At 58.3% G+C, this 138,632-nt stretch overlaps 1 protein-coding gene and 2 long non-coding RNA genes across 13 annotated transcripts; 1 reads left to right on the top strand and 2 right to left on the bottom strand.

Moving 5' to 3' along the window:
• Positions 1 to 30,848: 30,848 nt before the first annotated feature.
• LOC138424316 (uncharacterized) lies at positions 30,849 to 34,288 on the bottom strand. The gene is made up of 2 exons (XR_011250748.1): positions 31,938 to 34,288; positions 30,849 to 31,825 (listed from the first exon to the last, which is right to left on the bottom strand). It is a non-coding gene; the product is annotated as an uncharacterized lncRNA (long non-coding RNA).
• A 2,854-nt stretch (positions 34,289 to 37,142) lies between these two features.
• Positions 37,143 to 41,524, bottom strand: LOC138424315 (uncharacterized). The gene is made up of 3 exons (XR_011250747.1): positions 39,755 to 41,524; positions 38,404 to 39,143; positions 37,143 to 37,281 (listed from the first exon to the last, which is right to left on the bottom strand). It is a non-coding gene; the product is annotated as an uncharacterized lncRNA (long non-coding RNA).
• On the top strand, positions 39,189 to 136,987 carry SLC6A6 (solute carrier family 6 member 6). 11 transcript variants are annotated; one of them, XR_011250746.1, is made up of 17 exons: positions 55,017 to 55,306; positions 67,048 to 67,085; positions 87,237 to 87,352; positions 98,861 to 99,106; positions 101,003 to 101,137; positions 102,425 to 102,659; positions 111,800 to 111,932; positions 118,407 to 118,541; positions 119,709 to 119,812; positions 119,949 to 120,073; positions 123,722 to 123,834; positions 127,659 to 127,796; positions 128,829 to 128,931; positions 129,503 to 129,603; positions 130,692 to 130,862; positions 133,127 to 135,845; positions 136,283 to 136,987. XR_011250746.1 is itself a non-coding variant. In XM_069561038.1 (16 exons), exons 4-16 carry the CDS (start codon positions 98,878 to 98,880, stop codon positions 133,265 to 133,267), a joined length of 1,863 nt encoding a protein of 620 aa, XP_069417139.1. In that variant the 5' UTR covers positions 39,649 to 39,874; positions 55,017 to 55,306; positions 67,048 to 67,085; positions 98,865 to 98,877; the 3' UTR covers positions 133,268 to 136,987. The 11 variants fall into 11 exon arrangements, 9 of the variants coding, with proteins under 9 accessions (XP_069417135.1, XP_069417139.1, XP_069417141.1 ...); XM_069561038.1 differs by lacking the exon at positions 87,237 to 87,352 and adding an exon at positions 39,649 to 39,874 and having other exon boundaries at positions 98,865 to 99,106; positions 133,127 to 136,987; XR_011250745.1 differs by lacking the exon at positions 87,237 to 87,352.
• Positions 136,988 to 138,632: the final 1,645 nt, after the last annotated feature.

Below are 138,632 nucleotides of genomic sequence, written 5' to 3'. Positions count from 1 at the left end.
TCTCTTTGGACTGAGCCTAGAGATCTGAAGACTCCACAGGGCCTGGTCCCTCCCTGCCCTTGCCCTCAGAGGGCACTGATCTCTCCTGAGTGCAGGGGGGCACACTGAGGAGCTGCCTGGCAGCTGGTGGGGCAGCAGACGCTGCCCTTGTTAGCCTGATAGCTGCGCTCTGCATGCCCTGCAGATGGCCCCCCAACACTGCAGGCCCCCCGGGGCCCAGCAGGGCCGGCTGCTTGGTGGGACGACCGGTGCCTGCCTGGCTGGAGCCCGCCGCAGGCCTCTTCTGTCCTCTCCTCCCTTAGACCTCTCCTGAGCACCGACTATTCACCAGGCACACTCTGCCTTGGGTCCTCACTGTGGCTCTGCATATCTTGGCTCCATCTCTTCAAGTGTCTGCTTCCTCTCCCCCGCTGCTGTGCTGGGGAGGAGGGTTCTGATGGCCCGGGTTCGAGCCCAGGGACCGCCCCTTGGACACTGTGTATCCTCAGGCAAGTTTCTCCCACTCTGTGAAATGGGTTGACAGCTCGGCCTGTGCAGGGCATAGCTGTGAAGGTGCCAGGGGCTGAGACCCTCTGCGGGGACTTGCCCGAGATCGCCCGAGTGAGCCAACGGCAGAGTCGGTGCTCAGAGAAGCCTTCTGGACTCTGTCTCCAGTGCTCTTCTCAAAACAGGGTCTCCAGGGGCAGCTTGGAGACGGCTGGTGAAGATCTCCACTTGGAAGTTTGAGGGGCTTGAGACTGAATCCCAGCAGCCTCCCAGCTGGGCTGGGGGCAGCTCATTCCACACTTGCGAAGCTCAGCCTCTGCATCTGTACGTGGGGGTGGCAATCATGTTATCGTTAGGGGGTCCGAGGCCCCAGGCCCTCGGGGCGGGAGCCAGAGAGGGGGCCGGCCGCGGTGAGCATAGACAGGAGCCCAGGCTCCGGAGCCCGACTGCCTTGGTTCAGAGCCGCGCTTGTGCCTTGCCAGCTGTGTGACTGTGGACAGGTTACTTAACCCCTCTGTGCCTCAGCTCCCCATCTGCTAAAACAAAGCACAGACCCTCTCCTTGTCAAGGAGTTAATAATCAAGAAGTGCTTGGAATGGGGCCTGGTACAAGGCTTACCAGCAAAAAGAAAGTGAAAGTGAGGTCACTCAGTCACATTCCAACTCTTTGCAGCCCCATGGACTGTAGCCCACCAGGTTCCTCCGTCCATAGGATTCTCCTGGCAAGGATACTGGAATGGTTGCTTTTTCCTTTTCCAGGAGATCTTCCCAACCCAGTTATTGAACCCGGGTTGTACGGTAGGCAGACATTTTACCGTCCGAGCCACCAGAAAATGCAAACATCTGCCCAGGCTCCGCCTGCAGGAGGTTGGAGGTTGGATGCCTTCCTGCCTCCAGGATTCACGGCCTGGTCCCAGAGCCCAAGGGAGGGGTCTGGGCCACCCGCCCCTGGCCCAGCCCCTTCAGCCATCTCCCTGGATGGAGGCCGAGCTCTGGACGGGGCAGGGTTAGCAAAGAAAAGATGGGAATGTTTGCATCCACTCATGATCCTTCGAAAACTTCCATTCTGAGGATGTGTTTTATGACGGATGGAATGTGCTAGTTCAGTAACATGTGTCTGTACTTTATAAATACACACACATCAACGGGGGCCGTGCGCTCATTCAAGGCCGGAGACCGTCTGACCTAAAATAATCACCGTCGAGACATCACGCCCTCAGGCTCCTTGCCCGAGCACCTTACGTGCACCTCCACCCATCGGATCCCCCTGGGAGGTAACGCTCTTGTGATCCCCACCTTCCAGATGAGGCGACAGAGGAAAGCGAGGTGGCTCCCAGGTTCCCATAGCTGGGAGGCCCGGGGTTCACGCCCCACAGGCCCACACCCTGCGGGGGACCACTGGGCTGAGCTAGCTGTGGGCTCCGACCTGGGAGTGGAAAGCAAAGGACAGGAGCGCCGCCCGCCACGTGGACTGATTTTGTCTGCGTCCCTGGCACTCACGCACACCAGCTGCCTGCACCCGTCAGGCTTGTCTTGGGGAAAATGGATCCTCGTGCTAGCTGCCTTTGACCCTGTTTCCTGGAAACCCGGACTGGCTCCGTGAGCTGGGGGCGCCTCCTCCCCTGCGATGTCTGGGTCTGCCCTTACAGGGTTCTCCCGAGACCACCCTGCGGGAAGAGACTTTAGTTCACTGCACCAGGACAGGCAAAGAGGGTGTGGGTGACAAGCTGGGGACAGTCGGTCTGGCTGTTTGTCTGTCTGTGAGAGTGGTCTTACTCACCTCCCCAGCTCCCCCAAGTCAGAAGCAGGGCCCACTTGACTCAGCTTTGAGGCCCCGATCAAGGTACCAGCAGCTCCTCCGAGGATCCTCCTCTCTGAAAATAAAAACTCCTGTCTAGTCTCCAGGAAGCTGGTCAGGAGGCGGTTTGAGATCCTGCTGCTGGCTGAATTCCAAATGAAGCTCTGGAGGAGATTCTTAGCATGTAAGAGGAAGCCAAAGGGACTTTGAGAGGCCAGCGCCACAACCTCAATCGATGAAGGAGAAACTGAGGCTCCAAGAGGCACCGGGAGGTGCCTGGAGTCTTCAAGCTCCGTATGATATTCTTCTTGATAGCCAAGGATGCTGAGGTCCAGAGAGGCGGACCACACTTGCACAAAGTCACGCAGTGACTGCCAAAGCCAGGGTCTGGACTGACATGACTCACTGAGGGGCCTGGTCCCCTCAAGGACCCTCTTTTTGGGTTCTTGGCTCAACTTGGCAGAAGCTTTAGTACTACTTAGGCATTGGAATGCATTTTTAAATTGTTCAAGAAAGATTATTGTTCTTTCCCCCCCAGATTGAGAGGAAGCAAAACGTTAACCATAGAGTTACCATATGACCCAGCAATTCTACTCCTACGCGGATACTCAAGAGACACGAGAACACGTGTCCACACAGATTTGTACATGAGCGTTCATAGCAGCATTACTCATAGTAGTAAAAAGTGGTTAAAAAGCCACATGTCTGTCAGCTGATGCCTGGATAGACAGAATGCAGTCTGCCCACGCCATGGAATACTCTTCAGCCATGAAATGTGCGTGTCCTGCACAGGTCACAGCGTGGATGCACCGTGACATCATGCTCAGGGAAAGAAGCCAGTCATGGACACCTTGACTCTGTACGAAATGCACAGAACGGGTGAATCTGTAGAGACGGAAGTAGATGAGGGAGTGCCCTGTGCTGGGGGAGGGCGGGAGAGATGGGCAACGACCACTGGAGCTGGCAAGGCTTCTGCTGGGTGATGAAATGTTCTACAGTTAGGTCGAATGGTGACTGCGCGGCTCTAATCATGATGGAAAATGCTGAACTGTGCATTTTAAATGGACGGATTTTATGGCGTATGATTATATCTCAGTAAAGCTGTTTTTTAAAAAACTAAAAGCAAGCAACTAAATGTGGAGTGTGCTGGACAGGACACCCTCTCTGTGAGTCAGCACGGCCCCTTCAGCTGGGCCCAGGCCCCTTCCTGCCTTGGCTCCTAGCTGTTTGGAGGCATAAGGAAGGTCATGGAAATGAACCTGGGGCCCAGGCTTCACTGATCGTGGCCTCATCAGGAGAGAGCTTTCTCGGCCACCTTCCTCCTTGTCCGTCCCTGTAGGCTGCACAGTCTCTCCTGCTTATTCATCCTTTCATTTATCCGTCAAGCATTTGTTGTTGTTGTTCACTCGTTAAGTCATGTCTGACTGTCTGCAACCGCACGGACTGTCGCGCGCCAGGCTCCTCTGTCCTTCACCGTGTCCCAGAATTTGCTCAGATTCATGGCCATCGAACTGATGATGCTATCTAAGCGTTTCATCCTCCGCCACCCCTTTCTGCTTTCACCTACAATCTTACCCAACATCAGGGTCTTTTGCAGTGAGTCAGCCCTTCACATCAGGTGGTCAAAGTACTGGAGCTTCAGCTTCAGCATCAGTCCTTCCAATGAATATTCAGAGTTGATTTCCTTTAGGATGGACTGGTTGGATCTCCTTGCAGTTCAAGGGTCTCTCAAAACTCTTCTCCAACACCACAGTGCAAAAGCATCAGTTCTTCCGTGCTCAGCTTTCTTTATGGTCCAATTCTCCATACATGACTACTGGAAAAACCATAGCTTGACTAGACGGACCTTGGTTGGCAAAGTAATGTTTCTGCTTTGGAATACCCTGTCTAGGTTTATCATAGCTCTTCCTCCAAGGAGCAAGTGTCCTTTAATTTCATGGCTGCACCTACCGTGTACCAGGTTCTGAGCTGGTCACCACACAAACCTGCCCGAGTCCCTGACCTCAAGAGATGAACACCTTGTCAGGGAAGGAGACCAGGAGAAGTAAAGCACCATCTGATAGGACAATCCGCTCATGCACGTGATGAGTGTTTCTTGGGCTCTGACTGCGTTCGGGCCTTTGTTGGGGGCGGGGCCGTGACCGTGCTGCCCAGGTTAGGCCCCTGCTCAGCCGCCGACCAGCTGTGTGATCCGCTCTGTAACGTGGGGATGGACGCAGAATCTCTGCTCTGGGGCTTCTGCTCAGAGCGGGAGCCGCCCGGTCTGTGCAGGGCAGCGATCATCATTACTGGTGTAGTTTCACTGGTGTAGATGCGGACGGTCTGAGGGAAGCAGTGAGGCTGTGCGTTCCAGCCTGAAGGAGCAGCTCAGCTGGGCAACGGGCGTAACAAGGAGAGGGGGCAGCTTCGCAGAGCACCGGGGAGGCGGGCCGAGGAGAAGAGGTGAGGTGGTCCTGGGTCTCCTGTTCTCCCTGCGCTGGCCCTGTGTCTGCCTCTCCCTGCAGGTCCCCAGGCAACCTCACAGTCCAGGGAGGCCTCCGGAGCTGCCTCTCAGGGCCCAGGTTTCCCTCGCTCCATCATCACTGCCTCCAGGAGGTGGGAGTGTCATTATCCCCATCATGCAGATGAGAAAACTGAGGCTCAGGGGCAGGGAGCGCCTGGCCAGGGCCACTCAGCCAGTGAGCAGAGGCGCCGAGGTTCACCCCCACGTCAGTTTTGCTGAACCCCACATCGTTAGCCACCAAAGTGGAGGCTGGAGCCTTGGGGGAGGGTCAGGGTTAATGAATCAGGCCTTGCATTAGATGCGCGTTAGACTTCTGGTGAGGGCCTCCCATGGGCCTCAGTTTCCTCCTTTGCAGATGGAAGCAGCAACTTCGGCCCAAGGCACATAGGAAGTGCCAAGCACCCCCAAGTGACCAGGATGGACACCTTCTGCTTGCATGACCTCGGGCAAAGCTCCTACTGTCTCAGGCTCAGATCGCTGATGGGGAAAAGTGATCTCTAAAGTCACTCTCATCTGGAAATTTTCCTGACAGTTGCCTGCCTGAGCTTGTACTGTGGGAGCTGATAAGAATGATTTCAGGGTTACTGACAGCAGGCAAGCATGCAGGCTGAGTGGGCAAACGGTTTCCAGATTTAGGAAATAGCAGTAAAAGATACTTACCCAAGCGAGAATTTCAGATAAACAAACAAATACTTTCTTACTCTAAGTATGTCCCATGATATATTTGGGACACACTAATACTAAAAACTTCTGCTTGTTTATCCGAAATTCCTCTGTAAGTGGGCATCCCATGTTTGACCTGCAGCCTTAGCAGAAGTAAGGTTGGCCGTCGGCTGGTGAGACGATCTTGACCTCTCCCGCCAGAGAGGCATGGCCCCAGGACGACAGAGCGGTAGGAAGGGCAGAGGGCAGACAGGCCCCCCGCCACCCCTCCCAGAGTCCTGCCCGCTCTGTTCTTGATAGAAACTCACCCCTGCCGTTGGCTGAGCCCTGGCTCAGCACGTTACCTAGAGAGATGGACGCGCTCTAAGACAAGCCTTTATCTGATGGGCAGGCTCACAATGGCTGTTCAGGGCTCAGGACGGGCTCCTGACCCCAAAATACCTGTGTCACCCCCCCGACCCCACTTGCTACCCCTCCACTATGCCAGGCACCCAAAGAGCACTGGGTTTGAGGCCAGCCTGCCTCCTCCCAGGAAGCGCTGCTTGTGCCCCGAGGTCCGGTCCACAGCTCAGCGGGGCTCCCAGACTTCTTCATGGGGAAGAAGCCCTTCTCTCCCCCGGCCCCGCTCTCCCCACCCCTGTGACATAGGATTGACTCCCTCTGACCGCTCCTGCCTGGGGAGAGAATGTCTAAGCCCAGCGGCCCGGGCCTGGCGCGCGGCGGCCTGCCCTCAGCCATCTCCTGTCCAGCCACGGCACCTGCCCCGAGCTCCTCCACGTTCTCCTGACCCAGGGCCGGCTGCTTGATCTGGGTGGGTCCCATTCAAAGGCAGGAATAAGGCCTAAAGGGACTGGGATATAAACTTTTCCATTCTTTCGCAGTCTCTGTCTCTCTATTTTCTTCACCCATCTCCCTCTCAACCCGACATGGTATTTTTTATTTGCTACTCAATGGTGCTCTCTTGGGCACAGGGAAACTGGGGGGGAGCCACGCCCTCCCCTGGGGCCTCGCCCACAACCCAGCCCCCACGTGCCCACCAAGTCCCAGGTTCCCCCACCTGCAAGCTGCCTGCCCGGCACACCAATCCCCGGACGAGGACGGCTGACCTGGGATCTCGCCTTCCCAGGCTCCCCCACCGTCCGCTGGGTCCTGAACGCTCCCTGCTGGGCGGTGTCCTCCCGCGGGGTACCTGGCCCCCTGTGGAGTAGCCCCAGGTGCCTTCTGGGGCTGCCAGCTTGGGGCAAGAACACCGCTGCTCTGCCCTTCTCCCAGACACGTGCAGGCTGGTGACCCTGAGCCTCTCTGCCTGGGCCTGGCCCTAGGAAAAAGGCAGCCACGGTCACCACACAGGGCCCGGGACGCAGGGGGCAGGTCATGGGCGGGAGCTTGGATGTCCCGGGAGGCGGCAGGAGGCTGCAAGTCTCCGCGCAAGCTCCGCATCGGACTCCAGCAGCACAAGTGCAGATACAGCCACTGGGAATTTCAAGTCGGCACCGGGGAGCTTTCAACCCCAGGCACGGAGCTCTGCTGAGCAACTGCCCCGGTCACAGCCATCAGAGCAGCCTGGATCTGCTCCCTCCTGCTCCACAGCCTTTGCAAAGGGTGCTCCCTCAGCCTGCAGTGCTGTGCCCGCCCCTCCTTCCCCAGTGAGACTCACCCACACCTCACTTCCCAGGAGGCCAGTGTCAGCACCCCCCCGGGGCTGGAGGCTCCTGAGAGCAGGAACCAGGGGTCCGCTCTTCAGCCCCAGGGCCCTGGGGCCTGTCCACAGAAAGCGCTGGCTCGGTCTGGGGGGCTGAGCCACTGGCCCAGCGAGGGGCCCAGGGGCGTGGGAGGAGGGTGTGGCGAAGGCAGTGGAGACAGCCAGGCAGGTGGAAGGCGGTGACCCTGTGTGTCTGAAGAGACAATGCCCCCAGGCCACTGGGCACGTGGAGGTGGGCGAAGAGCTGCCCGCGATGTCCAGCTGAGCATGAATGCCCGGCTGTGTCCTGGAGAGAGCTGCTCCCCAGGGGGCCCCTAGCCGTACCGTGTTGTGGTGGAGCTGTGCAGAGGGCAGACTGGAGGCGGGGGGCCCTGCGGGGCCGGAACAGTCGTTTAGACCGGGGCAGTGATGGGGGGTGGGATGGGCGCGGGGGCAGAGGCGGTGAGCGGCCGCCCTGGTGCTGGGCCCGCGCGGCCTAATCCCTCCCCCTGGCATGGGGTTAGGTGAGGTTCTTAAGAGTCACGTGGCAGCCCAGCCTATGCTCCAGGATTACCGTGGCTCGGGTGCTTCCCGGGGCCCTGGGATGGACGGGCACGCACACGCAGGACCACAGCCACGTCTGAATCCCTCACTGAACCAGGGCCCGGGGTCAGCTCTGAGTTTGAAAGAGCCCCCGTCCATGAGGTGGGGGACATAGGAGACCTCGAGGCCCTGGGCCAGGGAGCCTGGGCAGAGGAGAGCCGATGTCCACCCTGGAGAGAAGGTGTTGGTTTCCGGGGTTTCGAGGTTCAGGAGTCCTGTCGCGGGTGGAGGGCCACCCTCGGAACCTAGGGACGTCCTCAGCAGGCAGATGTGCTGGGTGAGGAGGGGCCGCAGAAGCGAAGGGGTCAGAACGGCAAATGAGGAGAAGAACTCATTCAGCAAGAGTTAGGTTAGTAAGCACATGCCTGAGATGGGAGAGAGACCCCCAGGTATGGCTTCTGCCCTTGAGGAGCTTCTGCTCTTAAAGTCACTGGGTTCCTTTCCAGGCCGAAGAGCTCACTGTCTTGAGACAGAAGTGCAGCCGTGGAGAGTCAGAGGAGGGAGGGCTGGAGCTGGGCACTCCTGCGGCCCACCGTGGGCTCTGCGTGAGCCGGGGGAGGTTCCGGGCGTGCGTGTCCCCTGTGTCTCTGGAGCAGCAGGTGGGCCCGGAGGGAGCATGGAGGCTCTGGGGGCTTGTTCACACCCCGGCTGCGACCCCACCCCTGGAGCACCAACCACGAGGGGCAGGTGGACCCAGGAAGGAGGGTTTCCAACAAGGTATGGATGGTGTAGGGGGTGGCCCAGGAAATGCCCCTTGAGAGCGATGGACCGGCGTGTCTTCAAGCCTTGCTTCAGCCCCATAACCTGTCTTCCTGCACCAAGAGCAGCACCCCTTCGCTGCCGTACTAACTGCCCGTCTGTCCCTCCTCCTCCGTCGCACAGACGCGGGCTGAAGCAGCCCCTGTTCAGGCACCACATGGGGCGCAGAGGTGCGGACCCACCCACTTCCCTGGGAACCGGGCTGTTCCCAGGAGTGAGCGAGAAGGAAGCCGCTGCCATGGGGGCGCAGGCAGCACGGGGGTCATCAGGACTACTCCCTCCGTCTTTGGGCACCCAGCTTCTGGTGCTCAGAGCCAGGGATCCAGCCGGACCTGGCCCTCAACACCCCAAGCCACAGGTGTCTGCTGCCCCCAGTGAGGAGGAGCAGGCCAGGGTTAATGTGGCCCCGGGCATCCCAGGCCTCTGGCTCTGGGACAGGCCAGCCCCAGGTCCTCCCAGAGCTGCAGCTGCCTGGGCTCCGCCTCTCTGCCCACCACTTACAAAGCCCTGTGCACCGGGGCTACATGGAGTGGTGATGGGTGTTTTGTTACCTGAATTCTTCCCGAATAAAGAGCCCAGTGAGTTGGCCACGCCTGGAGGCTGCCAGGGCAGGAGGCTCAGCGCCTGCCTCCCTCCTGCCACCCAATTCCTGAGAGGAGAGAGCTCTGGGGGCTTGGGTTTCTTCTCCGAGGTCACCTTCCTCCAGGAGCAGCTACCAAGAAGTTGCAGTCATTCCCGTGGCCACGTCCTGTGCTTGGCATTTGAGGCCCCGGGCAGCCCGTTCCTCTTCCCTCTCTCTCCTCCCCACTCCCCCAGCTTGGCAGGGCATCCACCACTGAGGACCTCATTCCCCCCTCTTGCCTTTGCAGGGGCTGTTAGCGCCCGGGCTGGGGCAAACAGGGCAAGTGGGTCCTCCGGCTGCCCCACCTCTGTCCACACCCTATCCAGGCCCCGCACCCCCAGATGGAGGGGTACACACACATGGGATGGAATAGGAATTCACAGTCCAGCCAGGCTAAGGGGACCTTAGATTCCGGCCCTTGATTCACGGCCAGATGACCTCCTCTGGGCACAGGCTCGGCCCTCTGCTGCCGTTGCCTCGCCTCGTGGGGCCCATTTTATGGCGAAAAGTGCAAGTCTTTGGGAAGCTAGAGGGATAGAGACTTGGTGAGGAGCGGTGGCAGGGGTGCAGAATGAGCGTGGGTGTGCCTTCCTCCACCCCCGCCGTGGGTGGCCTCGGACAAGCCACGCCCCTCCCTGAGTCCAGTGACACCAGGCTTATGATACTGTTCTTTTAGGGGCATCAGTGAACAGCAGATCGTTTTATTATGACGTTCAGCCGGCAGCCCACGGCAGACGGAGGGGCCAGAGTTCTGCAGCCAAGTGCCCTGTGCTCCCCAGGACGTGAGACACGGGCCCACCACCCAGGAGAGGTCCCCTCCCAGGGCCTGAGACCACCCAGGCGGCGGGGCGGGAGGAGCAGCAGGGCTGGGCTGACCCCTCACCTTCTGGAGCAGAAGGGGACGCTGAGGAGGCGACCTTTGGACTGAGACACAAAGATGCGGAGGGACCAAGATCTGGAGAAACATTCCAGGCTGAGGGAACAGCAGAGTGAAGGCCCCGAAGTGGGAACCAGCAGGATGCGTCCCAGGCCAGTGGGGCGGCGGTAGGAATTGTGGTCAGGGAGCCCCGTGCTGATGTGTGAGTGCCGCAGATGTGGGTCCCGCGAGGTCGGGTGAGCCACCCAGGGCCACACAGCAAACTCGGGAATGCAAGGCTGCAGCGGGAGCCACACAAGTCTGTGCCGGGCCCTCGAAGCTGCCCGTGGGGCCCTGCAGCCTGGGCCCAGTGGAGGAGGCTGGTGCCCATGGCCAGGGGATGTCAGGGCCCAAGGCCTGACCGCTTGGTGCCCTGCTCAGCTGGGGCAGGGGTGCCTGGATCTGACCCAGGAAGGTGCAGCCTGGGGACGGGGGCCGAGCAAGGAGAAGCAGAGCCCGGACCCCAGGATGGGCAGGGCAGACGCCTCAGAAGGGCTGGCTGCACCGTAGGGCCTGGGCACCGGGTTCCAGATGCTTCTGAGTAACATGTGGCTTGTCAGCAAGGCGTGCCTCTGGGACTGAGGTCTGCTGCGCCTGGGAGAAGTCGGGGGCCGGTACCCACCACCCACCCACCCACTCACTCCATCATTCACTTGTTCACGGGCCCACTCATTCATTCATTCCCTTCTTGATTCATTCACTCATTCACACTCACTCATTCACTCACTCACTCATTCATTCATTTTAAAGTTTCACAGAGAGCCAGGTCCCGAGTCAGGAACCAGATCCTATTTACAGCCACAGAGCCTCAGATCCCATCAAGGTCCTTCAAAAAATTCCCCAAGAGAGACTTGGCCCCAGGAAGGGGTCCCCTGAGGTGCTGATGCTGTTTGAACTGAGTCTGCGGAAGGTCTCTTGGATAAAAGGAAAAGGCATTCCGGGTAGCGGATGCAGACTCCAAAGGCACAGAGCTGTGCGCTAGAGTGCTTTCAGGGTGGGAGTCAGGGCATGACAGCGTTACAGGGGGCAGGGGTGCGGAGGGGAGGGAGGGGCAGGCAGGGGCGTGGCAGGGCAGCTCCGTCTCCTGTTATGGCTCCCTGACTGGTGTCCGAGCTGGCCAGAGCCCCTGGGGTCTCCCCCTCTTCTGCAGCTCTGCCACTTCCGTCTTTCCCTCCCACCCTCCCATGAGCTCCAAGGCTGGGCGCACAGCGTCCCCACAACACCCCAACACCCGCACTCACCCTGAGTTAGGGTTTTTCCAGGCCTGAGCCCACCCATTTGCTGGAAGGAGACATCGAGGCCCAAAGCTCAGAGCCCTCCTATCAGACCTGCCCCAGCAGAGCTGTGGATGGCCCTACAGTTTGGTCATTAAGTGCCAAATAGGGGCCGGGCCCCTTGTGGGGTTCAGCGCCCGCGGACAGCATCTAGAGGAAGAGATAGGGCTCATCCTATCTCCGGTTTATAGTTCACATGAGCAAAGAACGCGCTGAGGACCTCCTTCATCCATTCAGGGGGTTTGCCTTCAACATCCTCACGCTTCCTTATGACCCCCTCGGGCTCCCCTCCCATTTCGGTTGGGTCTCAGCCTCGTGTGAGCCTACCTGTAAGATCTTGGCTGAAAGTTAGGATTGGCTAATAACCAGATATTAGCTGATCACTAAGGTGTTGGCTGAAACACTACTCAGTTAATAGATAACTAAGGTGATAGCTGATAACAAGTTACTTGTCTCTCAACTGTGCGTGCCCGCTTAGTCGTGTCTGACTCTTTGTGACCCCGTGGGCTGTAGCCTGCCAGGCTCCTCCATCCATCGGATTTCCCAGGCAGGAATACTGGAGTGGGTTACCATTTCCTTTTCCAAGGGATCTTTCCGACCCAGCGATTGAACCCGAGTCTCTTGAGCCTCCTGCTTTAGCAGGTGGATCCTTCACCACTAGCCTGGGAAGCCTGTCTCTCAACTACAGTTGGTAATTAGCTGTTAATTCAAAAGTAAGATTTCTATAACTCAGTAATGAAATGGCTAACCAGATAGCATAAACTCAGAGATATTTATATATTCATGTATTGACAGCATTATTATTATAGGTGAACATGTCCATTGACAGATGGCTGGATAAACAAAGTGTGGTCATGCGCCCAGTGGAATATTACATAGTCTTTAAAAGGAAGCAAGTTCTGACACCGTGTTAGACTGACATGGAGGATATCGTGCTGAATGAAATAAGTCAGTTATAAAAAGATATACTGTAGGAATCCACTTAGTTGAGGTCCTTAGAGGAGTCAAATTCACAGAGACAGAAAGCAGAATGAGAAAAATTGTAAGCTTTATGTTATATATCTCTTACCACAATTTTAAAAAGTCAACACAGTTTAAAAATGGGCAAAACAAAAGCTATATGATGGCCAATAAACATGTGTATGCTTTTGAACTGAGGTGTTGGAGAAGACTCATGAGAGTCCCTTGAACAGCAAGGAAATCCAACCAGTCCATCCTAAAGGAAATCAGTCCTGAATATTCATTGGAAGGACTGATGCTGAAGCTGTGGCTCCAATCCTTTGGCCATTTGATGTGAAGAACTGATTCATTTGAAAAGACCCTGATGCTGGGAAAGATTGAAGGCAGGAGGAGAAGAGGACGACAGAGGATGAGATGGTTGGATGGCATCACTGACTGGATGGACGTGAGTTTGAACAAACTCTGGGAGGTAGTGATGGACAGGGAGACCTGGCTTGCTGCAGTCCATGGGGTCGCAGAGTCAGACACAACGGAGCGACTGAACTGAACTGAAACACACGGAGAGATGTTTAACATCGCCTGTCACCCAGGAAATGCAAACGAAGCCCCAAGGAGGTACCGGCACTTTTGGAACCGAAGTGAGAAGACTAACCATGCCAAGCGCTGGCAAGGAGGCAAGCGACTGCAATTCCCAAACAAGCTTGTGGGAGCGTGACCCGGCCCAGTCACCCTGAGACCAGGGCTCCGTTCATGACTGAGTCGAGGGGTAGGTCTATGAGCCAAACTAGGGCTTCATCTGGGAACAGGTTTAGCCTTAGACTGTGACGAGGCTCAGGGCTCCATCTGGAACCAGAACCAGAGCTCCGTCTGTGAATGGCATCAAGGCCCAGGTCAGGAGCAGCATCACAGCTCGGCTTCTGTCTGAGGCAGTGCTGTGACCAGGCTGTGTCTGGGACCAGGAATCCTGCGAGAGCTGGAGCAGGACTCAGCCTGTGTCTATGCTCAGAAGCTCCCCCATGGGTGCCTGGCGAGGCGGAAGCCCGAACGCGGCTTCCAGAACCGTTTAGCTCCCTCCCTTCCTGCAGCCAAATGAAGCTGCCTCTATGCCTTCCAAACCTAGCTTCTGTCTCCAGGCACTGTCCTGAAAACTGCCCGCGTGGCCAGAGGAGCTATCTCTGTGTTTGCTCCCAGACCCCAGCCTCCCACCTCCCTGCCAGGGAGACTCCCGGCTCCAGGGCTATTAAGGGAGGGATCTGTGGGAAGCCCCAGGTAAACAAAGTCCAAGCTAGAGGGCTGGGGCCGGCGCCTGTCCCTCCCCCAGCTCAGTGGGCTGGCTCTGAGAGAAGCCCAGAGTGCGGAGCGGGGGATGTTGACAAGAGGCTTAATGAAATCCAGAGGGAGGCGCCCTGGCAGGGCCCACCTGGACGGAAGCCCGGGACGGTAATTAAATTAATTCTGGGGTTTGTCCCAACAAGTGCAGAAGCGAGAACTGAGGCCAGGGCCCACTCGCTCGAGGCTCCAGGAGTTTGTCATAATTGCAGGGAAAAATAAGTTTTGGAACTTACGTAACCGCACCGTTTCAGGCCCTGAAGGTTGGGCCCAAATTGCTTTCTTTTTCCAGGAAATGCACAATTGCACGGCTGCACCTGCACCCCAGGGTCACCTCTGCAGCTCCCAGGACGTGCCAGAGCACAGGGCAAGAGCTTGGTTCTTGTCCCCATTTCTCAGAAGAGGCCACATGAGGCTCGGGGGCAGAAGGGTCTCGCGCAGGGTCATATGATCTGAACAGAGGACAGTCTTCCGGCCCCAGATCCCAGTCATCCTGCCCCCAACCTCTGGCGGGGAGACTGTGGGCGAGCGGGACATGGGGAGAGAGGGAAGGAAGGCCCCGGAAGCGGCGCCTCCTTGAAGGATGAATGGGGTGGGCAACCAAGAAGGTGGAGGAGTGGATGTACCGGACGGAGGAAACAGCTTGGGGCTGGAAAGAGCAGAGTGCAAAGAGAGGAAGGGATGGACCCTTTGGGCTGGGGAGGAGGTTGAGGCAGGCTGAGCCCCAGAGCGGAGTGGGGGGGAGACGCAGGAAGGTCCCCCCAGCTTGTCTTATTCAGCCCTGTGAGGGAGGCACCTCATTGTTCCCATTTGACATATGAGTAAGTGGAGGCTCAGGGAATTTAGGACACACAGCCCAGAAGTGGTCTTGCAGGGTTTAGACCCCATGGCTGTAGGGCTTAAAACTGCCCCCTTAACCATGCTTCAGCACCACTAACTCTCCTGGCTTCCTGATTCAGCTCAGCCCGGGTGTCGAGGCATGATGGTGCTCCAGGCTGGGGTGGGAGAGGGGAAAGAGAAGAAACTGTTTGCCAGGGGCAGGGCAGTGGCGGGGAGCTGACTGCTGACCCCAAGCCTCTGCAGGGCCCTCCCCAGGGCAAGGAAGCCAAGACCTTTCACAGCAAGTGGGGGTGAAGCCGGTTCCAGCTGAACTGTGTGTGGGCTTTCTGGCCAGGAAGTGAGCCTCCCATCCTGGGAGGTATGTACGCAGAGGATGGACAAGGAGGCACCAGGAGGCGGTCTTGGATCAGGTCGCTCCTAGATCTGCCCGTTGGAGCTCTCTGGAGGCCCCACTGTTCTGGAAAAAGCCCTTCCCGGCCACTGGCTGTTGATGGATGCATCAGGGGAAGCTCTAGAAAGAGGCAAGGCCCCTGCCCCTCTGCGCCCCCCACCTGAGGGATCTGTCTGCTTCTAGAGCTTTCCCGTCTTCTCAGATGCCTCCAGCACCTCGAAACACAGTCCCTGAACAGAATCTGGAGGAAAACGGCCGTCTAGTGTGCGGAGACCTCTCTGTGGGGGCCTGTCTCCCTCGACCAGCCCAGGTGGGCCTCCAGGACAAGGGATGTGGCCAGGCTCAGCCCTCTGGGCAAGGCCTCTCTTGGTTAGAGGGCTAGAGGGTCCTCGCCATCGCCCTTAATCAGGGATGAGAGTGTTTTCGGGTGAATATTTCCTGACCGCGGACAAGACCAGACAGAACTGTATGCCCCAGATTTCTGGCAGCCTGGGACCCTGCACTGCGGGCCCTGCCCGCTCACCTCGCCTCTTCCCGGTGGCCTAGTACTCACCCCTGAAGCCCGAGGTCTGGCCGCCAGCTTCTTTGAGAACACTGCTTGTGGCATAAAGTGTTGGCAAAACTCCCTGCCTCTCCTTTTCCCGTCCTTCCAGTCTCCCTGGTCCCTCCCCTCAGACCTCATCTCCATAGCCCTTAACCTGGGTGGTTGGCATCTCGTTATATACAGCAAGGACAAGCATCTCGGGCAGGGGAACCACATGTGCGGTAGCCCAGAGGCATGACCACAATGAGGGCTCTGCAGAGCAGAACACGTGTGCTGGGACTTCATGCCTCCTGACTCCTGAATACTCGATCATGCAGCCCCTAAGAGCAAGGACCTTGCTCCACATAAGTACGTCACCATTATTACGAGAGAAAATTACAATGATCCACCAATTCTCCATCCAGACTCAAGTTGCCCCGGGTATTCCACGTGGCTGCGTCTTCCCTCCTTCTTCTTTTCTTTCCCAGAACCAGGATCCTTTTATTTATTTTATTGTATTTGGGCTGCACTGTGCAGCATGTGGGATCTGTTTCCTGACAAGGGACTGAACCCGCGCCCCCTGCATTGGAAGCACAGAGTCTCAATCACTGGGCCGCCGGGGAAGTTCCTGGAACCCAGGTCTAGAGAAGGCGTATGCGTCGCACTTGACGACCAGGTCAATCTCTTTAAGCTGGAACAGTCTCCCAACTGTTTTCCCCAACACATGACTTTGTGAAAAATTTATTCATCAGATTCCCTTTGAGATTGGGGTCTGTTGCACATCACTGTTGCTGTTCAAGTCAAGTGGCCCTTAGGAAGCATCATTGCAAACAAAGCTAGTGGAGGTGATGGAATTCCAGTTGAGCTATTTCAAATCCTAAAGGATGATGCTGTTAAAGTGCTGCACTCAATATGCCTGCAAATATGGAAAACTCAGCAGTGGCCACAGGACTGGAAAAGGTCAGCTTTCATTCCAATCCCAAAGAAAGGCAATGCTAGAGAATGTTCAAACTACCTCACAATTGCACTTATCTCACACGCTAGCAAAGTAACACTCAAAATTCTCCACGCAAGGCTTCAACAGTATGTGAACTGTCAAATTCCAGAGGTTCGAGCTGGATTTAGAAAAGGCAGAGGAACCAGAGATCAAATTGCCAACATCCACTGGTGGTGAGGAGACAGAAGGGCAGGGGTAACCAGCTCCCTAAGGCCCAGAGCATAAGGACCTGGGTTTCATCCTGGAGCAATGGGGAGCCCCAGAAGTTGAGCAGGGGACGTGCCATCTCAGAAATGTGTCCCAGAAAGCTCCCGACGGATTGGACAGGTGGAACCATGGAAGCTGGGAGACTGGGGGGTGGGGGGGACTGGACTGAGAGCCCAGCGCAAGCAGGGTCCAGAGAAAGGGGCCAGACAAGCACTCCCAAACAGGGAAGGGAGGGCCGGGTGATGAACTGGTGGTGAGCCTGACACCTGGACACCAGGAAGGGAAACTGAGGCTTAGAAGGAAGTGACTCGGCCACGATCGCTTGTCTGGGGGAGCGGTGGAGCCAGCACCATGGACCCAGGTTCAGCAGCGTCTCCCTCCCCTGCATCCCCCTTCGCCAAGGTCACCAGCTTGGCCCTGTGACTTGTGAGGTGATTCGCTCGCCCTAGCCAGGCCCCGGTGACCTCAGTGGCCTGGGCCCGCAGTGGCCTGAAGCAGGGTTTCGGTTCCCTGACTGAGGCTGGGCAGTGGCAGGGAGCGTGTCGAGTCCTGGCCACCAGACCCCCAGGGACCAGTGGCCAGTGATGAGGCCCTCGCTTGCCGCCTGTGCAGAAGTGAGTTTCCACACACAGATGGAAAGTAGCGAGGCAAGTCCAGTGTTCATTAGGAGGAAAAAGGGTTCGTGTGGATGGTCGCGTGGGCAGGCACAGAGAGAGAGTCACGCCCCCGTGGTGGCCTGGATCACTCCTCTGGGGCATTTCTTCTGGGTCTCCTCTGGGCAGCCCCTTACTGCATCTGGTTCTGCGTCCGCATTTGGTCCGTCTCAGCGTCCTCCCGTGTGCGTGTGCCTCTCTCTGAGCCAAGATGGATTCTAGCGAGAAGGCCGGTGGGTACGTTGACATCACTTACTGTGAGGCGATACCCCCGCTCTTTTGACCTCCAAGGAGCCTTTCTGTGCGTGCGTAGTTAGGAAGCTCTCCTTGACCTTGGGAATGAGCAATATGTGGTATTTTCTCTCTCATCTGGGCAGGGCTCAGCTCCTTTCTCGCTCCTGCTAATTTTGCTGCCCAGCCTGGGACCCATCTACCTTCTGCTGCACGAGTGAACTCCTGTTCATCCCTTGATGCCCAGCTGAAAGCTGGGTGATGCCACTCAGTCTCCGCCTCCTCCTCCTCGGGGAGGCCCTCTGTCTCCGTTTCTCCAAATTCCAGGGACATTGCTTGTCAGTCTGCCCCACTGCCTGGGACGGCCTTGGGGGCAGAGGGCCTGTCTCATCTCTGTCTCCCCGGCACCCAGACCAAGGCCAGGTATACAGTAGGTGCTCTATAACTGTTGATGAGAGAGAGAGTGAATGAATAAACGGTAAGTGAATGGAAGGATGAAGGAAGCTATTTTGTTAAACTTTATTGCAGTATAGTCGCTTCACAGGGTTGTGTTAGTCTCCGCTGTACGGCAGAGAGAATATGCACAGATTCTTTCTTTAAATTTTTTCCCATGTAGGTCATTACAGAATAATGAAAAGAGATCCTTATGCTGTTTGGTAGATCTTTATGTCGAATCTACAAATATGGTAAATAACGAACTTATTTACAAATAGAAATGGGGTTACAAGTATCGAAAGCAAACTTAACGACGACTGGGGGGAAAAGCGAGGGGCAGGGGGGCAAGGGATGAATGGGAGACTGGGATGGATATAAATACACTGCTGCTGCTGCTGCTGCTGCTAAGTCGCTTCAGTCATGTCCGACACACTGCTGTGTGTGAAATAGATAGCTAATCAAAGTCAGGCTTTGACGTTAGACAGGCCCAGTTCAGGGTCTGGGTGGCCCGTGGCCCTGGGGCTGCAAAGCCCCAGACCTCAGCCTCCTCCTCTGTGGAGCTGCCTCTGCGTGCAGCCACCCTGATGGTGGACGGCTCAGGGAGCTCTCCGTGCTTCACGGAGCTGGCTGGCCTGGGGCTCAGCCCTTGCCTCTGCCATTTACCATGCGGGGGTTTGGACAAGGTGCTTGCTTGACTGCTCCGTGCCTCAGTTTCCCCATCTGCAAAATGGAGCCTAAGGACGCTCACCTCATAAGGCTGTTTGGAGGAACAAATGAGGCAAGGCATATAAGGTGCTCACAATAGAATGTGGCAAGCGGACAGCGCCAAACACAGCTTGCTTCGTCAAGCCACTGGTGACGCACCAAGGCACGTGGTGTGTGCATCGCCCTGGCCAGGGCATGGGGCTGCGCTCCCAGCCCCTTCCTCCATCCTGTGGCCCAGGAGGGGTGCTGCAGGGACGCAGCAGGGCAGAGGGGGCTCTAACTAGCTGCCAAAGCCGCAGCCCTGCTCTGAGGAAACATCCCTGGGTCCAACACTGCAGGACTGATTCCAGACAGAAAGCCCACGTAGCCCTCGAATTCACTGCCCTCGTCAGCAACACTGGCCTTCGCTTCAGAATCCTTGAGGAGGAAGACATCAAGCTTGTCTGGCTGTGATGGGACTTCAGCATAACAGTTTCAGCCTCCAAGCTCGGTTCCAGAAGTCCCTTTTTGACATGCTCCTTTGAAATCCCAAATCAGGGTGTCCCCTTCCACTTGGCAAGGTTGATGTTGCTGTGAGAAGGATGAATTTAGGTGCCATTTTTTTTTTTCTTTTGAGCTCTAAGTTCCAAGCAATGGACCCAAATCATATGCTTTAATCCCTTCAGGCCCATGACAAGAGTGTCCCTCCCGATAGAAGGAGGAGACTGAGGCTCAGAGAGGTTGCCAAATGTGCCCAGGGTCACCCAGCACACAAGCAGAGTCCGGAGTTGAGCCCGCACATGTGTGATCCCAAAGGCAGTGCTCCTCACGGCTGTTCTCAGCGCTGGCCACGTGTCGGGATCAAATGAGGAACGTGACGATGCTGGTTCTGGCCTGTGGCCTGGGTGTCAGTGGTTGCTGTTGGGTTTTCTGGTAAAACACCATGCAGGGTCTTGGTGGTAACATGCGGGATGTTCAGTCTTAATTGCTGCATGTGGGGTCTAGTTCTCTGAAAAGGTGTGGAACCCGGGTACCCCTGCCTTGGGAACATGGAGTCTTAGCCACCGGGCTGACAGGGATGTCCCCGGGCATTAGTTTTTATAAGGCTCCCCGGTAGATCAGCCAGGCAGCCAGGCTGGCAGGACAGATCCAGAGGATGGACCCACGTGCCCAGGGAGAGACGGAGCCTATGAGATGGTAACCCGGAGCCCCTGAAGCCCCAGAGACAAGGTCATCATTCAAGCCCAGACCCCAGGCTGAGGACTTCGGGACAGCTGCACCGCCATCCGGAGTCAGATGGAGGCGGCAGGGGCAGAGCCTCTTCCAGGAGCCGCTCCTGGGCCGGAGGCCTGGCCGCGACCCCCAGACCCGGCTTGGGCCCCTCGCCCCATCACAGCTCAGCACAGGCCTGACTCTCCGACCTTTTATTCCTGTGCGAGCAGTGGGAGGATTTCTTCAGACAAAATTTGGGGAATTTGGCTTGAGCGGACTTTGACTCAGGCCCATTCCTTCCGACATTCCAATGAGATGTCTCTGACCCCACAGCCTCCTGCCCAAAGCTCCTCCGAAATCCGCAAATGCTGAACCTGGTGGCTCATCCCCAAGGAGGGCAGATTCCACAGCCTCCAGGAAGGCGCCGACGTCCAGTCCTGTTTCTGTGGGTTCCCAACTGAGAGGCCTTGGGATGGTGGTTTACCTTACCTGGGAGTCTCAGTTTCCTCATCTGTAAAATGGGCACCTACTTCACATTCATAGAAGATTACAAGAGAGGGTGCCATACTCTTCGCCAGTGTCTGGCGTGCAGGATTCACACCCCACGTGGCCTGCAGCTCTGACCCTGTCATGGCCCTGCTGTCAGAGACTGACCCCAGGCGGCCGTCCTATAGGTCAGAGGCTGGTTACCCCAGTACACTGCCGTCCCCTTCCCCCTAGCCGTCACACCAGCTCCAGTAATACAGTGAGCCTGGCCGAGAGACCCACTGGGTACCACCCCCCACAAAGCTCTCCCTCCATCCCGACTGCCACCCTCATCCAGGCCCCCAGCAGGCCTCATTCCTCCAACCCGCCTGCAGGCTCAGCCCCTTGAGTGCACTGCCCACCCAGCTGAAGTTGCAAAGCACTGCCATCATCTGTCACACTCCTCCCTGGCTGCCCAGGCCCTCCTGCTCAGCCAGCCTCCAGCGTCCTCTTGGGCCCTGGCCACAGGCTCTCCATCCCCTCCGGCCTCTGCGGCGTGCCCCGCCCCCCGCCCTGCACCTCTTGGCACTGCCCAGGTGCGTCAAGCTCTCTCCTGCCTCTGAGCCTCGGCACACGCTGCTCCCCCTGTCTGCTGGATACCCTTTCCCCATCCTGCCTGCTGGTCAACTCCAGGTCATGCTTCGGCTCAACTGGCAGGAGCCTTTGAGTTTCTCCAGATTACCTGGGCTTCCTGACAGCTCAGCGGCTGGGTTCCAAGAGCGAGTGTCCCAGAAGAACCAGGGGGGTGGTGCCTTGCCGCTATGACCTGCCCTGGAAGCCGCCCAGCATTGTTCTGTCTTTGCCACAGACTCAAGGGAAGAGAACGCAGGGACTTTACCCCTCAAAGAGAGGAGTGTCATGTCATAAGACGAGCTCGTGCAAGGGAAGGCGTAGCTATTCTTGCAAAACCAAGGGCAAAAAGAGGGCAAAGGAAAATGACAGAGGTCAGCGCCCAACTGGGGCCACCTGTGTGGGGTCAGGTGTCCACGACCTCACTGGCTTACAGCTGGTGCTCAGTAGGCACTGCGGCTCTGACTCGGTCAGGAAAGCTTAGCGGTGTGAGTCTGGTCAGCAAAGCACCTAAGGAGCCAGGGGAAGCTTTCTGTCCGTACTGGAGATAGCCCCAGTTCAAAGCTCTGGGTGTTAGTGGCCTCGAAAATCTCCCTTCAGGGCTGGAACAGGAGGAGGGGCCACAAGTGATTTCAAGAGGCTTGGGCAGGGACGAGGGGGTAATGGTCTCAGTACACCTGGCCCACTGGGGATCATGTCCTCTGAGGGTCGTCAGGGGAAAAGGCTCCGCCTGGTGCCCAAGGCCTGGAGTGTTCTGGGGGGGACGTCCCATGGGTCCTGCCACGCATACCCTCCTTGCGGAGGCGACAGAAGGGAATTGCGGGGCAGGGCAGAGGGTGCTGGCATGAGCAGAGCTAGCATCAGGGTTCCTCTTTTCTTCACCCTGGGATCTCGTTCCTCTTTCCTTTTGCCAGCTGGGCCCAGATAAATCAGATGTCCAGAACGTGAGGACTCGCAGGCCCCACGGAGGGGGGGCCATCACTTGCGGCCGCTCCTCCCGTTCCAGCCGCTGACGCGCTGTTCTGGCGGTCACAGCCGTTGCTCCATCACCCTTGGGCCGCATCACGTGGGTCTCCGGGCCTCCAGCGCTGACACCTGCCGCGTCTTGTTGGCCATCGTAGGTGAAGACCTGTGACCCAGAGCCCACACAAACGTGGTTCGTGAAGACAGTCTGACGGGCTGGATGGTTAGCCCTGGTGCTTGATAGTATAGAACTCCAATCCAAGAGGAGAGCGAGTGTGCGCGAACCTTTTGCTGAGCATTTACTGAGCGCCTCCTGGGTACCAGGGCCCAGGAAGCACCGTGGACACGCTGATGCCGGGACATATGTGGGCCCTACCCTTGAGGGCTCACTAACTGGACTGTTCCAGAAACAGCAGGTGAGGCCTAAGCAGAGGAAAATGAAGGAGAACTGGCCAGGTGGGAGGGGGGAAGGGTGCTTTCCTGACAGAAGGAACAGGGGCCAGAGGGCCCAGGGGCCAGAGAGGGGAGGGACTTCAGGAATATAGAGTCTGAGCACAGACGGGAAGCTGGAGGGGGTGGACAGTGAGCTGTCCTTGTTCAGTCACTCAGTCATGTCCGACTCTCTGCAACCCCACGGACTGCAGCACGCCAGCCCTCCCTTGTCCATCACCAACTCCCGGAGCTTGCTCAGACTCATGTCCATTGAGCTGCTGATGCCCTCCAACCATCTCATCTTCTGTCATCCCCTTCTCCTGCCTTCAATCTTTCCCCACATCAGGGTCTTTTCCAATGAGTTTGCTCTTTGCATCAGGTGGACGAAGTATTGTGGCTTCTTCAGCTTCAGCATCAGTCCTTCCAGTGAGTATTCAGGACTGATGTCCTCTAGGATTGACTGGTTGGATCTCCTTGCTGTCCAAGGGATTCTCAAGAGTCTTCTCCAGCACCACAGTTCAAAACTTACCAGCCACGATCCCCACTCATCAAGACTGAATCCTGAATGCGGTTGGAAAGCCGTCTCAGTTCACCCAGGGATGGAAGCTGAAATGCAGGGCATCCACCACATGCCTGGTGCTAGCTAGTTGCTTTTCTCTTTTTTTATTATAATTTTTAAATTAATCATGTAATTAAGTTCCACCTTTCTTGAGATCTAATTGACGTATGCTGGTTGTTTTTCAAACTCTCTGATTTCAGAATTCCCGTTTCACAGATGAGGAAACTGAGGCTCTGAGAGGCACAGAGACCAGCTCAGAATTTCCCAGTTAGGAAGCTGAGCCCCAGAGTTCAAACACAGCTGTCAGTTATTCCATTACCACCACGCCCCCAGCCTCACACTAGACACCCCCTCCCCAACCTGAGCAGGACTCACCCACCGCACCTGGGCCTCCTGGCTGTGCCAGGCTCTACATCCCAGCAGGCTGGTGGAGACAGGCGTGGGCAGAGCACATCTGCAGGCCGAGAGCCCCTCCTGCCAGCCCCCAGGCCCTCACCAGGAAGGGAGCTTGGAGGGGTGACCTACAAGTTCAGGGCCAAGACTTATTACGGAAAAGGTAGGGCTGCGGACGGCGGACACGGCACGGTCAGTGGCTGGAGATGATGCTAGCCTCCGGGAGGGGGCTGGCTGCCGCCACCTGAGCACCGTCTCCTCCAATGGGAACTCTTCCACACATTTAGAGACTTGGGGTGTGTCTGTCTGTCCCGGTGTACTGTCGCCTGGGAGGACAGAGAGACTCGATCCCACAGGGGCGGGGATGCAGAGCTGGACAACCTGGGCTTGGCCACTCACCTCGGCAGGGCCTGGAGACAGTGACTTTACCTGTCCGGGCCTCTTTCCAGGGAAGGAGGGAGGAGCATAGTGTTCTGCTCCTGAAGCTTGTGAGTATGCTGGGGAGTAGTACAGGAGAAGCGCTCGTCCCCGCAGGTGCCCAGGACAGCGAGTCATTGCTGCTGGTAGCACTATTAAAAGTGAAAGCGTTAGTCACTCATCAGGGTCCAGCTCTTTGCGACCCCATGGACTGCAGCCCATGCTGCAGAGAACAGGCTCCTCTGTCCGCAGAATTCTCCAGGCAAGAATACTGGAGTGGGCTGTCAGGCCCTCCTCCAGGGGATCTTCCCGAGCTAGGGTTTGAACCCATCTCTCCTGCGTTTCAGGCAGATTCTTTACCATCTGAACCACCAGGGAAGCCCAGCAGTGTTATTAGCATTTCATCATCGCCGTCATCATTGAGCCCTGAGCCTTTAAGATCCACGCGGACCCGAGCAGGTGCCCTGTGATTCTGCGCAGTGACTCAGTGACAGCCAGCCTCCTTGAGGCGGAACCGGGGGCTGTGGCCTGAAGGGGTGAGGGAGCCAGGTGTGAGCCCGTCAGTCCCCACCTTGCTGTGTGACCTTGGCAAGTCCAGCGCCCTCTCTGGACCTCCATCTGCTCCTTGATCACGGGCAGACGTGCACCAAGGCCCTCCCAGCTCTGTGGCTCTGTGACTAAACTTGTTAAGGGCACCTGCTGTGGGCCTAGCCCAAGGCCAGGTGCTTGGTGGGGACTTGATATCCGATGTGGAGGGGGCTTGGGACTCCTGGGCCTCCCAGTCGCTTGGAGGGGTGCCTGTTTTCTGAGAAGGAGGGATTGGGTCTTGCTGGTTATTTGGTTCCCCAGTGTGCACCCTTCCACCCCCAGCAGCCTGAGGTCCATGCTCCTTCCCTGCTTTGCGAAGCTCCAGCCTTTTGGGACCAAGCCAGCCCTTCCTCTTTCTTTCACGCTCAGGTCAGCGCCACCTCCTCCAGGAAGCCTTCCTTGCTGAGTTAGTTGCCTTCCTGGGCCAACCTCGGGGGCTCCTCTCATAAGATGACACCCTGACTGGGCAACCTAACCAACAAGCAACCAACTTGTTGGCAAGTAACCAACACCCCTGAGCCTCTGTTTGGTCAACTGTTACGTGGGGGACGTTCAGCGTCATCTCAAAGATTAAAACAACGTGGATGCAGAACCAAGCACAGCCCTCGAGGAGGCTCTCGGTGTGCGAGAGCCCTTCCCTTCGCTGACCTAACGCCTTCCGTCCTCCTGACCTCGCTGAGGCCCGGCGCAGGGCGGGGCGTCCTGCACACCTTTGCAGAGGCTGTCCTGTCCTTCCAACAAACTGAAAGCAGGTCTCTGCTCAGAGCTCTGCCAGGCAACAGAGTCTCGCGGAAGTCATCAGCGCAAAACTGTATTCTGTCTTGATTGCGTCCGTGTTTCTGGTACCTTTCGCTCATAGCAGCCGTTTCTCAGATGTGATGCGGCTTTTCCGATCTAAATACGCTGACCTCGGCTACAGTGTCCGGCAGTAGAGGACTTGAGCTCAGGAGCCCTGGGCCCTCGGTCCCGGTTCAAATTCCATCTCTGCCCCGCCATTGCCCTGCCTTCAGGAACCCCGTCGGGCCTGGGGGCTGTTATGAACGTTGATGTGTGTGCAGTGCCCGGAGCCTGGCCCAGGGCGTGTTCAGGGTTACCCCTTGCTGTGGAGACTGTTTATAAAGGGACTTGACGCAGAGAGTGCTTGGGGCTTGGCCTGGCGGCTGCAAACCTTACACCCAGCCTGCCTCCCTCTGCGGGGCCTGCTGCTGCCTGCGCACCTCCCTAGTGAGCCCCCGGCTGCATGGAGTTTAATCTCCCGGCCTATAAACACGCAATCATGTTTCCCAGGCTTTGTCCTGTTACTTGCAGCCGTTTTCAGGCCCTGCGCACTCCTCCCACCCTGAGTCCCAAGCCCCCTCTGATTCCCCCTGTCCCTCACCCATGCCTCAGTTTCCTCATCTGTGAGGTGGGAGAGGGGGGAGGTGGGCAATAGACCAGCTGTCACCCCACAAACGGGCCTCACGCTGTGCTGGGTGATGGCGCAAACCCTTGATGGCGGGCCCCCAGAAGACGCCGCTGATCCCCGCATCCTCCTCCACTCACTACCCGTCCCCCTACCTGGGACCCTCCCCCAGAACCCCCTCCCACTCTCTGCTGTCCCCCTACCCCCCGGGTCTGACATTCCACACTATGGAACCCAGGACTTCACCCGCCATCTGGCGGGTGGACTGGGGCCAGGAAGGCTGGCAGAGGCAGGCCAGCCTGGGGGTTAGCTGCTCACGTGCCTCCACCTGCCTCGGTTTCTGCATCTGTAAAATGGGAACAGTAGTGCTCGCCCGCTCTTGCCGCTGTCCTTGTGGGGCCCGGCGCCCCCTCGTGCTCCCGCGGCTGTGTGACTGGCACTGCCATCGGTGAGAGACGGGAGGCGGCCCTGCCTTCTGCAGGTGCTGTCTGGCACCGTGTTGGCTATCAGCAGAGATGGAAAACCCACCGCCTCCATCGCTGCCCGCATGTAGCTACTTGGGCAGGGCGGCTGGGCACCTCTTGTGTCTTGTCACCCCTCTCCACGGAGGCTGGAGCGGGGGGGGGGGGGGCGGCACGGCTTCCAGCCCCACCTCTGAGCGTCTCCTCACCGCCCCTGCCCCACGCCCGGTGCTCGGGCCTGTGGCTCCCCCCAGACCTGCTCCCACCGGGGCTCCAGCCCCAGACCTCCTGGGCCAGCCTGGCCCGTCACCTGCTGAGCTCTCCCTACTCCTGCCCCAGCACCTCGGGCTTTCTGAACAGGGCTGGGGGCCGGGGTCGGCCGGGCTTGGTGTGGACCCCGTCTCCACCACCCACGTGCTGCCCAGCCTTGGCAGAGCCGCCCATCTTCTCATAGCCTTGGGCTCCCCCAGCCCGGAATGGCGGGGTCATGATGGAGATCAAGGAAGCATGACTTACGGAGCGATCTCCAGGCACCCAGCCAGCATTTCGCCCGCATGACCTTGTTTTCCCTTCCCGATGTCGCCGTGACGTGGGCAACGCCTAGTGTTCATGGGCGATGGCGTTGCCAAGCACTGTTCCCAGCGCGTGAATCCATTTAATCCTCGGGACAATGCCGTGAGCGTGTGGCTAGCGTCATCCCGGTCATGCATCAGGGGACTGAGGCAGGGCGGCAGACTGACAGATCCAGGCGGGCGGGCTCCAGAGCGCACGCCCTGGGCCCACGTGGGTGACATGACCTCTCAGGAGACCCGCAGAGGGGGAGTGGCTTGTCCACGTAGGTGGGGCACAGCAGAACGGAGCTCAGGGTTGGGACAGTCCAAACCCTACACCTGTGAAGCCGGGCACCTGGCTGAGCCTCTGCAGAGCGATTGACTCGGGGTTCCACTCACTGAGGGGAGGTCACTCCTCAGGAATCCGCAGGCTCCTCGTAAGGGCCCCGAGCCTTCCTGCTTGGGGTGGAAGTGAGCTGTGAGCAGAAGCCACCCCCCTACCCACCGGGGAGCTCCTTAACCATAGAGACTTCGGTTCATTCATCCGTCCGCTTACCTACTGGCTCATCCTTCCAACCATCCACACACACACACCATCCGTCTGTCCACGCATCCGTCCATCACCCATCCACACACCTATGCATCTATTGCCCATCTCCCACCCTGCCTTCCACCTGTCCACCGTCCACACACCTAAGCTCCCATCTGTCACCCGCTGCCCACGCTTCCTTCCATCTCTCCACCCATTCACACGTCCGTCCACCTGCTCATCTCTCCACCTCTGTGCATCTACTCACCCGTCCTTCCGCCTGCTCATCCGCTCTCCCTGCCTTCTTTCCCGCCTTCCTCCCGTCGCGCATTCATCTCTTCATCTTTCCAGCCAGCCAGTGCCTCTTCTGTGCGAGACGCTGTGCTGGGCAGTGCTGAGAACTTGGGTAAATTGTCTACAGTCCCTCCTATGCAGAACTTACTCCCTAGGAAGGGAGTTTGACTTACAATTCAGCGTCAGAAATGCCATAACTGAGGCAGCATGAAGGGCCGTGATAGACCAGGGAAGCAGAGGACTCTGCTTAGGGATCAGGGAAGACTTGCTGGAAGAGGTGTCCTTTGAAGGATATTTGTATGAGTCAGGGCTCTCCAGAGGAACAGAATCAGTAGAAAGTAGGGATAGAGAGAAAGATTTAAGAAATTGGCTCATGTGAGTATGGAAGCTGGCGAGCTCTCCATCTACAGATTGGGCCAGCGGGCTGGAGTCCCAGGGAGAGCTAGTGTTACCGTTCAAGTGTGGAAACCATCTACTGGAGAATTCCCACTGCTCAGTGGAGGTCAGTCTCTCTGTGCTCATCCGGTCTTCAACTGATTGGACGAGGCCCACCCACATAATGGAGGGCAATCTGCTTTACTCAAGGTCTGTTGATTTAAACGTGACTCTCATCCGGAAGCACCTAGAACAGCTGACCATATGTTTGGGCACCATGGCCCAGCCAGACTGACCTAAAGTGAGCCACCACAGCACTCAACACGCAAAGGAACCGGGGTTTGAAGCACTCTAGGCGGTGAAAACGACTCTTCCGTTGCCCAGAGGTGGGGTGTGGCTTTGGGACAGCGGGTCCTGCTCAGGGTAGATAATGTGGGCACCGAGACCAGCGAGTAGGTGGTCCCATCCTGGCACCTAGGAGGGGGCAGGGGCTGAGTTCTGAAGCTGGAAAAGATTGAGGGCAGGAGGAGAAGGGGGCGACCAATGGTGAGATAGTTCAACAGCATCACCGACTCAATGGACACGAGTCTGAGCAAACTCTGGGAGCTGGTGAAGGACAGGGAAGCCTGGTGGGCTGCAGTTCTTGGGGTCGCAGAGCTGGACGTGCCTGAACAACAACAAGAGGCAGACCTGGTGGGTATAGGGTTGCTGGGATTTAGGGGATTTAGGGCAGATTGCCCTGCCCCTCCATTCCCCTCCCCAACCCCATGCCCTGCCAGGCCCAAGCTGGATGTGGTGGGCAGGCCAGAGGGCCTGGCAGGCCGGGCTGCTCAGCTGCCATTTCCAGCTGCTCTGGCCTGGGGCCCCCGTGCCTGCTGTCGGCGAGAGGCAGCCCTGGCCGGGCTCCCCATGCCCGCCTCGCTCTGATCTCTCTCTCACCCCCACCTCCGCGCCTCGACCCGTGGACCTCCTCTGGTCTCTCTGCGTCCATGCCTCGCTGTGTCTGCCTCTCTTCTCTCCCTCTCCCCATCCCTGAGATAGGCAGGGCAGACGTCAGTGGCTCTCTGCCTCCCAGACATCCAAGCATCCCCAGGACAGAAACTAGCCTGCCAGAAGCATCTCAGAGACCACCCTGTCCAACAGCCGGGACTCCTGAGGCCTTTGCATCCTGCCCAGGGTCGCTCACCAGTCTCAAGGGGGTAGGGAATGCCTCTCCCCACCCCCCACTGACCCCCTTCCCTCCAGCTCCCGCGGCAGCTAAACCTAGAAACAGCAGTTAAATCCCAGGCATGCAGGAGGGGCTGGTTGCCAAGGGCCAAGGACTCTGCTAGGTGAAAACTAGGCTCCTTGCAAGTCTTAGAGCAAGAGAACCACAGGCAACCCAGGAGAGGTGGTCGGGGCGCTGCCGCCTGTGGGCCTCTGTCCCTCGGCCTTTGTGACCCTGACCACTCTTGGAGGCCAGGGCTGGGGCCTGGCTGGGACGTCGCGACCCGGCCCCTCTCGGACCTGCACCCTCAGAGGCACGCACACCCCCTGCACTTCTCTCTGCCTTGGACCCACAGTCTGTGGCCCAGGAACATGAAGCTCTAGCTGGGTGGCCTTGGGCAAGGCAGGCCCTCTCTTTGTTAGGACGGAGCCAAACCCCCTCCTGGGCAAAACTCTGGGGACCACCAGGTGCCAAGTTCCTGGCATTAGTCTCCGTGTGCCTCGCTTTTCCTCATGTGTAAAATGGGGAGACTGGCATGTACTTCCTGCTTTCCTAGAGCAGCTGTGAAACCGAGGGAGTCCGTGGTAGGAGTGCCTCGAACAGTGATGCCGAGCGCGGGGCCGCGGCCCTGATGCTGCTGTAATTCCTATTCCTCCCCGACCCCGGCGAGACACTGAAGACGCTGATCCCATGTGTGTCCGCTCTGGAGACACGTCTGATGCTCTGATCTCACTACCAGGGCCTCCCCATTGGGCAGGAGGCCTGGACGCTCGGCTTAGCTGTGGCTCGCTCCATGCCTCAGTGTCCCCCATCCAGGTCAGGATTGCGTCCCAAAGCTTCTTCCAGCTCTGACATGATTCATATCTGGGAGATTCGGGCAGGAGTCTCAGCCCACCTATTAAACCCGCACTGTTGGCCCCAAGAGTGGCAGCGGCAAGGTCAGACCCAGGCTGTGATCCTCTCGGAGGTGGCAGGGAGGGTGGGCCTTGAATCGCCTCTCGATGGGTCATTCTGAAGGCACTGGGGGCCTGGGGGGCGGAAGAAGACGGAGGCTTAAATAGACGAACCAACAGGATCGGGGTGGAGGGACCCTGGCACTTGGTGACACTCCAGATAAAGTTTCCCACCGGACCTGCTGCAGGCGGAGCCCCGAGCTGCCTCTGAGGGTGACCTGAATTGGCTCCTGGGCCCGGGTTCTGCCTGTGTCCAGCCAGCGCCTCCTGCCTGAGGCTCCCCTGGCAGAGGCCGCCACTGACAGGATGCTGAGGGCTGAGGGTCTGTGGTGGGCGGGTGCGTGGAGGGCCGTGGAAACTGAGAAGCCGCTGCCTACCCCCGGGCCGTGGAGGGCGGAGGCGGAAGGGGAGGGGTTTCTCTGCCCTCAGCCTTGGGGCAACGTGCCTGAGCATCTGGGGCCTGAGCTCACTGACCCTGATGGTGTCCACGGCTGCATCCCAGGGCCCGCCCAGTGCGGGGACTGTGCCAGCGGCCAGCGGCCCTGGCCACCAGCATGCCCACTGAGGCCTGGGCAGGGCCGTGCCCTCTGCCCAGATCATAGGGGAGAGAGGTGGGCCACCTTCCTGAGGGCACGCAAGGGTCAGGGGAGGAAACAGGTGCAGAGAGAGCAGGGTGGCCCAGCGTGGCACTGCCGGCACGCGCTGTCTGACGGAAGCCCTGTCTGCCGCCCCCTCTGCCCCCGTTCTCATCACCGCTGGGCCCTCACAGCTCCACCGAGCATCTGGCCCAGAGTAGGGGCCCCACGAATGTTTGTGGAACGAACGAATGATGAGCCAATTGATCAGTCTGGGGAAAACCGGAATAGAAGCACCTCAAGACCCTTTAAGATCAGACGCTCTGAACAAGGCTCAGGGCTCCCTCTGAGCACGTACCATGATGTCTGCGCAGTCTCAATGGAGCCGGGTTCTGGGATGTTGGACTTGTGCTCTGAACCTGAAAGTGTTAGTCGCTCAGTCGTGTCCAATTCTTTGTGGCCCCATGGGCTGTAGCCCGCCAGACTCCTCTGTCCATGGAATTTTCCAGGTAAAAATACTGGAGTGGGTAGCTGTTTCCTTCTCCAGGGGATCTTCCCAACCCAGGGATCGAACCTGGATCTCCTGCATTGCAGACAGATTCTTTACTGTCTGAACCACCAGGGAGCAGGTACCATGATTATCCCCAAATTACAGGCGAGAAAACCAAGGCTTCAGGTGGAGTCTGCCTCAGGACGGGCTTCTTCGGCAGTCTGGGCAGGAGGGGTCTTACGCAGCCAGGCGGTGCCCCTGACTTGTGTGACTTGTGTGACTGTGGTGGAGAGGGGCCCGTCAATGGGGTCGGGGCTGGGGTGGTTCCCCACTGTCTCTCCACCGTCCCAGTGAGCGTCACGTCAAGGTTCCCTCTTGGCCACCTCCTGAGGGCTGAGATTGCCGCAGGGCTTAGCCCGGCTGTGTGGTCTCTTCTGCTCAGGGAATTTTATATAAAGGACTCTGCTGAGCCCCATCATTTGGGACTCAGCAGGGGAGTTTCTGCCCCTTAGAAACGGACTATCGCCAGACAGGCCCCTTAATCTCACTGAGCCTGCTTTCTCATCTGTGACATGAGAACCAAAAATCACATCCGTCTGAAGCGGTGGGAGTGAAACAGGAACAGCTGTTTGAGTAAGAGCCTTTCCGCAGAGTTCTACACAGCAGTGAAGAAGGACTGTCCTGAGGCGCAGGTAGCGACTCGCTGAACCTCAGACGCACACTGCGGAGGGAGAAGAGGCAAGCTCCAGGAGACCGAGCTCCTGCGGTCCTCTCTCTATAAAAACAGAAGACACAAGCAACCTTTGGTGTAACACAGACGCAAGTATTAACAGGTAAAGAGTAACAATACATTTGAACAAGAAACACCCAGTTCAAGACCTGGTTACCTCTGCGAAGGCCGAGAGGTGCCCAGAGGTGTGTGTTCAGCTTGCCTAGGGTGCCTGACGTCTCAGCGCCCGTTGTCCCGCCTGTGCTTCGTGCAGGCGAGTGACTCAGGAGGACGGGACCAGCACAGCGGCCAAGGAGAGGGAGAGCAGGGTGCTTCACTGCTCTATTTTGGCAGGCGTTGCTTCACAGTTGCCTGAGCCTTTGGGCGCCTGGCCTGACCTCACTGAGCTCAGTCCTCTCGTCTGTGAACAGGGACACCCCCGCACGGAGGGTGGCACGGACTCGGTGCAGTCATGCCCCTAGGACCCTCGGGACATTGCCTGCCTCGCCCAGGTGCCCGTTCAGCCCCAACGGCCTTGACCACTACTTTCTCTGCAAATATGGGGCACAGAAGAGGGGAAGCCTGTACAAGGCTGTAGGACTCAGGACTCTGAAGCTGAGGCGGCCCCCAGGACCCCCCAGGAGCCCAGAGTCTCCGCAGCTCTCCCCGTGGAAGGAGGTCAGGCCTGGGGACATTTTGCTTCACTTCAATCCGCAAAAATCCCTTCCCATGTGACTCATGGGCCCCCATAATCGGTCATAAGGTTGACTGTAAGCACGGAGGCTGAGCCACACGACTCCACGCCACCCTCCTCCCATGGTGTGAAGCCCTGGGGGTGGGGGCGGTCTCCTGCCTGGTGGAGGACATGTCGACCAGCACATCCCAGAGAGCCAGGCCACAGGCGCTGGGCCAGCATCTGCCTGGCCCCGGGCACCCACTTACAAGGCTCGGGAGTAAGTCTGGTTACAAGGACCTTAGCCAGTCCTTCCAGCCCTGAGCCTCAGTTTCCTCAGCTGTCAAATGGGGATACGGTTGTGTGCCCACAGCCATCAGATGATGGCTAGACATGGCTTGGCCAGAACAGAGCGACTTTACTGACCATTAGTAACAATCTCAAGGGCATCTCCAGGCCCTGTCCCTGACTCAGGACCATACTGTGGAGCACCGGAGGTCTGTTTTGTCCACAGCTGGATCCCAGTGGCCAGCTCAGGCCACGGCACAGAGCGCAGCATGTGAACCATTGTGCTGGGGGCTGGGTGCCTCCGGGGGTGTGGGTCTGAGCCCCACATCTGCTCTGGCCCCTGTGTGACACTATCTATCCCCCACCTGCCCAGTTCCCCTGGACGTCAGAGCCAGCTCTCAAACGCCACCTCCTCCTGGGGCCCTCCCTGACTGCTGGGCCGGGAGCTTGCTCTCTCCTAGATCCTGCTGCCCTTCGTCCAAGGACTCCGGGCACATCAGCCATGTACGTGAGGCCCTTGCCGAGGAGGTTCTGTGTAGGGTTGTAGCTCATTCATCCTGCGTGGCCCACAGAGCTTGCCCACCTAGCGACCCCTCTGAACGGATGGAGGTCTTTCTCTGCCCACCTCGTCCCTGCATGCCCAGGCCTAGCAAAGGGCCTGGTGCACACGGGCATGACTGGACGGTGGGCGTCTAGGCAGAGGTTCTGCCCTGCTCGTGGCAATCCATCACCCGTGTGCCTCCCAGGCGGGTCCCACGCTCTCCCCTCCTGACAGGAGCCCCTCCCACCACGCAGGGCTGTGCAACCCTGCAGGACATTGCAGAAATGACAGTGTGAGGCTTCTGAGCTTGAGTCATCGTGGCTTCTCAGGGGCCACTTCCTCCAGGGTCGGCGGCCTGTGCAGAGGACCCGAGGCCTCTCGCCAGTGGCTGATACTGCCGGCCAGCCCTGTGGGTCGGCCACCAGGAGAGTAGGGCCTCGAGCCCCTGTCAAGCCTCCTGGTGACAGTGAGCTCATGAGTGACAGCCCCCAAGGCCAGAATCACGTGGCCAAGCCACTCCCTAATTCCTGGCTGACAGAAAACACGAGCTGTGACCCGTATTTGTTGATGACAGGGGTAATGTGTAACAGTGATGGGTAACCAACCCAGGCAACCTCAGGCCAGAAGGATTCAGGAAGGCACCGCCCACAGGTCACGCAGGGGCCTGACCCTCACCCCTTGGGCCCTGGGCCAGGGAGGGGGGTGTGTGATGTGAGCCTAGGGACGGGGGAGGCCCCATCTGGGAACTTTCCATCCCCAGGAGGCAGGTCTGACCCTTGCCAACGTGGTTTGTCCCTCTGGGGTGAAGTGAGTGGCGCTCCCCGAAAGCAAGGAGGCCTCTCTGGTGATTCCTGGTGTCTGCGGGGAGGGATGGGAGTATTAATAGTCAGAACCACGGCAAGGCCTTGCAGGGTAGCCAGTTCAGACTCTTGTTCTGGTTTTTGTCTGTTTGTTTGTTTGTTCTTCTCTTTTGCAGCATCTAATCCCACAAGTCACTGTTGCCCCAAATTCAGGCTCACCCAGGTATGACTGGGACATCTTCTCTGCCAGGCCCCAGGCTGGGCACTGGGAGCTGGGCACGCGGAAGTATGCAAGCCACAGCCCCTGCCCTCTGGGCGTTCAGCCCAGACCGGCCCACGTGGGAGGCGGGGCTGCCAGAACCCCCAGGCCCTCCACTCCCACCCTGCAGCCCTGCTCAGCGCTGGGCTGTTGCCGTAGCCCCCTCATCGGCCTCCCTGATCCGTCCTTGCCCCCTACAGCCTCTTCTCCCAATAGAGCTCAGAGCTGTCCTTACAAACAGCGGATCAGACCACGTGACTCTCCTGCTCAAAACACTCCACTGACCCTGGTGGAAAACTTGCCTTAGCAGTGGGAAGTCCCGGGGCCACTGCCCAATCACCCGAGATCACAGTCAGGGGGACCACCCGCCCTCCAGGGATTCTGGGTGCAACGTGATGCCAGGGGCAGCTGCGAAGCCCTGACTCGGGGGGTGCTCGGCGTCTCGGCCACATGAGATTAGGACACATTAGCAGACACCGTGAGGAGCCCGGCACCACCACTTTCCTCTACCCCTTACCCAGAGTCATCAGACACACCCCAAAGGCCCCCAGTGAGACGACAGGAAAGTGTGTTCCGCCTGGGGCTGAGGTCCCAGCCACACGGTACCTCCCGCAGGCACTAGGCTGAGCAGAAGCAGGCCTGCCTGGGAACCACGTGATCTGGCCCCAGCTCCAGGACCCCCCAACCGCATAGTGAGGGATGGACCCGTGGCCTCCTCAGGTGGCATGGGATTGCTTGGAAAAGCGGGGGGAGCCTTCTGGGATGCTGGGAATGTTCTCCCTCTAGACGTGAACACAGCCCCCGGGCCTCATCCTGGAGATTTGTTCATGAAGTGCGAGACAGTGAACTTGAGCAAATCCCGGGACTTGGTGATGGACAGGGAGGCCCGGCGTGCTGCAGTGCATGGGGTCGCAAAGAGTCGGATACGACTGAGCGACTGAATAACAACGATAACCTTATTCAGTCGATCAGTCGTGTCGGACTCTTTGTGACCCCATGCACTGCAGCACGCTGGGCCTCCCTGTCCATCACCAACTCCTGGAGTTTACTCAGACTCATGTCCATCAAGTCAGCGATGCCATCCGTCTCATCCTCTGTCATCCCCTTCTCCTCCTGCCTTCAATCTTTCCCAGCATCAGGGTCGTTTCCACTGAGTCAGTTCTTCGCATCAGGTGGCCAAAGTATTGGAGTTTCGGCTTCAACATCAGTCCTTCCAATGAATACCCAGGACTGATCTCCTTTAGGATGGACTGGTTGGATCTCCTCGCAGTCCAAGGGACTCTCAAGAGTCTTCTCCAACACCGCAGTTCAAATGCATTGATTCTTCCGCACTCAGCTTTCTTTATAGTCCAACTCTCACATGCATACATGACCACTGGAAAAACAATAGCTTTGACTAGATAGACTTTTGTTGGCAAAGTCATGTCTCTGCTTTTTAATATGCTTTCTAGGTTGGTTATAACTTTTCTTCCAAGAAGCAAGTGTCTTTTAATTTCATGGCTGCAGTCACCATCTGCAGTGATTTTGGAGCCCAAGAAGATAAAGTCTGACACTGTTTCCATTGTTTCCCCATCTATTTGCCATGAAGTGATGGGACTGAATGCCATGATCTCAGGTTTTTGAATGTTGAGTTTTAAGCCAGCTTTTACTCTCCTCTTTCACTCTCAAGAGGCTCCTCAGTTCCTCTTCACTTTCTGCCATAAGGTTAGTGTCATCTGCGTATCTGAGATTATCGATATTTCTCCCAGCAATCTTGATTCCCACTTGTGCTTTACGCAGCCTGACATTTTTGCATGATGTACTCTGCATATGAGTTAAATAAGCAGGGTGACAATATACAGCCTTGACGTACTCCTTTCCCAGTTTGGAACCGGTCTGTTGCTCCATGTCCGGTTCTAACTGTTGCTTCTTGACCTGGATACAGATTTCTCAGGAGGCAGGTGGTCTGGTATTCCCATCTCTTGAAAAGTTTTCCACAGTTTGTTGTGATCTACACAGTCAAAGGCTTTGGTGTAGTCAATAAAGCAGAAGTACATGTTTTTCCTGGAATTCTCTTGTTTTTTCTATGATCCAGTGGGTGTCAGCAATTTGATCTCTGGTTCCTCTGCCTTTTCTAAATCCAGCTTGAACATCTGGAAGTTCTCAGTGCATGTATTGTTGAACCCTGTCCTGGAGAATGTTGAGCATTTACTTTGCTAGTGTGTGAGATGAGTACAATTGTGAGGTAGTTGGAACATTCTTTGGCATTGCCCTTCTTTGGGATTGGAATGAAAACTGACCTTTTCAGGTCCTGTGGCCACTGCTGAGGGTTCCATATTTGCAGGCATATTGAGTGCAGCACTTTAACAGCATCATCCTTTAGGATTTGAAATAGCTCAACTGGAATTCCATCACCTCCACTAGCTTTGTTTGCAATGATGCTTCCTAAGGGCCACTTGACTTGAACAGCAACAGTGATGTGCAACAGACCCCAATCTCAAAGGGAATCTGATGAATAAATTTTTCACAAAGTCATGTGTTGGGGAAAACAGTTGGGAGACTGTTCCAGCTTAAAGAGATTGACCTGGTCGTCAAGTGCGACGCATACGCCTTCTCTAGACCTGGGTTCCAGGAACTTCCCCGGCGGCCCAGTGGTTGAGACTCTGTGTTTCCAATGCAGGGGGCGCGGGTTCAGTCCCTTGTCAGGAAACAGATCCCACATGCTGCACAGTGCAGCCCAAATACAATACAATAAAATAAAAGGATCCTGGTTCTGGGAAAGAAAAGAAGAAGGAGGGAAGACGCAGCCACGTGGAATACCCGGGGCAACTTGAGTCTGGATGGAGAATTGGTGGATCATTGTAATTTTCTCTCGTAATAATGGTGACGTACTTATGCGGAGCAAGGTCCTTGCTCTTAGGGGCCACATGATCAAGTATTCAGGAGTCAGGAGGCGTGAAGTCCTCAACTTTTCTTCAAATTCTGAGCAGAAAAAAAAACAAAAAAAGGCACATGTATGTGAAGATAAGGAAAATATGCCGAAATATCAACAGAGGTTGAACTTAGGTGAAATATAGACAAGCATCTATTCCATATTCTTTCAAGATGTCAAATTTTAGGACATTTTTATAATAAAAGTTCGGGGTGTGTGTGCATGTATGTGTGTGTGTGAATCACTCGGTCATGTCTGACTCTTTGTGACCCCATGAATTGTAGCCGCCAGGCTCCTCGGTCCATGGGATTCTCCAGGTCGCCATGCCCTCCTACAGGGGATCTTCCCAACCCCGGGATCGAACCTGGGTCTCTTGCATTGCAGGCAGATTCTTTCCTGTCTGAGCCAGCAGGGAAGCCCCAAAAGTTAAGGTTAGGATGCTAAAGCTAACCTAAAAATCTAAAGCTCTGGTTGTGGTCCTGGGTCACCCAGCCCCTGCCATCCCCGACCTCACCCCGTCACTCTCCTCCTCACTGCCCCTACTCAAGCCACACACACATTTGCACACACACGAACACACGCACGCACGCGCGTGCACACTGGCCCAGGACACACCGGGCTCCTTCCTGCCTGGGCCTTTGCACCAGCTGTCCCCTGTGCCTGGAACACCCCTCCCCTCGACTGCCACACGTCTGGCTCTTGTCACTCAGGTCTCAGCTCTGATAGACCCCAGGAGGCTCAGTAGCTCAGTCCCTGTCCCAGAGACGCCAGCACCTTCTGACTGTCCACCGGCGGCGATGACACCATCCTCGGCATGTCAGAGGTGCCTTCCCTCGTGGACACAGATGGCGGCTGCGGCTCCAGATAGCAAAGTGCCCTGAGCAGCGAGAGGTGGGGCAGGGCCACGGCTACCCGCCTTGAACCATGAGGTGTCTCCCTCTCCACGAGGAAAACCTTTCCCCAAAGCCACTCTGCAGCCTCTGTCTTACATCTCATCGGCTGGAAGCCGGTGGCTCACCCAGCCTGGACCCGACAGTGGCTGCGGGCAGAGGGAGGGCTGGGGTTTCCTCCCTCGAGAGCAGAGTCCTCCCAGCCCTAGCAGGTGGCTACCGCGAAGACCCCGCTGGGGTGATCTTCCCCCGCGTCTAGAACTTGGAGATGACAGCGCTCACCTCGCATCAGGGCCTTCTTTTCATTCTTCCAGCCAAGGGAGCAGCTGGTGGCCTCACGTCCCACTCTACAGATGGGTAGATGGAGGCTCAGAGAGGCACAAAGACCTACAGAGTCCTGGACGGTCCAACCCCAAATTCTCTGTAAGTGGAGAGGCTGCGAGGACAGGGTGGGCAAAACGTCCGTGATGTCCCCGGGGGCGAGGGGCGGAATTCCATGGGACTGGGAAACGCAGCAGGCTGCCCAAAGGGGGTGGCCCTCCGTGGCACCTGGAGAATGGAGGGGATTCGGCAGGCGCTATGTGAAGCATCAGGTGGGGTGACCGGAGCAGCCAGGGTGAGGAGAATCCGGGGCGGGCACCTCTGGGCCCCGAGGATGGAGGGGACAGGCTGGGAGGGGTGGCTGGGTGTGACGCTCCTGGAGGACCGCCTGTTCCTTGTTCTGCAGGCGGCAGGGGACCACCAACAGTCCTGGGGGCCACGAGCCTAGCAGAGACAGCCCAGAGAGGACTGGAGGGACGAGAGGGGGGCCAGGAGACCACAAGGACGATCGGGACCACTGCAGGGAAGGTCTTGGCTTCCTGGGTGCTGGGGCCGCGTCTGCCAAATAGCACCTGCAGTGCCCACACCCTGTGGGGCTCCTGTGAGGACTGAGGTCCTGGCAGCTCTCCGGGGCGTCCCCCGCCCTGGGCCCTGTGCTGAGAACGGCGCTTGCTTCACCTCGAACCGAGTTCTGCAACTTCCTGTGAAAGTGAAAGTGTTAGTCACTCAGTCGTGTGCGACTCTCTGTGACCCCCTGGACTGCAGTCCGCCAGCTCCTCTGTCCAAGGGATTCTCCAGGCAAGGACACTGCAGTGGGTTGCCATGCCTGCCTCCAGGGGATCTTCCCGACCCAGGATTGAACTCTGCATCGCAGGCAGGTTCTTTACCTTCTGAGCCACCAGGGAAGCCCCCTGAGGGGCACATTATTTGAAAGGCCTCTTCCACAGCACACAGCTAGGGAGAGAGCCTGGCCACCGCGTCCTAGAAATCAGAGCGTCTGTCCCAGCTGCCATGTGACCTCCTGCCTGAAGCACCACTGAGTCCGCCAGCCCAGCTCAAGGGCTCCCGGGACCCGCAGGGTCCTCCGATGACCTTGCCTCCCCTCCAGCCCAGCTCCGGGCAGCCCCTCAGGACCCCCAGCCTCATCTCCCGGCCCAGGGCTCCCTCCTGACAATGCCACCGCCCCAGGGCCAGGCAGAGGGATCTGAGCCTCCTGGAGGCCAGAAGGCTGGGCTCTGAGCCAGGCACCACCTGCCAAGCCCCGGGCACCGCAGTCCTGCCCTCAGGGTGACCTGTCCCCTGGAAGAAGCACCTGGAGTCGGTGAGCAGCGGGGCTCCTTCCGCCATGACTGCCGTGGTGTTGCAAGTCGTGGGAACGGGCGTCGGGTGCCGCTTCTCAGGGCAGAGCCCGCGCGGGCAGTGGCGGCCTCAGGTAAGCCTCTGGCCGGCGGCTCGCGGGCTTCGGCAGGTGCAGGACGCGGGGCTCCAGCTTCTCGGGTTTGCTCAGGGTCGGAGGCCCCCTGAGGCCTAGGCACTCAGTCTCGGCTGCCTGACGGTCTCTGGTGAATAGCGAATCCCTCGGGGGCTTGCCGCCTGTGGCTCCTTGGGCCAAAATCCCACCGCCATCCCGCCCTCCCTGTGAGGGGGTGGGGGGTGCAAGGGCTATGCCCCACCATCCCGGCCTCAAGGAGCTCGGGACTAAATGGTGCAAACTGTGCGGTGGTGAGACAGGGTGCTGGGCTCTGTCCCCTAATTCAGGAGGAGCCCTCGGCTTGGCCTGGGGAGCTGGGGGGCCGGCTGGACCCACGGAGGAGCTGCCCAAGCAAAGACACAACAGTGGGAAAATCCAAAGGAAAGAGAAGCCTTCCGTGTGGCCGGTCGGAAGCGGCTGGCGCAGCCGGCGGGCTGTCCGGGGCGAGCGGCTAGGCTCTCTAGGTGAGAGCTTGAGGGCTCGACTGAGGGACTGGATCAGTTGGAGGACAGAGGGAGCTGCTGAAGGTTGTTAGTAAGAAAGGGGCGCGCGAGTTGGCTCTTTCCCTGGGGGCTGCGGGAAGCCAGCGAGGGAGCGTCTGCGGAGGCCAGGCCTGAGTCAGGGACAGGCCCCCCGCGGACACCATCTCTCAGGGCGTGTGGGCCTGCAGGCAGGGGCTGACTCGGGGCTCACTGCGCAGGGTGTTGAAAGCCCCAGCAGAGATCAGGAAGAGGCCAAGGGAGGTGGGTGTTTCAGGACGGCCGGGCTCCGCCCCTCTCTGGTCCAGAGGCTCCGAGGCTGGTCTGCTCAGACAGCCACCCCCTTTCCAGACTGCTCTGGGATCGGGCTGCCAGGATTCCAGTCCCGCCCTGCTCCCCGGGGCCTGTCACACGGGGCGGATTGCTGGGCGGATTGCTTCACTTCCCTGTTGGCGCAGTGCCGATGACCGCAGCACCTGCCTCACCAGGGCCGCCGTGGGGATTAAATGCGCTGATGCCATCAGAGAGCTGCGGATGGGGGCTGCGCTGGGGGGCAGGGGCGCTCTGGAGCCGCCCCTCCCTCTCCCTCGCATCCCACCTCCCTGTCTCCACCCCACCCCCCACCCGGCCCCACTTTCTTCTTCCCTCCTTCAAAACCAAAAACAAAACCTACGAGCCACTCACCCGGTCAGGTGTGTTTCATGAGAACGAGAGAGATCAAACACAGCTCCCAGGGGCCCTGCCAGCCGGGAAGAGCCTCTCACGGCCGCTTGCTGACCCCTGGGCCGCCCTTCCATCAGGCCCCTGGCTCCTCCTCCAGGGAGCCTGATGCCCGCCCCCTGCTCCACAGCCCAGAGAGGTGCAGCCACCTGCCCAAGGTCACGCAGCTTGTCAGTACAAGAACTGGGGCAGTCCGACCCCAGAGGCTGCGTGCCGGACCCCAGGGCTATGCGGGGCTGGGGGGAGGACTAGCCCTGGAGGGCGTTTCCCGAGAAGACCTCACCTGTTCATCGGTTCATTCAGTCACTCACCCACGGTCTCTGCGTCTCCTCGTGGACCTCGTGTTCCTTGAGGATGTCGACTGTGCTGTCTACTTCTGTAGCCCCCAGATCCCTGGGGCTTGGTGGTGCTCCTCAGGGAAGGGGAGAAGTACGCACATGAAGGGATATTTGGGAACATGACGTGTCCACGCTGCAGGCCTTCACTTGCCCCCCAGCTCCCCCCCTGGGCCACTGCATTCAGACTTCCGTTGCTTGCTCTCCATGGAAGCCTGTCTCCAGGGCCACCGGTGGCCGGGCTCCAGGTGGACATGTCCACTTGTCACTGTCAAGCCTCGTCACCGGCTCTGTTAACCCCTCGCCCTTCATGGTTCACACGCCTCTCTCTGGGCTCCCAGGACGGGCCTTCTCCCCTTGATGCACCCGCTCATGTTGAGGCCCGTTTATGCGGTCCTCTTCCGAGAGCCACCCCTTCCAGGCTGGGGTTCCCGTCTCTCTCAACATGCTCTCCAGAGTGTTCTGCTAGATTCCCTGGCATCTAAAGCACGGGTCAGTGAGAGTATGAGGGGTACCTGATGCCAAACCACCCTCAGGAGCCCCTCTGTAACCGAGACATGGAGAAGGCGACCAGGCGCAGGCAAGATGAAGCAGGTGATAAAAATCACCAAGTCCACAAGAGGCTGCCTCTTCTTTCTTTCACTGAATACTTTTGGCTCAGGGGCAGAAGCGCGGCACTTAGCGGGCATCGTCCGTGTGGTGGGCACGGTCCAAAGTGTTCCTTGTTCCTTCCCAGGATTGGAACAGGGGGTAGTAGTTAGCTCTAGTTACGTAACAAACATCCCCAAACTAAAGGGCTTAAAACACCAACAGCTTATTTGGCTCACAGTTCGGTGGGTTGGCAGTTTGGGCTCGGCTCAGCTGGGTGGCTCAGACTTAAACTGAAGAAAGTGGGGAAAACACCAGACCCTGCAGGTGTGACCTAAATCAAATCCCTTACGATTAGACAGCGGAAGTGAGAGAGAGAATTGAGGGACTAGATCTGATAGAGTGCCTGATGAGCTATGGACAGGCTTTTTCACGTGGCAGGGGAAAGGTTCTGAGACAGCAAGAGCAGAAGGTGCAAGGCCCCTCACGAGGTCACGCCACCTCATTCTATTAGCACGAGCAGGTCCCAGGGCAGCCCCAAATCAGGGGGTAGCAGCAGACCCCACCTGTTGATGGGGAGGACTACAGAGAATCAAGGGCATCGCCCAGTCTGCTGTGGAGACAGCCTTCATTTTCAAAGGAGGCTGGCGGGGATGGAGCCGCAGAGTGGACTCCAGCCCACTGACCCTCCTGCACACCCAGGCCTCTGGGCCTCTGAGCTAGGGAAAGGCAGGCCCCACCGAAGAGGGTGCTCCGAGGGGTCCCAGGCAGGCCGGTGACAAGCAGGCGCTTGACTCAAGAGGAGGATTAAGGACACTAAATCCGTCCCCGCGGCTTGAAGGGTGGCCAAAGCGGCAGGGCACCGCTCCAGGGGCAGGCCTCCCCACCCGCTGCCTGGCTCCAGCCTTGGGGGCCCCTCCCTCTGGGAATCTGGGCAGCTGACATGTGCCAAGCCTCCGATGACAGGGGCCATGGGGCCTGCCCAGACCAGCAGGGCACACAGGTGCCACCAAGAGCTCTCGGTGCTCCCCGAGTGTGTGTCCCGAGGGCCAAGGCACAGAAAAGCAGGGCTTCTGAGCCTGCCTGTGGGGAGTCCAGGGGGGGTCAGGCCTCGGGCAGGCTCCTGCGCTCTGGGCCCAGGTCCCTCCTCCCTAATGTGGGGTAAAAGGTACGCTTTCCTCACAGGGAGGGGACGAGGGTCAGAGAAGGCAAGCACGTCGAGTACTTCCCCCGGGCTGGGCCGCTGCAATGGTGTCCAGAAACGTTAGCCACCCACAGCTATACCCAGGGGCTTCCCTGCTGGCTTAGCGGTCAAGAATCTGCTTGCTGTGTAGGAGATGCAGGTGACGAAGGCTCGGTCCCTGGGTGGGGAAGGTCCCCCGGAGAAGGGAAAGGCTACCCACTCCAGTATCCTTGCCTGGAGAACTCCATGGGCAGAGGAGCCTGGTTGGCAACAGTCCATGGGATTGAAAAGAGTGCGCGACTATGTGACTGAGCTGGCACACACACAGCTCTAGCCCAGGGCGCTCAGTCCAAGTCCAAGAGTGGCTGGGGACATAAAAAGCCACGCGGTACCTATAGTACAAAGCATCTCCCCTGGGGGCTGGAGCAGCCCCCCCACCCATCAGATTGACTTATCTCCACTAATGCCTGTCTATTCATAGCGCCTGGGTTCAAGTATCCAGATAGTTTCATAGAATTTCAGGTTTTCCCATGAAAAAACAACCTGTTTTTTTCCCCCCTATTTCATGTTTCAAAACATTGTTGGCTATGAGAAGTATAGATGAGAGGTCCTCTGGATCAGGGTAATAATTACTCAGCAGTTCTGCCCTGACTGCGTATTAGAATGAGGTGGGGAGCAGGTTTTCAAATGCTATTCTTGCACCTCTCACCTGACCAAAGGAATCACATTTCAGGACTCTGATGCATAGCCAGGCACGAAATATCCTCTTGAGATTATAAAACAGGGAAGGGGCTTTGCCGGTTTAGAAGGGTCAGGGGAGACTTCTCCAAAGCAGAGGGTAGCAGCAGACCCCACCTGATGATGGGGAGGACTACAGAGAATCAAGGGCATTGCCCAGTCTGCTGTGGAGACAGCCTTCGTTTTACAAAGGACCAAGCTGATGGGGTAAGACAAGGGAAGGAGACGCTCCCCAGCAGGGACTGTGGGCAGCAGCATCCCTCGGCAGGGAGACACTAGACAGCAAGTCTTAAGGGAGTTAAGGGAGTGGAAAGGTCCCCAGGGGGCTGGAGCAAGGCCAGCTGCCTCCTTGGGTTCTTTGGTGGGGTTCCGGGGGCGTTTTGAGACCAAGACCTCCCTGCAGGCAAAATCTGTGCAAAGAGGCTCTTTCTTCCCAGAGAAAAGGGAGCGGCAAGGCCGGGGAAGGAGAATGAATAACTATCAGCATGCGTCGGGGTCATATAGACCCAGAAACCACATGGCTTTTCAGCATTTTTACCTTTTAGGTTATTTTGGTGCCTTTTTGTTGAACTAAATATTTTGCCACTGTCCCTATAATGGTTGGAGCAAAGCGGTGGTCATGTAGGGAGTCTGGAGTCCGACCGCCTTTGACCCTTGGGACTCTGAGAAACCGAGGTGGAAAACCGCGGGACTGGGGCAGGCTGCTGGGTCCCTGGCTTCATTTCCTGTGCCCCTTTGACCTGGGCAGAGTTCCCCGAACTTTGTCAGCTAGGTTTCCCTGTACAAGTTTTCTTCGGCCACACAACTCATGGATAGAACTGCGTCCATAAAAAAGATATGTCGACTTCCTGACCCCAGTACCTTACTCAGAAATAGAGTCTGTGCGGATGTCATCAAAATAAGATGAGGTCATTAGGGCGGCACGCGTTAGGGTGGCCCTAATCCAAGTGACCGGGCTTCCCTGGTGGCTCAGCAGTAAAGAATCCGCCTGCCAGTGCAGGAGATGCAAGAGATACGCGTTCCATCCGTGGGTCGGGAAGATGCCCTGGAGAAGGAAACAGCAACCCACTCCAGGATCATTGCCTGGGAAATCCCATAGACAGAGGCGCCCGGTGGGCTACAGTCCATGGGGTCGCAAAGAGTCGGCACAGCTTAGCAGAACAACAACAGTCTGAGTGACCGAGGTCCTGATGAGAAGAGGGAAATCTGACCGCAGAGGAGGGTGGCCGTGTGAACTCAGAGACGTGCAGAGAGAAGGCCAGGTGACCCCAGAGGCAGAGGTCAGGGCGATTCAACGGCAAACCAAGATATGGCGAAGGAGGATGGAGACCACCAGAAGCTAGGAAGTGGCAAGGAAGAATTCTGCCCAGAGCCTCAGAGGGCACACAGCCCTGCGGACACCTGGATCCCAGACTTCCGGCCTCCAGAAACAGGAAGGGAAAAGTGTTAGTGGTTTTAAGCCATCCAGTGAGTGGTGCTTCGTGACGGGAGCCCGAGGCGCTAACATACTCCCTAATCCATCGCTCAGTTAGTTTCCCCCCTTCAAACAGACTCGCGTTTAAACAACTGGCACACATTTTGTTAAAAAGTAAACCTCCCACTGCTGCTATAAATGGAAGGCCACGCTCCTCTCCAGAAATAGAAGGCGCCTTAAACGTAAAGACAGTGGAAACCAGCTAGGGGAGCGCCGTGCAGTCGCCTGAAGGCTCTGATCTGGGGGCATCCTGGTTGGAAAGGAAGATGACCAGGTGAGGAAGGGCGCTGAAGCCGCAGAAGCACCCAGCAGAGACCACTCGACATGTCAGAGGGAGGAAAGGAGGACGGAAGAGGGCAAGCTCCCTTACTGCCCGAAAACGTCTCACCCTGAGTTGTCTCCCAGCGCTCAGGATTCAGGAGTGGACATCTATCAGCCCCCACCAAATCCACCCCTGTCTTATGTCCTGAGCAGCTCGAGGCCCAGAAAGCTTCAGTGATTGGCCCAAGGTCACACGGCGCTGGTGGGCAAGGCTGGACATGAGCCGAACTCCTAGGCGCTTTCCAGGAAATCACGCATGGGAGACTCCGTGGTCCCGTCCAGCGGCCCCAGGTCAGGCCTGGGCTGCCACAGACCAAGCACAGTGACGAAGAGGAGGGGCAGTAAACTCCGAGGGCCGAGCAGACAGACTCAGCCTGCCCTGAGCCCGCAGCAGCCACGGCCACTCGAAGGCCATGCAGACTCATCACCGCGCTTCAAGGCAGTAGGACGCTAGCACAACTGGGCTCACGCCGAGGGCTATAATTCAAGTGACGATCACAGCCTCTTACTTCCTGCTTCATGGGACTGTCCGTATGGAAAATCTGGGTTGGTGCAGACAGCTTTCCCGCTCCACACGTGTGCATGCTCAGGCGTGTCCAGCTCGTTGCGACCCCACGGACTGTAGCCCGCCAGACTTCTCTGACCGTGGGATTCTCCAGGCAAGCATGCTGGAGTGGGCTGCCATGCCTCTCTCTAGGGGAGCTTCCTGACCCAGGGACTGGACTGGCATCTCTTGGGTCTCCTGTGTTGGAAAGCGGGTTCTTACTAGTGCCCCCGGGAAGCCCTCTGTTCCACGCAGCCACATGCTGAACAACGGCAAGCATGGGGCACGTCCACATGGGCATCTCCTTCCCCTCATCTGGCCAGGGGGCCACCCCCTTCCGCGTTCCCCTGCTACTCCCTGTCTCTTAGCTTCCACTGCCTGCTCTGGCCTGGGGGAGGGTTGGCGAGGCTTAGAACATAAAGTCTGATGCTCTCGAGTTCACACCCCAGCTCCACGGTGCGGCCTTGCGTAGATGGCTCAGCGTCTCCGAGCCTCAGTTTCCTCATCCGGGAAATGGGTCCCTTCCTCCAAGGTCATGTCTGTGAGTGTTTGGCTCGGCGCCTGCCACGTGGCAGAAGCTCTGTAAACACTGACTGTCTCCACCTGCCAGAGTGAGCGAGAGTCCTGCAACGGCCAAGGAGAGGCACACACACAGGGCCGGCGTGCTCCAGTACCCCAGCCCCAAAGGTCCCCTCTCAGCCTCTCTCCCATCCATCCGAGGGCGGAGAGGCCCGTGGTGTGCAGCAGGCCCAAAGTGGACAAGGGGGCTCTTTGAGGCGGTGCGAGTGTGGTTGAACTGGGATGGGAGGTCGGGATGTCCACACAGGTCGTGTGCAAAGCTGCTCAACGGCGAGGGTGGAGCCAGGGGTAGCAGGAGGGGGGTGCGCTAGCCACGGCCGCAGGCGGAGGGTGGGTCCTCCCCTGCCCCCACTTGTGGGATAGAACTCTGAGGAGACAGGGCTTTTCACTCCAGCCTGGCCCCTGGGTCACCATGGCAATACAGCTGCTGGGGCAAGAGAGCAGGCTGGCCTTTACTCAGCGGCATGGCAGCCTGGCAGTCGCCTGGCGGTGTCGGGACAGATGCTTGCGGGCCTCTGCCGGTGCGAGGGACAGCCTGGTGTCGTCTGGGTTTGCTTGGCTCCCGACCCTAGACGACAGCACATTCATCAGGTTAAGGGATGTCCTGGGCCCAAGGCTTTCCATGGGCTTCCCAGGTGGCGCTAGAGGTAAAGGACCCGCCTGCCAATGCAGGCAGATGGAAGACACGCGGGTTCGATCCCGGGTCAGGAAGATTCCCTGGAGGAGGGCATGCCAACCCACTCCAGTATTCTGGCCTGGAGAATCCCATGGACAGAGGAGCCTGACGGGGCTACAGTCCATAGGGTCGCAGAGAGTCGGGCACGACTGGAGCGACTTGGCACACAAGGCTTTCTGCACACAAGTGGTGAAGACCAGGCTTAAAAGCAGCAGGTGGTGCACAAGCGCAAGCGACGGTGACGCTGCTGGAGACCAGGCTCAGGGCCCACGTGGCAGCCACCACTCCCTCGGGTTCCGCACTTGCACGAGGAGGGCGCCAGCTTCTGTCCTGCCGCACGGCCTGGCTAGGTAACCTGGGCCTGTGTCCCCCTCCCACCCGCCAAAACGAGCCTCTCATGCCCGGTCAGGCCCCTGAGATCTGACCGGTAACCTCCTTTCTCACCGTCCCCAACGCGGTCTGCTCGCTCGCTCACGCCAGCTGGTTTTGTTACCTTGACTTTGACCTTCACAGGAACCCCAGGAGGGACCCCAGCCCCATCCTCGTTTTACAGATGGAGAAAACTGCAGGTGTTAGGCGCTCAGTCTTGTCCAACTCTGTGCGACCCCACGGACTGCAGCCCGCCAGGCTCCTCTGGCCGTGGCATTCTCCAGGCAGGGATCCTGGAGCCGGTTGCCACACCCTCCTCCAGAGGATCTTCCTCAGCTAGGGATCAAACCTGGGTCTCCTGCATTGCAGGCAGATTCTTCACCATCTGAGCCACCAGGGAGAAGCCAAGGCTAGTTTGGGACTGGTCCTTTGCCTAAGGTCACAGCTGCTAAGGGGCAGGGCCTAGAACCGAACAAACATCTCTCTGAACCCCAGAGCCCACACGCCTGCCCTCCGGCCGGAAACCACAAAGGAGAGAGGTCTTCTCGGCACTGCTGTGTGTCCTGGGACAAGCCGCTTGCCCTCTCTGAGCCTCCATCTCCCCAGAAGTGGCCACAGAGGGCGCCTGGGGTCACCTAGAGCTGACGGGTTCTGAGATTCCAGGAGTGGAGCTGGGGCGGCCAGCACGCCAGCGGCCCACCCCGGCTGGCTCAGACGACCAGTCCTGAGGACCCAATCAGGACAGCCTTGGATCAGGCCATAAGTGGGAACAAAACAGTCGGGGAGCTTGCCTCCTCGGCTTTGTTTATTGTCTGGGAGCTGGGAATATTTTGAATTGTTGTGTTTGGGGAGGGAGGGAAAAATAACCAAATATAAGAAGGCAGTCAGTGAGCGGCCCGGGCAGGAATGCAGAGGAATTAGGCCTGCCTGGGTATGTCTGGGAGACGGGGATGCTCCCAGAGGCCCAGCACCCTCTGTGGCAAGAATTCTCCACTCCGACAAGACGTCCAGATTGTCTGGACAATGTCAGTTAAAAAAAAGTCTCGTTTCCAATTAAATTAGGATTTTGGAGGGTGGGAGCCAGACAGGAAGGTTTTTAAGCTTCCTGGGTGAATTGGGAGGATGAGCGCTGAGGCTGAGAGCCAGGGCCGCCCACAGCACCGCCTGTCCAAGGTCCGGGGGGGTCACGATGGCTGGCCTGGCCCGGAATTCCAGGTTCTGGAGGGCTGGGCGGGGCCTGGGACTGGGCATTCCTCACAAGCTCCCGGGCACCGCTCCTGGTCTAGGTGGGGAGGGTCACCCTCTGGAAGCCTCCTCACTGTGCTCATGACTCAAAGTGTGGTCTGGGGAGCTGGGGCATGTGGGTTCATCAGAAATTCAGAACCTCGCCCTGCTAGCGAAACTGCCTGTGAACCCGTCCCCAGGAGGCCATGTGCACCGCAGCTGAGCTGGCCGAGGCCACCGTGGCTAGCCTGTGGTGCCGTAGACAGGGAAACTGAGGCACAGAGAAGCAGGCCGTTAAGGATCCCTCGGGGGCTTGGATCTAGGTCTCTCTAGCGAGGGTCTCTCATGCAGGGTTGACTGCAGAGTCTTCAAGACGGGTGCAGCGAGGGGCTTTAGCTCCAGCTCCACAAACAGTCAATTTTACAGCTTGTGGACCCGCATGTGTGGAAGGGTGGCCCACTCAGGGGTGGTGGGACGTCTGAGGGTGGCTCTGCCCCCTTCGTTTGCTCAGCAGAGGCCTGGGGGCACACCCCGAGAGCCGGGCCCCACTCTAGGCCTGAGACCTGGCAGACTTGGCTCCGCCACAAGAAGCGGGCAGCCTCGACGTGGAAGTGGATATGAGCAGATGGACATAAAAACCATCAAGGGGCACCAACACGGTTCTCCAAGTTAGGGTAGACGTGTGACCTGGTCTTGAGGGAGGAGACGCTGGCCGGAAAGACAGGAAGGAGCCAGCCTGCGGAGGGCTGGGGCAAAGCCCTCTGTGAGGAGGAGCGGCCAGCAAAGACCCTGAGCCTTCGCTTAGGGTTTGCAGGAGGCCTGGAGGGCTGTGTGGCTGGAGGGGGAGGAAGAGGCTCGAGACAAAGCTGGGGGTCTCAGAGGCCGCGGAGGCTGTGCTGCTGGGCCAGCCGGCCACGCGTGGGCTGCTTCGAGGGAGGAGGAACTCAGTGCGTCAGCGGCTCTAACTTCTGATTTTTTTTAAAAATATATTTAGTTCAGTTCAGTAGCTCAGTCGTGTCCGACTCTTTGCGACCCCGTGGACTGCACCATGCCAGGCCTCCCTGTCCATCACCAACCCCTGGAGTTCACTGAAACTCATGTCCAGGGAGCTGGTGAAGTTATCTACTCATTTATTTTTGCTGTGCTGGGTCCTCACTGCAGCACGGGTGTTTCTCTCGTTGCGGGTTCACGGCTCGCGGGCTGCAGAGCACACCCTCAACAGTTGTGGCGCCCGGGCTCGCTAGCGCTGCTGCTCGTGGAACCCTCCCAGGTCGGGGATCAGACCGGTGTCTCCTGCATTGGCGGGAGCAATTCTTCACCACCGAGCCACCAGGGAAGCCCTCTTTTTTATTTTTATTGGAATATTCATCGCACTGAGGGATAAGTTCAGACCCTACGTGTACAGCATGGGTGTCTGCAGAGGCAGACGCCCCCCGGGATGGGGGGGAGGGCATCACCAGATTGGGAGAGGGCAGCCTTCCAGCCCAAGAGGTGGTCTTTCTGGCAACCCCTCCCTCACTCCAGGGGCCACCACTGCTCCTATTTCCAAGACCACAGCTTCACAGCACTGACCTAGAGTCCACGTGCGTGGCCATTTAAATGGCAGTCTGTGGTGCCGGGTGTCTCTGCGACCTCCCCTCTAGTTCGGGGGTGTCAGGAGTGCCCCAGCAAGGTTTTCCGTCTCGCATCCTCCTGCGCGTGTCCCAGCCTCCGGCTCTCTCGGGAATAACGCTGCCGTTCACACGCTTGCACAGTCCTCTGCGGACCTCTGTTTTCCTCTCCCTCCGGTCAGCGCCGCTGGCGGTGCTGGCAGTTCAGTTAAATGGATGTTTCACCTTCTGAGACATCGCTGAACTGTTCTCTGCAGCCTCTGTGGCATTCCTGCTCCCCACCACGCGGGGAGGGGAGTCCCGGACCCCTCCGGCTGCTCAGCGGAGAAGGGCTGGGCGGGAGGGTGATCGGGCAGGAAGCCTGAAGTCACCAGCGGAGGGGGTGGGGGGAAGGGTGGCCTGGCCTGGGGGGCTGGACTGCCGGGTGAGAACGCGGGAGCACTGCCCCCTCCCTCGCTGGTCTGTCTGCCACACCAACACTCTCCCCCGCCCCGGGCAGACCTGCTGTTCCCACCAAGGGAGACAAGGAAGGGTGCCCCGGAGGCCTGCCACCCACAGCCCACAGCCCACAGCAAGGGCTTCCCAGGATGTGCCGGGCACGGCTGGGCACCTTTGCCTTCCTTCGGGGTGCTCCCAGTCTGGCTGAGATCCTGGTGGCGGGGAGGGCAAAGGGCAAAGCGCTCCAGGGGAAGGAACAGCATGGGGCAGGGAACTGCTCGGGCGAAGTCCAGGCCGTAGAGAAGCCCAGAGCGTGCAGGCGGGAGAGGGTCGCGAGCGTCTGATTAACCAAAGGCTGGGCTCCGTGCCATCATCGCCCTGCATGCTCAAGTCTTCACTTACTCTTCAAGACAACCGGGCACAGGGGTTCTGCCCAGTCTGCTCTGATGGATCAGGAAGCCGAAGCAGAGAGGGGACACGATTCACTCGGGGTCCCGCAGCCTGTGAGAGACGGAGCTGGGGCTTGACCGTGGGCCAGAGGAGGGTGGGCAGGCGGGAAGCCAATTCCCGAGGCTGCGATGTGCTGAGGAAGCCTCTGTGGTGCCACCATCTGTCCGTCCACATCCAGAGACGTGGACACGGCTGCGCCCGGGAGAGAGGGACCGGGTTCGGGGCCGCTCGGCCGCTCCCGCACCATCCCTTCCTCTCCTCCGGGAATGAGGGGCACGGCAGCCCACCTCACAACCCTTGCGCTGGCCTGATGGCCCAGCATGGCTGGCCCCCAGCAGTATCTCAACCCAGCCTGATACACCGATGAGATGGACCATTCCCTGCCTAGGAACGAAGGGTTTTGTTCAAAGCCCTGGATCGATTTGGCCTTATTATTGCCGGCTGCTGAGAGGGAAGCATTGGAGAGCAGCCTTTCCAAAATCTCATCCAATCCCTTGGAGTCCAGGGCCTTCCGTGAGCTCTCCCCAGTCGATTTCCGTTCCTGGAATGGGAAGTTAGTCCCCAGGGAATTTCAGGCCAGAATGGGGCTTCCAAATGGAACCTCTGCCCGGGTTTCCTTGAAGGTCCCTCCTCCCGCCAATGTGTCCTCTTCCTTGGTGCTCACAGCCGGATCCCGGAGCCTCAGCTGGCCCCTGACTCCCCAGCCTCACACTCAGCCCTCCGCAGGGAACTGGCCCCTCGGGGAGCCACACCCCCTGTGAGGGGGAGGCCGACGCCTCTGAGCTCCAAGTGACCGTAGATAAGGGGCCCACGGTGGCTCTATCTTGCCACCTTTTCCAGAGAAGGCAGATGTTCCAGTTGGTAAAACTCTTGCAACTATTTGTTCACAGCAATTAACTCAAAATATTTTAAAGTCCAGTGGAGTCCAAGCCAGTGCAGACGTCCCCACCCCCAACCAAGTCTGAGACCTGTTGTCACGATGAGGCCAGACTCTGACCATCCCCTCAGGCCCAGACAACAGGCCCGCCGGCCCAAGGCCCACAGAATGCGGTGGGGCGCGGGGCACCTGAGGGGTGGACCCTGGGGGTCTCCAGGCTCTGGGTGGCTCTGCTTCGCCCTGGGTGGAGGTCGGAGCACTTCCCATCACCTTTCCGCCTCCGCTCCCCTCCCCCTCTCCCCCTTCTGCCCTCTGGGGCTGGGTTGTGTCCAGCAGCCACTGAAGCCGCCCCGACCCCTCCGCCCCAAAACCTTTCAGTTACGAGTGTGGCCTCTGGAACTAGGTGGCCTGGGTTTGAATTCTAGCTCTGCCACCAGCCCCCTGGCAAGCGACTTCATTTCTCTGTGGCTCAGTTTTCCTTTCTGTAAAATGGGGGAGATCACCGGCGCCACCCTCACAGTGTGGTCTCAGGAGTCAGCAAGTTATTTAAATGTGTCTACAGTGCCCTACAGGCAGCGGTGTGGCTCAGTGCCACTCAAGCGTTCCTTAGATAAACGCAACAAACATTTGTCGAGTACATTCTGTGTGCCGGGCCCAGGGCTTGACCGAGCCACACAGGACAAGGTCCTGTCCCTCAGGGAGCGGGTGGGCCAGAGGGAGAAAGCAGGCAGTTGAAAGGGCCCCATCCGCGCTCCTGTGCCCATATGGGCTGTGCTACACTGACCCACCCGGAAGTCAGCTGTCCTGACAGCCTTTCCAAACTGAATCCCCGGACAGGCCACTGCCCAGCTCAGTGCCAGTGGCCCCCCAGCCCACGCTCACTGGCTCAGTCAAAGCTTCCTTGCAGCCCAATCCTCAACGCCATAGTCACCTCCCTGCACGGGGACCTGCCGCTGTGTGCAGTGACGGGGCTGCAGGGAGGCTTTGAGGGGTGTCTGCTCCTTCCTTCAGCTCAGGGACAGCCCCGTGCACCCCAGGAGGGGAGCAGGGTGAGGACTCAGCTGCCCAGCCTCCAGACTTTGGTCTCCTCACCTGTAAAAGAGGTGCAGGTGCTTTGAACTCGAAGGAGAAAGCTGAGGGAGCCAAGAGTGGGCGCCACTCGGGGCAGCTGCCATGCTGCAGGCACTGCCAGCCCCTGGGGGCTTCCTGGAGGAAGGGGCACCTGGGTCAGCAGAGGGGGTCAGGCAAGGCCTGGAGAAAGGTGCGGGAAGGCAGGGGCCAGGGGCTGGCTGGGCTGGAGCTGAGGGGTGGGGGGCAGCCTCTAGAAAGTCAAAATGGACAGCAGGGGCCTCAAAGAGCAGAGAGAGATCTGCCTTCTGGAGGGCGCTCCAGAGTGCCTCCAGGCGCTGGACTCGGGCTGGGCCAGGTCTGGTGTCAGGGGTGGCTCTCTGCGGGGCCCTTGTTTGATATCTCTTCTCTCAACCTCAGTCTAAAAGGTTCTCTGCACACAGCCGCCCAGCTTCGGAGGCGGCCTGAGAGGTGAGCGGTCAGCGCTGGGCTCAGAGAGGGGAAGGGCAGGCTGGAAGCCACACAGCGCGGTCCTCAGGCTGGGCACATGGTCTCTGCAGCCTGCCCATGCAAATAAGGACAAGAATAATGGCACATTCCCCATTTTCATTTAAAAATAGACACTTGCTTGGCACTTCAGTGCTGGGGAGCTGCTGTTCTGAGCTGTCTGCACTCTTCACCTCCGTCTTCCTCGCAGCCAGGGAAGATGTATCCCCGTCCCTCTTCCCCGTGTTCCCATTTGAGAGCTGAGGAAACTGAATTAAGAGAGGGAGCCCGAGCAGTGCCCTAAGGTCACCGACGCCCTAAGGTAGAAGCCAGGGCGCTCTGTCCCAGGGGTCACCCTGAGGCCCCCGGGAAGAAGGTGGGAGGGCAAAGTGGTCGCGCGGGTCTTTACTGGGGGGTGGGGGGCATCCAGAGGCTCAGAGAACCTGGGAGGAAGCAGAGGCGTGGTTTGGACCCCACCGCTCTCGGGAAGCCCTGGCCGCATCCCCTGAGCCAGGTGGAGGGCTAGCTGTGGGCTTGGTGCTTCGAGCTGGGTTGGGCTCTCCGGCTCCTCATCGGAAGACCGGTGGAGGGGGCTGAAGACGCCCCTTCTTGGCGCCCCCACCCGCACCCCCGCCTCGCCCTCCTTGGCGTCAGGCAGTAACTAGGTGCCTCGAAAGGCGCGCTCCACTGCGGGGAGCAGGGACTGAGCGCTCGCCCGCCGCACGAGGCCGTGTGCGCGCACTCGGCGAGCCCGGGGCTCTTTGTGTCCGAGCTCGAGCGCGCGTGCGTGTGCGGCGTGTGCCTGTGCGTGTGTGTGTGTGTGTGAGTGAGAGTGAGAGCGCGCGTGTGTCCCCCGTGGGGGCGTGGCAGGCGCCCCAGACCCGCCCCGGGCCCGCCCCCGGGCCCCGCCCCCGGCCCGGCCAAGCTGGTATTTTTCCACCCAGCAGGATGGGTGATGCTGAGAGCTGCCTGCTCAGACAACAGACACGCGAGGTCAGGAAGAAGCCGCTTATAAATTACTGCTTCCTCCGCGCCGCCGCCAGCGCCGAGCTCCGGGTCCTGGCCGCAGCCCGGCTCGCTAGTCAACGCCGAGCCCTGAGGACCGCGAGCTCCGAGATCGGGCCCCGCCGAGAGGGGGCCGGAAGAGCGGACCCCGCGGGCCAGAGATCGCGCCGGGCAGTCCCTCGGCGCGCGGAACCGAGCGCGGCCGAGCGCAGCGCCGTGGCCGCCCCAGGTACCGAGGGAGACGGAGCCGGGTGCGGAGCCCCCGCCTAGTCCCCGCGCCCCCCGCCAGCCCCGACCTCCTCCCCGCCCCCGGGGGCCCCCAGTTCCACCAAGGGCGGGACGAAGGGTCCTTCGCCCCGTCCCCCAGCGGGGCTGTTATTGTTTCCCTGCGAAAGGGCTGGGGCGTCTCAGCAAGGAGCCAGGTGTGTGTGTGTGTGTGTGTGTGTGTGTGTGTGTGTGCACGCGCTCCGGTGTCTCCATCTCACTGGGGGTCTGCAGATACCTCCGTGTCCCCGTGTGCGTGTGTGTCTGTGTGTTTCTAGGGGTGGCTGTTTCCCCGGGCACTCGCGTGTCCCCGTGTGTGTCTGCTGTTCCGTGCTCTGGGCAGTGCGCGTGAATGCTCGGGTGTGTGTGTCTGTGATACCTGTGCGGCCGTGTCTTGGGATGTGTGCCCTTGTGCCCCCTGGAGTGCGTCTGTGTGAACCTGTGTGTGTGTGTGTGACTGTATCTCTGAGTGCCTGGCTGTGCACGTGTGTGTCCCTAAGTGGGGCTTCTGTCTCTGGCTCCCCGTTGCGACATGTCCTCAACTGTACCTGAGGGAGTGTCCCCGGGTGCCTGGAGGACCAAGCGCCCAGAGCTGGTTCTCCAGGGCAGGGCCGAGCAGGTGGAGGTGACAGGGTGGCGCGGCTCCGAGGGTGCGGCGGGCAGGTGGCAGTGCCAACGTCCAGCCACCTGGAGCGGCAGGATGGAGGCCCCCAGGGACAGCCGGCAGGGACAGCGGGACACATCCTTCTCGAGATCTCTCCCTTCCTGCTGGGGGTTCCTCTTTTGTGCTGGAGGCTCTGGTCCCCCTCCCACCTGGGGAAGTCAGAGGGAGGCTCTCAGGGGCCTTCGCTGGCGGCCGGCGCCCGAGGCTTCGTCCTGGACGGGAGGGGAACCTGTGGGCTGCCCTCCCGGGCACTCGGAGGGAGGTGTGTGCTGGGCTGGGCTATTTTGGTCACTGCTTGGGCTTTGCCAGATCCTGGCCTCCCCCAGGACCAGCCCCAGAGGCTTGGGAGGCAGCCCTGGCCCCCGTTTCCTGCCTGGGGAAATAAATCAGCTCAGTAACTGCCCGGACACTTGAACAGAGGGTCTCGGGGCTGAGATTGAGTGGTGTGTGGCTCCACTTGGACTTGGGAGAATCGGCCCCTGCTTTGGCACTGCTGCCATTCAAATAAATGTCGTGGGGGAGATCTTTTTTTAATTTCTTTTTAATTTTCTCTTGGCTGGAAAGGAGGGGAATCTCATCCAGAGACTCCCAGCCAGAAGGAGTTTATTTTTATGAGAGCGAGCGGGTGGTGAGCGCTTAGCAACCGCCTGCCTCCCTCTCGACCAGGGAGGCATCCGGGGAGTGTGGGGTGGGCACACAGCGAGCGGGGTGCTGTGGGGGTGCCGTGGGGGTGGAATTCCATCCGAATGGCGTGGAGTGGCTGGCGGGCCCTGGAGGAGAACCCCCCGTAGCGTAGGAGTGGGGAACTGGCTAGAGGTCTTGGGCCTGGTGCAGCGCCCCCTGCCCCTGTTGACCTTGGGCAGCCTTTTTTTGGGGCCTCAGTTTCCTCATCTGTAAAATGGGTGGAGTAAACTGGTTAAGGGGTAATTGGAGAATGAGAGGCAGGAGCTTGTCCCCAGGGAGCCAAGTCCAAGGACTGCGCCTCTGTCTTAGCTGGCAGACGACCTTGGGTGATTTCCCCTGTCCACTCTGAACCTCAGCTTTGCAGTCCAGGCAGCAAGGACGCCAAGCCGGCCTCACGGCGTCCTTGAGGGGATTGAGGGAGATGAGGCTGAATAAGCCTGTGGTAAGCTGTAAAGCCGGGCTCGGCTTCGGAGCTGCCGATTAGAGGGTGTCACGAGGTCCTGGGTCACTGTGGTGTGTGGCAAGGGCCGAGTCTCAACCTCAGGCTCTTGTCCTCTGGGGCTGCCCTTGGACGACCTGTGGCGCAGCTTCGGGCGCCCTGCCCGCCCCGCCCCGTCCTGCCCATCTCACCCTCAGGAGATCCGGCAACACCTGTGTAGTCGGAAGGCCCCAGTGAGCGGGTGGCGCCCATTTTACAGATGGGCAAACTGAGGGCTTCCCAGAGGACTTAGCCTCGATTGGACAGCGCCAGGGTCAGGCTTCAGAAGCATTCCCTCAGCCAGCCATGAGTTTGGGCTCTGTGGAACTTTAGTCACTGCAGAGTTGAAATTGGATCAGCACCTGGGGAACATGACGGACAAAGGTCCTCAGGGTTGGAGGGTGAGTATGTGGGCCCCTCAGCACCTTAATTCTGCCCCTAGTTACTCATGCTCCCTCCTCTGTGCCTCTCCGGGGGCCCCTCCTACCCCACTGCCAGCACCGCCCCCCCCCACTGGCAGTGTAGGCTCTGAGGGTGGCGTTTGCTCACTGTCTACCTGTCAGCTTGTCAAGGGATTCGGAACCCTGTCAGGCTTTATCTGAAGGCCTTTCCAAAGGTCCCGAAATGATAAGACACTCGCGAGTCATTCAGCACGTTCCTGTATACAGGAAAGAGCTGGAAAATAAATGACAGAGGACACCTGGGGTGCAGCCAGGCTATAGCTGGGAGGGGTCCGAGTGGGAATCCAGGCTGGCCTTGGAACCCCAGGGTCAGCGGGCAGGTGTGGGCTGCCTCCCGACCTCTGCCAAAGGTCATCAGTGAGGGTTGGAACCCCAGGGTCAGCAGGCGGGTGTGGGCTGCCTCCCGACCTCTGCCAAAGGTCATCAGTGAGGTCTTCAGGGTCACGTCTTACTCCTCCGTGATGGCCAACTTATCTCGGCCAAAGTGAATTTACAGGTTCTCTGGGGAGGAGCCCTGTGTGCGGAAATTCCCGGCGGGGGGTGGAGGGGTGCTTTCAAGTGTGAGTGGGAGCTCTTTTCTTTTTTTTTTAAACGTGCCTCATTTCTTTGCTCTGGTCTGTTCTCACTGGGCTCTGGATTTGGAGTAGAATATTGGCCTTCAAAGAGCTCGCAGCCCAGAGAGAGGGAGCTTGGCAGGATGACCGCCCCTGGTGACCCCGCCGCCCGTGACTGCTCTCACTGGGTGTGAGATGCCAAGGGTGTAGGCAGGAGACGTTCCAGCTTCTCAGAGGAGGTGATGCCGGAGCTGGCAGAGGGACAGGGCGGGCTGGCATTCCAGGCAGGGGGGCATAGCGGGTGCAGAGGCACAGGGCAGGCAGTAGACAAGCCTCGCGGGGCACCCAGCTGGAGAGAGGAGTAGGAACCAGGCGGTGGAGCGCTGGGCACACGGGCAGTGGAGATAGAGATGGCATCAGGCCGGGTTTAGGGGCAGCGGCGTAGAAGCCAGGTCAACCTGAGGGGGCAGGAGACCCTCACGGGGAGTATGGGGACCAGGCAGAAGTCCGGGACCCAAGGTGGCCAGGCTACTGCTCGTCAGGGCATAAAAGCATTTTCCGTGCCAGCGAATCTTGCCTTGAGCTCTTGTCGTAAACACGGGGTGAAGGCCCGGACACACTGTTTAACAGGTACACAGGCCATTAACTGTGCCTCTGACCTCCTCAGAGCAGGTAGCCCTGGCGCCCGGGCTGGAGGGCATCCGCCCTGGACAAGGCGTGGGTCAGGGCGTCCCTGCCCACCTCACCTGCTCAGAGGCTTCGTTTGGAGACCACGGCTGAGGGGCAGGGGTTGGGGGGGGGCGGGCAGGGAGAGGGCAGAGAGGATGGAAATTGCCCTTCTGTCTCTAAACACCAACTTGCAGATGAGAAATCACCCAACACAAGCAAAGGGGAGGGGTGCGCAGGCAGGGGGGGGCGGGTCACCTTAACCGGAGTCTGGCAGCAGAATTAGCCTGAGCGACTTGGTACACATTCAGGTTCCCAGGCCCCAAGTCCCCAGGGGATGGAGCCTGGGCATCGGTATGTTTCCAAGTTTTCAACTGTGGCTGTTTAAAAAAAAATCTATTAAAATCGAGATATGATTTGCATTCAGTGAAATGCAAAGATTCTGTTACGGTTTGTTGAGTCTTGTCAGATTGCTACACCTGTGTAGCCACCATTCAGGTCAAGCTGGAGAACATTTGCAGCTCCCCTGGAAAGTGGACGTGTGCCCTCCCGCTCCCAGAGACAACCAGTTTCTGATTTCCATCACTGTTAGGTTTGCCAGGCCTAGAGCCGGGTGGATTTATACGGTACATACCCTTCTGTGTCTGGCTCCTCTCCGCTGGATGATTTAAGGTCCATCCGCGCTGTCGAGGGCACCAGTGGTGCTGCTGAGGAGTGGACCGCTGGGGGGACGCCCCGCGGTTTGCTGTGTCCACTCTCCTGTGGAGGGACATTTGGCTTGTCTCCAGTCCGGGGTGGTTATGAATGAAGCCCTTGTGTACAAGTCTCTTTGGGGGCATGCATTTTCATTTCTCTAAGAGTGGAACGGCTGGGGCGTAGGGTAGATATTTGTTAACTTTATGAGAAGCTGTCAAGAGGGGCTTTTAATTACAGAAACAGTAGAGCTCAAGCAATACAACACTGCACAAAGTAACAGTGGTCCTTAAAGATCCTTTTTTAGGAAGTGCAGTCTAGGCTTCAGGCTGTGCGTCTGGCTGACATTCTGTCTCTCGTCTCTGCCGTCTACCCCTTCCTATAATAACAGTGAGGCCTTTAAGAGTATACGTTGCCCTCTGCATGCAGCTTTGGCTGTACCCCTCAGATATCTAGATGGACACGTATTCCTTCTAATTCCATTCTAGATCAGTGTTCGTTTCAGTTCTGATTTCCCCTTGGGCCCAGGGTTGGTTAGGATCTGTTCGGCGAGCTAGCTGCAGTTCTGGTTTGTGGTTAATGACCAGGGCGTCATCCCGTTCTCGGTTCTGCCGTTTTCTCTATTCAAAGAGCAGACCACTGCGGAGCTGACGCTCGTCCGAACATACAGGTCTCCCGGCCATTCTGAACAGCTAGCCCGCACCTGGGAGTCATTGACTGAGCCTGGCCTGTCTTATTCACCCCGAGTGCCGCCAGCTCAATGAATGAAATGCCCCCACCCGACGGCTTTGAACTTACCCTGAAAGTGGGCAGAGAAGCCGCCGAGGGCCGGAACCGATGCTTATTCAGCCCCGATGGGTCTTAAATCCCTTCCTGCATTTAAACCCTGTGCCTGACTCGGGGGTTCTCACCTCCATCGCCTGGAAAACTTCGTCCACCCTCAGAAAAGAGCCTTCTCGCCCGTCACACAGCTGGGACCTGGAAGGACAACCAGCATCTCTGCCCCTCCTTTCACTACACGGGCGTTTTTTTACTGCGCGTCTTCAAGGCTTCCGGCCTAGGACAAAAGCCGGAGGGAGGGATGGTACATAGACCAGCCCCTGGGCTGAAGGTGCTCCCAGTCTAGGGAAAGAAGATCTGTATCAGAAAGGAGTTAATGAACAATCCCAGGGCGTTTCTCCAGGGGCTAGGAACGCTAGGGAAGGTGGCTGGGGGTGTGGGGACTTTGGGGTCAGGGAGTTAAGCGGACCCCACACACCCATTTAATGGATGGGGGGACTGAGGTCTGAAGGGAGCCTCCATCGGCAAGAGGCCCTTGTTCACACACTTGTGGTTCTGCCTGCCCCCTCACCAGCTTGGCCCTCAGCCTACCCTCCCTGAGCGGAGGCTGGGACGATGTCTCTGTGGGCTCCCTGGTGGGGACATTCTGTGAGTCTTCCCCTTCCCACCACTCTCCCCTCCGTACAGGATGGAAGAGCTGCCGCGGGGTCCCCGCAGAAAGTCCTTAACGCCGCCAGGGTGCTGCTGCCTGCTGGGGGTGCAGAGTGCGGCTGGCCTTGGGTTTCAGCCGAGTCATGCTCCTTTGGGGCAGGGCTCAGGAAGGGGGCGGTCCTGAAGGCTCTGCCCTTCCGCCCCACGGCCAGCCGGCACCTGGAGACCCAGGGCCGCTCATGCCTGGTGGTGGACTCAGGCCTTGATCTCAGAACGGTAACAGCCGTTCTGTTACCCGACGGCACCTGGTGACTCCTCTCGGGGTGAATGCCACCCCAGCCCAAGACCGCAGCCTGCTCACCCAAATAATGCCTCCTGGGCTTCGCTTTCGTCTGTGGGGTTGCCAGGAAAGAGGGGGCTGGGCAGTGGGGGTGTCAGCTCTCACCAGCTCATCGCTGTCCGGCTCCCAGGCCGGCAGGGGCTCCCTAGTGCTTCGTGAAATCAGGCCCAAACTCCCCAGCCTGGCATTCAGGGCCTCACCTGATCTGGCTCCCATCCAGCGCGTGTTCTCACCTACTCCCTTATCTCAGTGCCCCGCGTGATCCGGCTGGTTTCTGCTCCTAGGCCCAGCCTTGGGCTCTCAGCCCACCCCATACCTCGACCCAAAAGGCCCTTCCTTCCTTCCCTCCTAAGTCCCACTCCCCCAGGGCCAGCTTGAGGCCCCCTACTCCATGAAGGCTTCTTGCAGCCCCTTAATGATGCTGGCACATCATAAGCCCCCCTCAAAGATGATCCGCCTCCAGGTGGGCTTTATCTCGCCTTCCTCTGAGCCCCAGAGGACCTCTTCTCTGCCTGGAACCCAGACCTGCGAGGTCTTGCCTTTTATCCAGTCACCTGACCGAGGTCATGGCATGCCCAGCACACAGATAACTGCTGCCTGAGTCCCTTTGTCCTGAAATAAGAGCCTGCAGTTTGACCGTCTGAGTGGGTCCAGGCTTGGAAATTACATCCACCCATCTCCATACATCCCTCCAACAAATGTTGGTTCCAGACCCTGTCCTGGGCCCCAGGCAGGTGGCAGGTGGACCGGGCAGACCAGCTCGAGCCCTCATGGAGCTGACCACAAGAGTTAAAGGACGTGTTAAAGGGCACCACAGCATCAGGGTTTGAGAGCCCTTGGCCATTGGCTTGCTGTGTGACCTAGGCAAGCCCTCCCCGTCTCTGATTCTAACCTGTAAGGAAGTGTCACTTCCAAGGGAAATGCCTGCTGAGTGAAGCTGGGAAGGACCCTTTTTTCTTTCTGTTGGGGAGCACACATCATCAGCACAGGGGTGGTGGTCCTGTGGGGCCCCCTTTAAGGATTCAGCTGTGGTCCTGGCGGTTTTCAGGGTGTCCAAGCCCTTGCTCTGCAAGGGGCCACCTGATCTAGGGCCTAGAGTTCAGAGATGCTCTGTTCAGAGCTGTCGCAAGAGGTCTTTAATGAAAAACTCTTCCTTGGGGGAAGAAAGTGGGGTTTTATTCCATCATTGGTAGAAGAGCATGTTGTTGTTCAGTTGCTAAGTCGTGTCTGACTCTTTGCAATCCTATGGACTGCAGCCCACCAGGCTTCCCTGTCCTTCACTGTCTCCGGGAGCTTGCTCAAACTCACGTCCACTGAGTCAGTGATGCCATCCAACCATCTCATCCTCTGTCGTCCCCTTCTCCTCCTGCTTCAATCTTTCCCAGCATCAGGGTCTTTTCCAACGAGTCGGCTCTTCGCATCAAGGGGCCAAAGTATTGGAGCTTCAGCTTCACCATCAGTCTTGAGAGTCTGTTGGACAGCGAGGAGATCACACCAGTCCATCCAAAAGGAAATCAACCCTCAGTATTCTTGGTAGAAGAGTGTAGGTCAGAATGAATCTTTTAAAAAAAGAAGCCCTGCCTTCCAGCCTCTCTCGCTGGGGACTGAGCAGAATTTGTTGCTGCTTCCACTTCTCATCAATGGAAGTTGTGAGTTTGCAAAGATTGCATCCCAGGCCTGAAGAAAAGGGTACAAGTCACTGCAAGATGGTCTCCAAGGGGCAGCTCCGGGCCGCCCGTGTATTTTAAGTTGTTTACTCGGTTTTATAAAATCGAGCCAGTATTTTTTTCAAGGTGGATATGTTTTTTATTACTGCTGGCAGCTCAGTGTCTCTGAAGAGCCCCTCCGTCTCACCCAGCACACCCCTGGGACTCTGAAGCCTGCCCAGCCCACCACCCCTTCCTAGGTGTAATCCAGCTGCTGGTGGGTCCCAGGCGGGTGGGAGCCTTCCTGCTGGATTCCTTCAGCAGGGCTGGCGGGGCGGCAGAGGGTAGAGGAACCCCCAGCCCTTTCAGGGGCCCCTTAGTTCTTTTGAGGGGGTGTTTCAAGGCTGGAACTGGAGGAATCCAGCCACCCCCACCCACCCGCCCACTTCCACCTGGGCACCACTCCATGGGTCCTGGGGGCATTGTTGGGCCTGGCTGCAGCGGGCACCTCTCAGGGCAGCCTCCCTGCCAACTTCTGCTCTGACTGAGTCTGATCCACCTCCTTAAATGTAAAACATTCAACCTTCTGCAGAGAGGACCAGACAGCCAGTCTCTGCTGAAAGCCCCAAAGCTGAGACCTGGAATGTTGTTGCTGTTTTATTACCTAGGCTGAACCATGAGTTAAGGCTAGTGGTCCACTTGCTAAGCCTCAGGTCCCCTCCCCTCTCCTGAGCCATCCAGGGGCTTGTCATTCGTTGGGAGGCTGGGAGAACCCAGAGGACTTTTCTCCCCTCGCTTACCCTTTCATGGCCTCTGATCCCTGCCTGCCATCCCCCAGGCCTCTGGGGGTTGTCATCTCTGCCCTGGGATGTTCCAACGACCGGGGGTGGTAGCTGAGCCCTGTGCCAGCGCTCAGACCCGGAAGGCGGAGGCTTCACTTGGGATCTTGTTAGAACGCCCCTTTCCCGGCAGGAGGACGAAGGTGGGGCCTGAGAATCTGCATTCCTCACCAGCTCCCAGGGGCTGGCGAGGCTGCTGGTCTGGGGTGGGTGGGGTGGGCACGCTCTGTAAGCCAGGCCCTGGGCCTTCTGAGAATCTGTCTCCCTAATCACCAGAGGCAGCTTCCTTCCCCTTTGCACATGGAAAGCGCAGGCCCCAGAGAGCGCAGGTAACTTGCCTGAGGTCCTGAAGCTGGGAGCTGGGAGCTGGGAGCCAGGCCAGGCCCTCTGGGCCAGTGCCACCTTGGAAAGGCGGTTAGCGGGGAAGCCGTTTTCTGGTGAGCAGTGTCCCTGGTCCAAAAGCCACAGGAGGCTTTTCAAGGCAGCCAAGTCGGATGTAAGTCAGGGAGAGCCAGGGCCAGCCAGGCTGCACGGTATGGGGTGCTGGCATGTGGCCTGGTGGGGGGAGAAGCCGGAGACGGGGTGCTCACAACTCCCGGCAGACCAGCATGGGGCCTGCCCGGAGCCCAGGGAGGCACCAGGTGGCATTTTCTGCCTCCTCGTTGTTTAGATAAATCCCAGGGTGGAGAGCTGACTAGAAGGGTCAGCAGTGGGACAGGCCAAAGCTGAGACCCGGTGCATCAGTCGTTTAAAGGCTGGCCTCTCCTTGCAATTGCAAGGGCGCTTTTCCTTAACTGGGGGTCTGCTTTGGGGACTGAAGGGTTATGGTCTCCTGCCTGGCTGGACCTTCACTTTTGCACTGGGCACCTGCTCCAAGCAACTGGGAAGAGTGGAATAGATTTAAGGTCTGGGTCCTCGAAATGTGGTCACTGGCAGGAGCAATCTGAACTTCGAGGGGAGCCTGTTAGAATGCAGAACCTGGGACCCTGCCCCGAGCATCTCCACCCCAGCCCTGCTGACTCAGAACCTGGCGGGAGTGCCCAGTCCTCTGGGTTTTAACAAACCCTCCAGGCTTCACTCGGGAGAAGGGCTGATTTCTCTGTCTCCAGCCAAGTACCCAGGGGTGGGGGAGGGTCAGTCCTAACCTTTGCAACTGGCTAGAGTACCAAGGCTGCCAGGGGACCTCAGACATCATTTCCTCTGTGGCTCCCTTTTCTGATGGCCCGGGTGTCAGAGAGAGAAAGGGACATGCATGAACTCACACTGCAGTTTCCAGGCAGATGGAGTCTGGGGTCCTAGGGCGGCAAGTGGCAGAAATCAGTTCACACATATTCTGACTCCTTTAAGGGAAGAGCCCAGAGTCACACTTCAGGTGTGGCTGGATCGAGGTGCTGAGAGAGGTCACGGGGCCCCGTTTCTTTCTCGTTTTTCTCTGTGCTCCATGTCACCCCTCTGGTGGCCCCACTCTCCCTGGGGCGCCCCCAGCTGCACAACGTGTTGCCCACCCCCCCGACCCCCGGCAGAGCCACCTCAGCCTAGAGAGAGCTTTCCTTTTTTCCCAGGGTTTTCCGCACAAGCCGCTGTCGTCCTTCTCAGCGTCCAGTCTTGGTCCTGTGCCTGTCCTGGAGCCAGTCATGCCAGCCCTCCGATGGGCTCAGTCCAGCTCGCATGCCCACCCCTGGAAGTAGGAGGTGGGCTTAGCCCACCCAGAACCCCGGGGGCTGAGAGGAGCGAGGAGGGGTGGTCTCCCGGGAGAACAGATGCAGGGAACAGACCCAGAGAAAGGGGTCCAGGTGCCTGCACACTAGCGTGATGCAGAGGGACTTGGCCATTTTTCCTCTTCTCCGAGCTGGGCTGGCCTCATGTACCTGCTAAGGTCTCACTTTGGACCCAGTTATCCTCCTCTGCGTCTGGTTCCTTGAGCATTGCACCTGTAATTGTACACTGAACATGCCACCTTCCTCGCCCCCTTTGCGTCTCTTCCCTGGGCATGGTCCTGGATAACAGCAGTGCCGTTTCCACCGCCCGCACCCGCTGCAGACATTACTAATCCACCCAGAGTTCACAGAGCCACGTGTCCACCCAGAGAAGGAAGCCTCAATGGCATCCTTGTCAGCCTTAGCGCATGGGATTCCAGGCTCCAAGAGAGTGAGGCCCTCAGCTGTCTTATTCACTGCCGGGCTCCCAGGGCCTCCAACAGTGCCTCCCATGTAGTCGATGCTCGATAAATAACTGACTCGGCCTTCCTACGCCCAGTGCCCGGGACACAGCAGGGGCCCGTGTGAGCCTGTGGGGTCGGGGGCCCCGTAGACTGCTGGAACCCAGCTCTGAGTCTGGGGAAGAGGCCCTACGGGCAGGGCTTCAGGTACAAAGAGGAAGTAAGTGCCCAGTCCTGGAGGCCTCTCTGCTCTAACAACCCCTCCCCACCCCGACCGCCCCCACTAATCCATTTTACTGTTCATCGAAGTGTGAGGCCTTCCTTGATAAGGAAGCACTTCCTGGTTTTCTGCATTTTTTTAATCCAGGAAACCTGGAGAGCCTTCCAGCACAGCTCTGCTGGTGAAATGAGAGGCAGACGTGATCCACCCCCACTTGCCTTGTTTCTCAAACCGAGTCCCAAAGTACCGAAGGGGTCTATTTAAAAAAAAAAGTTTTGAAGGTCAGTCACATCTGGGGACCACTTGACTCAGCCCAGTTCGACAGGTGTCCCTGGAGCACTGAAGCTTAGCCTCTAAGCAGAGGATGAGTGTTATTAATACAGTCTTCATCTAGACAGTCACTCACAGCCCTGGGCGCATGGCTGAGCCGGGGGGGCAGCTCATGGGAGCGCAGGTTTTGGGGTTCGAGCTGGGGGTGGGGGCGCTTACCCCCTCTCAGACAGCAGGAAGAGCCTTCCCCTCTCTTGCTGCTCCTCCCAGCTCTGCCTCCCGGCCCTGACTACTTTAGGGACCCTGCACCCGGGCGAGGGGTGTATGAGCGTGCGCCTGTGCGTGAACATGTGGTGTGTGTATGTGTGTGCTCACTCCTGTGTGTGTGTGTGGAGGCACCAAGTGCCCCCGGATGTGGACGGGTTCCCAGGGCCTAGAGCAGTGCCTGCCATGGCAGACGCTCAGTAAGGAAGTGACTCCGCGTTGCTGCCCCCAGCGCTGCGGGCTGGGTGGTCCCGCGGGGAACAGACCCCAGGGTCCTGCGTGCTTCACAGCCTGACTAGGCCTCTTCTTCCCTTCTCTGCTGCCTCTCCTCGCCACAGGTCCAGAGCAACAGCGCTTTGTGAGAAGCCTCCAAAACGTAAGTGGCGTCTGACCTCCCCGCAGTCACGGTGTCTTGCCATGGGTGGCAGGGACCTGTGGGGGTGGCGGGGGGGTGGATTGCAAGATTCCAGATCGAAGTGCCAGGACCCTGTCTGCAGGTCACCTCCGGATGTCCAGGACCCTGTCCGCAGGTCACCTGGGGATGGTGGGTCCACGGCCCAGCTTGGCCACCGGTGTGCGTTGGTGGCAGGGAGACGGCCCTGCAAAGCTGCTGTATGCTGATTCCGGAGTCCTGGCCCGGCTCCCTGCCTGGCTCCGCACCGGGCATGGAGGGGTCCCTCGTGGGGTCGATGCGAGGTTCAGGGTCGGGCGCGTGTGAAAGGGGCTCCCAGCTGATGGGATGCTCGAGAAACCGGGCTGCCGTCCCAGGCATCTTTTCATTGCATTTTCTCTTTATTTAAAAAAAAAAGGAAAACCTTCAGGGCAGTTGCAAGAATGTTACCGTGAAGGCCTGTATGTCTTTCCATCGCATCTTCCCGCTGGGAGCAGTTTCGTCCTGGGCTCCGTGGCTTCACCGTGAGCTGTGAAAACAGCCGCATTTGCGTTTACTGTGGTTGCCTCTGCGGGGAGTTCTGGGTGGTGCCTTTTCCCTCTCATCCTTCCACCTGCCCTTCGTGAGAGCAAGCACTTCCGGTGCAAGCCCTCAGTGATCAGCCCTGGAACATCTCACGTTGACACGGTTCTGTTATCTAATCGACGTTAATAGCGTTTTGCGTTTTGCTGATTGTCTAGTGTGTACAGAACTCCCCCCCCACCAACCTGCACTCCAGTTCAGGGTCACAATATGCTTTATTTATTTATTTCTTTTTTTTTTATTGGAGGACGATTGCTTTATGGTGTTGCGTTGGCCTTTGCCGTATACCAGCATGAGTCAGCCACAGGTATACCTATGTCCCGTCCCCCCGGAGTCAGCCTCCCGTCCCACCCCCACCCCATCCCTCTTAGAACACCTCCCCCACCTGTCGCACAGCACTGGCTTGAGCACCGCGTGTCGCACAGGGCATCCCGCTGGCTGTTTATTTTGCATACGGTGAGGTGCATCTTTTCTTGCTGTTCTCTCAATGTGTCCTACCCTCCCCTTCCCCTGGGCCTCCCCTGTGGCTCAGCTGGTAAAGAGTCTGCCTGCAATGCGGGAGACCTGGGTTCGATCCCTGGGTTGGGAAGATCCCCTGGAGAAAGGAAAGGCTACTCACTTCGGTACTCTGGCCTGGAGAAGGCCTAGAGAATTCCTGGAGAATTCCACGGACTGTGTAGTCCATGGGGTCACAGAGAGTTGGACACGACTGAGCGACTTTCACTTTCACTCTTTCTCCTTCCTCCACTGTGCCCACAAGCCTGTTTTCTACGTCTGCATCTCCCTTGCTGCCCTGCAAAACATTCATCAGTACCGTCTTTCTAGATTCCGCATGTGCGCATTAATGTACGATATTTGTCTTTCTCTTTCTGACTGACTTCAGTAGTGCTTTTAATGTGTTTGTTAAAAGGGTTTGATAGGGGCAGGAACCTGACTGAGGCCACTTTTCTGCAGTTGCCTTCTAAGCCTTGATTTAAACATCCTCACTGTGTGTGTGTGTGTGTCCAGCTCATTGTGATCCCACAGATTGGACCCTGCCAGCCTCCTCTGTGCATGGGATTCTCTGGGCAAGAATACTGGGGTGGGTTGCCATGCCCTTCCCCAGGGGATCTTCCCGACCCAGAGATTGAACCCAGGTCTCCCACACTGCAGGCAGATTCTTTACCATCTAAGCCACCAGGGAAGCCCCTAGGGTTTTTCAAAGAAGTCTTTGAGTCGTGACATTCAGTAAGAAGCACGCTTCTTGACAGGATGCGGCGAGTACTTACACACGCGTGAGACTGAAACCAAAGTTTCACAAAGTGATACGCGCAGCCTCCCCGTCTGCAGGACTCTCTTCTGTCCTGTTCGCCTTCTTAACAACCATCACCCTGACCCCCTCGGTTGATTTCATGACCCACTAGTACATCTTCGTTTGGAATTTGAAAACCTGGCTTCCTAGGCAGAAAGTTCTGTGCATCGAGCTCCCCAGGGCTGGGTTTGGTTGACTGGGGTCACCTGGGAAGCCAGGACTGGGAGAAACGCCTGAAGACCCTTGGTGTATCCGATTGCACCCCGCCATCAAGCCCCCAGCCCTGGGTCTCTTATCACCAGCAGCCATGGGCCCTGGCACCCAAGACCTGTCCTTCGTGGCTTGACTTCAGGTGCAGAGAGCCAGGCTGGCACATCCCTGGCGGCTCCGCACACCTCCCTGACCAGCTGCCAGTGGCACGGAGCTGCCCCCCCTCTGGGTCAGCCTCCGGACTCATCACTGTCATAAACAGAAAGAGGAATCATCTCGAACATTTACGGAACTCTTTAGCAACGTTCGCTGTGCCTCCGAGGGTTTGAATGACAGTGGGTTTTCTCCCGCGGTGGCCCTGTGACGGGCATGGTGCTGCCTTGTGTAGGGACGACCACCAAGCTGTGCGTGCCATCTCTGTGTCAGACTCCGCTGGCACCGGAGATGCCCGCGGCCCTCGCAGTAACCGTGCATGCCGTGGTGGTGCTCCACCCCACAGATGGGGAAACTGAGGCTCAGAGTGGTGGTCCAACTGCCCCTTCAACCCCAGGTCACACAGGACGTGAGCCCTGGTCAATCTGACTGGTGCCCACACCACCCAGCAGGGCCCTCCCCTGCCCGCTCTCCCAGGCTGGAGCAGACTCTGGTCCAGCCCTTCCCCCCTGAGGCCTCTCACTGGTTAATGAGTAGCCCAGGGCAGCCTGGAAGCCAGGTGCCTACCGCCCTGAAGCTGGAATGTGCATTCTGCTCCAGATAAAGACACTCTTGTGCAAGGGGCTTGGCCCTTAGAGGCAATCCACAGAGGCAGGCCACGTGTTCCTCTCTTCCAAGGCTTGCTGATCCATCCACACTCGGTGGGAGCCCATTTGACAAGAGAGGCTTATCTGATGCCTCCTCCGAGCAGCCCTCCCGGTTTAGTCTTCCTGCTGGGTCTCCCTGGCCTCCAGACTGGCAGGGAACGGGGTTTGGAGGGTGGTGTCTTTACAGAACAGTTGCCTTCTCTGACATCTCAGCCCCGCTGGGTGTCTGGACTTCAGTTCCCTCCTAAGAAAGGGGACGATAATCACTCAGGCCCCCACAGAGTTGAGGATGTGATCGATGTGTGTGTGTCTGTCGGCTGATCAGCAGACCCTGGGTTACTAATGAACCCACCAAAGGTAGTAATCCTGACCCAGAGGGCAGCCCGTGTGGTGGAAAGTCCATGGAGCTGGAGAGTCAGCCAGGCCAGGCTCACATGCCAGCTCCAGCCCTGGCCAGCTGTGTGACCTCGGGGGCGGTCACTGGCCAAGCCTCTCAAAGCTTCCTCTTCCCCACCTAGCTGTGAAATGGAGCAGTGAGAGCCCGGGAGGAGGAGACAGTGAAGAATCAGGGAAAATGACCAGTCCTGAGTCGGACACAACTGAGCCCAGGGGGTTCGGGAGGCTGGAGCTCCTAACAGAGTTGGTGCCAGCGCCCAGAAGCATTTCTTATCTCCTCTCCCAGGTGGGATCCCTGAACAACACCCCCCACCCCATCACCTGAAAATCAGATCCACCCTCTTGGGTGCCCCGGAATCTGAGGAAGGGGGAGTCTCTTTGGGCTTATCATAAGAGTTCCCGTGGGCCTTCTCCACCTGCGCCTTCTCAACCACCCGCACCCCACTCCACCCCAGCTTGTAAACTCTGACAGGGGTGGGGTTGTCAGTACAGGCAACCGGCGACCACCCGCCAAAGGACTTGCTGCTTCGAAGCGCCTAGACAGAAACTTACTCGTTTGCCCTGACTATGTTGCATGCCTTTTAAAAAGCTGAGATACCTTTGACATACAACGATAGTGTGACTTCAAGGTGTACAGCGTCTTGACGGTGTCCATTGCTGTTGCCCCATGAGCGTCACCGTAGCATTTAGTTACCACCGCCACTCCGTCGCTTAATGATTTCTTCTGGTGTTGAGACGTTATATGCTTTTCATACAGAAGCTCAGAGAGAAAGAAGAAAAGAAAGAAGAAAATCAAGTCCGTCTCTAGTCCTGCCATCCAGAGATAACCACCGTAACGGTGCGTTTATCAGCATGTGGGTAATGTGCCTTATTTAAAATTTTCCAAACCGAGCTCATAACGTGGCTCTTTAGGAGCCAGTGTCTCCCACGACACACCCACTGCCCCCTGCAAACTATTTCTAGGAGTCTTTTGGGGTCTTGGATCTTCTATCTCCAGGGTTGGCAAACTTCTTAAAGGCTTGGCCAGGATGTGCTGTGGGCTTGGGGGCCGTGTGTTCCCACCTCTGCTGTTGCAGCTAGAACCCAGCCGACACAACAGGCAAAGGGTGGGTGGAGCTCTGTGCCAATAAAACTTTATTTGCAAAAGCGGTGCTGAATCTGGCGGGGGCAGGAGGGGTGCAGTTTGCACACCCCCTGTTCTGGTTTGTTTTCATTTGTTTGGGTAACCTATCGTTTCTTTAAGTAACCCCCTAGTGAGGAGAGACGGGCCATGTGCAGTTTCTTTCTTGAAAACTGCTCCGCTGTGAACACCTTTTTTTGTTCTTCTATTTTTAATTGTGGTAAAATACACTCAACATAAAGTCCGCAGCCCTAACCGCTTTAAGCCGACGTTTCAGTCGTGTTAAGCGTGTTCACGTTGGCGGCGGTCTCCGGAACTTTTCATCTCGCGAGACTGCAGGAAGCAGACAGTTTGCACGTCGGCCTGGTCAGGAAACTGGAACGTCTGGCCTGAAGGGGCTGTGCATTTTTAAGATGCTGGCGCTTGATGCCAAGTTATTGACTCGCCAGAAACTACCCTACTGTCATCAGTGACAACCGCAGTCCTTGAGAGGTGGCTCGTCCCTGGGGAATGTACCTCCAGGGTCTTAGGGGACAGAAGATTTAGACCAATTCATCCCAGAGGAGGGGGCTTCCCTGGTAGCTCAGCCGGTAAAGAATCCGCCTGCAATGCAGGAGACCCCGGTTCGATTCCTGGGTCAGGAAGATCCCCTGGAGAAGGGATTTGCTGCCTGCTCCAGTATTCTTGGGCTTCCCTGCTGGCTCGGCTAGTAAAGAATCTGCCTGCAATGTAGGAGACCTGGGTTTGACGCCTGGTTGGAAATCTCCCCTGGAGAAGTTTATGGCTCCCCACTCCAGTATCCTGGCCTGGAGAATCCATGGGGACTGCACAGTCCATGGGGTTCTGAAGAGTTGGACACGACTGAGTGACTTTCACTTCCATGCTCACTTTCATCCCAGAGGCACTGCTCCCAGTCTACCAGCCTTCCTTTTTTGGGGAAGAACATAAGAACTCAGGAAACAAAAATGCTGTGAATCCTAGACCTCCTCCTCCAAGGCTGATAAATACACTCTTTAGAGAGAGGAGAGATATGTTTAAGACCTATTCTCACAGTGAGTCTGAGTGTAAATGTCTTTATATATATGAGATGGCACTGTGGTAAGGAAATCCAACCAGTCCATCCTAAAGGAGATCAGTCCTGAATGTTCATTGGAAGGACTGGTGTTGAAGCTGAAACTCCGGTACTTTGGTCACCTGATGCAAAGAACTGACTCATTGCTGGAAAAGATTGAAGGCGGGAGAAGGGGACGACAGAGGAGGAGATGGTTGGATGGCATCACCGACTCAACAGACATGAGTTTGAGTAGACTCTGGCAGTTGGTGATGGACAGGGAGGCCTGGCGTGCTGCAGTCCACGGGTCACAAGGAATCGGACATGACTGAGCGACTGAACTGAACTGAGCTAGTGGTAAAGAACCCGCCTGCCAATGCTAGGAGACATAAGAAACGTGGGTTCAATCCCTGGGTTGGGAAGATGCCCTGGAGGAGGGCACAGCAACCTATTCCAGTATTCTTGCCTGGAGAATCCCATGGACAGAGGCGCTTGGCAGGCTACCATCCATAAGGTGGCAAAGAGCTGGGCATGACTGAAGCGACTTAGCACATACAGCACACGTGTATTTTAAAATATTTGTTGTATTTACTTGGCTGCACGGGTCTTAGTCACGGCGGTCAGGCTCAGGTGCTCCGCAGCGTATGGAATTTTCCTGGACCAGGGATCTAACGCATGTCCACTGTATCGCAAGATGGATTCTTAATCGCCGGAGCCCTTGTAAATGTCTTTTGGCCTCTGCCCCAGGGCCTGTTGTTTAACCTCTCTGGGCCCCAGGGTCTTCAGTCAACATAGAGGTGATATAGAATCTCCCTTCTCCGGTTATTGGGAGGATCAGGGGAGAAAAACTAGGGAAGTTCCCGGCACAGCAGCCCACGCAGGGCGGTGACTGCAGGTGGTACTTACTGTAACTGGTTGTCCCCTTGCTGCTGCTATTGTTGATACATCAGGGCAGGCTGAGCACACGGACAGTCGGGTGTGCAGCCGTTTGCAGTTCTCAGAAAGGCCTCCCACCTGTAGTACTTGCGTTGTCATACCGCGTGGTTCTTACTGTCCCCATGCAGCAGGGGAGAAGACGTGGGGCTGAAGGCGGCGGTGGCCCGCTTGAGGTCAGTGCATTTCGGGACAGAGCCTGGGGTGAGCCACGGCTTCGGCTTCTAGTCGAAGTCAGAGCTGCTGGGAAGCCTCCGGACCTCGGGGTCTCAGGCTGAGAGGAGATTCCTTGGATGCATCTTCCCGTCTCAGCTCTGAGCCCCACCAAGGATCACACTGGGATTTCTTCCAGGAGAGAGCTGATTCCTCTAACATGTGCGGTTCTTCCCCCAGCAGCACCAAGCAGCTCAACGCCGGCTGAGCGTCGCGCAGCCTGAGTCAGTACCGACGCTGCTCCTGTGCTGATTGTTCGGTCGCTCAGTCGTGTCCGACTCTTTGTGGCCCCATGGACTGCAGCACTCCAGGCGCCCCTGTCCTTCACTGTCTCTTGGACTTTGCTCAAACTCCCGTGGTAGACGCTCAGATTCCCCAGGGAAGGGCTCAGTCCCACCAGATGCCCCCCCCCCACCCCACCAAAACACACACCCTTCAGCCTGAATGGCTAGGACTCCAAGGCTCCTACGACCCCCTCCTTGAGTTGGGTTAATTGGCTCCAACAGCTCAGCGACCTCAGAGAATCACCGTTTTCAGACTGAAGGTGTAACACAGGAAGCAGATGAGAGAGACCCACAGGCAAGGCGTGGGGAAAGCTCAGGGCTTCCATGTCCTCTCCGTGCCCTTTCTGTGTCCCCAAATCTCCCTGTGTTCACCAACCAGAAGCTCCCCAAACCCTGTCCTTTTGGGATTTTCCGGAGGCTTCATCACCTAGGCGTGATTGATTCCACCTCCAGCCCCTCTCCCCTCCCCAGGGCTGAGGGGTCGCGGGACTGAAAATTCCAGCCCTCTAATCACAGGCGGGTTCTCCTGGCAACCAGGCCCCCTTCTTTAGCCTCCTCCGGAGTCGCCTCATTAACATAACAAAAGACACCTTGATCGTTCTCACCACTTAGGAAATTCCATGGGTTTTAGGAAGTCTCTGCTGGAACCTGGGATGAAGACCAACTTTATCTTTCCAATTATACATCGCAAGATCACAGAAGCTGACAGGGCCTTTCAAACACCAGAGCGTCTCACCGCGGTGAAACCTGAGCGCTTTCTGGAAGATACTGTTATCTGTTAGTCTGTGCTCAGCCAGCAGACAGCAAGTCCAGAAACCCAGGCTCCTAAAGCAAAATGGGCACCTCCCAGCCCCGGGCCCAGTCGGCCTGGCTCCCCAGGGGCAGTCCCGTCTAGCACCTCCTTTATTTACCCATTTGCTGGGCACCTCAGACAAGTCCCTCCCGTTCTCTGGGCCCTGGGCCTGCCCTGTAAGACTGGGGGTCTGGAATCACCTCCCTGGGGTAGCTGCGCTGAGCTTTGCTGGCGGACGTCAGCTCTGCCGTTTCAGAGCTGGTGGCCAAGTGTGAGGGGTCCCCCTCTGTGAGCGGGGTGTTCTCTGTGAGAGCTGAAAGCACGCTGCCCCTCGGGGTCTGCATCCTCAGGAAGGGGGCCGCCCCCACGGCAGCCTGGCCCGCCCTCCATGGGGCCTCACGAGGGGACCCCTCCCCTCCTCACCCCCCAAGTCTCCCCCAACCCCTGCCTCTCCCCCTCCCCTCTCCCCAGCTCTGAGAGTCCCCCGAGACCCAGGCTGCCTTGCTCAGGCCTGCCGCAGTGAGGGCAATGCGGCTCTCAGGTCTGTTTTCAGGGTCAAGTACCGTGAGCTTCTGCTTGTCTCGCCGCCACCTGATTCTTTCTGGCAGCTGCCCGCCCCTGACCACCTCCCTACCCCGCCTTTCTCTCCTGTGTTAAGTCCCTGAGGCCCAGAGACACCTGGTTCCGATGAGGAATCCCAGGCTGAGTCCTGCTCAGTGGGAAGGAAGCCGTGATGGGTTAGTTATGTCTGTCGGGGCGGGAGGGGAGAAGGCCTGCATGTGGGCCATCTGGACCCCCTTTGGGAGCAGACGCCTGCTTTGGAAAAACTAGGGGAAAAGACGGCAGGCTGAGAAGACTGGGAAAGGTCTCTGCAGCCACTGGACAAGAGGCTTCCTCTGGGTGGGAAGAAAGGACCAGGACTAAGGAAGGTGGTGACCGTTGAGTCCCAAGTGGCGCCATTCGTGTCTAGGTGGTTTTCAGACCAGCGGGCTCCCCCGGTGGCTCAGACAGTGAGGAATCCACCTGCAATGCAGGAGACCCAGGCTCGCTCCCTGGGTCGGGAAGATCCCCTGGAGAAGGGAAGGGCCACCCACTCCAGTACTCTTGCCTGGAGAAGCCCATGGACGCAGGAGCCGGGCGGACCACAGTCCACGGGATCGCAGAGAGTCCACACGACTGAGCGACTCACGCTTCCGCTTTTCACTCTTCCCGACCAGGCACCCAGAGTGTTTGATTCCGTATTTCCGGGGTCTGGTGTCCTGTGCTGTGTAATGAGTGGAGGTGGGCGATCACACATCAAGACCCCCCAGCGGAGGTTGCCAGATAAAAGGCAGGAGCATCTGAGGGGCACGGCACCCTGCCCAAGGTCACACAGCACGTTGACGTTGGCGTCTCCCCCCTACCGCTGCTTGCTGGCTGTGCGACCTCAGGAGTGTCCCATCCCCCTTGTGAGCCTCCGTTGCCTCATCTGTCAAAGGGGGACTGAGGTGGGGATGCCCACTGGGTGAACCGGCGCACGTAGGAGAAAGCAGCCCGGTGTGTTAAAAAAGTTGAGGTAATGATTTCTTATCAGCATGACTTCTGAGTACCGGCTGTTATAGAGGACACTCCAGCTTTCAGGATTGGGTTAGCCACACTAAACGGAGCAGACACAAGGTGACGTCTCTTGCTCTAAAAGAGACAGAAGGGGAAACGCGTGGAGTGTCCCAGGTGGCTGCTTCCAGGCACTGATTCCCGACACCCTGGACCCCCGCGTGGCTGGGGCTGAGCGCGCCATGGCTGGGGACCCAGCCTGCAGGGCTTCTGGGGAGAAGGGTCCCCCTGACTTTATTAAATAAATTACTTTTATGTCATATTCATAAGCATCATGACAAGTGCTGGGGATACAAATATAAGGAAGACATAGCGTCCGTGTTTTAGAATTTTACAGTCCAGCAGGTAAGCCTGTGCGAACATGTAAATTGCATTTAATTTTGCTGGGTTTTTTTCCCCAGTTTTATTGAGACTAAACGACATCAGTGTATGAGTTTCAGACGTCCCGCGTCATGGCTTGATTTAGGCGTATTATGAAACAATTATGAAGATTGGTTCTCTTAACGTCCATCACTTTGTGTAGGTACATCAGCTCCCAACTTAAGGGCACAGAGAGGGGCAGACCTTTGTCTCCTCTTTGCCCCTTCCAGTCCATTTAAGAAATTTGCATGCTTTGCAAACCAGCCCTGCCGAGTCAGGGGAAGGCCCAGGTAAAAACGTTTTATGTCAGGGAAAGTTTGGGGAAAACCTGTAAGCATCTGAAAACTGAGAATTGAAAGTCTGCTCATTCAGTTGTCAGGAAGTGATGGACTTTTCCTGTGGGTCAGGGACCATGCTGGACCTTGGGTCCCCAGAGATGAGCCTCGCTCTGTCTAGCTTAGGAACCGCCTGGCCAGCGGGGAGATGCTGCAAGTTGGGCGTCCATCGGCGGGGTCTCTTGAAGATGCTCGGGCACTCAAAGTTCAAAGAGCTTTCGCAGAGGCCTCGAGTGACAAAGCATGCCAGGTGGGCACAAGACGGGAAGGGTGTGCCTGGTGAGGAAGCCGCGCGTGGAAGGGCCGGCTGAGCGTGACGTGGCATTCGAGACCCCGGGGTCCTGGGGGCTGGGCGGCTGGGCTGCGTGTTCGAGGGGCCTTCAAGGAGCCGCGTGGGTGATAGTCTCGCCTGGTGACCCCAAGGGCCCTGCTGGCTCTTTGCTCACTTTGGGGACCAGCCTGGATCCGATCCTTAGTTAGTGTTCCCCGATGGCCCTTCAAGGTGGTGACTGTGGAGTTGTTTTCACAGCAGGCTTCTGCACAGAAAGAGAAACAGACAAGCCCAGCCCTCACCCAGACCCGCTTGTAGGAACCTCACTGGCATGGTCAGAGGTCCCAAGAGGAGACCACTCTGATGAGACGTCTAACCTGGTTCTGCTGACTCACAGGATTTTGGGAGCGTGCAAAGTGCCTTGGGAGGGAATGGTGGGGCCAGGCGGGCTCGGCTCCTGGCTGGACATAGGACACCCGATGGAGAAAGTGTTTATTTGGTATTTTCTCTGCCTGACAGACCAGCCCTGGGTGTTCACTTCTGCCTCTCCCAGCATTTCACTGGATGATGCTAACGAGGGGTGCAGTCCGTGTTTGCTGATTAGCTCCATGCAATGCAGGGACAAACTGTTTCTCCTGCGAACAGAGCCAGGCACACACTGAGGCACTTCCTGGTACCTGCCCTTGGGTAACGTGAGGTGACCCATTTTACAGATGGTGCAGCTGAGGCCCTGAGGGGAAGAGATGAGGCAGACTTGCAGCTGATCAGGGACAGAGTTGGGCTCCAGCTGAAGTCTCTGACAGTGGCTCAAAATAGGCAGAAGTAGAATGAGGCAAAGGGTGTTTGGGGAACAGAGTCTTATGGGCGGGGCTGGGGCGGCGGAGGCGGGAGGCTCACTCGTGGGGAATTCAGAGAACAAAGCTGGAGAGGCCACGTGGGTCCTTCCTCTCCACTGACTGTATATACACCTCTGCCAGCTGGGGGTCAGCAGGAACCGACTGATGGAACAGAGAGGTGAGTCAGGGAAAGGGGTCAACAGGTGTCTCAGGCATTAATAGCCCTAGCCCTGATCTCGGCTGTCCTTGCCCCTCCAGGAGTAAAAGGAGTCTTTGTCAGATGGCCCAGGCTCTGCACAGGGTGAATAAACTGAGTCCCGGACTGCAGTGCTTGGGACGCTTTGCGGGGGAGGGGGGAGGGTGAGCCCGCTCAGAGGAGGTGAGGGCGGTGCTCTCAGGGCTGAGATGCAGGCAGGTCGGGGGGCACCACGTCCAGAAAGGGTGCGGGCTGGCAGACAACGCCCCTGCACACCCTCCTCTTCCTCTCATCAGTTCACTGAGGTTAGCCCGTCCGCAGACCTTAGATCAGGACAGTCTGAGTTTAAAGGGTTAAAAGCTGTTGCTGGCCTGAGGGGCTGGTATTTCCCCAGCCCAGCAGGTGTACAGGATTAAATGGGAAGGTCCAGAGTCAGCACCCTGAGAGGTTGTGGTCACTGCGGTTCTGTGGCTGAGGCCACTGTGTCCTAGTCATGAAGACATATGTGACCTGGGCCCACTCAAGAGACCTGGATTTTAATCCTGTTGTTATTCAGTCTCTCAGTTGTGTCTGACTCTTTGTGTCCCCGTGGACTGTAGCATGCCAGGCTTCCCTGTCCTTCACTGTCTCTCAGAGTTTGCTCAAACTCATGTCTGTTGAGTCCGTGATGCCATCCAACCATTTCATCCTCTGTTGACCCCTTCTCCTCCTGCCTTCAATCTTTCCCAGCATCAGCGTCTTTTCCAATGAGTCAGCTTTTCACATGAGGTGACCAAAGTATTGGAGCTTCAGCTTAAGCATCATTTCTTCCATTGAATATTCAGGTTCCTTTAGGATTGACTGGTTTGATCTCCTTGCAGCTCAAGGGACTCTCAAGAGTCTAACCCTAGTTCTAATCCTAGCTGGTGAATTTTCAAAATGACATCCCTACCTCTTACTGGCCTCAGTTTCCTTCTGTGTCAGGTGAAGAGGGGTCCCTCCTAAAATTCAAGATCATGGCCAGGAGATGCCCCAGAGCCCTGTGGTTGAGGACTCGGGGCCCTCAAGTCCTGCCTTTCCTGGCTGGGCAACCTGGTGAAATCGACCCATCTCTCTGAGCCACAGAGGTGGGTAAGATCCTTCATCCCATAGGGTGGTTGGTAAGGACCAGATAAAATACAGAACCCAGGTGCCAGGTGACACCCCAGGCGCCCGGGAGCTCAGCCCAGGGAGCTGGTATTTCTCTCTGGAACTGACTGTGCAGCTGGAGGATTTTTTCCATACATTTGAGTCATTTCAACAGCGCATTTTCTTCTCTTAGGCTCTCTGAAAATGCTTTAAAGTCCCATTACCTTTGGACTGGCTATAGAAGAAAAGCGAGCAGCGATAATCAGTGAAAAGTGATTAAAAGAAGAAAAATATTTAGCATGATTTTTTAAAGTTACTGTTAGCTGGAATCATATCAAGTGCCCAGCAGTGCCAGACACATAATCAGTTCAGTTCAGTTCAATCACTCAGTCGTGTTCGACTCTTTGTGACCCCACGGACTGCAGCACACCAGGCTTCCCTGTCCATCACCAAATCCCGGAGCTTGCTCAAACTTGTGTCCATTGAGTCAGTGATGCCATCCAACCACCTCATCCTCTGTCGTCCTCTTCTCCTCCTGCCTTCAATCTTTCCCAGCATCAGGGTTTTTTCTAGTGAGTCAGTTCTTTGCGTCAGGTGGCCAAAGTATTGGAGTTTCAGCTTCAACATCAGTCCTTCCAATGAACACCCAGGACTGATCTCCTTTAGGATGGACTAGTTGGATCTCCTTGCAGTCCAAGGGACTTTCAAGAGTCTTCTCCAACACCACAGTTCAAAAGCATCAATTCTTCGGTGCTCAGCTTTCTTTATAGTCCAACTCCCACATCCATACATGACTACTGGAAAAACCATAGCTTTGACTAGACGGACCTTTGTCAGCAAAGTCATGTCTCTGCTTTTTAATATGCTGTTTAGGTTGGTCATAACTTTTCTTCAAGGAGCAGGAGGCTTTTAATTTCATGGCTGCAGTCACCATCTGCAGTGATTTTGGAGCCCCCAAAATATAAAGGCTCTCACTGTTTCCATTGTTTCCCCATCTATTTGCCATGAAGTGATGGGACCAGATACCATGATTGTAGTTTTTGAATGTTGAGTTCTAAGGCAGCTTTTTCACTCTCCTCTGTCATTTTCATTATGAGGCTCTTTAGTTCTTCTTCACTTTCTGCCATAAGGGTGGTGTCATCTGTGAATCTGAGGCTATTGATATTTCTCCCAGCAATCTTGATTCCAGCTTGTGCTTCATCCAGCCCAGCGTTTCTCATGCTGTACTCTGCATATAAGTTAAATAAGCAGGGTGACAATATACAGGCTTAACATACTCCTTTCCCGATTTGGAATTGGTCATTGTTCCATGTCCACTTCTAACTATTGCTTCCTGACCTGCATACAGATTTCTCAGGAAGCAGATCAGGTGGTCTGGTAGTCCCATCTCTTGAAGAATTTTCCACAGTTTGTTGTGATCTACACAAAAGCTTTGGCATAGTCAATAAAGCAGAGATAGATGTTTTTCTGGAACTCTCTTGCTTTTTCTATGATCCAGAAGATGTTGGCAATTTGATCTCTGGTTCCTCTGCCTTTTCTAAATCCAGCTTGAATATCTGAAGTTCAGGGTTCACCTACTATCGAAGCCTGTCTTGGAGAATTTTGAGCATTACTCTGCTAGCGTGTGAGATGAGTGCAATTGTGCGGTAGTTTGAGCATTCTTTGGCATTGAGGACCTTTTCCAGTCCTGTGGCCACTGCTGAGTTTTCCAAATTTGCTGGCATATTGAGTGCAGCACTTTAACAGCATCATCCTTTAGGATTTGAAATAGCTCAGCTGGAATTCCATCACCCCCACTAAGTTTGTTTGTAATGATGCTTCCTAAGGCCCACTTGACTTCACATTCCAGGATGTCTGGCTCTAGGTGACTGATCACACAACTGTTGTTATCTGGATCATGAAGATCCTTTTTGTATAGTTTTCCTGTGTGTTCTTGCCACCTCTTCTTAATATCTTCTGCTTCTGTTAGGTCCATACCATTTATGTCCTTTATTGTGCCCATCTTTGCATGAAATGTTCCCGTGGTATCTCTAATTCTCTTAAAGAGATCTCCAGTCTTTCCCATTCTATTGTTTTCCTCTATTTCTTTACATTGATCTCTGAGGAAGGCTTTCTCATCTCTCCTTGCTGCTCTTTGAAACACTGCATTCAGATGGATATAGCTTTCTTTTTCTCCTTTGCCTTTAGCTTCTCTTCTTTTCTCAGCTATTTGTAAGGCCTCCTCAGACAACCATTTTGCCTTTTTGCATTTCTTTTTCTTCGGGATGCTCTTGATCACTGCCTCCTGTACAATGTCATGAACCTCCGTCCATAGTTCTTCAGGCACTCTGTCTATCAGATCTAATCCCTTGAATCTACTTGTCACTTCCACTATATAACCTTAAGGGATTTGATTTAGGTCATACCTGAATGGTCTAGTGGTTTTCCCCACTTTCTTCAATTTCAGTCTGAATTTGGCAATAAGGAGTTCATGATCTGAGCCACAATCAGCTCCCAGTCTTGTTTTTGCTAACTGTATAGAGCTTTTCCATCTTTGGCCGCAAAGAATATAATCAATCTGATTTTGGTGTTGACCATCTGGTGATGTCCATGTGTAGAGTCTTCTCTTGTGTTGTTGGAAGAGGGTGTTTGCTATGACCAGTGCGTTCTCTTGGCAAAACTCTATTAGCCTTTGCCCTGCTTCATGTTGTACTCCAAGGCCAAAGTTGCCTGTTACTCCAGGTTATCTCTTGACTTCCTACTTTTGCATTCCAGTCCCCTATAATGAAAAGGACATCTTTTGGGGGTGTTAGTTCTAGAAGGTCTTGTAGATCTTGACACATAATATCAGCCACAATTATTGTTTCCAGGATGTCAGAAGAGTTGGAATTAGCACAAAGGGTTGCTATGACAGTGCTTTTCCAGGGTCCTCATTCGCTGCTGCCTGGAAGAAGGTGGGTTGCTTGCCCTAGAGCACCCAGACGAGGGGAGGAAGAGGCCAGGATTACAGCTGAGGAATGACCACCTTATTCCACTGGAGATGGGCAGGGAGGGGATGGTCAGGGAAGTCTTCCTGGAGGAGGTGGCATTTTGAGGATGGAGAAGCGGTGATGTGCGTTCCAGGGCCTGGAATGAGCTATAGAAATGCACCAAGCTGTGACAGTCGGGAGCCTCACAGGTGATGCTGTACAGAGATGGTGAGTGCTGTGATGGAGGAGACCCCTCTGACCCTAGTTTTGCCAAGAGATGTTCCCAACTGGTGGCATTTTTCTGGAGCACGTAGTCTCCAGGCACCTCGGTGGTGCTGGAAGGGCCATTGTGACCTCACGAGCAGATATTCTGAGGCCTGGAGCCAAGGTGCCGGACATCTGTACCATCTCAGATCGCCGATGCCTCCTATTTTCCAGTGCCTTGGGTGAGTCAGCCACACGTTTCCGCCTGCGTCTCTGTTTGCTCACAGAGCCTCTGTCCCCTTAGAGCCACGCTGGGCTGCCTTCTGTGGCCCAGGCTTGTGAGGGTTCCAGCAGCGGCAGTTGCCTCGGAGACGGTGTTCAGGGAGACTGCCTCGGAGGGGGGGCAAGGGACACATGTGGGAACCCTCCGGGTCAGGTTCCAGCCCAGTGGTCCCACTGGGGGCCTGGCGGGAGCAGGGTCTTCCTCAGAGGCGTCCAGCTTGGAGCAGGCCATGGCTCCCCTGCCTGGGACTGCTCACCCAGGTCACCCACCCCAGACCACCAGTGGGACCCTCTGTTTACCCACCTCCTCAGCCCAAATCCTTGCGTGATGGAGCCTCTTGGCCCCTGAGCTGACCGCAGGTAGGTCGCTGGGTGAAGAGGCAGGGCCTTCCCTTGGGGTCAGGTGCCTCTGTGGGACTCGGGCTCTGGAATTCCTGAGCCTAGGAAACTGGTCCCCGAATCAGTAAGGAAAGGAGCTGGTCCTGGTCCCCCAAACAGTAAGGGCTGGAGGGAAAGGGTGCTAGCTGTGCAGAGTGCAGAGCTGAAACTTGGGAGCCTGAAGCTGGTGCCCCCTGGACCTCAGTTTCCCCACCTGTAAAACGGGCACGCTAGGTCAGATGCTGCTGCTGAGTTTCACAAACTAGTACATGTCAGGAGCCGAATTGGCACTAAGAATAGGAGTGGCCCACCCTCAGGCCAGCACACTTATTTCACTTCAGGGCAATTCTGTGGAAGTGACCATCTGCTCTTACCATAATGTTGTGAAAGAAACATGCTTTTAATCCCCACCTCCAGACAGCAAGGCTGTAGTGTCAGAAGGTGCTGTGTCTGAGAGCGAGTCCTGGGCAGCCTTCCGTTGCAGGCCTGGCCTCCCACCGTGCCGTGGGCTGCAGGCAGCTCTGTCCCGGCTGCCCGGGCCTGACGTTGGGCAGCTCACAGTAGGAGCTCGGGACCACACCGGGGCCCGCACCCTGCCTCACCTCCCTGCTGCCGGGCCCTTCCTTGAGGCCAGCCCCTCTGCTTCTGGCCTCAGCCTCCTCATCTCCGGGCAGCAGCTCCCAGGCTGATCTGTCTCTCAGTGTTGGCCAGAAGGGGGGTCTTGGATACCCAGGGACCTCCAGCCAAGACCCTTTAGGTTTCTAGGTTCTCAGGAGCTGAGGGATCACAGAATCTGATTTCTGCAGCTTCAGCCGTCCTGAGGGACACCGGCGAGGCCGCCTCTCTCTCGAGAAGATTTTCTTCTCAGCTGCCCAGGGTCTCCGACTGTGATCGGAGTGTGGAGGGGGCTGCTCGGGCCCCGTTTGAGTAGCTTGGTCTGCAGTTCCTGACGTGGTGGTCGGGCGACGCTGCAGCCCCTTTCTTTTCAGCAGCAAAGGCCGTGTCTGCTCTCGGTCGAGTTCAGACCCCTCCCGTGTGACATCTGCCTCCCCTGCTTGGCAGGCGCCCTCACCCCAGGGTCCAAAGGGTGCCGCCTGAGATGCACTCCAATCCCACCCCAGTACTAGGCCAGGAAGGTGAGGAGGTGTCCACAGCCAAGCTCAGATCCCAGGGAGCACCCACACAGGGCCCCTCAGTCCCGCCTTCCACCTACGGAATGGGAGAGGAAGTTGGAAGCGGGGTGGTAGGTGATGCCCCGAGCCTCAGAGCTGGCTGGCCCTGGGCCTGGCTCCTCGGCGTATCTGTCAAATCCCCAGCAGGCCTGGGAGACAGCCCGCAGGGCCCTGGCCATGAGTCTAGGCTGCCTCGGCTCTCAGGGAGGCTGTGGATGACTTTGCTCACCGTCCTGACCACGTCCAGCACGCACGTGGTCCAGGTGCTGCTCTGAGCGGTCTGCACATACCTGCCGTTCATCTCAGCGGCCCTAAGAGGCAGGCCCTGCCCCTGCCCCCGTTCTACGTGTGGGTAAACTGAGGCACAGAGGGTGTGTCAACGCTATTTTCTGCTTCCCTGAGGGCAAGAGGGCTATGTGTGTGCACGTGTGTGGGGAGGGACAGAACACTGCTCCTCCAGGCTGGGTCTCCTGCTCGGAGGGTCTAAGCCACACCCTGGAGAGGGCAGGCCTTGCCTTGATCAAGCAGCTGTCAGAGGCCAGACTGGCCCTACAAGGCTCTGGGCTTGACTGGGGGAGAGGGCAGCGGCACCTGAGGGACTCGGGGTTCTTTCAGGCAGGCCCCACCTGCCGCCTCCACCTTGGAAAAAAATGCCTGCCAGGGCGATGGCCAGAGGGGTCCCCAAGTCCTAGGCAGCGTGCCTTGCACGCCCTGTCCTCGGAGAAGCGGCCCGAAGTCCGCTCGGCTGGACTCTGCCCTTCACCAGGCCTCAAAGCCAGCTCCCAGCTGCCTGTGTGTGTGCCCCTCGCCCACATGGGGGGCTCTCGGAGGCTCGTGCCACCCCAGGACCCCACGTGCCCACTCAGCTCCCTGCCCCAGAGGCCCCAGCAATGACCTGCCGGCTCTCACCTGCAGCTCTCAGGCCCCTTTTTACTGAGCCAGCGGGCAACACGGAGCGCTGGCCTTGCCCCGGGCTCAGGCCCGGCTGCCTGCCACTCACTGGGTCATCTTGGGCCAGGCCTGGCTCCTCTCAGAGCCTCCGTTTCCTCCTCTGCAGGACGGGGCAGAAGTACCCGTCCCCCAGAACACGGTAAGGAGCAGTGCCAGCAGGAAATACCAGGTCTGGGGCAGGTGGTGTTTGGGGTGGCCCAGGGCTGGCAGAGATGAGACCCAGCCCCCAGCTGCTCCGTCTGGCCGAGGAGATCACACACACGTGCAGACGCGCACGCTCCCACGCGTCGGCATCGCTGAGTCCATTTCATAGGCTGCTTTTCTTTTGCATTTTCCCGAGAGCCTGCCCGTCCATTAGCACCGCTGTGCCTGGCCTCACATGATGCTAAGATTCACCTGGGGGCTGCTTCACCGGCTTTGAAGATTCAGTCACTAGGAGGGCCAGGGAGGTGCCTGCCTGTTCAGCCAGAGCCCCAGGTGCCGCCGATGTTCACGCACCCGTAAGGGTTCCGGGCATCTGCTAGCCCTGCCCGAGAGCCCAGAGACATCACCCAGGGACGGCTGCACAGATTAGGAGGCCCATTTTACAGGAGAAGAAACTGAGGTTTCCTGAGAAGACCTTTGAACTTTGTCCAAAGCTGCACAGTTCTGAACAAGAGCCCAGTGCCTGGGGAATGTGGGTGTGGGGGCGGGGGAGGGTGACCCTGGCCAGAGGAGGGGAGGGAAAGAGTGGGATGGGCATGAAGGGCTTCCTGGAGGAGGTGACACTTGAGCCAGGTCTTTCAAGGCAGGTGGGATCCACCTGAACATGAGGGAACCCACAAGCAAAGTGCAGAGTGGAAGCGGGTATTGCTGGGGAGAACGAGGCGGCCCCGGGATCCAGGCAGGACCAGAGAGGGGAGGTGCGGTGTCAGAGACTGGGGATGGGGCGAGTATAACAGGCCTCGGGTCCCGGTCGGGAAGTGTGGATGACAGTGAGCCCCCTGCGTACCGACCTGCCGGCTGCAGACCTCCGCAGGGTCAAACGTGCGTTCACACGTCTAGTCGCGTGAGTTGAGTTCACGTGTCCGGTGAACGTTGGCACAGGCGCGCATCCTCCACAAGCGGCCGTGCTCCCGTGCCCTTTACGGCCCTCCCTGCACAGACCAGGCCGCCTTCGCCCCCCTCCACACCATAGCTCTTCTTGCCCGTTGGCTCGGTGCCCACTCCTCTGTGCCAGCTGTTGCCCTGGGCTACTGTACCTTTCAGGGTACTGTACCGTAAGATTAAAAATCTCTCCTTTATTTTTTTTGTGTTTTTTTTTTTTTTTAATGCAGTATCTGTGTGAAAAGTATCACAGGCCTATTATAGTGTGGTTCCGTATAGCCCATTATGTTAGCTGTCTTCCTAGGCTAACCTCGTGGGACTCACGAACAAATTGGACTTGGGAACGCACTCTCGGAACTGAACTCCTCCATAGGCAGGGGACCTTGTTCTCCAAGCAGCTGGGAACCACCGGTGGTCCTTGAGCTGAGGGCAACGTGGCAGGCCGGGTTGTGGGGAGTCGGGGTGGTCTGCCGGAAACAAGCTTGGCTAAGCCGGTTAGAACAGAGCTCCGGACACGCCTCAGGGGAGCCCCCAGTGGCCGGCGGGGAGCCTCGTCTTGGGGCGCTGTGTGAGCTGAGGCCTAAGGGGATTGCAGTGAAAAGGTCGGGGCTGTGGCGGCTGTCTGTCCGGGCAGCCTGGGAGGTGGTTGGCACATGCGGGAAGGCCACAGGGGAGGGTCAGCCCTCCCTGGAGCCCGCCGCCGCCCGCCCAGGAGTGGATTTTAATGCTGACCTTCTCTTGTAGCCCAGCAGTAGCTGCTCATAGTCACCACCTTGTAGCCCTGGAAGTCGCCGCCGCTGCTGCCGCTGCACCAACAGTCGCCAACCTGACATTGTTAGACACGAACGCGGTCCACCCAGGTTTGGAATAAGGCCCTCACCCTCTGCCTCTGGCCTCCACTGGATTCGGGGTGTGAGGAGCCCGTCTGTGTCTCCTGCGGCTGATCCGCTGTGGGTCCAGGGCCTCAGTTTCTCCATCTAGAAAGTGGGCTCGCGTTCACGCCTGCCACGACCCCTAAGGCCCCACCCGGAGCCTTCGACGTGTGTGCAGGGTCCTCCTGTGGGACCCCCAGCACTGGGGCAGACCCTCAGGGGGACCAGGGAGAACTCACTTCAGATCCTCTTCAGAACATGTTCAGAGAACATACCGTTTAATGAAAATCGGTATCCTGCAGGCTTGGGGCTCATCCCTCAGTGAAAAGCAAAGCTTTGTGGGGTCCTGGCCCTTTGGGGGGGTCCTGTGCTCAGATGCTGGGGACACACCCCTCTCTGTCCCTAGCGGAGGGTGAGTGTGGCCCGTCCTCCCCTGTCCACGGCCCTGCCCGTGTCCTCAACACCTGCTCCTCGTTTTTTTTTAGCTTTTATTTATTTTGGTCGCGCTGGGTCTTCGTTGCCGGGCGGGCTCCTCTCTAGCCCTGGCGGGCGGGGACTCCTCCCTGTTGCGGCTCCCGGGTTTCTCATCCTGGTGGCGTCTCTGTTTGCGGAGCACAGGCTCTGGGAGCACGGGCTTCGGTAGTGGTGGCACACGGGCTTCGGTTGCTCCAGGGCGTGTGGGGTCTTCCCGGACTGGGGATCGAACTCGTGTTCCTGCCTTGGCAGGCGGATTCCTGTCCACCGCACCACCAGGGACGTCCCTGAACGTCTGCTCTTGCCCTTTGCTCCATCTTTGCTCCCTCGCCCTCGTCGAGGCGGCCACACCACTGCAAAGTGGGAGAGCTTTACTCCCGCACCGAGGGTCCCCCACGTCCTGAGCCGCAAATGTTTCATCTGACAGATATCCGTGTTTGTCGAGCCTGGTGCTGCGTGCTGGGGAGCAGGCCCAGGGAGTGTGGGGCAGAGGCAACGTGGCCTGTGCCATCCGGGAAAGCACAGCGGGGAGACCGGGGGTCTGCCAGGCCGTTGTCTGGGGAGGTTGCCTGCGGGTTATGCGGGGAACAGTGTGCCGGGCCAAGGGAGCCGCAGGAGCCGAGGTGTGCAGGCTGTGCGGCTCAGAGGCCCTGGGCGTCCTGCTGGGGACTCTGGGTGCTGGGAAGTGGACGTGTCAGCTGCTCAGTCGTGTCCGACTCTTTGCGACCCCATGGACTATATGAAGCCCACCAGGCTCCTCTGTCCATGAGCTTCTCCAGGCAAGGCATTCTGGAGTGGGTGGCCATTTCCTCCTCCAGGGGATCTTCCCCACCCAGGGTCCAAACTCACATCCCCTGCCCCGCAGGCAGATTCTTTACCATCTGGGCCTCCAGGGAAGCCCCGGGTGGTGGAGGATGCTTCAAATGCGACTTTCAGGCCCAGGAAGTGAAAGCGCAGGCAGCCAGCCCCTTCCCTCTGCGCTGCGGGCGGCCGTGCTAGTGGGCCACCCCGTCTGCCGAGCTGAATCGCAGGCTGTTTCGTTCCCCGGGGAGCAACCTCTCTTTGAAGTGAGGCAGAGGTGAAGTGTGGAGCTGGGCGAGGAGGAGAAACCTGCTTGAAAGAGGCAAAGTGAGGACGGGGAGCTTGTTTACAGACATGGGTGAGCTGGGAGTTGTCCACCCCTGCAGACGGCACGTGATAGCCGTCCTTCACGCGGTGACGCTGAGGCTGATGGCTGTGACTTGCTTAAGGCCTTGCCACAAACACACGGCCCCGGCGGGTGTCCCCAGGGCTGTGACTTCCGGCAGAACCCTGGGGACGGAGTCGGGGTGGCCGGCTCTGAGCGGGCGGGGGGCCTACAGGCGAGCCCTTAGCTGGCCCTGGTCTGTCTGTCTGTCTCCCTATCTGTGCAGAGCCGGGGAGTGGCTATGTGCGCTCTTCGCTGGCAGGGCGAGATGCAGGCGGCTCTAGGGGTTCTTCCAGCTTGAAAGGGGACGTTTTTTGAGAAAATGGAAACCGAGCCTTTCTTTGTTTTCTCTCGTCTCCTTTTCCGTGGCCTCCAGCAAGGATCTCTGGTTCAGCAGCGCCCGTTTAGGGATCGTGGTTGACCCGCTACACCCCGACTTCCGGCAGAGCCTGGGGCAGGGTGGGGGTGGGGGTGGGGTGCAGGGAGGCAGGCGGGGTGGGGGGGGGGAAGAGTGACAGGCTTGTGGCGGGTGAGTCAGGGCCAGGAGGCCGTTGCCTGCTGACTCACCGCCCCCAGGCGCCAGGACAGGCCCCCCGCGCCCCTGTAGCAGCAGCGGCCTCCGCTTTACCCAAGCGGCAGTCACTGCCCGTCCTGGCAGTCTCCAGGGTGGCACTGGGGCCCGAGCCCCCCCACCCCACCCCCAGATAAACCCCTGCAGCCTGGCTGTTCCCGGAGCCCCGCCTTCCCCCAGGGGGTCCAGTCCAGCCGGCCACGGGTCCTTGGAGGCTCGCTCGTAGCAGACACCGGACTGTGTCCTCCTTGACCACTGTTTCTGCGACATCATGACAAAATGAGCCCCCGCGTCCCTGGAGACTAGCATCCTGAGGGCAGGAAAGGTGGTCGGGCTCAGTCCAGGCGGGGCCCTTCCTGGAAGGGGTCCCGGGGAAGTGACATGTCCCTGGAACCTACAGATGGTGTAGGGTCCAGGCTAACCCTGGTTCTTGCCAGTCCCGTGGGCTTTACCCACCACGGAGGGGACAGCGGTCCAGCCTCACAAGGGTGAGTTCTCCCCTGGGTCCCCCACGTTATGGCCCTTGGCCACGGGGCGGCAGTTCCAGCCGCCCACCCTTGGTTGGCCCCTGTTTGCAGAAGACAGTGTCAGCCTGTCTCAGCGGTGCTCCACTCGGCCCAAGGAGGCCGGCGGCTCTGGGGCTTGCGGGTTCGGGACTCAGGACTAGAAATTCCCTCCTGGGAGCATCTTACAGAGGAAAGCCCAGCACAAGCTCGAATCCCTCTCAGGGTGGGAGGGGGCCAGGCCATGTCCCTAGGGCAGCCCAAAGCTCTCTGCCCCGGGCAGTTCCACATTCCGACCTGGCCTTCGCCAGGCTCCGTGTGACCTCTCCACACACACCGTCCCTGCTCAGAGAACCCTGCTCACTCCCCGGATGTTTGCCGAGCAATTCCCAGCTTCGGTGCGATTAAGGGCGCAGACCCTGAAGCCCATTGCTGTGTGACTTTGGGCAAGCAACTCTCTCTCTCTGAGCCTCATACCTTCATCCAGGCTCGTAAGAGGAATAGATGGCTTGGTTCCAGAAAGGGCTTAGCACAGGGCCTGCCCAGAGAGAGCCAGGCTTCAGGGAGCGCCTGCTGTTACAAAACCTCCCCCGCTCGGGGTGGAGGGGGCGGGCCCTAACTCCCCGCGTCCTCATCCTCCTGTCTGTCTTCTCTTCTGCAGTAAATATTTACTCGTGTGTGTGGGTGTGTTTAGCGTCTGGGTCCCCTTCTGGAATGTCAGCTCCGGGGCTCACCTCTGGGCCCTGGGCCCTGGGCCCTGAGCAGCGCCTGGCACCCAGTAGAGGAGGCGCTGGGTCAGTTTCCTCCCTGTTCGCTGGAGCTGCCCACACTTCACTCCTCCCCAGACACTGTTTGGCCCACAGAGCTGGACCCAGAACCAGCCCCAGCCCCCTTGACTCCTCGCCTACTGCCCTGCGCCCTGACTCAGCGGCCTCCAGGGCCAGTGCCTGGGGGCCCATGTTTGGGGCATGTTGGGTGCCCAGCGGCCCTTCCCCTCGAGGGCAGCGCTGGCTATCCCGCCCCCGCCTGCCCAGCTGCAGAGAACGGCCTGCCCGCAGCGCCTTCCGCCCCCGCCCCCTGCAGGCCTGGTGATGGGGAAGAAGGCTGTACCTCGGGCCCACATCCTGCCCCCCCCCCCCCGCCCCCGACGTTGTCCTGGAGGCCAACCCTCTGCAGAACCAGCTCACTCTCGCCCACTTTTTCCTCTGCAAAGCACAGGTGGAGAAACACTACCCGCCCTACATACAGGCCTCTACCCTGTGCAGAGGCCGCCTTGTCCTGGGGTGGCACCGCTCGCCTGGAATCAGGGGCGACTCTCGGCCTGGCCTGGTGGCCCTGTGCCCCGGGCACCCCCCTCCCCACCCCCTCCGCCCTGTTCTGAGCCTCAGTTTCCCAATCTGTGAAATGGAGAGGCTCCGCAAGGCTGGGAGCAAAGTCAGCACTCCTGCAGGTTGAAGGCTGAGGCTGAGCCAGTCTCGGGGTGCTCTCAGCAGCGTGGGGGATCTCCGGTGGGGTAGATGTGAGTCTCCGTGGTGGGTGGGGAGGGCCTCACCCACGGACGCTGAGCCCAGGAAGTCACAAAGCCTGTCCCCGGGAGCTGCCGTGCTGAGAACAATTCTCCGGGCAGAACTCACTTTCACTAGGACCGCAGAGTCCTCGCTCTTTGTTTCGACCTGGTTCCTGGCAGAACAATGCTGGGCTTCCTGGATGACCTCACGGGGGCGAGCCATCCGACCTCGGAGGCCGGGCCGGTCAGCATCTCCAGCCGAGCCTGTTCCGCCCTTCGCCACGGCTGCCTTGGGTGACCAGGAGCAGAGGTCTGACCAAAGAGGACAGACTGGGCGCAGGGCCCCCAAGGGTGTGTTGTAGACATTGGAAGCCGTCTGTGCACAGACGCCTCAGATTCACTACCTCTTGAGAATTTGGAGGGTCTAGCCCCAGTGGCCTCAACCCCAAAAGCCTCGACCACAGTGGCTGAACTTGGGAGCTGCCGTCTGGAGCCCAGACTCCCATATTCTGCAGGCCCTTTCCCCCGGGACCCCGTCCTTTGCCTGCCAGGTCCCCGGAGGCATTTGAGCCCCTGTCGTGCTTGAGTTAGCCTGAGTTAGGAATGGATAACCAAGACAGGAGGATACAGACTACAGGATTCAAACAGACGATCGGATCTTTAAAAGGTGTAGCTCTTCATGGAAGAGAATTTTTTAAAACCCTTTAAAATTTATTTTCACTTTCTTTTCAAAAACAGCTATCCCTAGTATTGAAATAGTGCTCTCAGCACGCCTCTTGGTTTGTTCTGGCGCTTTGCTGTAAACATTCTCTAGGGCCAGGATGGTATGTGTGCCGCGTGCTGGGGCAGACCTTACTTTAACTGATCCCAGGCTGTCTCATCACTGAGCCCGTGGGGTCAGTGCTGAAAAGAGCCCCTTCAGAGCTTATCAGGGACGTTCAGGAGACTCTTCCTGTCTGCCAGAGGAAGCCTGCAGTCCCTGGCTCCGCTCGCCCCACCCCAGCCTCTGAGCCGAGCCCTGTGACCCTGGGCGCTGACTTTGCCGCAGTCCCCAGGCCCGGCCCCTTCAGTGTCTGTCCTGCGGCCCTCACTTCCCCGTTCGTCTTCACCTACTTCCCTAATCTGTCAGCCCGGCCCGGTAGCTTGAAGCCGGCCGTAAAAGCACCGGACCCGATTTCCCGTAGTGACCAATCCAGAGCGAGGGACCCAAAACAGCTGAGCAGCTGAGAACTTGAGAGCCCAAAGGAGCCCTGGGGCCACGGGAGGCTCCGGCGGCCTCTCACTTGCTGTGTGACCCTGGGCGAGTAAGCTCACCACTCTGCGCCCGGTCAGCAGAAGGCACCCACGGATGGGGCCCACTCCGAAAATGCTTGCAAAGCGCTTCGCACAGTGCTGGATAAATGTCCACGCTAGCAAGTGTGCGTGCCGCCAGCACCCCGCCAGTGGAGCCCCCTTTCTTTTCCTTTCCTTTGAACACTCAGGAGGTCACCTAAGGGAATAACGTCCCAGCCTGGCCAGATGTTCTCGTCAGTAATGGCTAATAGTTATTAATCACTTGTATGTCCAGGCACCGTGCACCCATGGTTTACAGGCGTCATTCTGTTTGATCTCCGTGAGGCGAGTTTTAGGTTTAACCCCCAGTGTTTTAACCAGTGCGGAAACTGAGGCACAGAGAAGGCTGTTAGTTGCCCCAGGTCACACGGCTGGGTCATGGCCTCTGTGAGTCCAGAAACGGGCTCTGGAGTGGTCGGGGGAACGAGGAAGGGAGAGAGCAGGCGGGACCCCTGCTCTGGAAAGGGCCGGCAGGGCGCCCAGTCGTGTGCTTCTTCCCACGGTTTCCCAGTGGGCTGGGGGCCGTGCAGCTGGCAGCTCCCGACCTGTGACATGAACGGCTCTGTGTCCAGCTCCCCACCTCGTTCTGGGGTCCTGGGAGTCGCTGGCCTAACCCCCCAGAGGTCAGGCCCAGAGATCAATCAGATAGCCTGGCTGTGCGCTAGGCCCTCTTAGGGTGGGGGAAGTACCCCAAAAAGTAAAGAGAAGAAGTCCCTGCTCTCTTACTTGAAAAACCTGGTAGGGACTCCTGAGGGGTTAAGCCTGTGATAGCGGGTCAGGTCTGTGACCTGGCTCACTGTCCTTGACAGGAGAGAGCTGGGTGGGAGACTGTTTACTTGCGAAGGTTCCGATTCTGCAGGGAAAGGTGAGGCAGAGTTGGGGGGAGGGCCCAGAGCAACATCTCAGTTCAAGACACAGCTGGCTGGCGCAGGGGCACTCGCGGTTGCCAGCCCCCCACCAGCTCCGCAGACCTTTCCCCCTGGCTTCACTGTCCCTGTCGGCAAGCCTTGCAGAGTTCCCCGTAACCTTCGCCCCGGTGCCTCTAGCACCGGGCACACCAGCTGGGCACTCTGCCACCAGCCTCCTTCCACTCACTTCCCTGCTTGAGCCTCGACTCCCTGTTAAGAAAACAGCCCTAAAAATTCCTGCTGTAGCGCTGAGGGTGTTTGAGGAAGGAACGCTGCTGCTGCTGCTAAGTTGCTTCACTCGTGTCCGACTCTGTGCGACCTCATTGACAGCAGCCCACCAGGCTCCCCTGTCCCTGGGATTCTCCAGGCAAGAACACTGGAGTGGGTTGCCATTTCCTTCTCCAATGTATGAAAGTGAAAAGTGAAAGTGAAGTCGCTCAGTCGTGTCCGACTCTTAGCGACCCCATGGACTACAGCCTACCAGACTCCTCCATCCATGGGATTTTCCAGGCAAGAGTACTGAAGTGGGGTGCCATTGCCTTCTCCAGAGGAAGGAATAGAAAACTGTTTATAGGCAGCTCAGCCCAGACTTCAGGGACTCCAAAACCTGGTAGCTTGAAATTAGGAGGAAGCCAAGGAGCGTCTTGGAACCCCACGGCGTTGCTGGCTCAAGGTGAGATCTGAGGTGACGTGCAAATCCGTCTTCAGGTGCGGCTGGTTCTGGCTTCCACCCTGGCAACACGGGACTAGGAGCCTCATGTGGGAGTCTGGTCCCAAAGCCTCTGTGTTCGAGCGGATTCTCTGATCACTTGTAGCTGTAATGAGCAAAGAGGAAGCTCTTAAAATGGGGAATCATGTGTCACGGTCGCTGCAGAATAGCCCTGGGCCTGGCGCCAAGGGAAACAGCACTTGGCCGGCAAGGCGGCGGGCCGCCGGGCCGCCCGCAGAGCAGGCTCGCCCCCAAGTGCTTCCTGAAGCAGGGGGCGCGCTCTTGGCGGGTGACGACCAGCAGTGAGTGAGCCGCATGGCGAGTCTGCCAGGATGGATGGGCTGGACCGGCCAAGCGACGCTGAGGGCAGAGCTGAGGGCCCCGGAAAGCCGCGATTGCCGTCGTGCCCGGCTTCATGACCTCAGGAGCGTCGCTTGGCCTCTCTGGGCCCTGTTGATCTCGCCCTGTGTAGGACCAGAGCCTTCCATACCCCAGGGGCAGTGGACCCCGTGATAGTTATAGTGGTGACGGCGGCGGTAATGCTGGCCTGCACGCTTGTGCGCAGTGCTGTCTGCCGCTTTGTGGCCGCGTGGACGGTAGCCCACCTGGCTCCTCTATCTGTGGGGAGTCTCCAGGCAAGAATACTGGACCGGTTTGCCATGTTCTCCTCTAGGGGCTCTTCCTGACCCAGGGGTTGAACCTGCGTGTCTAATGTCTCCTGCGTTGGCAGGCAAATTCTTCACCATTGAGCCACCTGGGAAGCCCAGGAGTACTGGCAGATAACTAGTGAAGGGGTATTTGCTCTGGGAACCCCCTTGTTCAGTCCTCACAGCATCCCTGTGAGGTGGCCACAGTTATCCCTCTTCACACTTTGACACACTGAGGACCCAGAGGGGTTGCACAACTTGCCTGAGGTCACTCAGCTGGGAAATGGCCCTCAGCTTCCAGGCCAGGGCTCACGCTCTGATTCCTGCAGGGGCCAGGCTGTCTGCAGAGGGCCTGAGGCCTCCGTGCAGGGAGCCTGAGGCTGAGGAGTGGGCTGAACACAAAGCGGTTCCGTGGGGCCAGCGTCCCAGAGAAAGGGCCCATGCTGAGATCCAGTAGGCTGTGGCGGATGTCTTCTTCTGCTGGGAGAGCGGAGCGCTGGGTAGGAGGGCATTGGGATCTGAAAGTGCTTTGTGAGTTGCTTCCAGCTGGGGTTTTGAGAACAGAGTGTAGGGGTGGGGTGGGCAGAGTAGCAGCAGGGGGCACCCGGGCGGAGGCTGCAGGGGATGTCCATGGAGGGCTGTGGGGCCTGCGCCAGCTGGTTGCCTGGGTGATGGAGACACGTGGGTGGATGTCAGGAACGTACCGGAGGCCGCATCTGCGGGTCGCGCTGCTGTGGGCTTCCACGGGTACGGGGCCGGTCGGACGCTCCAGAGGGGCTTGGAAAGAGCCTCCCCTCCGAGGGGGAGTCGGGGTTGCCTGCCCGCGGCTGACCTCGTCCGGGCGTGTGTGCGTCTCGAGTAAAGCGTGGGCAGGGCTGGGCTGTGCGTTCCCGAAGGCCAGCGAGCTTGTGACGGGGCGGCCACAGGTGGGGGGCGTCCCTGAAGTACATCTCCGTGGACACCTTAGAAATGAGGAGTGGGGCCACCGCAGACGCCAGGACATGACGGGCTCCTGGTTCAGCTACAGGCGTCAATAAGATGAGTTCCTGAGTGTGGGAAAGAGGGGCTGAAGTCTTATCTTACTTGGCACCAGAGAGCCTGGAGCCGAGGGGCTCAGGGAGCTTGTATTTTGCCCCCTGGCTCACGTTTCAGGGCTTTCCGGGGGGCGCTAGTGGTAAAGAACCCGCCTGCCAATGCAGGAGACACAAGAGACGCGGGTTCGATCCCTGGGTCGGGAAGATCCCCTGGAGGAGGGCATGGCAACCCACTCCAGTACTCTTGCCTGGGAAATCCCATGGACAGAGGAGCCTGGCAGGCTACGGTCTAGAGGGTTGCAAAGAGTTGAACACGACTGAACTGACTGCACGCACTCGTTTCCCGAGGGTTCTCTAGGGCCAGAGGGGGCCATGGGCCTGGGTCCAGAGCTCAGAGCCAGGACTCAGGGTGGCTTTCGCAAGCGCCCACAGGCTGTATGAGCAGCCACCAGTCACCACCCCCTCCGCCTGGCTGACCTGGTGAAGCGCCTTCCGGCCCCAAGATCCAAGGAGAGCCTGAAAGGGCGGCACCAGCCCGTCTTGATGAGGAGACTCCAGGGTCATTCCCTGGAAAACATCTCTACCAGGAGGGAGTGGAGTCCCACATCCTCCAATTATGCTGCCGTCCAGCCGGGCCACAATGGGCCCAGAGATAACCATCGGGGGCTGCAGAGCTCCGTGCTGGAACAATGCTGGCCGCTCGGGCTATTTTTACAGTAGCCGTGCGCTCGGCAGAACCCCGCGTCGCCCCAGGGGAGCAGGGGAAGAAAGGCCTGCGGATGCCCCGCCGTCTGCGCTCCGGGAGACAGAGGAAGGCCCGGTGAGCCGCCCGGCGGCTCCAGGAAGCCTTTTCTCGGTCTGCTCACTGCCAGATAGCGAAACAATCGGGGTCCCCCACCCCGAGCCAGGGAGAGGAAGGAGGCGTGGGGGAAGCGGGGATTCTGTGTGCTTACGTGCCTCTCCTCCTCCCAGCACGGCCCCTCGAGGGCCTGGCTGCAGGGGCCAGGGCCAGGGCCAGGCCAGCGTGCCCTCCTCGCCTCCCTTGGTCCTTGGCAGTTGTCACCTGGCCCGGCCGGACCTCCTTCAGGCCCCACGGTATCCCAGGGTTGGGAAGCAGCAGAGTTGGGGGGTGCCACTGGGCCCCAGCTACCTGCGTACCTACTCTGGGAGCCAGCGACCCAGCCGTTCTTAGCTGACGACCTACTGTGCACCAGCTCAGGACACCCAGCCATGGGCAAGGCAGGTCCCGGCACCCTGCAGACTCCGTTCTAGTTGAGGAGGAGACTGTTAGCAAGGAAGCAACCAAGGCATTTTCAGCTCATGCCACTGTAACTCAGTGCAGACTCAGATGCCCCTGGATAGGTCCCGGGGGCAAGCTGCCCTGTGCACCAGGGTGATGGCCCCCCCGGTCCAGCGGATGGCCGCCGTAGGAGTGAGTCCAACGTAGGGTCCACCTTCTGGTTTCTCCAGGAAACCTAGAAATCTCGACTTTACCCCGGAATCTGAGAGTCAGCACTGGCCACCCATTTGGCTCATAAAGACAAGCAGCTGGCTCTGCATCAACACCCTCTGCCTTCATCCTTTTCGTTCTGAATTCGGGGAGACTGAAGCTCCCCGCTCTTCATGGTCCTCTGGCACATGGGGGTAGGAGGCACCTTCTCCTGCTGGGCGGGACCCGGATGCTCTTGCTCTCAAGGTCAAGCTGCCAGGAACACTGAGGACTCGGGGACCAGACGCAGTACAGAGAGGGGGTTGCCGCAGTGGCTGGTTGTAGACTTCTGGGATGAGGTCCGAGCAGGGGGCCACTGAGGGTGAGCATGAGCAGCTTAGAGGTTTGATAACCCTGGGCTCCCCCCCTTGCTGAACCCACAGGGCGATCAGCGGGCCGGGGCCTGGGTGGTCCAGGGGTCAGGGTGGACCGGAGCACAGATGATGAGGGCTGGACTCGTGGGAACTACCAGGAGTCCTTCCAGAGTCCTGTCCCGGCGCAAATCCCTGTCCTGATGCTGCAGGCATGCGACTGGCTAAGAAGACGCCAGTGTATTTCATAGGCTCCCGTGGTCTGTATTTTATGGAAACCCTGTTTCCAAGTACTGAAACACATGCTTGGAAACACTGGAGCGTGAAAACATGCCAGCCTGAAGCTCCGTTCTTTAAAACCGTGAGGGGTGAGCACCTCCGCTGGGCCAGGGCCTGCCCCGCGGCACCAGTTTCTCTGCAAACCTGAGATTCGGAGACGATCTCTAGAGGATGCAGGCAGGCTGTGATCTGGAAGCGATGCTAGACCTGCGTGGAGGGGGTTGTGTTCTGCGGAGACACTGCCAGGGCTGGGTGGTTTTGTGCTCATCTCCCTGCAGGTGCAGAATGAGGGGGGTGGCATTCGGGGCTGGTGGATATGGGCCCCGGTGCTTCTGTTGGACAGGTGGCTAGGGGATGGCAGCTATCGGTCCCCGGATCCTCAGGCTCCCGATCACCTGGGGTGGGGGGTCCGAGGGGTGGACGGACGAGGGGGTGGCAGGCCCTCCGCCTCGGGCCCGGCAGGTCAGCGGTGGCCCGCGGGGTCGTGCCAGGACGCGCAGCCTGCCCCTTGCTGACGCACGTCGGGGTCTGCTCTTTCCGCCGTAGAAAGCGAGGAGGAGGATATGGCCACAAAGGAGAAGCTGCAGTGTCTGAAAGATTTCCACAAGGACATCCTGAAGCCGTCCCCCGGGAAGAGCCCGGGCACCCGGCCGGAGGACGAGGCCGAGGGGAAGCCCCCGCAGCGGGAGAAGTGGGCCAGCAGGATCGACTTCGTGCTCTCCGTGGCCGGCGGCTTCGTCGGCTTGGGCAACGTCTGGCGTTTCCCCTACCTCTGCTACAAAAACGGTGGAGGTGAGCCTGGGCTGGGCAGAGGGCGGGCTGGAGGGGTCGCCGGGGCACAGCGAGGGGGCTCCCCCGCCCAGCGTTTCAGGCCTCCGCCTCGACCTCCCCCAGGTCAGCCTGCCTCCGCTCCCACCGCGATCCTCGGAGGCGGGAGATGAACGTGGCCGGGATGGCGTTCTATCAGAGCCTTCCTGTGTGAGCTCGAGCGGATTCCTTACCCTCTCCTCCAGTCTACCATCTCTGAAGGCCGCCACAAGGCCAGGCCCAAGCCTCCAAGGCCTCGGAGCTCCGCACCTCCCCACTCTGCCTGACTGTAGAACTTTTTTAACCCTTGCTCTTGCTTTTCTAACTTAAACCAGTTGTAGTTCAAAACCAAGTTTCGTGTTTCCCACTCTGAATAGAAAACCAGTGTCTTTTGCAGTAATGGATAGGTATCCAGGACAAAAAAAAAGTACAATGAAGATGTTTTTAATTTTAATTTTTTCAGTTTTATCGAGATAGAATTGACGTATAGCATTGTTTTAGTTTAAGGCATGCAAGATGACTGATGTCTTTACTGTGAAATGATCACGGTAAGTCTTGTTGACATCCATCACCTCATATAGTTACATATATTTTTGTCTTCTTGTGATCAGAGCTGGTAAAGCTTTACACTCTCAGCAACTTCTTTTTATTTTTTTCCCCCACATGCGGGATCTTAGTTCACCAACCAGGCATCAGACCTATGCCCCTTGCATTGTGAGTACAGAGCGTTTCCCACGGGACTGCCAGGGAAGCCTCTTAGCAACTTTCAAACACACCATCCGGTGTATCGTGACTGGTGTGCAACCATGCTGTACACGACACGCCCAGGACGAATTTATCTTCTAATCAGAAGTTTGTGCCTTTTTGACCCTTTTGCTTAGCGATGGTATTTTCTAAACATAAGTTCTCTGTTTGGTCAGTTGGTTAGTTGGTTGGTCTGTTCTTTCAGTTTTTGTTTGATTTTTTTTTACTTGCTGGAGGCCCTGAGTTAGCATCCTCTGACGTCAGAGGAGTTCAGGCTAGGCAGCACGTCCTGGAGACCTGCTGGTCAGTAGGAGCTCAGCAGTAAGAGCGCCCTCCCTGCTCCTTGTGGTGGTCTGTGACCTGGCTGGTAGCCAGTAGAGCCGGGCACACGCACGCTGCCCGCCCGCCCACATCAGAACCACCTTGCAGGAGGTCCTGCCCTTGAGCCTGGTTTCTTAACCTTCTGGAGGCTCAGGTGCCTCTGGGACTCTGATGAGTGCCCTAGACACTCCGGAACAAAGCACATACCCATCGGCCCAAGTCACCCACACTTTCAAAGTGTGTGCGGACCCGCTGAAGCCAGTAGTAGATGCCAGGTGGGAGCCCTCGCTCGACTCTTCGCCACCCTCCTTGTACCCCGGCTCCCACCCCCGGCTGGAGAGGCCCATCTCTTGCTTCCCAGCACCCTTCCCAGCTGGTTCTCAGCTTCCTGCCCTGGCTGGACCACGGAAGGCCAGCTGAAGGCTGCAACCAGGAGGCCCATCTGAGCCAGATGTGAGGGCTGGGTGGTCCTTCTTCAGAAGGACAGACCTGCGGAAGACAGGCAGGCACAGAGCTTCAGCAGAGGCTTGGAGGCTTCACGCAACTGGGTAGATCGGAAGAAGACAAGAGGGCAGCCTGGAAGGGTGTTGCTGGCTGGACAAGAATTTTCAGCCAGGTCTGGGAGTCTGCCCTTCACCATCACGTCCCCAGGTCGGGAAGATTCCCCTGGAGAAGGAAATGGCAACCCACTCCAGCATTCTTGCCTGGAGAATCCCATGGACAGAGGCGCCCAGCAGGCTGGCTGGGAGGGTTTGGGACGGAGAATGTGCAGGCCTCGGCCAACCTGAGCCTCACCCCGCTCTTCTCTCTCTGCAGGCGCATTTCTCATACCATACTTCATTTTCCTGTTTGGGGGCGGCCTGCCTGTGTTTTTCCTGGAGGTAATCATAGGCCAGTACACCTCTGAAGGGGGCATCACCTGCTGGGAAAAGATCTGCCCCTTGTTTGCTGGTGAGTACGGGACAAAGGCCGCCCGGGGCCTGGCGTTCCTCGGCTCAGCAAACGCTTACTGTGCACCTACTATTTGCCAGGTACACTGGAGCCTCACGCAGGCCGGCTTGGCACACAGCGGCGGCGGCTGCTCACTCCTCTCTGGGGTGTCAAAGGACGGGAGGCCCAGTAGCCGCTGAGCAGTAGGGTGTAGAAGAGAAGGCTTTCAGGAGCCCGACCGTCTGGCTTCAAGCCGCGCTCCCTCGTTATGCTAACTCTCGTGACTTTGGGGAAAGTCCCTTCATCTCTTTGTGCCTCAGTTGCCCTCTCCATAAAATGGAAATAACACGCATACTTCTAGGCAAAGCAACAGAGCCATGTAAAAGCGCTTTGTACGCAAAGGAAGCCCCAAGCAGCAGCGGCAGCTTTGTTACCGCTGGGCTTCCCTGGTGGCTCAGATCGTAGAGAATCTGCCTGCAATGCGGGAGGCCCAGGTTCGATCCCTGGGTCGGGAAGATCCCTTGGAGAAGGGAATGGCAACCCACTCCAGTGTTCTTGCCTGGAGAATCCCCACGGATAGAGGAGCCTGGCGGGCTACAGTCCACGGGGTCGCAAACAGTCAGACACAGCTGAGCGATTAACACTTGTTATTATTGTAGCGTTTAGTCCTGTGCCTAGTTCCCAGTATGTCCTCATGAGATAATACCGTCCTGATTATAACTGGCAGGGGTGGGAGAATGTGCAAGTCTGTTCACTACTCGGTCGTCCATGTAAATCTACCCATCTGTCTATCCATTAAACCTTTCTTTTATTAAACTAGTCGATAGTTACACAATCCATGTGTCCATTTAGCCATGCTCTCTCTACTTATCCATCCATCCATCCATCTACCTAACCTTCCAATCAACCACCATCCATCCAACAAAGTGAGTATCCATCCATCATTCCAACATCCAGCCATTCACCTGAGTCCATCCAGCCATCCGTCTATGCGTCCATCCATTCATCCATTGATCTGCCCATCCATCCCTCCATCCATCCACCCATCTGTCCATCCGTTCATCCAGTCATCGGCTTACCCCTCTTCTGCACATCCGTCAGTTTGTCCAGCTGTCTGACTCGTCTGAGCATCCGTCATTTTCCTATCCATCCACACAGCCATGCGTTCCTGCTACACTTGTTTGCTGGTCCCTGTTGAAGGGCCCCTGCTGGCCCCAGGCCTGCAGATCCCAGGGGCTCCTGGTTGAGGGTGTGGCCTGGCGGGTCTGGCCTCCCTCCGATCCCCGTCTCCCTTGCCCCCGCTCGCAGGCATCGGCTATGCCTCCATCGTGATCGTGTCCCTCCTGAACATATACTACATCGTCATCCTCGCCTGGGCCACGTACTACCTATTCCAGTCCTTCCAGTCGGAGCTCCCCTGGGCAAAATGCAACCACAGCTGGAACACGCCCCATTGCCTGGAGGACACCTTGCGGAAGAACCGGAGCCTCTGGGTCTCCAATAGCACCACCAACTTCACCTCCCCTGTCATCGAGTTCTGGGAGTAAGGCTGGCCTCGCGGAGGAAGGAGGGGGTGGGGTGGGGGCAGAGGGCACCCCTTGCCCTCATCTTCTCCCTAGGGGTGTGGGAGCCACTTCCTTGCGGTGGGGTGGGTGGAAGAGGGGGTGCAGATTTGGAGATAAATCCATGCCTTTGGTCTCAGACAGGCCTGGACTTGAATCTCAGTTCTGCCATTTTATTGGCTGTTTGACCTCCAGCAAGTCACTGCCCCTTTCTGAGCCTCAGTTTCCTTAACTGTCAAATGAGGGCAATGAATCGTTCCTACACCCATGGGATCTCTGTGAGGATTGTTTCCCAAAGGCAGGTATATGTCCTTATGTTGTCTGAAAATGATATAGTTTTCTTAATGTATTTTAGAAAAATATATATATAGTTAGCACATCAAACCTGTTATTGCCCAGAGTGGGGGAAAAAAAAGGCATATAGGAAGCTTGAAGTAGTTACTCAAGTGAGCAGGTGAGTAGATAGAGTGAAACATATGTATCAGTTAGCATTTGCTGTGTAACACCCATCGCCAAATTGGAGCGGCCATTTGTTTGACTCATGGTCCTGCTACTTGGCAGCTGGGACAAAGCTTGGCTGGGCAGTTCTTCTGGGCTTTGCTGGGCTCCCCACGTTAGGTCAGCTGTATGGCATTGGGGTCACTCTTTTGGAGACTGGCTGGCTCCTGGCTGGGGTGCCACAGGCAGCCGGTCCCTATAGTCTCATCACCCTGCAGGCTAGCCTGGGCTTGTTCCGAGGCAGCTGAGCATCCCAAAACAACACACGGGAAAGCCCCAGTGTGAGAGCACTTTTCCAGCTTTTGCTGGTACCATTTTTGTTAAGGTCCCGTTGGCCAAAAAGAGGCCTGAGACTCAAGAGGCAAGAGGTGGGGGAATAGGCTCCGTCTCGTTAGGAGAGGAAGGAGAATTACGGGCATGTTTTGAAGTTGCCCACGCTATAGCCAGTGAGATGCGTACACACGGCCAGTCCTGGGGAGGGCGGACCACGGAGGCCTGGAGTCGGGTAGCTCTTCGCTGACGTACAGGGTCGTCCTTCTAACCCAGTGCTGGGAGCCCATCAAAAACGGATGAGTGCCTTGCTTTCCCTGCTCTCCACAAGCTGTTAAACGGGTACTCAGCAGCCCCTCCAACCCTGGAAGGAGCAGGCAAGGCCCCGCGTGGGGTGAGAGCCAGGGCAGGGAACTGTGTTAAGGGACGGCCTTGCCGCCGCCAGACAAGACTCCCTCTCCTTCGTGTGTGGATTTGCTGCGTCGAGGAGCCTCTCCCCCTCTTAGAATCTGGCCCCGGCACCACAGAAGAGGGAGCTAAGCGCTGGCTGTTCCCAGCCGATCATCAGGGCCGGTGAGGGGGGGCGGGGACTCAGGCTGGAAAGGGCCACTCGGCCACTCCCCCAGGTAATCCACGTCTCCCTCCTGACCTCAGGCCTTCAGGATGTGCTCACGTCCCGAGGCTCCTGCAAATGGGTTCTTTCCTCAGAGGTGTTTTCCGCTTGCAGACAAAGACCTTTACAGGCACAAACCACCCCCCCACCCCGCCCCCGCCATCCCTGGACAGCTGAGTTGGCAGACAAAGAAATGCAGGCATTTCTTTCTTCTCACTTGAATGGGGCCAGAGGCCAGGGCCCTGTCCGTTCTCTGCTGTGCCTGGCACAGCCTGACCACCCAGGGCCTGCCCCACCCAGGATGCCGGCACTCCACCCAGCCCCTCTGGTGCCCGCCAGGGCCTCACTGCCCCGGGCGCAGGTTGGCCGCCTGGGAGGGGGCCGCCGCTCTGCCAGTGCTGGCTGGGGCTGGTGCCTCTTCCTCTCTGAGCCTCAGCGTCCTGAGCTGTACTTGGGGAGGTCGTAATCCTGCCCTCCCAGGGCGGTAGGACACCCCCCACCCCCCACCAACAGAATGTGACCCTGCATGACCATCCCTGTCTACTTAGTGTCCCCGTTGTGGATGAAACTGCCCCCTGCCCAGGGACACCTGAGGCTCAACTTCGGGGGCACTAAGAATGGCCCCTTCCTGATGCCCGTGTGACCCCCCCCCATCACAGAGGGGCTGTCCCCTCTGTCTCAGGCCTGAGCCCTCGTGATCCGTGAGGTCCTCTCCCGTGCCTTCTCCCGTGCCTGTCCCCCAGCCTGGGCCCTGCTGGGGGACTCCAGGGCTCCTGCCTTCCAGAACCCCCATCCTGAGCACCCCAGCTCCCTTCCCTGGCCCGCATGGTCCACAGAGAGCAGCTCCGTCCAGAGACTGCCCACCGCCCACCCGGCCTCCCCGCCCCACCAGCCTTTGCAGCCTTCCATGGGCCCTGGCTGAATGTCCACAGATACCCTGGGGAAGACTGTAGTCCCTGGAGGAGGAGGCTTGGCCGAGAGGACCTGCCTGCCACCGGAGGGGCCGAGGCTGCCTGCCTTCAAAGGCCTCCCCTTCTCTTGGGTGTGAAGAGGGCGAAGGAGAGAGAATGCCCGTGAGCATCGTCCCAGGGACTTGCTCTCGGCATTTCATCCCCTCTTCATGGAGGCTGTTTATGGAGGGAACACATCTAGGAGTCGTCCCCAGCTCCTCTCAGCTTCAGCCTCAGACCCCACCCCTGTCTGGTCCCCTAAGCTCTCTGTGTAGAGTATAACCAGATGGCTGTCCTCCCCACCCCCGGAAGACCCCCGTCTCCCCCCACCTCACCCCGTTACAGGTGCGTCTCTGCAGTCAGCTGTGAAGCCAGACACGTCATCTCTCAGTTTGGAAGCCTCTCCTGGCTTTTCCGTGCTTGTAGGCTTGCCCCAGCCAGGGAGGGTTAGGGTTAGCCTGGGGCAGCACATCACTCCCTCTCTCTGGCCTCGTTTCCCTGTCAGCAAACAGAGGGGCCAGGTGAGCTGGGCTTTGGGGGATGAGTAGGAGTTCACTAGGCCAGAAAAAGAGGGAAAGACAGCCTAGACAGAAGGAACAGCCATGCTGAGGCATGGCGGTCGTAAAGCTCACGAGTGGCAGCACGTCCTTGGTTTGGCCCACGCGTAGGACGTGCGGAGCCAGGGAGAAGGGTGGAGCCTTGGACGCTCGGCAGAGGAGGATGCACTTCGTTTTCTGGGAGGAGGAGCCACAGGAGCTAGAGAAGGGGCGGAGAATCACGTGATTACATCTGTGTTCTCTGGACCTGCTCAAGGAACATACTAGGGAGAGACAGGCTGGGACACATATATTAAGCACCGACTGTATGCAGGGCCTCAGGGGGCTTGGCCATCAGAAGATGGGTTTCCCTTAAGGGTGAAGCTCAGCTTGTACGATTTCCCCTCAGAATAGCCACCGGCCTTGCAGTGACTAGCTCTGGGGTGTCCACGGAGAGAGGCTTGCTGGGATGGGACTGAGGTGTCGCTGGCTGGTACCCACTGGGCTGCCGAGCCGTGAGCATCTTCTCAAGGCCAGTCTCCCGGTCCTTGAAGCCAAAGCCCAGCCCTGGCCTTCGCTTTCTTCACCCTCTCAGCTGCACCAGACACGTGGGACCCTGAGCTGGCTGCTCCTTTTGCACATGAGGCCTGGCAGTGCTCAGGAGCCACCTGGGCTTCTAGATAACTAGGCGCCATAGAGCCGAGCCTTCCTCCTGGCCCCCAACAGGGAAGGGCCTGGACGCTCATCCCTGCCAGGCCCACCTCCCTCTCTGGTTTTCCACGAGGAGCTAGTGGACAGCCGCTGGCCATGCTGCCATCCCCTCGATCCTAGAACAGGGACCCTGACTCTAGCCTGGGGGCCCAGCTGCCCGGCCTCAGGGCGGTCACCCGTCTCCAGGGTTCTCAGAGGTAGCGAGGTCCCCATCACCTCATCGCTTGGCTGAGGGTTAAAGAGCATGGGCCTCGGGCCTGGCTTATTAGGTGGGACACTGAGGATCAGAGTGGTTAAGCGACTTGCCCAAGGTCACACAGGCAGCTCGGTGTAGCAGAGAGCTCAGCCCTGAACACCTCCTCTCGTGACTGCGTCCCCACCGGCCGTAAGTCCAGGGCAAGTCTGCAGGCACTGGTAACGTTGTACCACGTGTGTGTGCATGGGACCCCACCCTCAGGTGACACCTGGGGTCTCCTCTTGGCCTGGATCCCCACACCCACCCCGTCTGCAGCACACTGAGGCGCCAACCCCAGTGGGAGCCGATGAGATGCCCTTCTCCCTTGAAGGGTGCCTGGGACCCTGAGACGGTCATTTCACGCCAGCTTTGGAATTGAACTCTTGAGTCACTCGGAGATGCAAAGGCAGAGTCTCTGCCTGCAGCCCGCCCCATCCTGCTCACCCCTGCCCTGAGGTCACCTCTGTCCCGGGGGTCCTGTTTGTTGCCCCCCGGCCCTGGAGGACAGGCGGGGTCAGATCTGGCCAGATGCCCTCCATCAGCCTGGAGCCATGCCTTCCTCCCCAGTTCCTCCAGGGCCCCCTGGGAGCTCAGCACATATCATTAGACTTTATTAGAATCAAAGAAATGAGTCATATTTGCAAACAAGCCCTGCTCAGCCAATCTCCCCCTACAGCTGTCAGAAGGTGGAGGCGGCGTGGAGAGAGCCCTGTGTGGCCTCCTTCTCGGGGCGGACGGGCTCTTTTATAATTGTTGCCTCCGCCAGTCTCCAGGGAAGAGCTATCGCCAATAAATGGCTGGCCGGCATTCAAAAGGAAACGATTTGGCCCACTCGGAGGACGTATTTACATCTCTGAGTGCCGGCTGGACGGCAGCGGGGCAGCCGACTCCAAACAGACGTCCAGGCGGTTTTTTTTTGGATCCCACCCTGGAATGAATCAGTCCTATTCTGGGACAAGAATGCAGCTCACCTCTCGATCTCCTCCTCTCTGTGTGAGGGGTGCGGAGAAGCCTGGGCTGCTGGGGCCTCTCACCAAGGATAGCATCATACCCAGTGGTCCGCAGGGTGGCATCAGAGAAAAAGAACCAGGCCTAGGGTTGATTGTTTTTGTTTTTTTAAAACCTGGGTAATTTCAAGTGAATTCCTGAACCTCTCTGAGCCTCAGTTTCCCCATCAAGCAAATGGGTGTAATTAATCGACTCTGCTTATGTCTGTTGAGCACTCACTATGTGCCAGGCGCTGTTCTGGACCCAGCAACAGTCAGGACAGACGCAGGCCCTGCCTCCATGAAGACGACGCTTTCGTAGGACAGACAGACATGAGACAGATGGTGCGAGTAGCATTGTAATAAACGAGCAATGATACGTGAAGGGAGAAAAAGCCTAGAGAGGGAGGGAAAGAGAGTGACCGGGAGTGCTTTTCCCGTCGGGTGGCCAGGAAAAACTGCCTTGGTGAAGGGGTGGGGCGCAGCCAGTTCAAAGGTCCCGAGGCCGGGGAGGGCTGGACCTGTTCAGGGCACATACCAGAAGCCAGTGCGGCTCAGGGAGGAGGGGCGGCGGCCCTGGGGATGAGGAGGCTGTGCACGGAACTTGTCCCTGTATGCCCGTGGCCCCAGCCTCTTCTTAACAGGCACCACCCTGTCTCTTTAAGATGTCTGCGGCTGACTGTCAGAGTGCGTGGCCAGCCTGTTCAGGGAGGCAGGAGGGATTGGGGCAGGTAGGTGGGAGCCTCGGGAGGTGTGGGCAGAGGCCGAGCGTCACCTGCCTTGGGCGTTGCCAGGTTCTGTCTTCATAAGAACAGACTGGGGTGAGAGTGGAGGCTGGAATATCACTGACGAGGCTGCTGAAACAGCGCTCGGGAGCAGAAGGGGCCAGGACGGGTGGGGGCAGGTTTGGGGCGATGCAGCCAGATTTGGGGGAACTTGTGCAGCCTCCGGGGAGGTTGGAGGCACTGGCGAAGGGCAGGGCACCACGGCAGGCCCTCCCTCCCTCTGGGGCCCGGCACTCTACAGTTTACCGAGCAGTCCCGTGCACCAGAGAGGGAAGACCCAACAAATCTGGGCCGTGCCTCGTGGGCATCCAATAGGAAAGGGTCCTTCAAACTGTGTCCCCTCCAGAGGGATTCCGATGGGCCTGCATGCTCTTCGGCCTCCCAGCTACCCCCGAGATGACTTTGGAAAGGATGTTGGTTACTTTGGCCGTGAGCCCACTTCGGGCTCTGTTATGACAACCCCTGATTGACGGGAGGACTTTCGTTCCGTTCCTAGAACGTCTGCACTGCTGGCCCCTTGCAAGCCTTTGTAAGAACCTTAATTTTTGTGAAGGTGCTATGCGCCCATTAACAGCATTCAGATGGTTTAAGAAACACATTCCCTGGTAAGGCAGCCCCCCTCCCCTGCACCCCCCCGGGCCAGCGACTCCCCCACTGTTTCGTGTGTCCCGGTCACTTGCCTCACCCCTGGGACATCGCCCCTGATCAGCGCGCAGGGAGATTCCTGAGGTCCTGTAGGCTGCGTGACGCTCCGCCACGCGCCTGCTGCACGCCTGCTCGGACCCCTCCCACGGCCCGCTGGGTGGCTGGTTTCCCATGTCTGCTCCCGCAGACAGAGCCGAGGTGAAGAGCTCGAGGTGTGTGCTAAGTCGCTCAGTTGTGTCCGACTCTTTGGGACCCCGTGGTCTGTAGCCCGCCAGGCTCCTCTGCCCATGGGATTCTCCAGGCAAGAATACTGGAGTGGGTTGCCATGCCCTCCTCCAGGGGACCTTCCCAGCCCAGGGATCGAACCCGTGTCTCTTACATCTCCTGCATTGGCAGGTGGGGTCTAAGGCCACCTGGGAAGCCCGAACAGCTTGGGGTGGACCCTGTCATTGGCCATATCCAGGAGAGTCTTAGGATAGAATTGCTGGATCACAGGAAAGGTGCCTTCAACGGTTACTGCTGGCGCTTCAGAGGGGCTTTGCCACCAGCAGCGGGGAAGCAAGTGCGTGACTCGATTTCCCCGTTGTGGCCTCTGTGGCTGGGCGGCTGCCAGAGCAAGGCCGCGCGGCCCCCTCCCCTCCGTAGTGGGCACCACAGGTTTGCCCGGCACGGCAGTGGGAGCCGGCAGGAGGGTGCCTGTGACCTAAGCGTGGGGCTGGTGTGGTCAGGATGGTGTGGTCAGCTCGCCCCTGAGGAGAAAGAGAAGACCTCTTGTGCCTGGACACGCCGTGGCACTGGCTGAGCACCTGCTGTGTGCCTCGTCTGCGGAGTGTCTGGAGTCTGGTAGGCAAGACAGGCTCCCCTGAGGGCGACATCCAGGGTGAGGGGGCGGCCGGGGAGCCGGAAGGACACCAGGCACCTGGAGCATCATGGTAGACCTCCCCGGAAGCCTGGCGGCAGAGAGGGGCCTCCCCGAGGCCACCCATTCACACGGAAGCCTTGGCTGCTGCCCAGCAGGCCCCGGCTTCATGGAAGGAGCCGAGCCCTGGAGGCCGCGCCAGGAAGGGCCCTGTTCTAAAGCCACCGCAGGGCCAGGCCCACGTGCTTGTACTTGACCAGCTGCACAGCCTGCCTCGTGAAGAGGCCCCCGGCCCTGAGGGTCCCGTGAGCCCTGCCGAAGCAAGGCCTGGAGCAATTCTTGTTAAAGTGAAGGCTCTGATTTCTGTATTAATCAGAAAAGGCAGTGGAGCCGGGAGAGTACCGGCTTTGGGGATCAGACAGCCCTGATGTAGGGTGGCAGCTCTGCCACCTGCTGGCCATGTGTCCGTGGGTGATTGGAACTCCAAGCCTCAGTTTTCCCCATCTGTAAAATAGGGCCAGTGACTTCCAGCCCTTGGACCAGATGAGGTAAATTAGAGAAGCCTCGTTGATGTGGCCTCGGTGCCTGAGGGAGCCCCTGGATGTTGGGGTGAGCCGCAGAAAGGCCTCGCCCGAGTGCCAGTTGAGGTGGGAACCTTGGATTTATTCAAGGTCTTCGCTTTGAAGCGTCTTTGGAGAAAACTGAAAAGCAATGAGGACGTGTCCTGGGCCAGTGGGCCGTCTGAGCCCTGATCCTGGGGATCGGCCTGCTCGCGGACTGGCGGAGAGCTGTGGGTGGTCTGGGGGCCAGAGCTCGTGTTTGCGTTCTGCGGAAGAGGAAATGGAGGGCGGGTTCAAACGCCCCTCTTGCCGCTCCTGCCGGAGACTGTGGCCCTTGAACAGGGAGCTGGGTCTCTAGGGGGAGCCAGCTTCTCGGGAACAGGAGCCTATGACAGCAGAGCTCACGGGACCAGTGTCCCTGTGCTCAGCCTGGCTGCCCTGGGTCACTGCCTCAGCAGTCGGAGCTCCGGGACCACGGGGTCAGTTTCTGGGTGTTAAGTTTCACGGTGTCAGCAGCCTGGGGGCCCCAGCCCAGTTCCAGGAGGCGTCTGCCCCTCAGGGGCGTGTCTGAGTAGCACTGTGGGCGTCTCCCCTGGTCAACAAGGCTCTGGACCCCAGAGGCCCAGGCTCTGCCATGTGATGCTGAGTGGAGCTGCTGGCTGTGCTGATTGTCCTTCAGACGGTTCGCTCACCTCCTCCCAAGCCCGTCACAACCCCGGCTGGGGGCAGGTGAGGAAGCAGCCCTCCCTGGGTGCCCGGAGCTGCCCTGGGGTCTCAGCCCCAAGACAGCAATGGCCTGCTGCGGTGTGCTGGCCGCTGGCGGCGTCCGGGGCCAGTGTATTTTGCGTGGCTTTTCTCTTCCCCCTCGGAGAGGCGTGTGGGTGTCCTGCAGCCCCAGAGAGAACCAACACCCTGGAGACCTATCTTTCAGTGAGATATCCAGATAAGGAATGGGGGCAAATACAAAAACAGGGACAGGACAGAGAATGTGGGCTGGCGGGGTGGGGGGAGCAGGTGGTCATTCCCATTTTAGAGATGAGGAGACTGAGGCAGGCAGTTGGATACCTAGCCCCCAGTGGTTAAGTTAAGTGGTTAAGGCAGTGGTTGGACGCTGGAGCCCAGTCGGAACCCAGTGTCTGGCCCACAGGGAGCACTGCAAAGGTCTGTGAGAAATCGATCACATGGGAATCAGTACCTAGTTCACAGACGAGGAAACTGAGGCTTAGGGGTTTAACGTAACTTGCCTGAGGCCTGGCTGGATAGAACCCACGTGCGCCCGACTCAGGAGTCCAGACCCATCCCCTGGTTGGCTTCCCTAAGACTCTGTGAAACTGGCGTTAGCTAAGATTTCCCAAGACCAGCGGAATCCCCGCAGCTTGGAGGCACGGTTGAGCCCCAGACTGCTGGAATCCTGGCGCTGGCTCTCCCAGCCCTGGTCCGGCCCATCTGACTTGGCGCTCTGTTTGCTTGAAGGCGGAAGGTGCTGAGCTTGTCTTCTGGGATTGACGAACCGGGCGCTCTGAAGTGGGACCTTGCTCTCTGCCTCCTCCTGGTCTGGCTGGTCTGTTTCTTCTGCATCTGGAAGGGCGTCAAGTCCACGGGCAAAGTGAGTTGTGCTCTCATCCCGCCTCGTGGAGCCTGGCCCTCTGCAGGGTCGGCTCCTGTGCCCCTGGGGCCCTCCTGCTCAAAACTGGTCCTGATTAACCAGTTCTCCTAGCAGCCCCCTCGGTTGTGGCGTTTGCCCATTTCACAATGTAAATCTGCCCAGCGGGTCCAATTTCAAGTTATTGATGGTTTGACAATCAGCCTGCAAGATTCCTGAAATGGGGTGGTGTGCTCTCCAAGCACCCACACACCACTGGTACCCCATTAGGGAGTGGTGGGCTGTGTGGATGTTCAGTTCAGTTCAGTTCAGTCACTCAGTCGTGTCCGACTCTTTGCGACCCCATGAATCGCAGCACACCAGGCCTCCCTGTCCATCACCATCTCCTGGAATTCACTCAAACTCATGTCCATCGAGTCGGTGATGCCATCCAGCCATCTCATCCTCTGCCGTCCCCTTCTCCTCCTGCCCCCAATCCCTCCCAGCATCAGAGACTTTTCCAATGAGTCAACTCTTTGCATGAGGTGGCCAAAGTACTGGAGTTTCAGCTTTAGCATCATTCCTTCCAAAGAACACCCAGGACTGATCTCTTTTAGAATGGACTGGTTGGATCTCCTTGCAGTCCAAGGGACTGTTAGCGGATAACAAACCCTGAGATACCACTGCAAAGTTAACCGGTAACGGTGTTGTTAGCTACCAACTGCTCACCAGCCACGGGGACCCTTGCGACCTCAACATCCCCTGTCGACCCTTTAGAAATGTAGACCCATGGGCTGACCCCAGACCTACAGAATCAGAAGCTGCATTTGAACACTTTTCCCCCAAATGTGCACTGAGGTTTGAGAAGCAAAACTTCTCAACGCATTTTTGCCGCTAAGTCAGATTAACTGAATTAACTTAGGCCTTACATTTCAGCTGTTAACTAGGAAGTTATTAAGGAGAGCTCTCACCGATCATTAAGTCGTTTGCTCATAACCAAAGTGCTGGCTGTCGCTGAAGTATCTGCTGCTGGTTAATCTGTTACCTAGTGACCAAGACATTAGCTGTTAACAAAGGTGGTAGCTGAAAATTCGTGTTACATTCATGCAGGTTTTAGGTGTAGCTGGTATATTGTCAGTAATGAAACTGTTAGCCTGTAACTGAAATATTACCTGTTAACAGAGCCGGGCGATGGATGACCTGGTAAGCAGAACACCAGCCAGTATAATACCATAGTCATCCTGGTGGCGAAAAACCCTCCAGAGGGTTCCCTTGGGCTCACCGGGCTGAACCCAGGGCACTAACAGCCACAGCGTAGGTGTTGGCTGGCCTACCCTTACGTGACCCCCTGTCTGCCATCCCCCGACCCCCATCATTTGCATCTCCATCCGGGACAATCTCTTTAAGACCAAGAAGTCCTCAAAGGTCAAAAGAGTTGAGTTAAGGTGGCTTTTGAAGGACAGTGATGGGCAGTGGGTGACGTCATTGGGAGAAGGGGCTATGATTGCGAGTTCTCCCCGGTGAAGGGCCTCTTAGGTAAAGTGATCTAAGGAGACAAGAGCTAAAGGGGGCACATGACGTGGTGGAGGAAGACAGGCGTGCCGGGTGCGGTTTCAGGCAAGGCTCACCAAGAAGGGCGCTTAGAGGCGTAGATTTGTCGGAAGTGAGGGGTAAGCCATTCAAAGGCCCAGAGATGTGTCCGACCAGACCCCCGGGGAGCCCTTGGTCCAATGGAGGAGCTGATGTCCGCCAGGAACCATGAGCCTCACCCGAGACACGTGCAGGGGCAGGAGACCAGAGTCGAAGTGAAATGGAGAGGGTGCAGGGCTGTCCCTCGGCAGCTGACGGACGTGACTGGCTGGAGATACCCCTGCTGCCCCCAGAGAAGAGGCTCCGGGCCCCCAGGGGCAGGCGTGGCCCCCAGAACAATAGCAGGGCTGGGCCAGCCCCCGGGGAAGCCAGGACAAACACAGGGAGGATCCGAGGACTTCCTCGAGCTCCTCCGCGGCCACCGCTGGCCGTGACTTCCAACCCTGGCCATAGACCAGGTCTGCAGCCGCTGTGGGGGCCGGATGGCCTCGTCCTGGCTGTGGCCTTGCTCAGTGGCTGACCCCGGCATGGCCGGGCTGGGGAGGAGGGAGCTCCTGGGCCTGGGGGGCTCAAGACCCAAGTTCAGGTCACTTGGCTTCTCTGGATGTCAGTTCCCTTGTGTGGAACAGCATTCGTCCTTCTGAGGGTCTAACACTTGGCTCAGAGTTCACTGCTGCTCAATTCATCCAAGAGATTGTGATCGTGGTGCAGACGCTCTGCGCCTTGCTTGTGTGCCAGGCACCGTTCTCAGCTCCGATTATCAGCTCCTTTAGCCTCCTGATGTCTGATGTATGCGTGGTTCCTACTCCGCTTTACAGAAGTGGTAAGAGGAGATGTTCTTGGGGAAATGGTGGGGCAGAGAGGTTGATCTGTTCACGTCTACACAGCTTGTCGGTAGCCCAGGTGGCATTTGAGCTTGGGCAGCCCAGCGCCCAGCCTCGGGGCCCTGCATTCTCCCGCCTCCTGCGGCTGCCTGCTCTCACAGCACGTTAGGTCGCAGGAGGTGACAGGGACTCCAGACCCTCCCACAGGAAGGGTGGCCTCATGAACCCCACTGGCAGTTCAAATCCCAGATGCAAGCACAGGCCGGCCTCTGCAGACCTGGTGTGGGGTCTCGGCTCTGCACCCGCAGCCGGCGTGACCGAGGCCAGTCCCTTCCCCCCGGAGCCTCAGTTTCCGCCTGTGTGAAATGGGTCGTGGTGTTCTCCTGCAAACACACACGAGGTGCTTGGGGCCTGCCAGGCCCTGGGTGCAGACCCACGGCCCTGGGCCTCTGGGGTGAGTGACCCACGCTGCCCAGACGACCTCCCCAGAGGAAGCCCAGGGCAGCAGAGACCAGCACGTCCCCCTGGTGCCTGGCCGGCCACCCTCTCCCCGCCATCCCCGGGGGAGGAGGAGGCGCTGGCTTTGTAAGTTTCCAGGGCACTTGGGCCACAGGGCTTTTGGGTCGCGGGCTCAGAGCAGCCACGGAGGTTTGCCAGCAAGAGTGGAAAAATACCGCATCCTGGCGCAGGGCCCCCGCCAGAGCTGCTCCCACGGGGATCCCGAGAGTCACCGGGAGGCTGGGAGTTTGGGGCTCAGGAGCTGGGCCCCCGCCAGAGGCCCACTGGTGGCGGCTGGCAGAGCCGCTCCCACGGGGACTCCGAGAGCCACCGGGAGACTGGGAGTTTGGCGCTCAGGGGCTGGGCCTCGGCAGATTCTGCAAAACAAGGGTGTCCTGCCAGAGAGGCTGCCACGGTGGCGTGAGCAGGTGGGCTGTGCTGCCCTGGGCTTGGGGAGAAAGCGTGCACACACAGACACACACTCAGACACAGACATACACACAGACACACACTCAGACACAGACACAGACGCACAGACACATAGACACACACAGACACAGACACACACACAGATACACACTCAGACGCAGACATACACACAGACACACACAGACACAGACACACACACACAGATACAGACATACACACACAGATACACACTCAGACACAGACAGACACAGACAGACATACAGATATACACACACAGATATACACACAGACACACAGGCGCACACACAGATACAGACATACACACATGCACAGACACACAGATACATAGACACACACAGACGCAGACACACACACAGATACACACTCAGACGCAGACATACACACAGACACACACAGACACACAGATAGACACAGACACACACACACAGATACAGACATACAGACACACACAGGCAAGACACATAGACACCTACAGACACAAAGACACGCCAGCCGGCCTGGCCCACATCCCGCCCCTGCTGCCGGCTGGCCCTGGGCCCCTGATGAGACCCCCCTGGGCCTCTGTTTCCTCATCTAGAAAATGTAGGGGACAGTCTGCTCCTTGCAGTCGGGAGGATGAGTGAGTTAATAGCGCCTGGCACACAGCAAGCGCTGCGGAAGTGCTAGGGAAGCGAATTAAATGTGTGGAAACAGGGAACCCACCCCCCACACACACCCTGGGAGGCGTCCTGTGTCCCTGACACAAAGCCCCAAGGCCCCTGCCTGCCTGCCCAGCCCGGGGCCCCCGTGCGCTTTGAAGGGCGGCCCTCTGCCCTCCGCCCTCGCCCGCCTCTGTCCGCACCATTGTTCTCCGCCGGGGCGGGGCTGGGGGCCAGAGCAGCCTGCGGGCCAGCCGTCTTTCTTTCGATCCTTTGGTGGCTTCCTGGCTGGCCCCGCCCTCCACATATGCCCACTGGTCCCCGGGACGCAGAGGGCTCTCCTGTCTTCGGGAGCAGCCTGTAGGGCAGTCGGGGAGAGGGGCGTCCAGGGAGGGCACGGTGGAGGCGGCAGGAGGTCGGCCCTTCTACCCCGGGTCCTCTGGGGGGCCTACCGCTGGGCGACCCAGGACGCGGAGGCCGAGCCACCCCTCTGGGAGGGCCCCAGATACGGACTCCTCAGCAGAGCTGGAGGGAACTTCAGAGCCCGGCTGTTTCCAGTGGGGACACGGAGCCCAGAGAGGGGCCGTAGCTTGCCCAGGGTCTGCAGCCAGCCTGCTGCAGAGCCCGATCTGCGGCCTGAGCCCTGGAGCCCTCGGGAGCCTGCTCTTGGGGAGGACCGGACAAACCATAGACATCGGGGGCTCTCCCCTGCTGAAGCAGGTTCTAGACCATCCAGCTCTGCCGCCTGAGTGCTGGGTGACCCGTGGGCAAGGGCCGGCTCTGCGGGCCGCAGTTTCCCCGTCTGGGTCAGGGCAGGACCCGCCGAGTGCAGGAGTTACTGCTCAGGCATCCGCAGCCGGCTCACAGGAAGCGCTCGGGAGACCTCGGCTGCTGGCACTGGCCCAAGGCAGCCGAGCCCAGTGGGCCCTGAGAGCTTCCTTTGCGCCCTTTTCAAAGCCCGCTTCTAGTTGTTTCTACTCAAAGGGATGGCGGCTGCATCCGAGAACTGGCTCCATCCAGGCTTCCCGCGGCAGCTGGGCGAGGTTCGGGGCTCTGTCTGTTACCTGGGTCCCGGGAGTGCCCCATACTGTCCTGGCACCATCCCCTCCCCCAGCACTGCAAACCTTCATCCTGTTCTCTGGGCCTCAGTTTCCACACCTGGAAAATGGGCGCATTGGCCATGCAGCAGCCCCCTCCCTGGTCCCCCGGCCCCTTCAGAAGGAGCTGGGGGCTCTGTGAGCTGTCTCAGCATTTCTGCTGGTCACCACGGACTTTCACATGTCCTCCACCACGCACCAAGATGCCCTGGGTGCAGTGGTGGTTTGAAGATGTCTGGGAGCCCCACCCAGCCCATTTGTCCTCCGACAGCAAGGCGGCCGGCACACACCGATTTGGGGACGTGCTGAGCACGGAGTGGGCTGCTGCTCGGGAGACCTGGCTCAGCCAGCGCCTGGGCGAAGTAGCGGGATTTCACTGTCCATGCCCCTGGGCACCCTCGAGCCCCGCTCAGGCACACGCCTCCTCCTGAGGACTTCTTGTGTTGGAGTGAAAGTTGGGAAAATCCAATCTGTAAGCGGAGGCCACAGGAGGTTTGAAGGCCGGTGCTTTGGGGACAGGCCGGGAGAGGAAGTAGGGCCGGGCCCTCGGGGGTGGAAAGGCGGGGCCTGGGTCGTCTGTGGTCCCCGCCTGGCGTTGACCTCACCCTGCCTGGGACGTGAGGCGCGACCCATCCTGGTTTCCTCTCCAGAAGTTCCCCGGTGCTTCCTGCACAACCACTCGGCCAACAAAAGACCCCCTTTTTTGCACGTCTAAGCAGCTACCTGCCTGGTGCTGTTTTGACCACGTTGTGAGCCTCATTCCCTTGAATCCTCGCCTTGCCCATTAGTGAGCAATTTTGTTTCTCTAATCCCCATTGTACACATGAGGTGACAGGCCCAGAGAGGGTAAACATCATGCCCAAGGTCACACAGCACACGAGGGGACGGCGCGAGAATTTGAACCCACACTTAACTGGTTCTGAACCACAAGTTATACTAACGCTGCGAATGTTTGGTCACTCATTGGTGTCCGACTCTGAGACGCGGTGGACTGCAGCCCTCCAGGCCTCCCTGCGAATGCTAGCTGATCCGTGCTGCGCGCTGCGGGCCACCCCCTGGGCGTTCACCCGAGATCGTTTGCTCTCTTACTGTGCACTTCCCTTTTGCCACCCGCTGGAATGTCGGTTCCATGAGGGCAGGGACTGGCTCTCTGTATTTCCAGGGCCCTGTAAATATTTGCAGGATTCGAATGTCAGTAAGCCTGTGTGTGAGGTGGGTGCTTTACACCCAGGTTGCAGGTGAGGCGCCTGCAGCCCGGAGAGGGTGGGCACCACGCCCCAGGTCCCTCAGCAAGGGTGGCACCGGGCCCGGCTCTGGAAGGCCTGCCTGGGAGCGGATGCTGGGGCTCGACCCACAGCAGGCTGGCCTGCTGAGCGGCTGAGTGGCTCCCGCCCCCTGCAGGTCGTCTACTTCACGGCCACGTTCCCGTTCGCCATGCTGCTGGTGCTGCTGGTCCGTGGGCTGACGCTGCCCGGCGCAGGAGCAGGCATCAGGTTCTATCTGTACCCCGACATCAGCCGCCTGGAGGACCCAGAGGTACCGCGGGGCACCGTGGCCTTCCTACCCCTCCCCTCACCCCCAGGGCCGGCATAGGGGAGGAAACCGAAGCCGTGCCCATGCTCTGGCCCCCAGGTGGAGCCGGGAGGTACTCAGCCCTGGTACTTTTCCACTGGGCCCCGGCGGGTTGCTCATGGTGCCCACCGGCCATCCCGGCGGCGTGTATCTTTTTGTGTCGAGGCCTCCCGAGGTGGCCAATTATAGAGGCTGCTTTAGGCACTGTGCCAGGTAAGGCAGAGACGTCTCCGGAAGCTGGTCGCCTCCTCTGCTCACAGCAGCCTTGAGGCTGCATCGTGGGGGCGCCGTGGGCTGAGGGCGGAGTTCAGAGTTGTGACCTCTTAGAAGGTCGGGGGGCAGACACTAATGGTTCCCCCCGCCCCGAGGCACTCAGCCACGTGGCCGCGGGGGGTCGGAACTCTCACTGGCCAGTTTCAGGACCTTTTGTCCCCAGGGGCCTCAGCCTTTAGGTTGTCCCCAAGGGCCTCACAGGCCGCTTCGGGTCTCTTCCCCACAGTCCTCTCGCCCTGGGTGGGAGGTGGGGGGCAAGGGCTCGGCCATACGAGACTCATCAGAGGACAGCTGGGAGACGGCTGGGCAGCCATCAGGAGCTGCCTGCCGAAGGTTCTGGAGAACGGCTTTGCCTGCATAATCCGTGTGGGAATTCCTCCCACTTCCAACTCAGGCGGGGGTCCCCAAACAATAGCAGTGACCATAAGGATAGCAGCCTTGACTTGCAGGCTTACCGTGTGTCTGGAGCTGGGCTAAATCTTAACTCTTTGAACCTGCCAAAAAAAAAAAAAGCGCTGTGGGGCAGGGGAACGGAGCCCACTTTACAGGTGTGAAAACTGAGGCTCCGGGAGTCGTATTTACTTGCCCATGATGATTCCGTGGTTGGACTTGAGGTCCCTCTGCTTCAAAAGCAGGGCCTCTTAACCCTGATGCTCAGTGAGCTGGGGTGGGGGGCTCTTAGACGTCTGGGGTTCTGCTTGCATCCTGGATTCCAGCACCGTGCTCCAATCGCATGGAGAGTCTGCAGACCTCGAGGCGGAGTCTTTGGGACCCCTGCCGCCGCCTCCAGGAAGCCGGCTCTGACGACCCTTCTTGTCTTTTCTTCGCCACCTTCCCCCGCCCCCGCACCCTTCCCAGGTATGGATCGATGCTGGGACCCAAATATTCTTCTCCTATGCCATCTGCCTGGGGGCCATGACCTCGCTGGGGAGCTACAACAAATACAAGTACAACTCGTACAGGCAAGTGTTGCGCCGGCAGGCCTGGTGGGCCTTAGACGTGATGATGTTTAAAGAGAAGAAAAAAAAAAGAGAAGTTAGGGAGCGTGGCTTCCTTGTGTTGTGAATTAACTTGCTCCCTGACATATGTGTAACATAGGGACTGTATGCTGCTGGGATGCCTGAACAGTGGTACCAGTTTTGTGTCTGGCTTCGCAATTTTTTCCATCCTGGGCTTCATGGCACAAGAGCAAGGGGTGGACATTGCTGATGTGGCTGAGTCAGGTATGGTGGTGTCGGTGGCAGTGGTGGTGGGCACTGCCACCTAGTGTGTGAGCCAAGTACTGCAGGCATGAAGCCAGACCCCCCGACCCAGGGGGCTTTGTGGGGGGATGAGCCTGGTTTCTGAAATGGACCCCCACCCCACCTCCTTCTCACACCACGATGTCCCCCAGGTTTCAAAGAGTTCAAAAGCTAAATTGGAAACATCTTCACTGCGGTTTTGCCCCAGGGATGGCAGAAACACGAGGGCTGGTCAAACTGGGAATATTCAGCGCTTCTCAAGAGGTCTTTCCCCCGCACCACCCACTCCCTGTCCTTCCCTATAGCAAACTCCTGGTTTCAGCAACAGAAAGCACTTTCCTAGCTCAGGGGCAGGGCAGCTGCCCGTCGGCAGCCCGTCACCACCTTCTCAGCTTCGGTTTCTGTATTTGGCACTTTGCTCTAAGCAACCCCCTCATTCATCCCACCACTGTCTCCTGTTTGACTGGGTCTCTGCCCTGTGTCAAGCACCCACCGTTTTTGCCCAGGCTGGGGAAGGACCGGGTGTGACAGGTCGCCCTCTGGGACGGTGACAGGTTCAGTTTGGGGGTAGGTTGTGGGGACCCCTCCACCCCTCGGGGGTGTGGGCTCCACGGGTGGGACGTGCCCCCCCCCCAGACAGCTGCAAGTGGAGGTGGTCTTAGGGTCAGATTCTGCAGAGCCTGGAGGCTGAGGCTGGGATCCTGGGGTTCCAGCAAGATAGTTCTGGAACCTGAGAATTGTGAGGGCTTCAGCTACCAGGACCCCAGAGCCTCAGAAGCCTAGGTGCCCCGGTTCTAAGAGGTGCCCCCCACGAGCTCCGGGTCCTGGGCCCACAGCTCTGAGCTGCAGGGCTTCCATGTGGCGCTGAGAACCTCACTCCCCGGACCTCCGTTCCTCTGCCCTCCTCCCATCCTGCCCAGGTCACCCAGAGGGCGGTTGTTGCTCTTGTGCCCAGCCTGACCTCCCAGCTTGCCAGGACCCCTCGGGTCCCCGAGGGGCAGGTGAGGGCCCTGGGCTGAGGCTTCTCCCAGGGCCAAGAGGAGACCGCGAGGTCCTGACTGTCAGGGCCCAGACCAGAGTCCTTGCCCTTGTTGGAAACACAGGGTGGTGTCCTGGTTCCGCAGCCGGAGACCCTAGTACTGGGGCTTGGGGACCTCAGCATCATGTACTCAGAGGTCAGCTCCCCCCTGCGACCAGCAGCTTGAGAGCAAGGGCTGCTCAAGGTTGGATCTGCGGTGTCCTGGGCAGGGTGCCCACCAGAGGCTGGACAGGCCCCTCTCACGTGAGGAGGTGCCCCCTCCGGCCTCCCCATCCCACCCTGCACGTATGTGACGACCTCTGGCCCGTGGTATGTGAGCCTCTCAGAGCCCCAGGCCCCACTGCCCCCCACCTCGGCCCCCTCCTACACCTGGTGCCGCAGGGCAGTCCTGGAAAGCCCACGCTTTGGTCCCACGCTCCTCTGTCCTGTCCTGGGCCCCAGATCAGACCTTTAGACAGAGTGTTCCTTCCCTGGGAGCCCCCAGAGGCAGGGCCAGAGACTGAGGGACACAGGAGGTAGCTGCAGAAATGAAGACGCCATGCCCATGTGGGAGTTTGGCAGAGTGACCGAGGGGAGACAGTTGACACCCCCTTTGCAAATGGCTTTTCTTCAGCTGAGGGCTTACCAACCAATTCTGATTGGAGGGGAATGGCCAGGAGCGCGGAGGGAGTTCAGCGGTGGGAGGTAATCTGTCGGTTTATGAAACAGATCCTTCTCTGCAGACAGCTAGGTACCGTAACCTACGTCTTCACCGTCAAGCTAAGTGGTGTCTTATTCCCGTCCACTTCAAAGACCTTGTCGTTTATTCCCCACGGTGATGTCTGAACAGCCGACACATCAAGGGTGATTATGTCGCTAATAAGCATTTTAACAAGTGCCATATTGAGCGAAGTGCATTGGAACAAGATAATTATTTAGCCACGAGGAGCGCACATTACGAAGGAGGCGTAGCGTGGGCGTCTCTGCTGCCCCAGGGGCTCCGGCGGCTGCCGCGTCCCCTGCCCTCTCTCTTCAGTCCCCTTGCTTTCCGAGAAGGATGCTCACACCCTCTCCCTGAGGCTGGCTCGAGAAAGGCAACGCACTGAAATACAGAAGTAGCTGTCAGAAGCTTCAGGGCCCAGCGGGCGGGCGGGGGTGGGCTGGGGTGGGGGCCCCATTTTACATCTGTCTCGCTGCGGCTGGGTTGACCCCTCCCAGTGCCGCCTACAGTCAGGCTGGAGCTGACGTGGGGGTCTCAGGGAGCCCCAGCCTCATGGAGACGAGGGTACTACTGCAGCTAGGGCTTTGGGGTCGGGACGAGTGCCCTTGCACCCCTCCTGGGTTTTCCACCATCGCCTCCAAGGACACGGTCACAGTCACGGTTGGACTTTGCTCACATCGGGGCGGACTCCGGACATACAGGGACTCGCCCTCGCTGCCACGCGTGTGCTCAGCGCCGTGCGATGTGGTTTCTGGCTGCAGTTTGTTTCAAAGTTGTTTTTTTGTTTTCCTTTCTTAGACCATTCATTTTGTTCCCGACCCCTGTTTTACTGTTTTAAATATCCTGTCCTCCAGCCCTGTTTGTTTCACATTTCTTGACTTTTTTTTTTTTAGTTGTGGATTTTACTTTATATTTTTTCTTTAGCCCAAGCCCTTCTCTCTTTTGCGGCCCCCAACCCTCTGGGAGACCCACAGGTCTCAGTCACAACTCAGCCCTTCCCCTGGTTGTCTTCTCTCAGGCCCAGCTGGAGGTGGGAGGGGACGTTTGCAATTGGAGGCACCCCCCAGAGCTGGTGGGAATTCTCCCTGAGAATATGTCAGAGCACCCCCTGGAGACCAGAGCCCTTTGCCAAGGAAGTGGCCCCAGCACCCGATAATCTGAGCAGGAGAAGCCTCCTTGGGGTTGACTTACGGGAGCCTGCCCCCGACCCCTGCAGGGAGACTGCCCCCTGAGGGCGCGTGGTGATGTGGAGAGAGGAGGTGCTGGGCGGAGGACTGCACAGCAGCCAGGGGGCTGCCCGCCTGGGGTCTTACCCTGCTCACGCTCCCCCAGCTTTGGGCCTCAGCTGTCATGGTGCTCGGGTGGGTGCACAGATGCACCCCGGAGACACGTGGGCCCCGCAGGGCGTGGTTCCGGATTCTTTTTTCTGGCCACGCGGTCATTGTTTCAGTGGAAAGCTTTTCTCTGCAAACCGGGATTGGTGGTCAGATAACCGGAGCGCTCCCTGGTCTTGCTTCCTTCCAGCAAATGTTGGTGCGGGTCTCTGGTTTTGGGGGAGGGGGAGCCCCTCCTTTCCCCAGCTGGCAGACCGAGTCCCAGCTCAGTCCTGTCTGCCACTCCCATAACCGGTGTCCGCTCAGAGCCTGGGGCCTGAGGAGGCCAGCAGTGCTGCTGCGTAGGAGACAGATGCTAAAACGGGCCCCCGCCTGAGCCCCGGCGCGTCCCATCCCAAATGAGAACAGGCCTGGTCTCTCACCCCAGGCGGGCCCCTGCATCGGGGACTGGGGAGACCCGTCCCGGACCCCGAGTGTCTTGTATGGCTCCGGGGCTCGGGGCAGCTCGGGCACTGATGACCCCCTCTCCCCGCCCCCCCCATCTTCTCTCCCCTTAGGTCCTGGCCTGGCCTTCATCGCCTACCCAAAAGCCGTGACGATGATGCCGCTGCCCACATTTTGGTCCATCCTTTTTTTCATTATGCTTCTCTTGCTTGGACTGGATAGCCAGGTATGTGTAGAGCGAGGGGATGGTCCCCAGGCAGGTCTGCCCCTGGGCGAGGGAGGAAAGGCCCCCCCAGAAACCTGGTTCTGGCAGAGCCTCCCTCTGTGCTGTGATGAGCTGGTGGCAACCCCCAACACACACACACACACACACACACACACACACACAGCCTGTAGCAGCACACACACACACACACACTCACACACAGCCCACAGCAGCTGCAGCCAGCGAGGGTTCCTGGACCCCGGGGGAGGGAACAGCCCAGGGGGGCAGCAGGATGTCATCTGCGCCAAAGCTTGAGCCTTTGACTCAGCGGGGAAGAGAGAGACAGTCTTGGGTGTGGGCCCAGGGGTACAAGGAGAAGGGCGAGACCATAGTTGGTGGCACGCGCCGCGGAGCACAGAGCCCCCGGGAAGGCCCCAGTGGGACCCAGCACACAGGCCGTTCGAGCAGGCGGCCGACACGGCTGTCCGGGGCGTGAGCGGCCACTGACAGTCCTGAGCGCAGCCACAGAAGCTGGAACCGGGCTGTGCTCACCACCTCCTGGGGCACGTGGATCAGCGAGCTTGGCCCCCACAGGGAAACCGAGCCCCCAGAGCCTCGCTTAACCCCCCCACCCTCCCCACACAAGCAGGACCCCCCGCTACCCTGTCGTCATTCCCTGCGCCTCTTAACCCCCATGTCCCAGCCCTCCAGGGCTTAAGCCTCCCCCTCCCCGGGGTGTGTCCGCGTGTGTCAGCCGGGGCTGCGTCTGCCTTTGGAGTAACTCAGTTCCCAGGCCCACTTGCCCCCACAGTGTTGCTTTGTTGAACACGTTTCTTCCACCCTTGCCTCAGTTTCCTCATCCGGTAAATGGATACGATTGTATCTTTGTTGCCTTAGGTGAAACGCCAGGCGCGCTTCCTGATTGGAAGCAGTAAGTGGTACCCAGAGGACGTTAGAGCGAGCCCCTGGGACACCTTTCCCTGGAAATAGGAGGGGGCAGTTAGGGTGTGCAGGGCAGACTAGTCCTGTGCCCAGGGCCACCCAAGGGCCTCCATCTGAAGTCAGTCACTGACAGGCAGCCTCGTGTGCCAGCTGGGGGTCCAGATGCCTCACAAAAGTCTGGTCAGCTGGGGCCCTGCGATCAGTAGGGGCTCTACCCCTTCAGGAGAGAGCCTTGCCCACCGTCCATCTCCCAGGCAGCGGCCTCGAAGCCAGTGAACAGATGGGCCCCTGGGGACTCAGGACCTGGGAGGTGGGAAGTCTCAGAAGGTCAGGCAAGGGAAAGAGGGTGGTCTGCCAGCAAGGTCCAGAGCAGAGCGGAGGGTTTGCCAGAAAGAAGACTAGGATTAGCAGAGAAGACTGAAGGAAAACATTTGGGAGACGGGAAACAAAAATAACTTGAGCAGTTGTTGATGAACTGAGCTGTGTAAACAGCGAGAGGGCCCCATCCATCAGCCCTGGTTAATGAGCTTGGCCTTCAGAGGCCCCCAGAAGCCAGCTTTTATAACCTCTTCCAGAGCTCTCAGCAAAACCCAAAAAAAGAAGACAGAAAGAGGTTAATAAATGAAAAAGCAGGCCATCTCCAGACTGGCCTCTCGGGCTCTGGAAGGGGCCCGGGTGGTTATTCATTAGATTTCCCCTGGGAGGCAGGTGGGGCCTGGTGGAGGCTGTGTGCCTCGGAGCCGGGCCCCCACGGCCCTTCACTTCGGGAAGCCTGAAGCTCTCCAGGGCAGCGTCGCCCTGAGCAAGCTCTCCTGGTTCAGAGCATGGAGCTCGCAGCACCGAACGACCTGCCTAATTGACGCATCAGGACCGGGCGTGGTGGGATTTGAGCCCTGGGATCCCTCTGCTGCACCTGTGTGAACCTGGGAACGTGGGGGAAGGTTTTACAGTCACACCACCACCAGCCATGATAAGGGCCTGCCCTGTGAGGTGTCCACTGGGACCAGGCTCCACGGGCCACGTGTGGGAAATCCTATAACGCAAAATTGACCCTCTTAGCCATGTTTGAGGGCTTCCCCAGCGGCTCAGAGGGGAAGAACCTACCTGCAAAGGAGGAGACGCTGGTTTGATCCCCGCATCAGGAAGATTGTCTGAAAAGGGGAATGGCAAACCCCTCCAGTGTCCTTGCCTGGAAAAATCCCACTGGACAGAGGAGGCTGGCGGGCTACAGTCCATAGGGTCGCAAAGAGTCAGACACGACTGAGCGACTGAGACCCATTTGTAAGTGCTTGTTCGGTGCATTAAAGACACTCACGTCATCGTAGCCGTCACCAGCATCATCTCCAGAGCTTTCTCATCTTTCCAAACAGAAAGTCTGTCCCCACCAAAACCCCCCTTTCCTCCGGCTGCCACCTGGCTTTTCAGCATCAGCAGGATGCGCTCACTTTCCAGCGAATGAAGCGGTGGAGGCTCTGAGAAGATGGGCTGTGGCGCTATTATCTGAGTCAGGTCTGGAGAGGCTGGCGGAGGGGGCATGGTGCCCCCAGGACCGCAGCAAACTCGGCAAGAGGGGCTGGTGCTGATATTGGCCCTGACTCTCAGCGACCCGGGATCTGCCTGTCTTTGATTTTCAAATCTCAAAAAGGGAAAGAACCTCTGTCTCTGACTCCTTTGCAAGGTTAACGTCAGAGCTGCTGGTCTGCTCTAGATCACTGGCAGTTTAGACTCCGCGCCGCTTGGGTCTGAGCACCTGCCCCCTGTTCTCTTGGGACCCCTTCCAAGAGCTTCTCGGTCATCGTTTCTCTGAACTCCCGGCCCCTTTGAGCTCATGGGAGGGACCTGCTGCCGTGTGTGTGTTCCCTGATTCTCCCGTGATGCTTCCCAGAGAAGCCAGCGGTTGGCCATGTCTTGCAGGAAGGCTGTGGGAGCAAACCTCCCAGTGTCTGTCCCAGAGGAAAGAGCCGACGGGTTGAGGTTTTAGCTTTTGGATGTCGCGTGGACTCCGATGACCTCAGAGGGCGTGTTGGCTGGCTGAGCCGTTTGGCTGTGGCCATTCCAGCTAAAATGTGTCAGCGTGCCCTTTCACCCCAAATTGCACCTCTGGACTAGTGTGCTGCGGATGGCGGTGCCTACAGACAGACATGGTCCTGCCCAGGTCGGCCGCCACGGGAGCTGGAATCGGTCTGCGGGGCACCTTCACTTGAGGTCGTGAAGCCACTAAGATCCTTGCGATACGTACCCAGGGGATGGGGTTAGTGCCCCCGTCTGAGAGCCGAGGCGGCTCCATGAACTGGTGTGGAACGTTCCCCAGCCCAGGATAAATTGTTAGGGGCAACGATGGGAAGGTTTAGAAAGACCGAGGGTCACCCTCGAAGGTTACCTATGGACTGGCCTTTCTATCACCTTTGGGAGCCCAGGGATGAGTTCCGGGAATCGTAGGCAGCATTGGACTCACGCACATAGGCCTGTGGGCGTGCATGCAACGTGTACGAAATCCTCCCGTGGGGCCCACGGTCCCCACAGGGTTAAAGAGCACCAAGTGTCTTCAATCTGGGAACTGAAGCCCAGGCCTGCCTGGGTCACCACCCACAGCTCACGTGCTGCTGTGTACCTGGCCCGGCTGGGTGCCCAAGGCCCAGAAATAGGAGTGCACCACCTCTGCTTCCAGGAAAACCCAGACGCAAGCGGGAGGTTGCCTGCGTTGACACACCGGCCAGCAAGTGTGCCGGGCGGAGGGGCCTCAGGGGCGTGGACTATCTGGAGAGCCGTGCAGGGCCCACCAGGCCTGGCCCGAGGGGCGGGACTCAGCACGCTGAGCCCCTCCACGGCGGGGACGCGACCCCACCCCTCTCTGAGCCAAGGGGTTGCTGGCCTGCTGCTCACGGCTCTCCTTCCCTCCCCAGTTTGTGGAAGTGGAAGGACAGATCACGTCCTTGGTTGATCTGCACCCGTCCTTGCTAAGGAAGGGCTTTCATCGAGAGATCTTCATCGCCTCCATATGCTGCGTCAGCTACCTTCTGGGGCTGATCATGGTGACCGAGGTAGGTGGCTCCCGCCTGGCATGAGGGGACCACCCCCGCCCCCGGGAGGGCCCTAGGTGCTCTGTGTGTTTCCCAGGTCAGTTCAAGGCCACACCGCCCCCCTGTGCCCCCCTACCCAGTGGCTGGATGAGAGGGCCCGGCCGACTGAGGTCTTCTCTCCTTTGGGGGTCCCACCCCACCCAGGGGCAGCAGGAGGTGACTCACGACCTCGCTTTCCAGCCAGACGCCCCTCCCCACTTCCATGTTACCCTGGCCACACCGTGGCCACCTGCCGCCCTCCTGCCCTCCTCGTCCTGAGAAGGGAAGGGGCGCTCCAGCTGAAATCCCCTTTGACGGCAGCTCCATCCCCACCGCTGTGGGCAGTGGCCCTTCTCCGGCCAGTCTGCAGGGGAGCCGAGCGTATGAGCCTAGCCTGGGCCGTGGGCTCATCTCCCCAGCTCTCACCACCCATCTCTCCTTCCTCTCCAGCACAGGGTTGCGTTCGACCCCCAGATCAGGATTTCACGTCCCCAGTCTTCCTTCCCGGAACTCAAAATAAATGCATTTCTCGAAGTGTCTGTAAGAAACACCCCCTGAAAGGCAGATCACAGGTTCACACACCGAGCAGCTCGATCTCGCTGAAATCTCTGTTGGCCACCGAGGGTTTTAAGCCCCTCTGTTGGAAACAGGCTTCAGCGAACCCATTCGTTTTTGTGCTAGGAAAGACATGTTTTGCTTTCGTTTATTTCTGTGTGTGGCTTTTTAAATTAAGTTTTTACTTTTTGAGTTAAATTAAATTTGTCATGCCTGGAAAGTCCCATAGATGGAGGAGTCTGGGAGGCTACAGTCTATGGGGTCGCAAAGAGTCAGACACGACTGAGCGACTTCACTTTCTAATCATCTTTTAACACAGTTATTTGGTCCTCATGGCCTCTCCCCAATTTCCACCCCCGACCCTGGGCTTTCTGTTTCTTGTTGATGGACCAGAACTCTTTATATATGGAGGCACTTAGAGGCCAAATAGCAAATTCTTCTCTGGCTTTCTCTTCGCAGGGTGGCATGTACGTGTTTCAGCTCTTTGACTACTACGCAGCTAGCGGTGTCTGCCTTTTGTGGGTGGCATTCTTTGAATGTTTTGCTATTGCCTGGATATATGGTGAGTAGAGACGTTTGCCTACTTTTCTCAAGTCTCCCCTTCGGGCTTCTTTCTTTAGAATCTCCAGAAACAGAATTCTCGTGGGAATTTCATTTTGAGTCAAACACAAAGGCCGTTCCCTGCCTGGACCCTTCTTCTCCAGGCTCCCCTTTCACCACAACTATGAACGTAGCTACCTGGAAGCTTCTCCCCAGGCTGAACGTTCAAGCTGTGACCTTGACACACACAGAGCTTGGCCTTGCAGGGGTCTGTCTTTGATGAACCACCCCTGGGGTCCAGGAATGGTCCATTCCGACCTTCTCGAGTCCTTGGGACGGCCACAGCAGGCTTTGGGACCCTGCCTGAGGTGGCCGGTATCTACCCAGTGACCCGTGAATTTCAGATCCTTTCAGATACACGCGTGCCAGGTCTGTGTGGTGTGGAGGTACACACACCTGGGTGAGGCCCTGGAGACACCCCCTCCTCGCCCCACCCCGACCCCACGGCCCTTGAGCCCCTGCTGTGGGGTTCCCAGGGCGGATGCCACGTCTGGGACGCCGGATCACCGTCCGTCCGCCTCTGACTCTTGCAGGCAGCGATAACTTCTACGATGGGATTGAGGACATGATTGGCTACCGGCCGGGGCCCTGGATGAAGTACTGCTGGGCCGTGGTCACCCCGCTTCTCTGTACCGTGAGTGTCCTTCCACGTGGCCGTGGGCAGCCGTCCCTACCCCAGGGCTTGACGGTTTCACCCACCCGCCCGCTGGGAACTCGGCGTCAGCTCAGTGCTGGCCTCCGACAAACCCGTGTCAGCAGGGCCTCGGGGCAGGGGTCGGGCTGCCGCTGTCCGCTCAGACCACGGGGAGCTCAGAGGGTAGACTGTCCCCCCTGTTTAGGAACCGGGTGCCGGGGGATCCCCCGGGGATCTCTGCCTCCAGGCCACCGTGTCCCTTTTTGTGGGGCCCCTGTGTCCGCATTTGTTAAGCAGGCCGACCGACGTGGGGCTGAGAAGCAGTGGCCGCGTAGGCCGCCACTTTACCCCCGGGAGTGGCTGTGCCTTTTTTCACCTGAGCTGCAGACTGCCCCCCCCCAAAATGCCAGCCGCTGTAGCAGCCAGCGGGCTTCCCAGATGGCACCAGTGGTAAAGAACCCACCTGCCGACGCAGGAGATGTAAGAGACACGGGTTCGATTTTCCCCTGGGTCGAGAAAGTCCCCTGGAGGAGGGCACAGCCACCCACTCCAGCATCCTTGCCTGGAGACTCCCCGTGGACAGAGGAGCCTGGCGGGCTGCGGCCCGTGGAGCTGCACAGAGTCGGGTGCAAGTGAAGCGACTTGGCACCTGGGCACACGTGCATGTCTGCGGTTCATCGTAAGGGCACCCTGAGGGTCCTGCCCAGCTCCGCCCGGGTGGTCAGGGGCACAGCAGGAGTTCTCTCTACCACTCGAGCCACGTGGGCAGCCGGGATGCAGAGAAGATGCGGGAAGGCGGTCCCGTGGGCAAGAGCAGCCTGCCCAGAGGTCCCAGGGGGTGCGGGGTGAGGGGCTAAGACACTGGGAGGAACCGGGGGAGCCGGAGCATGGCCATGCAGGAGGGGCAGTGGGCAGGGGGCCGGGCATTGCTGGCCAGAGGAGTGGCTCGCGTCCGGAAGGCCCTGGGGAGCGGCAGGGGGTTCTGAGCAGGGCAGCCGCTCCATCAGCAGAGGCGGAAGAGTGTAGGCCCCTCGGGTGGGCCCCACCCTGGCCCCAGAAGCCCCTGACCACCGCTTGTCTCCCCACAGGGATGTTTTATCTTCTCTCTCGTCAAGTATGTGCCCCTGACCTACAACAAAGTCTACAGGTACCCCACCTGGGCCATCGGGCTGGGCTGGTGCCTGGCCCTGTCCTCCATGGTGTGCATCCCGTTGGCCATGATCATCCGCCTCGGCCAGACCGAAGGGCCGTTCCTCGTGGTGAGCACCCAGGGCCGCCCAGCCTGGGGGATCTGGGCCGGGGGCAGGATGCTGAAGGCCAGCCAGCTGGCAGTTTGCTATGTGACCTGGGGCGCCGCGCTGGCCCTCTCTGAGCCCCAGGCCCCTCCCTGGCCCTGCGGCGCGGCTGACGCTGTGGGCAGGAGATTGCATGGTGGGAAGATGGGGCAGCAGCTTCAGATGCCAAGATGAGAGCCAGGGCTTCACCCCCAGAGCAGGGGGCCAGGCTGTTTCTGAGACAGGAGCTGGGGGGAGGGCTGAGCCCAGCCCACGCTGGTGTCCCCCTTCCCAGACCGGCGGCCCCAGTTGCTGCCAGACCCTCGGAGAGAGGCCACCTCTGCACCACTCAGAAGCTCTGGCTCCAGGGTCTCTGCCCCCACGGGTCTCCCCCCCCAATCCCCTGCCCACCCCCCCGGACCCTGCCGCCATCCTCTCTGAAATTCCTCCAACAGTCCTGGAGACTGCAGGCCCTGGCTCTTTCCAAGAAATCCTTTTCTTAGACTTTCCCTTAACCTTTGGGCTTGGGCTGGCTCCAGGACGGCACTGTTTTGTTCTGGGCTGTTTTTATTGTTATTCTCTTAAAAATCTGGAGCCAGGATGTCCGGGGGCCCTGGCTCCCTCCTGGGCTGGGCAGTTTCCTTGTGGGCAGGGGACTGGTTGTGGGGGGAGATGTCGTTGGTTGGGGGTTGGTGGGGGTGGTGGAGGGGCCAGGCCTTCCCGAGACAGAGGAAGTAGGCAGGGGTGTGCCAGGGAGGAAGCCGTGCGGCTGGGGTCTGTCTGGGCCAGGAAAGCCTCTGGGGTGTTCCTGCCGCACTGGGTCCATTGTGTTTCCTCAGAGGCCACAAGGAAGGACCCCAGGATTCAGCCAGAATGCTGAATAGCCCTCTCATTTATCAAAGCACCGACATAATGTGCCTGGGACAGATCCAGCCCCTCCCCCAGGAACTTCCAGGAATTCCTCTTGCCACCCAGAGGCTGAAGGGTTAATTGGCTGACTTGGATGGCAGTGCCGAGTGCTCAGCGCTCATAGCTGCCACAAGAGATCACTGCCTTCTGTCCCTTGGAAGTCTAATTTTAAAATCCTGCTCCATCTCAAGTTTAGAGGTTGGGCAGAGTGGGGTTGGTGTCGGGGAGGAATTCAAGTCCACCCCCCGGGTCACATCCGATCCTCACCCTCCAGACCCAACTTGACAGTTCCCCGAAGTCCCCTCCTCTGAAGGCAGCCGGCCTCCACCCACCTGTGTTGGCCTCCAGTCTGGTTCCTCCCAGGCCCAGGCAGCCGCCCCAGCTGGGGTATGGGGGGACTGGGGGCAAGGGCTCGGGCACCATCCCAGGAGGTGGTCAGGCTCCCAGTTCTGGCGTGCCCCCCACCCCGGGTTATCAAGGAGATGTGGGCCTCGGCTTGCCAGATCTTGTGGTTTTTAAAGAACAGGTGGAAATTTGGACTTTCAAACGAAATATTGTAGCTTTTACCAAGGAGCTCTTGAGCCTTGATATAAACCTGCAGTGAACGTGGGTGCCGAGACAGGGTTTCCTGTTAACCGCTGCTTCCTCTTGAAGCCTCTGAGTGGCCACCGGCAGGAGGTGGGCTGGGTGGCGGGAGCCCTAGGTCAAGTCTCAGCTCTGCTTTGGTTTCCTGGGTGCCCTGAGAGGGGCTTTTTTTCCCCCTCACCCATCCCGTGACCAGGAAACCTGGGGAAGGACCAGCTGCCCTGCGCCAGGCGGTGGTCCAGCCTCTGGCCTCTCTGATGGGCAGGGCAGCGCAGACACAGGCAGCGTGGTCCCCAGGCCCCCAGCGGGGACGCGGAGAGGGAAGGACCTGTAGCTTGTGGAGATGGGGGAGTTTGGGAAGGTTGGGAGCCATGGGAAGCTCAAGAGAGTCATCCAGCCTCGGGCATACGAACTGCAAAAACTCAGCTGCTTCGCAAATCAGGGAGATAGCAGGGACAAGAATCCCAAGGAGGCGCATTTCAGCTCTATGGGGGAAAGAGTGTGGAGGCATGAGTCCGCTGGTGCTCAGGTGTGTAAAGCAGGACTTGGCCAAGAAAGCTACCCGCCGGGAGCTCTGCCCTCGTTCAGGGCCTGGGGCACCTTGGTTCAAGGCCCCTGTTTGCCAGTGGATGAAAAATGGGAGGTGCAGAGAGGGCAGGGGTTTGGCGAAGGTCACACAGCCCACTGGCAGGAGGTGAAGAGGGAAACCGCAGGGCCTGACCCATCGGCCCACACCTGCCCCCTTCCTTCTCCAGAGACTCAAGTACCTGCTGACCCCGAGGGAACCCAACCGCTGGGCCGTGGAGCGCGAGGGGGCCATGCCCTACAGCTCCCGCACAGCCGTCAACAGCACGCTCAGGAAACCCACCCACATCATCGTGGAGACCATGATGTGAGCTCTCTCCAGCGGACAGGCTGCTCTCCTGCTGTTTACTAACATTAGATTCTCGTAGGACCAGGTTTACAGAGCTTTATATTTGCACTAGGGTTTTTGTTTATTTTTTCAATTGTCACAGAAAATGTCACTCTGTGTGTGTGTGTGTGTGTGTGAGCGTGTGCACGTGTGCGTGTGTGGTGTTGTGTGTATGTGTATTTCCTTTTGATTTGGGGATGTTTTGTACAAAAAAAAGCAAACCCACGGGCAGCTGTCCGGGGCAAGGCAGAACTTTCATACGGAATTAGATGTATTTTATGGGGACTTGGTAAATTTTCTTTGTATTTTTTTTTACATGTAACTATGTACACACATAGAGATTTTCAAACACTTTCACCACTTGAATAGCTCTTGCCAGCAATAGATCTCGTTTTTAAAAGCAATCCTTTGGTGCTTGTGCAGCTGGGAGAAGGTTCTGCCTCCCACCCCCCACCAGAGCACTGGGTGGAATTTTAAAGGTGTCGTACCTGCAGTCCTGGTTCAAGTGAAGCAAACAGCTATCTGGCCAGACCCTGGGGGGCTGGAGAGAGGAAGGCACCTTGTGACGCTTATCTTAGCCAGCAAGAGAGATGCCCAAACCATAAACCAACCCCTCAAGTAAAGGGACTCAGAGTCCACCGAGGAGGCCCAATGGCGAAAGTCTGAGAAAAGGGAGGGTCCCTTTTATTTCAGGATTGAGGGTGGATAGTCAGGGCGAGAGGGAGAGGCATCCTTCCCTGGGGTGTCCCCTGGAGTGAATGGAGGCTGGCCCCGTAGGAGCTGGGGGTCTTAAGGCTCCGGACCTCACACGGATGGGTCTGTTGCCTTAGAAGGGGGCTCCTGTCAGCTTCCGGCCGACCCCGCAGCTGGCATCTCTCGAAGCTGCCTGTAGGAGAAGCATGGTGTATTTGGTGAGGGGCGAGGGGTGAGCCAGCGGACCAAAGGATGTGCGCCCAAGTGCCCGGATGGGGCCCAGTGTCAGGGAAGGGGATGCTCCTCCCCGCCTCTCTCCACCCTCAGCTTGTCCTCGTCTCCCAGAGGCTCTTGTTGAAGACCCCGGCCAGGGGCCACCCTGGCGCCTAGCAGGGAGTGCCAGGAGCAAGCTGTCACTGGGGCGAGGTGCTCCCCAAACTCTCCTGCGAGCTCAGGCACGGGTGCAGCCCACGCAGGTCACGTGGGAGCTAAGGTAGCGCTAAGGTAGCGCTTTCACCTCCTCCCCTGCAGAAGCCGGGGTCAGGCATGCAGTAGGTGGGGACTGCAGGCAGAGGCTGAGTCAGGGCAGGCACCCTCCAATGGGCGCCCCTCTCTGAACCAGGACGGAAGGCACCCCACCTTTAGAATCCCGCCCAGCTCGCATCTGGACCTAAACTGTGCCATTTAAACAGACACTTCCAAACGGCATCGTGCACGAAGGGCAGTGACGCCTTGGGGGCTGTGGAGCGCGCGGTCCAGCTCAGCGTTCAGAGCAGGGGCTCTGTGAGTCCTGGGACCCCCTCTCCCCAAGGCCGGGCAGGGGTGGGGCCTCAGGTGTCACCCTCCCAGGGGGGAGGGGGGACTCTGAGCCTCCCATCTTTGGCGTGTGGTCGCAGTCCCCTGTCTCCACGGCGTATACTCTGCTGAACAGCGCCCCATCCTCTTCCAAACCGTCGGCGAGTCTGCGTTCCCATCTCGCTGTGTGTTTATGGTTGCCACTGTGTCTGAGTCGAGGGTGGTGTTTTTGTTTTTTCCCAGTTTTATCGAGTAGCAATGTGACTTATTCTCCTTTGTCTTATGGAACTTTAGTAAACTAACCACTGTCAGTGACTGGGGACAGGTCATGTGCAGGGGCTCGGGGGTCCTTGGACCCCGGCGAAAGGCCACAGCGTTTCGGGATGGTTGGCAAATCGCAACATTCTGGAAAAGGCCTGAAAAAGGCCCCTTCTTCCACGATTCCCAGACCAAATTCTAGACCAAAGACACACGCAGACCAAGTCCCCAGGCCCCGCCTGGAAGGAAGGTCAGCCACTCTCCCAAACTGGGTCCAGGGCGCCTGGCCCCAGTCGCGAGCCTCCTGCCTGACCCCCTAGCTCCTGTGTATCCATAGAACTCAGCTCTGTGAGTACTTTTGTAATGAGGTGTGCCTCTGATGTCTCCGCATAAAGGAAACTTGTCATTGGAGCTCATGAGTCTGGTTTGCCTGTCTCTGGGCAGCCCGCCCCCGAAACCTCCGCCCGCGCTCTGCCTGGGACGGAATTCTGATGTTTGCAGCCAGATCTGGAAGGGAGGCAAGAGGGAGGCTTAAAGGATGTTTCTAGGGGTGCAGAAATGGGGACGGGCCCCAGGACAGTCTCACCTGGGGAGATGCTCCACGGAGCTGGGCCTGCCTGGGCCCTGTTCATCACTGCAGCCCCCAGTGATGGTGAGGCTTCCTGGGTCCCCCAGTCAGCGCTCTCATTGGCAAAGGGGCACGTTCGCCTTGAAGACCAAAGACCAGCCTTATGGCAAAGGGCATGCTCTGTGCCCGGAGTCCGGGGACCCTGTGAGCGTCCTCAGGGGCCGGCTGGACCCCAAGCTGCAGTTCAGTGGGACAGGCAGCCCCGGCCCCCCTGGCCCCCAAACCCAGCAGGCCTCTGGGAGCCAGGCGTTGGGAGGCTGGGATGCAGGAGACGGCGGGATCTAGCCTGAGGCCACATGGGACATTCGCAGCCATCACAGAGCAGCCTCGGATGGTTTCTGGGCCCTGGGCAGCTCCCTCTGCAAAGCCTCTGGCGCCACATTCTCACCCCAGGTCCCCAAGACGGTGGAGGAGGGCAGTGTAAGGGGAAAGGGGGTCCTACTCAGCCTGGCCCCACGTCCCCGGGTGCCACACAGCGATCAGGGGCCCAGCCAGCATCTCCCAGCCCTCCCCCCCTCACCATCCCTCCCCACCCCCAGGCCTCAGAGACTGGCCAGGAAAGAACCCAAGGGAACCCCCTTGAGGCGGCCAGAGGTCCCATCCAGCCCTCAGACCCAAGGCCAGGGGGGCCAGGCTGTCCGCGTGGACGCCGAGAATATCACTGTGCAAAAAACCCAACAAGCACAAAACGACACAGCTCAGGCATCAAAACTCGGAGAGGGGCGTGGACACCAGGTGCCAGGGAGCAGCCTCTGTCCCCGAGGGGCGCCCTCTCCAGGGGTGTCGCTGCAGACACGTTCTGCTGTGTTCCCTGGGCAGGGGGCTGCTGAAGCATCTTATGTATGTGACTTCAAATTGACATGTCTGCTTCATTGTGTGGTTTTTTTTTTTTTTTTACCCAATTAATTTTCAAATCCCTAGCAACTGTGACTGTATTTAGCACAAGAGAAAGCTGAGAACGTGGGTCCTTGCCTCCTTCCAGAAATGTCTGGTTCATCAGGACTTTTTTTGAAACTTCAAACTATTTTTAAGATATTTTAAACTTTTGTAAAAGAAAAAAATATATATCAAGCAACAAGAGACTCTTCTGAGGAGCATTTGTATTTGAATAAGATCCTTGGTGTGTAATTCAGTCTCGCTGTATACAAGCTTTTGTGTATAAATGTTTTCTGATACGAATCCCTGTATTTTGCAGGGTGTTTCTTTTCCTCTTTGGCTTTTTAGATAACTATGTTTATCAATATTTTAAATTCATCTTTGCTTTTTTTTTTTAGAGGAGTTTGTAATCACCTATAACATGAAAATAAAATTTCCTTTTAAAATCCGAAACGTGTGGGTTCCATTCTGACACAGCCGTTTCTCTTTATGTTTAGCAAGCTCTTTACCATTTACAGAGGGCTTTCAGCCCTGCCCCGGGGACATTCCTCAGAGCGGGGTATTATTCTCTTAGGTTGGAGACACTGAGGTGAATGTTCTGGAGTCCCAGCTCTGGTTGGAAAAGAATTTCCAGGCACGGAATATTTCAGAAAGGAGTGGGTTTATTGAGAACAGATAGCAGAGATAATGAAGGCAACAGACCAAGAAGAGCCGAGGCAAGGTTAGCAGCCAGTTCTTATAGTCTCAAGACAGAAAATTCCTGCTGGAAGGCTGGCATTAGGTGATTAGTTGGGGCTTCCCTGTGGCTCAGACGGTACAGACTGCCTGCGATGCAGAAGACGTGGGTTCGATCCCTGGGTTGGGAAGATCCCCTGGAGGAGGGCAGGGCTACCCACTCCAGGATTCCTGCCTGGGGCATCCCATGGATGCAGGACCCTGGCGGGCTATGGTCCATGGGGTCACAGAAGAGTCGGACACGACTGAGCAACAAACGCTTCAGAGCAACCTAGGCTGAGTGCCAGGGTGAGCATTTCTGCCTAGTTTGCAGTCAGGAGGCCCTGCTGGTGATTCCCAGGGGGCTTTTGGCAATCGTGACGAAAGGGCTCCGCCCGCCTTGGAGGGGACCTTGGTTTTGGGCTCTGCTTCTGTGGCCGTGGGGCGAGACTCTGCAGTAGAGTGAAGAGGGGACAGTTTGCCTCAGGGCGCAGGAGTCCCTCAAAGTGTGGGCAGTGGAACTCGAGCCCCCGAATCCCTGGTCGGCTTCAGCGGCTTCTAATAATAGGACTCGGCCAATCACCCGGGCCCAGGGGGGTCATCTGATCGAAAGCGCCGCGGGCCCACCGGAGGTGCTGCCCACCACGCGCCGACACCAGGCACCCCCCGGCACTAACACCCTGGTCAGGCTCTGATCGCCACGGCCCGGGGGCGCTGAACGTGGGGCGGCTGTGAGAGACCAGCCCCGCCGGGACGGGGCCACGGACACTGGGCCCTCAGAAGGGACAGCCGTCAGGACCCCGAGGCCAGGGTTGGCGTTGCCACGGTTGGCCTCCGGAACTGTGAGCCCAGCCCACTGGTACAGATGGGAGAACCGAGGCGGGGAGACCAGCTGGCTGCCCTGGGGTCACGGGGCAGGGGGACATCTGGGGCGGCATTCACGCCCACTGGCCCAGCTGCCTTTCTGAGTGTGCGAGGTCAGGGGGCTTGAGGGGTCTTTCCCCCATTCCCGAGACCAAAACAAAAAGTGAAACCCAAAAAACAACGCTTCTGCCTAACTCCTGACACAGACACAACGCTGGAGTAAAACCTCGCTCCCCGCCCCTTCCAGGCACCGAACCACGTGGCCGTGTTCGTGTCCTGGTCCATCCCTGACTACCTGTGTAAACTCCGTAACCTCTCCGCTTCCAGCACCCCTTTCTGCTCCTGGCATGACGATGCAGCCACCTCCAAGGCCGTTGGGAGAATCTGGAAGGGAATTTTTTTTTTTTTCTTTAGGTGGCTCAGTGGTATGGTAACGAGTCCATCTGCAATGCAGGAGACAGAGGTTCCATCCCTGGGTGGGGAAGATCCCCTGGAGGAGGAAATGGCAACCCACTCCAGG

Source organism: Ovis canadensis, chromosome 19 (assembly GCF_042477335.2).
Source record: "Ovis canadensis isolate MfBH-ARS-UI-01 breed Bighorn chromosome 19, ARS-UI_OviCan_v2, whole genome shotgun sequence".
NCBI lineage: Eukaryota > Metazoa > Chordata > Mammalia > Artiodactyla > Bovidae > Ovis > Ovis canadensis.
Note: the sequence above shows the minus strand (reverse complement) of the source record. Positions and strands in the feature narration are given on the sequence as shown.

Bases quoted from the DNA above. Each gene is read 5' to 3' on its own strand.
- SLC6A6 (XM_069561034.1), top strand. From the start codon at position 55,021: ATGGGTGATGCTGAGAGCTGCCTGCTCAGACAACAGACACGCGAGGTC. The intron at 102,660-111,799 runs GTAAGGCTGGCC...GTTTGCTTGAAG, and splicing joins CCTGTCATCGAGTTCTGGGA to GCGGAAGGTGCTGAGCTTGT. The intron at 130,863-133,126 runs GTGAGCACCCAG...TTCCTTCTCCAG, and splicing joins CCGAAGGGCCGTTCCTCGTG to AGACTCAAGTACCTGCTGAC.